Here is a 144,179-nt window from a genome sequence, read left to right on the forward strand (position 1 = left end):
GCAGCCTACGTATTGAGGGAGCAAGATAGACTCTGTACTCTTAGGGCTTGGAATCCAGTGGGAACGACAAGTTTCACATCAATAACTGCACTTGGAATAAAAGCCTATCTTCTTAACCTTGCCCCCGTCTATTTTCTTCTACTACTCAGCCCCTTTGTCATGGAGCTTCAACCACTCACCTTTTCTCCAATCCTTCAACAGACTGAGCTCCTCCCTGTCTCAGGGCCTTTGCACTTGTTGTTCCCAGGAATGCTTTCCAGGTCTTTGCACGACCAGCTCTTTCTCCCCATCCAGGTCTCTGCACTTAGTTGTCACCTGGTCGTTTCTTGTGTGCTGGTTGTCCATCTTCCCAAACTAGAATATAAGGTGCATAAGAGCAGAGACTATGAAATCTCCCTCACTGCTGTGTATCCAGACCCACGTGGGTTGCACTTGTTACAGAGAAAGTGATGAGTATCTGTTGTAAGGCCCAAATAGAGTGCCCACTTTCCGACCATCTTCAAAAAGTTTATAAAATCCTCCCTCAAGGCTTTTGGAAACTTAAGCCCCAGCCCTGCCACTTGGCCGTCTCAGGATAGACCAAGGCCATTGAATTACTGACTCCTCAACACGGAGCAAAGAGCAAATGTCTGCCACACCTGAGTTTTCACCCGCGTGTGGACTCAGGCTGACTGTGCTCTTTGCACTTCTGTGCAGGGATGATTCTCAGTCATTGACTGCCTTTGCTTGGCTTCCTGAACAACTTTCCTCTCCAGGCAATTCCAGCCTTTTTTTGCTGGACTCGCAGCTGGGTTTTCAGCTTCCCCGGGCAGTAAAAATATTGAAAACGGTTGCTCATTAACAACTCAGCTTTCCTGCTTTTCAAGAGAGAGAACATGACAAATGGAGACCACATGCATATTTATTTTGAAAATGCATTTTTTTAATTTGCAAGCAAATGGACACTGCTGGTCTGCAGGTCATTTCACCTACTGTGGCGTGTGATTAGCGACGCCTTTTCTCTCTGGGTGGTGGTGCCAACTAATGGACTCACAGTCTCTGTGTAGATTTATCTTCATTAATTAAACCTTTGTCAAGTCTTCCTCAAAGCCCCCGTGCGTGGCATGGCCGAGCCTTGGCTTGTGGCACTGATCCGGGCTGGCAGGCTGGGAGGGGCGGTCATCCTATTAAATATTAATCCAAAAGGGCAATCGGCCCGTGGGCTTCCACCCCTGAGGTTCTCTCACTGGGAAGTCACAAACTGATGCCAAAGCTCAGTGCCTGCGACAATTCTCTCCGCCAGGCCTGAGTCAGCATCAGATGCAATTTTTCAGAACTGTTATTTGATAATAAATCTGAGCAGAATTCTGGGAGATCCCTCTTAAAAACTGGAGTGAATTACACGCACATGCACCTTTGAAGGAGATGTTAACCATCATGCAAAACTGTGCCTTATAAATGATGAACGGGCCAATTTGCCAGCATTAGTTTTGAAGTGATGGGTCAGGTTAAGATGAGCACTTCAGATGTTAGTTTTGAAAATCTGCCTTCACCAAGGAATGGAGGAGGATAGGAAGGCCCAGGCTGGTACTCAAGAGCTCCATTGCCCCATTTTTGAAAACGTGAAAGTTGCTCCCTATGGGTTTACCTTCTCACCCCACCTGCTTTCAATCACCATTAGTTGGGTTCTAGCTATGAAATCATTTCTATAGACGCCTTTGCCAGCAAACTCTGTGGTTGGCTGAATTGTGTCTCCCAAAACAGTAAATTAAAGTCCTAATCCCCAGAAAAAAGGTCTCACAGTGACTGTGACCTTATTTGGAAATAGAGTTCTTTTTCACAGGTGTGATTAGTTGAGATGAGGTCATCCTGGTTTGGGTGGGCCTGATCCAATGATTAGTGTCCTTATTAGAAGAGACAAAAGAGATAAAGAGACACACAGGGAGACCACCATGTGATGTCAGAGGCAGAGATTAGAGTGATGTGTCTGCCAGCCAAGGAACACAAGGGCTGCTGGCAACACCAGAAACTGGAAAGAGGCAAGGAAGGATCAGAGCCTTCAGAGTGAGCATGGCCCTGCCAGTGCCTTGATTTTTTTACTTCCAGCTTCTAGAACCAAGAGGATAGGGCACCACATTTGTGGTACTTTGCTATAGCAGCTCTAGGAAATTAATATACACTCAGTTCAGGGCCCTACTACTGACTACCTTGCCTCTATGCCAACCCCACTGATGGGCTTGCTCACTCTGAGTCCCTTCCTAGAAGGTTATCTGTGATAAAGTCCCAACTTGCTGGAAGGCTTAGGAAGTGGGACATCAGCTGAGAAGAAAACCTCATCCATCACATCTCATGTCTTGCAGATGATTTTTGAAATATCTCAAGCCACATTCTTGCCTCAGTGGAAGTCAGTGTACATAAGGTGGCTCTCGGGCAATGGAGGAGGCCATTCTGTCTCAGGGGGCATTACTCCACATTCAAGTTTCCCTGGCTGGCATCACAGATAACAGAGAGTAAGACTTTGGCATGAATTTGTACTGACCCCAACACAGGCTCTGGAAATTGAATTCTTCCTTTCACATTCCTGACTAACTCTTTGTCTCTTCTAAAAACTGAATGTTAACAACCACCACAAAACTAGCAACCAAGACTCTATAATATCCTGTCATCTTGAGGTAGCTGTGGGAAGGGATCTTGAACCTGAGGTCCCAAAACTTGGACCTGGATTCCAGCTCTGCCCATTCTCATGAGGGGCTATCCAGGAGTATTATCATCCCCCACTCACTTGTGGCAGGACAAACTGAGGCCACCCCTTACCACCCGCAGGGAGACACAGTCAAGGAAAGGAGCTGCCGCCTGGTCTTTTTTTGCTGAGTGGAGCATGCCAGCTGAGGGTAGACATGAACTGCTCTGGACAATGAAAGGGGTCTTAAGAAGTCCTGGAGGTGAAGAGAAAGAAAGAGAGAGAAAAATGATTGGCAGGGAAGAGAAATCTGGGAGATGCCTGATGGGGAATTTGATTTAAATTCTATTGTGTGGTGTGTGATCTGTATCTCCTTCCCCACATCCCCCAGAAAAGATTTCTAGTTAATATGTTATGGAATTGGATCTGGTTTGGGAGGCGGGCATCAAACAAGGTTGAAGATCACCCATGAGGAACCAATCAGCCCAGGGATGATCAGGAGCTGAAGCTCAGAGACACTGAATGCCTTGCTCAGGGTGACACGGCTTTAGGTTCTGAAATCAGATCTGTGCGACTCCACCCCTGTGTTCTTTCCTCTAACATAGGGTGGACTTACCAAACTACTGCAGGCCCAGCAGTAGTCCGGGTTGAAAATTAAAATATTCCAAAATTAGGGGCACCTGAGTGGCTTAGTCAGTGAAGACTCTGCCTTTGGCTCAGGTCATGATCTTGGGGTCCTAGAACTGAGTCCCGCATTGTGCTCGGCAGGGAACGTGCTTCTCCCTCTCTCTCCCCGCCTCCCCCTGCTCGTTCTCTCTCTCAAATGCATAAAGAAGTAATCTTTTTTAAAAAATGAAATAAAATAAAATATTCCAAAATTATCTGTATTAACACCCTGAACAACAAACAATAATAACTTACTAATTGTAGTTTTCATATGGCTAGAGCTTTGCAGTCTTGACAAATGCCTTCTGTTGATTGAACATCTACTGAATGCCAAGCTCTTTTATGTGCATGATGTGATCTACTTTCCTGAGCAGGCCTGAGAGACAGACATTTCTATCCTCATTTTGTGAATGAGGAAACATTAAAGAGTGGCTAGCCCAGGTCACTGTTGGGAAGCAGCAGACCCAACACCTAAATGCCAAAAATCATTTATTTACTTTCTCAGTAGGTAATACAGGCACATGCTGCAATATTTACCAAAGAAAAAGGCCAATGGTGATAAACTATTTCTTCCTCACCCTCGGTGACCAGGCTCCCTTCCCCGCCACCCTCAGATCGCCCACTATGACCAGCTCTTGAGTGTCCTTCCAACATACCCTTGGTATGTACAAATACAACCACGTTCTTCCAATAGCATGGTTGCCTCCCTCAGGGAAGAAAGAACAATTGAAGTTCACCTGAGGAGACAACACTTTCCCTTGGCCCTCCTGGAATGCTCCTGTTTGAACCTTTGGAGCTCAAATATCAAATGGAGTAGGTTTTTGTGTTTTCCTGGGAGCCAGTGGGCGGTATCAAAAAGAGCATTGGGTCTGGAATCTCAGGGCACCAAGGTCAAGTTCATACCCAGAGCAGGTGACTTTACCTCTTGGGACCACTTCTGCTTCTGAGAAACACAGGCGCACCCCCCCACACCTGCTGTGAGGACACCAGAAGAGAAGGAAGGTAAACCGCCTGGCACATCTGGCATCCCCCTTCCTGCTCCTCCTGAAGGGAGCTGACTGTTTTCCCCGTGCTTCTTTCAGAACAGAGACAAGGGGAAGCAAACTCCCCCAATCCATACGCTGTTTAATGATCAGCTTTGACCTAATTCCACTTGAAGGCGTTTCCGTCTCCTTCCTACCTCCCACCACTTCCCAGCCAGCTGCCAAGTATAGAGAACACATGAAAACTTGGGCCAAAGGGGAACCTGGCATGTTCAAGCCTTTGAGAAAGCAGCTGTTTGTTTGTTCCTGCATTACCCTAGTTTTGCCCCTGACTTGTTTAATTATAAGAGCCCCTGGGGAAGAAGAATCCTCTGTGCTTTGGTCTACACAATTCCCTTACGCTCTTCATCTCAGTCCCCAATGGTGCTGTGAAAACAGCAAAGCTGTGGCTCAGAGGCTAATGCTTGGGCTGGGAGGTACGAGGCAGAAATGGGGCCAAAACTCAGGTCTCTCCACCATTTCCTCACCTTTCACTGTTTCTAGTAGTTTCTGATGTATAATCACTAATGTATCAGTTCAGATGCACTGGGTTGCCAGCAACAGAAAATCCAAGTCACGCTTGCTCGTATATCTGGAAATCTGGAGGTTGGGTGGCTTCAGGGCCAGCTCTGCACTCTTTCTCTTCTCCCCTCTTGCTTTCTTTCCCTCCTCCATGTATTGGCTTCATTTTCAGGCTGGCTTCCCTCATGTGGAAAGATTTACTGTACTCCAGACTCCACATCAACACATCGCCATGTCCAGGGAAAAGAAGACTCTCTTCTTGGGTTCCGTTTATTAACAAGGAAGATTCTTTATAAGAAGTTCCAACAAACAAGCCCCTTGTGCCTCATTTTCTCCAAATCTTGCGGTAGACATCTGTCATACTTGTGGTCACTCTGGCTCTTTTGAACACTCATCCTTTGTTAGGACAAGCTCAAAATTATAAGTTCTGCCTCTCTGAGGTAGAAGCCAGATTTTGCTCTTCCTTTGTTAGGACAAGTTTGAAATTATAAGTCCCACTTCCTCAAAGTAGAAGCCAGAGAGCAAAAAGTATTTTGCTCTCCCAACGCAGACATGGGTCTTTTGCTCAAGAGTTGGTGATGCAAGAAGAAAGCATGGAATGTGGCTTCTTCTCCCGTCCCTCCCTTCCACTCCCCGCTGCCTGCCTGCCACACACACACACACACACACACACACACACACACACACACATACACACACACCACAGAATGGAGGCACTAGTGGCTGCAGAGTAAAGTCGAGTACCTGGACCAGAAGCTGCTGGCAGTCTGCATTACATGCATCCGGATCTTGGTGTCGGCGGCAGTTTTCTCGTCAGCTCTGACCTGTGGAGTGGTTTGGGCCAGCTTGGCCCGGAACCTGGCTTTCCAGCTCTCACTATGATCTTGTGAACCACCCACTGTCCTTCCTATCAACTTTGGAAGTGCTGAATTACCCGGACTTGGCCTCTGTCATTGCAGCTAAGAACCTGACTGATACCCACACCCACTCCTGAGCACACGGCCGGGGATGGACCTGTGCCCTCTGCTGACTGGCATACACCTGAGTTCCTGGGCCAAAGGGTGGCAAGAGAGTGGGGATATCCCTTCTGTTCATCAAGACCAGCTCTGGAGTTCAGGGTGCAGTCAGCTTCCAGGAAGCATGGGGGGACATATGGGAAACCTAAATAGAAACTGGGATTATGTCAGCAAGGGGAAGGGCTGCTTTGCGGGCAGCCCACAGCTCCACTGAGCCCTGCTATATGAGGGGCTCTGCAGCTCCCCACCTTCACCCTCAAGCAGCTCTGTAAGAGATGTGTCACCCCACCTTACAGTCATGCAAACAGCCACAGAGACATTAGGTAATAAGATGATAGAATCCATAGGCTGGAACTCAAACCAGGCCTATTTGATACCAAAGTCACTTGCATGTTTCTACACTGATTCTTTTCACTCCTGTATCTGTGGCTCAGCTGTGGCTGTTTTGTGGTTGGGTCCAGCTGCCGGTTGGGTTCAGGGGGGCTCCACGAACCTCCTCATTCTTCCCGGACCAGCCGCTACTCAGTGGCTACCCAGATTCTCAAGGTAGCAAGAAAATGTTCTGAAATTGGATTGTGCTGTTGGTCGCACGACTCTGTTTCATTAAAACAGAATTTTTAGAATTCAGAATTTACTGAATTTTTAGAATTTAGAATTTACTAAAACCCACTAAATTGTTCACTTCGGAAAGGCTGAATTTCATGGCATGTGAGTTACATCTCAATAAAACTTTTATTTAAAAATAAAAGAACCCTAACCCAGGTGTCTTCTCGTGGAGGGAGTCCAGTGGAGGGAGGCAGCTGGGCTGCTCAGAGGACCACCAGCTAGATCTCCGAGGATGTGGCTGTAATCCCACGTCTGTTTCTTGCCAACCTAAAATGTCACCCTTTCAGACCTCACTAAATGCTGCACCTACAGCACTCAGCCCGGGTCTTGGCACAGAGCAGGCCCCTGGTACGTCTGTGTGTGATTCACTAGTGGCCCCTCACCTCTGAGATCCTCTAGCCCAAGCAGGCAAGGGGTAGGCTGAGTGAAGCCCACAGACAAGGGGCAGGATTCACCACTTGTCCGGGCGGCCACACAGCAGCAGGAGGAGACTGGTAAGCTCATCAGCCGTGTTCCACACATGACTGACCTGTGTCCTGCATCCTCTGCCCAGGAGTAGGCTGCTGCCACCACCTGAGTCCATCCGTGGAGGTGCTTTCAATCTGTCTAGATAGGAGAGAGCAGAGCAGTGCTGCATTTATTTCACCCCACAAGTGACTGTTGACAACCAGCTCCAAGCCAAGCCCCGTGCCAGGCACCATGCAGGAGACAAGTGTAACCCAGGTCTGCAGTGAGCCCCATGCAGGACTCCTGGAGGCACAAGCCCCCAGCCCGGGCCTGCCAGTTCCTTGTGCATCGTCCTTTCCACAAGAGCACTTCCTTCCAAAGGAGGTGTCCCAGCGGCCAGAATTAGGGGCTTTCTCCCAGCAACATTCTCTAGAAGGCTGCAGTTGAGATTGCGGTAGGAGGGCCTGCAGTGGGCTGGGGGTCAGGCTGTGATGGAGACAGGGCTCCTGCCCCAGGGAGCATCAACATCTAGGTGACAGGGGAGGGGGCAGCTAAGAGGGACCTGCTCCTAGAGGCTTCAACCAGGAAGATGCGGGCTTAGTGCCTGGGAACCTGGGACAAGGGAAGCCACAGGGGGAGGCGGGGAGGAGCAGGTGTGCACGGTGACCTGGAGCCATTATTTGGGCCTTCAGTGACCTGGGGCCTTCTGGCCGGTTCTCATCATGGGATGGGCCCCATTCCCTAAGGTGACAAGCCCCCGCCAACCCTTGGACTTGCAATGACAATGGGCAGAAAGGATTTCTGGGTTTTGGTTTTTGCCTTCAGAAATCTTTCTCAATGAGGTCTGCACTCTCTCTTTTTTTTTTAAGATTTTATTTATTTATTCATGAGAGACACAGAGAGAGAGAGAGAGGCAGAGACACAGGCAGAGGGAGAAGCAGGCTCCATGCAGGGAGCCCAACGTGGGACTCGATCCTGGGACTCCAGGATCACGCCCTGGGCCAAAGGCAGGCACTAAACCGCTGAACCACCCAGGGATCCCCGAGATCTGCACTCTTGAGGCTATCCGAGCCCCAGGACATGTCCCCTGGAGGCTACGGCTGCTGAGCCCATCCTGAGGTATCCTCAGTTACCCAGCAGATCAAGGACAAAGAACCAGGAGAAAGAGCTTTGGGGAAGCCCAAGGAGACAGTATACGGCAATGGTTGGTTTACACGGGGGCTAAATCCCAGCACTACCGACATTCGGGCCGGATCATCCTTTGTTAGGGCCCAGGTGCCGGGGGCTGTCCTGTGCACCACAGAATGTCTAGTAGCGTTCCTGGCTTCTACTCAGCACATGATAGAAGCCATTCCCCAGTGGTGACAACCAAAAAACATCTCCAGACATTTCATACGTCCCTGGGGGTAAAAATCATCCTTTGTTAAGAACCAGTGGAGTAGGGCAGCCCCGGTGGCACAGCGGTTTGGCGCCACCTGCAGCCCGGGGTGTGATCCTGGAGACCCTGGGTCGAGTCCCACGTTGGGCTCCCTGCTTGGAGCCTGCTTCTCCCTCTTCCTAAGTCTCTGCCTCTCTCTCTCTCTGTGTGTCTCTCATGAATAAATAAATAAATAAAATCTTAAAAAAAAAAAAAAGAACCAGTGGAGTACTGGCTTTGAGTTTGCAACCTAGCCCTACCCTCTGCTAGCTGTTACTGAACTAATCTGTGCCTCAGTTTTCCTTTCTGTAAAATGGGGATAATAATAATAACTGCCTCATAAGGTCATTATGAAGTAAGTTAATACATGTAAAGGACAATGTCTAGCACATAATAAGCACTCAATAAATGCCAGCAATTGTTCTTACCATAGAAACCAAATCACAGATAAAGTGGATGGTCAGAAAGATTGCTCCATAAATACTCGTTGGGTATACACAAGAAATTTAATCCAGTCATTCATTTTCTGCCCTGCTTATTTCTGGTAAACTATTTGAGGCAGCTGAAAATAAAAGCACATACACTAACAGGCAATTAAAAAAATTTTTTTACAACCCAAGGGTAAATAATTTTAATAGTTGAAGAATTCATACAGATCAAGAAGTGAATCACTGATATCACCTAGATTAATAACAATGGAAGAGGTAGACACAGAGGTTTATAGGAGAAAATAACAACATGCAAAAATGCTCAGCAAAGACATAAGAATTAAAATAGCAACCAAAAATAACCTATTAAAAATGTCAGATTAGCAGAGAAGAGGACGATGCACCTGACACTCTCATGTACTATTGTTAGAAACATGGCAAATTAAAGTCAATTCAGAGATTAATAACCATTAAAACTGGAGAGACACTAAAGGAAGTTCATTTTGTCACGAACTCAAAATCCAACGGAGTGTTCACTGAGGCAAAAAGCAGAATCTCGAGCTTCCTAGCAGCCACCATGGAAACAAGAACTCAGCCCCAAGAACTGAGCGCCAGGCCCTCGAGGGAGGTCTGTTTTGTTCAGTGGAACGAAGAGGGAACCCGGAGACTGGGGCCTAGCCTGGGACCTGGGGTAACAGAATCAGACAAGGTTTCCATGGTGATGAACACGAAGCTTAGCTGCTACAAAGCTGGTTTCCAGCGCCACACACGGCTCCATAGCCCTGCTCTGGCCAAGGAGGTGCCCCCCCACCCAAAATGACCTCCCTGCACAGGCCCAGCCCTAGTGGCCACATGGGGCTGGCAGAGGAGCGGCCTGTCCCACCCCCCACCTGCGGGCTGGCCCACCTGCAGACCCCAGGCTCTCCAGTCACCAGCACGTGCTGTGGCCCCTCAGCAAGGGAGGTCCCCCGTGGAGCCTGGCCCTGGGAAGTCACTGGAACCCCCCGACACACACCCCCTGACTCAGGTCGGGACGGATCCCTGGGGGGCGGCGTGGAGGGACGAGGCCCTGGGGGTAGCATGGAGGGGACACAGCCCTGGGCAGCAGTGTGGAAGTGACGGGGCACTGGGGGGGCATCGAGGGGCAGCGTGGATGGGCAACTCTGAGTGTAGGGAATAATGGAAATAGAGGCGCAGAGCCCCCAGCAAAGGAGACCAATGACCCAGACATGACAGGGAAGGCAGCTCCTTGCCCTCTTAGCTGCCCCGTGCCTCAGTTTCTTCTTCTGTACAATGGGGATAATACCTCATGGCTTCTTGTCAGAACCAAGGAGAGCCTCTGCAGAGTGCTGGCAGCAGTGCCCACACACAGCATCAGCCCCAATACTGTCGTTGCTCCTGCCCCGGACGCATATGGGAACAGCAGGTCCCCTGGAGGGATGCGCAGGGCGGGGCAACAGGAGAACTTCCTGAACTTCCCAGTGGCTGTGTAGGCCTCAGCCTAGAGCCAAGCAGCGGGGCGCAGCATTAGTTCACAGTGTTTCGGAGCAGCCCCAGCTGCGGTGAGAGGCCTGGCCCAGCACTAGCGGCTGCCCTTGTGCAAGGGCCGGGGGCACAGGCTGGCTCCAACCCGGGCCTCAGTTTACTCACCTACAGAATGAAGTGACAGCACCAAACTGTCCCTGCATCTGACTATGCACCGGAGCCCCTTGGGGACATCGTGAAATGCAGACCCCAGGCTCTGCCAACTGGTGCCAGGTCCCTGGAAGTGGAAACGAGAATCGGTGCTTTACCATGCTCACTGGGCGGTCTTGATGTTCAGCGGGATCTGAAAGCCGCTGCCCCGATGTGCCCGGAGGCCCCGACGAGCCCGGAGGCCCGTCCGCCGCGCACCTGCTGATGGCACTTACTCACTCACAGGGGTGGCTGTGGCCTCAGCTGTTGGGGCGCTGGCCCAGGGGAGCTCCCGAAAGCTGTACCGCAGCCCCAGGGCGCTCTTCCAGACTTCAGTCACCCCCAGAGGCAAGAAGTCCCGCTTTCTGTCTAATGGAAGCCTCCAGCACAGCATTCCACTGCACGCTTCCCAGGTTCTGCTCTGAGGATTGAGGACAGGGCCAGTCAGTGCCCTCAGGCTCCACCCCCCACGACCCCAAGGCTGCCAGCGGAGATGGCTCTTGACTTTGGCCCTTTCCTTCCATTCCCATTGTTCCTGCCCTATTTCGGGCTGTCAACAACCCCTGTTTGGACCATCTAACAGTTTCCTAGCCCTCTCCTGCCCTCCAGTCTCTCTCCTCCTCAAGCATTTCCTCATGGTATCAGCAGTCATGTCCCTACCCCCACCTCTGATTGCATCATGTCTCTAGCACACAACCCACAACCCTCCACACCTGTCAACCAAAACCTAACTCCTCTGACGGGCACTCGAGGACTTTCAGAGCCCAAACCAACCAACATTTCTGTTTCATCGCTTATTAACTCTCTCTTGCATACCGCCCTCTGGCCAAGAACCACCTTGAGCTATAGTTAATTCTCTTTGAGTTTGTTTGATAGAGGGTTTCCCAAACTTGTATACCGTGGAACTCTCTCTCTACTCCTGCCCACTTTTTTTTTAAAAAAGATTAATTTGTTTATTTTGAGAGACAGTGCACAGACAGTGAAGAGAAGGCGAGAGTCTTAAGTAGACTCCACACTGAGCGCAGAGCCCAATGCAGGGCTTCATCTCAGGACCCTGAGATCACAACCTGAGCTGAAACCAAGAATCAGAGGCTTAACTGACTGTGCCATCCAGGCCCCCTACTCCTGCCTATTTTTCACAGCAAGATACCTATAGCATTTCATGGATTCTAAGTGATTCATGGTACTCAGTTTAGGAAACACTATGCTTTTCCATCTGCTTGTCAATGGCTTGCCTCTATTCTAGAATCTGCTTAGGTCTTGAACTCCAACTCAGAACAACCAACTGATGTTGTCATGCCTGCTATCTCACCATCGGACTGTTTCTATCAGGGTTTACGGAGGCATGGAAACCAGAACATGTCCCCACACTTACCCTTTCTCTGCTACCCTTCCTGAACTGGTACCACATTTTCCCCAAAAGTTGAATTGCTCAAGGTCCATCTTGATTTACTTAAATGAGCACAGTTGGCCATTCAACCATTTTTGTTTTCCCGACCTCCAAATAAGCAGCCTCCGCGTCTCCTTAGCAATTCAAGCAGGTAAGTGTCTACCTCTCCTGGGGCTACTCCCTTTCCTGTATCTATGACAGACTGCTGTTGATTGATCACAGCACTTGCTCCTAAGTTCCAGATGTGATGGTACAGATGCAGAATCCTCCCCTGGCCCCACATCCCAGGCAGGTATTATCCATCCATCAGAGTTGGCATGCCAGTTGAGACAGTCCTATTTACTATCAATGACCTAGTTGATTAAATAGCGAATGTGTTTACTACGAAAGCCCTGTTGAGTTTCAATTTCAACTCCCTTATAGAATCTCAAACTAGAGTAGTCTCTAGTTACACCCCATCTACTCCAAGCCTTTCAGGCTAGAGTATCTGGGTTGTGGGGAGGATTTATTAGAAGCCTAATTTGGCATAAGAATTGGAACTATACTGCCAAGGTCAGAAAAGCTTCCACTACCGATTGTCCTGGAGCTTTGTCCACCTCCCGACTCTTGCCAGACCTCACAGAAGTAAAGAAGAGCCCCTGAGAGGCTATAAAACAAATGACAAACTACCCCTAGAAAAACAACTCTCTGGGGCAGACAGCACTTGGAGACAGCCTTCCATGTCCCCCAGCAGCAGCAAGGCTTTCAACTTGGCTGGAGCTGATGCAACTATCAGTAATGGAACCATGTGCAGTGGAAGGATTGATGTCTTTGGTCAGATAAGAGGCTGCTCCAGTTTCTTCTCTCCCCTCCTCTCCCTCCCCTCCTTTTCCTCCAAGCTGATCACATTTCCTTGGCGATTTTCATGCTTAATCAGTAGGTCTTAGGGGACAAGTGTGAATTCTGTGGGGACTTTGTCTGTATAAAGTACTCTGTACTAGTGTTATCCTTTGTATCTTCCTTCCTGCCGTAAGCATTTATTAAACACCTACTGCATGCTATGCAGTGGGCACCGTTGTAGAAAAGCAAGTCCTTGAGAACTCACACTGGAGCCACCAGGAGAGGCTGTATATTCAACAAAGATAATGTTGCTGCTCAATCAGCAGAAAAATGATTTTCAAGTTGTTTTCTCTCTTCTTTAGACCTCAAGAGAGCTGTAAACTGTGTGGGAGAAAACTGAGAGCCTGGAAGCTAAAATGCAGGAATTCCAAAGAATTTTACAAAATCCTGAAGAGCCCTCATAAGGTGAACACAAGCCAGGTCTCAAACCCAGGGTACTACAGAGATGAGTGGGACACTTCCTAGCCTTGACTTATTGCCAGGAACTGTTTAATTGTTATATATTCACTCCTAGGTCCCTAAAATAGTGCTAGGAATTAAATACTATTATTATTGTCACTTAAAAGATGAGAAATCAAGGCACAAAGAGGTTAAATGTCTTGCCCAAGGCCAGCAGCTAAGAAGTGGTGGAGCTGAGATTTGAACCTACGTAATGTCCTTGCAGATCCTAAACTACCTCAAATATATACGTGGAAATAAACAGCAGAGTGCTAATTCATGGATCTAAGTGGGGCGGGGTGGGTGACTGGATGAGCTTCTTACCCGGGCCTTCCTAGTGGAGACAGAAGGTTTTGATAGATAGGAGCACAGGGTGCCTATCGTCCCCCACCCCCAGACTTTTAAGGAAGGCTTCCTGAGGGCTAGCCACTGCCCCAGGCCCACTCCCGCGTCCCTGTCCCCCTGACAGCAGCAGCCCGGTGGTCTAGCACCTGACCAGGGGTACAGTCTTCACATACTTGTGTCCTGGAGTGCCACACACAGGGACGGATCTGCCTGGGCCCCTTCGTGTACTAGCACAACTCTATTTCGGACTGGAAAGCCGCACGATATAACTGGCACCTAGTGTGGCAACGTCCTGACCTGGTCCTAGAAGCTCGAAGCCCTAACTTCTAGACTGGACTCTAGCACCGACTGTCCCTTGACGTTTTGTGTTTTTTTTTTTTTTTTCCCATCTGTAAATATTTATTCATTCAGTAAGCAGTTTTGAGCAATTTCGTCGTGCAGAGTATGGAGCCCTAAGCCCTGAGACCACCAAGGTGATTCAGTGGTTGCCCCCAAGGAATTCAGGATTTGCTGGTAGAGACAGGGCAGGAAGGGGATCTTTGTGATGCCCCTCGTCCTCCTGGGTCTCCGGAGACCTGGCCCTCCCCGCAGCCAACCGTGAACTGCAGATGAGGTCACACAGGGAGGGGAAAGTGCTCTGTAAGCAGGAGGGTGAGATGGGGCGAGCCGGGAGGCGGAGGGACAGGAGCTAGGCCCGGCCGCTGTGGCCGGCCGTGCAGACCCGGGGCGGGCAGCCCGCCAGCCCAGCGCTCCGCCTGCGGCTGTGAGCCTGGGCGAGGCCTCGGCGACGCGGGAGCTGAGGCCTGGAGCTCCGGGCTCAGCATCCCGACGGGCCGAGCCCAAGTCCTGCCGCCCTGGCCAGGCTGCTGTGAGCTCCGGCCCGGCGGGAGCACGCACCTTCGAGCGTCACTGTGCTTGGGCCCGGAGCTCCTGGGCCCCTCGGCTCCCTGACCCCTGCGCGGTCCCAGCCGAACCGCGACGACGGGAGGAGGCCGCTCTCCACGAATCCCTTCCGGAACCGGGTCCCCGCCGGGCCGAGGCGCCGCGGCCGCCGTCCGCTGTACTGAAGCGCCCCCTGGAGCCAGGTCCCGCTCACACGGACACGCGGGGACGTCCCTAACCGGCCTCCGGAGGGACAGGGGGCAGAGATGCTCCGAGGACCTGCGGGCGGGCGACAAAGTGGCAGAGGGCCGCGTCGGTCCTTTGGCCAGCCCTGCAGGCGCCGTCCACCCAGGGACACCGTCAAGGGCTGAAGTGCCCCGCCGAGACGGGCTCCTCCGTGGCCGGGGGCTCGTGGGAGAGCACCACTGTTTCTCGCGTGTTCTACAATCTGGATCCGGGGGATCCCTGGGTGGCGCAGCGGTTTGGCGCCTGCCTTCGGCCCAGGGCGCGGTCCCGGAGTCCCAGGATCGAGTCCCACAGTCCCACTTCGGGCTCCCTGCGGAGCCTGTGTCTCGGCCTCTCTCTCTCTCTCTCTCTCTCTCTCTCTCTCTCTCATTAATAAATAAATAAAATCTTGGGGAAAAAACCTGGATCCAGAGAACAAATATGCAAGAAAACCCTCCAGTCTGCCCTGCTGCCCAGACCCCAAGCCATCCGATCTCCGATCCCACACTCCAGGCTCTCTGGCTAGTTTGGCCAAAGGGATTTTCAGTGGATAAGGCCTCCTTCTGGGGGGAGTCTGCTGATCCTCCTCACATTTCTGGCATCAGCTGCTCTACACCAAGCATGAACACACATTTATCACGAGCCATTTATTCAGTAGTAGTTGGAGGAGTCTACAAAGACACCAACAATAAGCCAATAGTTCAAAATCAGCACAGAGTTATTTTTGCCTGAGGAAAATCCAAGCCAGATGGTGGCAGAGTATCAGGAAAAGTAAAGCCAAGCTCCCAACCTGAGCAAGGAGTTTTGTAAAATCCCCTTACTTTAGGTTTTTCTGCTCAATCCTTTGCTAGACCAGCAATTTAGCTTCCTACCAACTGGGTTTATTGAACTCAAGTATCACTGGAAAACAAGATACATAAGATATTTAGGCTCTCGTCCATCCAAGCGTCCTGGTTCATGTCTTCGTTTGCAAGCAGCCACTCGTCCCTCCTCAGACCAGTGGCAATTCAAACAAGGGGCAAGTAAGTTCTGAGGAGCCTTGGGGGGAAACTGGAATGGTGTTTGAATCTATTAAAAAGCTACAGCTGACCCGAATGGATAAAGTCCAGTCTATTGACTGGCCAAAGGGCCCAGAGGAACTGAAGTTGCCGCTTCCTTTAGCCATACTCCCAAATAAGTCAGATTTACTGAAACTGAAGTGTTTGCTTCTCCACAGGAGAAACTATTCCACTTGGTGGTCACAGTTAAGTAGCCAATATTTGAACCAAGTGTTCTGCTTCCAGTCTTCCCAATGCCATCATCTGCTGTGGCATGAAGCCAACATATTCAGTACCAAAGAGAATATTCTGAAAAGCAATTAGATTTGCCACAGATAGTCACAAACATTCTTAGGCAATCATTAGAACTACATTACAGGGTCAAATCTGTGGACCAAGGAAGACACCCCCCCCCCCCACTGAAGAATAATGTTCATTGGAGGTCAGCTCACGCAACACACTTCCTGGGAGGTTCAGGACTTGTTTCCCACTTCCTTCTTTTAAACTAGACAGGCTCTTCATCCCCTGTAAAGTCCCATGCACATGTTTATAATTATTCTTCTTCTGAAGTGAGTTCCCTCTCCGGAGAGTTAAGAGGAACAATGGGAAGAAACAGACACCCTGGGGGCAGTGATGAGGGAGGGTCTATGCACCTGGAAAAACCACACTAAAATTCAGAGCTGGAAGGGGCCTCTGAGAGCACCTGATGACTTCCCAAGATCATGTGGTCGGCAAGGGGCAGAGCTGGTCAGAATTCCAGTCCCACTGACTCCTCGCTGGGGGCACTATTCACTTAGTCATCATTTTAGGAGGCTGTGTCTAGTTTCTAAATAAAGTCCAGCTAGCAATCCAGATCTCCTGTGCTACCCCCTGAAATGACGGTTGACATTGCCTATCTTGAGTAGGTGGAATAGGATGGAGTGGGTAGGGCAGGGCAGGGGGAGCTTTCCATCCTGAGTCCCCTGAGTCTAGCTAACAACAGCCAAAACTTACTGAGCACTGTGCTGGGCACCGTGCTTAGTACATTGTATGCATTGCTCGTCTAATCCTCTCAACTACCCTATTGGGTAGGCCTGATTATTTCTACTGTACAAATGAGGATGTGGCACAAAGGACCTAAGGAACAGGCTTAAGCTCCGACAAGGGATAGGAGTAGTAAGGTCTGGCGGGTTGTAGTCCGGCTCTGTTCTACATCAATGCCAGTCCTCTGAACCACGTACTTTTAAAACCATATGGTAAATGCAGGGCCCAGGGAAACTCAAATTAAATTTTGCTGACCACAGGGAATCCTCATGCTCTGGCCAGGTGTCCCAGACCCCCCAGAGTGGGGATCTCCACCACAGCGGCACATTCAGGACTTCACGGGTTCTTTCTTGCTTCCTCTGCCCAGACTCTTTAGGCTGGGATGTTGTGGAAGAGTAAGTCGAGCAGTAAGCAGGGAAACATTCAGGACTGGAGGAGGCTTTAGTGGGGACAGAAGGAAAGCGGGTTTGTTTTCTCAACCACAGGTATTCTAACACGCCCTGCCTTCAAGAGCTACAGAAGGAATCCCGTGAAGGCTCCCAATGGGAGGAACACTGAGACTTTCCACAGGGAAGATCGGGAGGTAATTTTTAAACTTCTAACCTTGCTTTTGAGCTCAAGGGACCTTAGGAAAACAGAACACATTTGGCAGGTGAGACAGGCAAGTAAGGTGTGAGAAGATGCCCTTGCTCGTGGAGGGGTGGGGCCCAGGAGGCAAAACTCCTGCCAACAGGATGCACTGCTTTTTCTCCAGATCTGCAATTGATTGTGATTTTGTGCTTCTCCAAAATTCTCAGCACTGCACACTTGAATCTTAAAGTCCCTCTTCAGTGAGAGCACATCTGTGTGGTCCCCGAGCCACCCCCAGGTCACAGGTATGAAGAACAGGGCCCTGGGAGCCACAGTAATTCACTGTTGGACAACTGGATTTCTTCTCTGCACAGTTTCTGGCACATGCACACTCCTGCACTTGTCTCTGGAGCTCCTCCAGAAGAAATCATTCAAGCTAGCCTCCTTCACTGCCGACCTTCACCACATGCCTTCTTGTTTTTGAGACAGAGGGATTCGCATTGGCTTTGATGGAGCATTTAAAAGGTCTACAAAATCAAACTGCTTGATCTGGTGTATAACTCAAGTCTTCCACGCATGGAATTCTACTTACTGACGTAAAAACCTGGTTTCTTCTTGGGAGAGAAGAATAGGAGCTTAAAGGCACTTACTCTCGAATGCTCCAAATACCCTGCTTCTTTGTTCCCAGAGGCACTCAACTTAGACTTACCTGTAAACACACGTTGGTTTCTTGCATCTGGCGAACGCTGTTCAGAGCTGCAGTCACCTTTTGTTTGAATCCCGGTGAGGCTAGTGATGTGCATGCGTGCGTCAGGGATACAGGTGAGCTGGCCAGTGCCCCGCATTTGCATTACCAGTTTCTCTCCAGGACTTTGCAGTACGGAAAGCACTGACTGGGATAGGAAGATCTAGAACACGGGCTTTGGATTATGTGACCACAGGCAAATCGCACAGCCTGAATAAGAAAATTCTGCCAAGCTGGTTATTGGAAGACTGCATTAGTTTGCTCAGGCCGTCTTAGACACCACAAATGAGATGCCTTACACAACAGTTGAGTTTTTCTCAGTGCTGGAGGCTAGAAGTCCATGATCCATGTGTCAGCAGGTTTGATTACTTCTGAATTCTCCCTGGTTGGCCTGCAAGTGGCTGCCTTCTTACTGTGCCCTCATACGCTCTTTCCTCTGTGAACATACATGTCTGATGATGAAATTTCTTCTTCTAAGGACACCAGTCATACTGGATTAGGGCCTACCCTGATGATCTCATTGTAACTTCATTACCTCCTTAAGACATTATCCAGTCACATACTGAGGTCCTGGAGATTAAGGCTGCGGCATCTGAATTCGGGGAACACAAAATTCAACCCATAACAAAGACTGAAGGACAAAGGTGATAAAAGCTCACATTTTTCCTGTCTTTGGCATAAGGAAAAAACTTGTGGTTTGGAATACTTCAGCATCACTTCTAGCTCCTGGTTCTGTTGCTTGCTAATTATATAAATTTGGGCAAGTTGCTTGTTTCATCAGCTGTAAAATGGGAAAAAGAGTATCTCCTCAAAGCGATTTTTGTGAAGATCAAGTGCTGAAGTGGTTAACAGTATCTGGAAGGGGTGGGCACAGTGTATTTGCTATTACTGCAGTATTTCCTCCTAGCAATAATTGTGATTATTGCCTCCTACTTGCTTCTTTTTGTCCAAGTGCTTTGTCAACTAGCCTTGGTGATGGCCGGTGAGCCAAATAAACAAAGTGAGAAATTTCTGTCCTAGGGATTTCAAGAAACATTGCTCGGTTGGCTAAGAGACAGCAGCAGAGGTGGCAGCAGGAATTTCCCCAGTGGAGCCTTACTTCAGCGATTACACAAGTCCGCATCAGACCCCAGTATCGGACCATGGCCCTCTCAGTGTGATGGCCCACCCGCTTCCTCTTCCTCTTCACGTAGTTCATGATGGTTTCCCCTGTAACAAAAGCCACAGGCAGCCCAACCGCAGAGCTCTTGCCAGAAGGACAACAGGACTAGAAAACAAACCGCATGCTACAAAAACTCCCATCATGCAAGCAAGCAGCTTTAGGTATGAGCTGAAAAGGTGTTTTAAGTCACTGCTTCCAGTCAGGAAGGCCTCAAGGAACAGAAGTCTGGTTCTCAGTTTCGATCATTCTAAACCAGCAAGAATAAAAATAACTCTAGAAACCAGTAAGACCAATCCCCATCATGACCTATAACCATGTAACGACACGGTTACTCTAAAAAGCAGTCAGCAGATCTGTGCCTACCATAGACTATCTGCTACTGGTCCATGACAAAGCACAGAAATCAAGAGTAACATTTAGAAACTTTAACAGCAGTTTGACAGAAATTTTATATCCATTCAATCTATAATAAAAATTATATGGTTGTATTTTGTCTTATTTTTTCTAGAAATTCACTTAACTATATTTTACAAAAGTACTGGTCCATGGCCACTAGTTCAAGCAGCATAGTGCTGGGTTACAAGCTTCTAAATACTTGACTGTGAACAAGTCTAGTAACTTAGCAGGATGAGGCTGCTTGGGCTCCAGTATATCCCCCTCCAAATAAAAAAATACAATAAAACCACAGCATTTTTCTTCATTCCACCTTGTAAGAAAAAAAAAAGATACATTGTTTTCTTATCAGGAATATAATAAAAATCAGCTTCCACTGTACATTCCAGTCCAAACTTCATCATATTGGACGTCATCAACGTCCAGAGGACCTTTTATTCAAATATTTCTGAGGACCACAGATACAATACCCCGTTCAAAACTAAAAGGTATCAGTGGGGAAAATTCTGGATGTGAGTCAGAAAATCTGGATTCAAGTCCTGGCTTTACCACCTAAAAGCTCTTTTGACATTAAGTGATAATCTCACTGAGCCAATTTCTTTAACCACAAAAGACATGGAGATTACAAATGATCTGCCCAATCTGCATCTTATGAGTGTTGTGAGATTCAAACAGAGAATGTCTGTGGAAAGTGTCCCATAAAGTGCAGAAGTACATGATGGAATATTGTGGGCCCAGCCTTCAAAGAATAAAACAGGAGCTTTTTGACAATCTCAAAAGAAATAGTACCTAATATAGTACAGTGAGGAAGCTGACCAGAATACTGATATTCCTCAGACGTTTTGCTAATTTTGAAACACACAATATGCCTTCAAATCTTTCCCTGTGTAAAAAGCACTTATTTTCTAATGAACTATTAAGTGTGTTTGTTTCCATTCTGCCAGGCATCTAGCATCACGGTGGACACAATGAGGCAGGGAAAGAAGAGCACACAGCATCAGCCCTTGGGCGGCCCACAGCTGCAAGGGTGTTCCAGGGGCAGGCTCCAGATAGTACGGGACTCAAACACAGTAGAAACCAGAGAGAGGCAATGACTCATACAACTATTTGGAGACCCTCTCAAAGAACCACAGACTTAAAAATATACCATTTCCCTCCTATACTTCAGGCAAGAGAAGACCAGAAAATCGTAATGTATTTTAGCTTTATTGGAGACATAGTACAGTAGACAGACAGGTAGACAAACACATGCCTTATAAAATATACATTCTCATGTGTGAGAAAATATAAATAGATACTAGGGAAGGACCACACGGAACAACTTGGCTTATAACTCTCTTTTGGTACATCTAGTACCAGGGCTGCTCAGACTGACGTCCTCTGATGGGAGAAAGGGGAAACAGAAGAAATAGTAGGTAGAAATAGTCTATGGATCAAGAGGCCACTTTAAGTAGCCAAGAGATATTCCAAGAGCACTTGACCACCTGATGATCAATTCTCTTTCAAAACAGTTGGGAGTTGATAAAAGATCACTTTACTCTTTATATCTAAAAACAAGCTCAAATCAAGTTGTTTTTTCATCATCACCCCACCCCACCCATTGGTGGAGATTATTAGGACTGCTAAGAAACATTCAACACACAACTTTGGAGCACGTCCAAATATTATTCTCATACACACAGACGCACCCACATGCATGCACACAGACACACACATATATCCCTACACACACATATATCCCTACCTCTTATTACCCACAAAATCTTCAGATGATTTGTGGGCTTGCAGGTGTTGTTTTGTATGGAGCAGCTTGTAATATTATCTCTTAATTTAGAACTTAAGATATTTTTGTCAACAAATCAGGCAGTTGTCCAAAAAAGAAAAAAAAATGAAGGCTAACTGATGTTGGTTTAGACTATACTCTAAACAAAACAGTTCTAAGTTAGAAGCAGGAGGGGAGGACATCTGCCAGACAGAACTGGGAACGAGAACATATCATAGAAGAATGAGACATTCCCTGCATTTTTGTTGCCAAAAATCTCAGCTCAACCTTGTAAGGCCCACACAATTACCTCTGTAATCTGCATTAAGAAGCAAACTCAGAAATGGAGCACATAGCAAAAAATTGCAGTATATTTACTTCTGTTGCTCCATTACCTCCTGGAATTTTGTGGACTTTTTTTTTAAATTTTATTTATCTATTCATGAGAAACAGAGACAGAGAGAGGCAGACACACAGGTAGAGGGAGAAGCAGCTCCATGCAGGGAACTTGATGTGGGACTCGATCCTGGGTCCCCAGGATCACACCCTGGGCTGAAGGCAAGCACTAAACCACTGAGCCACCCGGCTGCCCAATTTCTGTGGATATTAAAATGATTGGAAAAGGCTAGAACGCACTTGAGTTATATACTGGGTGAAAGGCTAAACACCACAATTCCAACCCCATTCCAACTGGAGTCCTGCTAAGAAGAAACAGGAATAAAAATTAAAGAGTAAAAATGAGGGTTATAATGCATTATATAGGTTATTAAAGTTTTTATTATGGTAATGCCATTTGTGTAACTAGTTATAGACTTTAGATAAGCCCAGACTTTCATGTTTTCAGCCATTAACCCAGAAGAGGCTCCTTCTGTTAACCAAAAACTAAAACTCTTTAGCTGAAAAAAATTTCTTAAGTGCTCTATACTTACTGCATATAAAGGATTTTGAAGGAAAAAAGTTTTAGAACTGTTGGATTGCTTCTCGAAATTTCCAATGATAAAACTGAGACCTAAAAGTCATCTTGCTCATTCCATTCTCAATGTAGACATTTCTTCAATGCTACTAAGATGATTATTTACCCTCCACGTGTACTTTTCCCACAAAATGCTGATTATTCTAATTATCGGACAAACCTGTTGGAGAATTAATTTATACAGAATCACTGGCAAGTGTATACTGCACCTCCCTGTTAAGTTCTGCCCCACAGAACAGGGGCAGACATAACCCATCCTCAGGAATACAGAGTGACTAATCCTGTTTCTTGGCAACACTTTAAGTAATTAAAGGCTTTAATCATATCTCCCATCTTTTAGGAAAATAGGTAACAGAGTCTATGCTGCTTGACGTCTTACTGTTGCTTTTACAGCACCAACATGGGCAGTGAGAAGGCAACTATTTTTAAATATGAAAGTTACCTTTCAGAAAAATACACATAAAACACTGTGAGAGGGCACATTAGAGGGTTTCTGATACTTCGAATCCCATAGAGCAACCTGTACAACTAGGGAAAGTGCTTTAGAAGCTGCTGAATGAATGACAGAAAGCCAAAGGCTTGGGTGTAGAACATGTGCCAGTAGGGTGTGAGTTAAAGAAGATGCTATTTCTTCCAGGTAGACTTGAAGAATCAGCCTGAGAGGGGCACAAATTAAGAGGATTTATGTAACCCTACCGATATGAGATTACCACTGGGTGAGGGGCAGAGTATTTCTCTTGGCATCTTAGTTTGCCTTGCTTGCAATGTCCCTGATTAAAGAGGCAGACATCACATTGCTGGGAAAACACTGATGAGCCACTAACCCTGTTTACAGTAGAGAGAAAAATCACTGCTTGGTCAAAAACATATGCAATAATGAAAAACTTCAGGAATTTCTTCTCCTAAGATTAGAATTTATTACATTTATTTTTATTTTTTTAAGACCTGGGGCAGGCTCTTCACGTTTAAACAAACTCTGGACTAGTCTTTTAGTTACTTCAGCAAGCTAAGGGCATCTGGAAGGACATCTCAGTCATTTGAGTTGACATTAGAGAGAAACTGGTCATTCAGGAGACCAGATTCTGACAGTCATAGGAGGAGCAGGACCACTGCTAGAACAGAGGCAGCACTCCTGTCGTCTAAGTTTCCTAGAACATTGGTTCACAGCCTGCTTTGCAGTCCTGTCACCCATGACAGCTAATGTTCACCTGCAGCCTCGCTCTAACTACACCTTTTCATTCAAGAAAAGTTCGTCAGAATTTGAGTGAAAGGAGAGGACAGTCACAAGATAACCTGTATGAGTGGATACATTTGAAAGGTAAGGGGTCACAAGCTAGCTGCAAATCAGTCACTGTGCACCCCTCAACTGATTCTGCTGCTCTGGCATGTGGCAGCATTAGCATTCAGACCTGCTGCTCTAGAGAGCAATCGGTAGTTTCCATCGAGTCAAGATTCCTTGTTTACTGAGATGGTTTCAAAACAGAATAGCTCTTCTCCTCCTGAGTATTTCTTACACTGTCCCTCCTACTATGGAGGAAGTGAATCTGGCTCAAGTCAGAGTAAGCAACATCACTCTTGTTACTCTAACAAACATTTCATGAAAGCAGCTTTTTATTAGAGTAGCATAATCCTCCTTGGTTCCTGGAGGGATCACAGATTCACAGAATGTTACAGCTGGAAAGGGCTTAAGAGCATCTAGCAGAATGCCCTCATTTCATAAATGAGAATATCAGGCTGAGAAGACACTTGCCCCTGATTGCACAGCCAGTAAGGAGCAGAGCTGGGAACAAAATCAGGTCTCCTGATTCCAAGTCAGTCCTGTACAGATTACAGTACAACCTAGTAAGGAAGAAGAGGAACCACAAGTTGAGGAGATAGGAGAATAGTGATATTTAAGAAGTTCAAAGTAAAAATAAACAGAGGCCGACAGTTTAAAAAAGCAAAGAGAGAATGGCTTGGTGGTACAAAACAGCTAAAGTGATGCAACTGCCTATGGGAGAAAAAGCTAAGATTGAAAACTAGTATGCAATTCAACTTTCTGGCAAAAAGGAAAGATATGTGAGTCTAGAGCCCCTGAAATGCACAATAACTAAGAAAGAGATATTTTCATTTAAATGATGTAAGTTATCCAGTATGCAACTGGTACTCACTAGATTGAGAGGACAGAATCTGATAGCCTAGGTAAGGAAATCTGAAAGCACAAAGAAAAAAAAGAACTTCAGTCCTTTACATTCTAGGAGAGTGTTAAATCCTTTGTTTACATAAAGCTTTTCCTATCAGAAATTCAAGAGAACTTTTTGGCTGAAATAATCACTTGTATAAAACAAGGAAAACACTAAAGCTTTAGAGTATAAGTATTTGTGCACATTTGACAACTCCCAAAAGCACTCTTCCCTTCTTAAGATACACTGTGCCTTGGTAGAAGAGATACAAAAAAATAAAAAAATAAAAAAACAGAAAAGCAGCAATCTTTGGTTTCCTCATCAACTAAGTACTTTGCTGAAAGAAGATATTCCCAAAGGAAATTTTCCTTTGTCCATGTGCACATGACTATGACAAGACTGCTAGGCTTTTGAGTCTTTTTATGCTAGAAAAGTAATATTATCTGGCACTTGTAAACAGATGGTAAATGACTAAATGTATGAATTTTTAGTTATGAAGAAAGTGGTTAATTACACCAAGACTGTGTGTTTATGTGTATGAAATCACTAAGTATCCTGCCTCTATACATATACTCCTTAACAAACACATTTTTAAAACTTTAAACAAAGTTTTTAGGTTCACTAAACCACGTTATACAAATTCTGTGGTCTGAGAAGCTGTTGTCAATATTATAATTGGATATTATATATAATTTTGGCATATCAAAAATATTTACAATGCATTGACATATGGTCAATGAATACAAAAATTATTTATAAATGTACATATATTTACAATGGGATCCCTGGGTGACAGGGATAAAAAAGAAATAATCATTCACAAGAATACAAAACCCCTTGATGTGGTAACAGTTGATCAAGCCAGGAATTCTTGTCAAAGACCTTGAATATCAAAGCGCCAGTCTCAATTAGATGCTTAAAACCACTGAAGAATCCCAGACACACTTCCCAGAGGGCTCCAGAGTTATTTCTGTTCCTTGGAAGACACTAGAACAGTGATGTTTTCTCAGAATCATTCTGCAGGTTGAGACAACCCAGCATGTTAAGCAGCAATAAAGACTCTCCCTAATAGGCAACACACAGCTGGGCACATCCCTGTGGAACCATCAGGAAGCACGTTTGTCCTGTATTTTCCTTTGCCGTGCTGCACACATTTTATTAGATATACCCATTTCTGTCAGCCGTCTCCCGTTCTTCATCAGGAGTAAGCCCAAACAAATGCCTGGCCCACCTTGGTGGGGTCAGATGTAATTGTAGGCAGGGTAAAGCAAATGCTGACTCTAGGGTTTCTTCTGAACTCTGAGGTAGTAAATACAAAATTAACTAACTTGAGTCTTTGCTCAGATTTCATCCTGGAGTGAGTTTCATGTGCCCTCTCCACCATCCTGAATGTTCCGAGTCCTACTAAAATCAAAAGTGTGATCGTGCAACCTGTAACAGGGCATGGGAGAAGTGGAACAGTCTGGGCCACTCTCTGCCAGACCTTCATTTTGATGGAGTTGTGGTCGCTCAAGGACTGGCTGCTGGGAAAACGGAGGATGAGGCAGGCCTAGTTCTTTGCTTATGTTCCACAGAGGCCGCTGCAATGTTTCTGAGAATGAAAGACAATAATCAATGGCAAGTGGAAGTTCAAAATTAATGGTTTAAAACTTAATTATTTTTTACTCAAATCCCCCCAGAAATAGATACCCAATATTCCTTAAATAAGGACATTGAGAGCAAATATATACTCCCATCTTCTTAGCAACATTTAACAAAAGGAAACAAAACAGAATCTGGAACAATGGTATTTCAAGACCTTCTACTCAGCAATCTTAACCAATTATTTACTGAAACCATGCAATACATCCTCCACTTTCATCTATTATTAGTGGTTCTGCTGCTAAAATTTAAAAATAAAATTCTTCAGACACGTGGAAACAAACTAAAATAGTATCCATACTGTAGCGAAAGTTGCATGATACAGACAAAAATCACTGATTCAACACAGCCTTTACAGCTTTAAATAACAAATGCATATGTTAAAAAAATTGTTTTAAAAATAAACTATTTCCCTCCAGTTTCTAGAATGCCAATAATTCTAACAAAATAATAACTCAAAGCAGCAATTTTAAATTAGATTATGTGTACTTTGGTTTCAAAAATATGCATTTCTCATTCACCCTATCTACTGCAGTGGTGTGTGAGCTCTTTCCCCAAATAATATTTGCTGAAAGCTATAATAAATTCATGGGGATGCATTTTGGAAGAAGTTAGGCAAACATTCTGGAAACAAACGCTCAGAAATAAAAACAAAACCCATGTGAAAAGTAAGGTAGGGCAGGGTTTCTTAAGCTTTAACACACATACAAATAACTTGGGGATCTTGTTAAAGACTCTGGTTCACTGGGTCTAGGGTGGGAACCTTGATCTGCATTTCTAACAAGCTCCTAGGTAATGTTGAAGCTGAGACCACACTCTGAGTAGTAAGGAGCTAGAGCACCCCAGGTAGGAATGAGCAATGCACCAAAGCACTCATATGCTGATTTCCTCAGTTATAGACCAAATTAGTAATTAAGCTATCCCCTACTGTTAGGAAAAGGATGCACTGCATTTTTGGTTCTACTTAACGTCTTTTTACGTGTTACCCTTTTAGGATATGGGAACACGGGTTTAAGTGTTGGCGCACTTCCTTCATAGACACTGAACTTTAAAGACAAGGGACTTAACTTCAGTGAGCAACAGTACACTTTTCTCTGATATGTGCCCTCTTTAGAAATCTTTGGTCTCTTAATCAAGAACAAGAGAGCACATCCTAAAAGTCCCACGTCAGATCATTTACTCCTGCTAGAACCATCCCTGGAAGCATCTGTAGTCCTCACTCCCACCCAATTTCCTGTGCTCTTCCATTTTAGATCAACAGGAAGGTGACAACTGATGAAAAACCTGGACAGGAAGACCCGCTCAGTAGTGTCCTTCAGGGTTTGGAAAGAGTTTTGTTTTACTGACTGAGTTGTTACCAAATGCCTCATCTGCACAATGTGACGTGTTTCTTTTCTTGGGTCATGTGGAAGAGCAGCCACTATCCCACAATTGCTTCCCCACTTCTGGCCCTGGATTATAACGCCTCACAGGCGAAAGCAAACACTGGCTAAGTGATACTGATGTTCAATATTTACCTGATAGAACAGTAACCAAATCATTTTTACACCTCCTCAGTAAAAACCTCCACCAGGGCAGCCCCAGTGGTGCAGCAGTTTAGTGCTGCCTGGAGCCCAGGGTGTGATCCCGGAGACCCTGGATTGAGTCCCATGTCAGGCTCTCTGCATGGAGCCTGCTTCTCCCTCTGCCTGTGTCTCTGACTCTTTCTCTCTCTGTGTGTCTCTATGAATAAATAAAATCTTAAAAAAAAAAAAAAATACCTCCACCAAATTATATACTCAGCATTTCCAACCCCCATTATTTAAATAAAGATGGAGGAAAAAATTAATACCTATATGAAGCTTTTTTAAAAGCTTTTTCTATGTGGCTTCTGAATTTTTAAAAGTGTGATCTTGATACTCCCACAGAAGCTGTTTCCATCCTACAGATGCAACTTCTCTATAATTCTAATCTGAAAATCTCTGGCTCTAGTTTACATCAGCTAGCAGGAACTAATTACTCTATTATACCAATTTGTTTGCTTCCTGTCAAATCAGAGTGCTACTTATATGACAGAAGGAAAAATCAAGTAGGTGAGAGTAAAAACAAAAATAAACAAAAAACACTGTGCCCTTTACCACTGCTCATCTGTGTGGAGGGAAGTTTCTTCTCATTTATCCTCTCATGGTTGGTGGGAAAGGAAGCCATCTCTCTGTCTGCTGCCAATATCAGGCTCTCCAGGGTAGGGGCATCTTGGGGAGGATGTGCCAAGTATGTCTCCTTGGGCATCTGGACCATGAGGTTGGACAGTGTCTGATCTAGAACATCTTCCTCAGCAATATAGGTGTATGGACAGTATTCTCTGGTCCTGGAGTAGATATTGGCATTGTCATAGCAATCGGAGCAAATAACCCGGGTACCAGTGCCACCTGATAACAACACAGGAAAGAATCCTTCAGTTAAGGAGTCAGCTTTGCAGATCACCAGTATTCTTCACCAGCTATGACCATTATCACACTAGCTGGCATCAATTCAGCACTTACTCGATAAATCAGGTTAAGTGTCAAGATCTTTCTGTGAATTAACAAATTTAATCCTTACAGCATCCCTATGAGGTAGGTACTATTATCTTCATTTTACAGATGGGATAACTATAACACAGAGAAATTAGGGAACTTGCTCAAAGACAAAGCTGAAATCTGAACTCAGGCACTCTGGCTCCAGAGCCCAATGCTCTTGAATGCTACATCAAACAAACTATCGTTGTCCAGTCTGAATAAGATCATGCCCAAATCGCAGCCCTGGTGGCCCAGTGGTTTAGCGCCGCCTTCAGCCCGGGGTGTGATCCTGGAGACCCCGGATCTAGTCCCGCGTCAGGCTCCCTGCGTGGAGCCTGCTTCTCCCTCTGCCTGTGTCAGCCTCTCTCTCTCTCTCTCTCTCTCTCTCTCTCTCTCTCTGTCATGAATAAATAAATAAAGAAAATCTTTAAAAAAAAAAAAAAGATCATGCCCAAATCAAGGGAACCAAGACATGGCTGCACTGTGCTACAAGACACATGTTCGGCTTAAGCAAACTAAAGCAGAGAACAAGGAATTATGATGACTTCACTTCACAAAACCTGCATTAGTTTCATGAGCCAAGGGGTTACGCAACACTCATTGCTAAGAGTTCCCCTAGAGGAAGCCTCTGATGGCCAAGAGCCTGGCCTAACACATGTGAGTAGTCTGGCAGAAGTAAAGTTTAATAAGGAGCTCCCAGGACTGTTACATGCTTTGAAAACTGCTAAAAGAGAGAAAAGACAGTGAGAAATAAAAGAGCAAGCAACTTACTCTTGATCACGCAACGGTGTTAGAACCCGAAGTTAGTTTGACCCAGAAGGCAGTGTTCTTTCCCACCAATTTCAAAGAGTAGAGGCATTTAAAGATTCTTTTAAAAGCCAGAAGTACCCTTCTTTCCATGGAAAGCCAAAATAAAATCCAATCTATCCATTAAACAGATAAATTCTGTTAATGCTCAGCCTAAAAAAATCTCTGTACAAATAGAAAAGGCCTTTCATTTATACAGTATTTGAAGTAGTACACTGATTTGTTGAAAGGATCTGTGAGAATCTTGAGAAGTACTTTATAAAATACTGCTTCTTTATTCTAAAAATGACAAAGTTAAAGCTCAGATTTGAGTAACTTGTTCATGGTCCCAGAGCTGGAAGCAGGAACTAGGAATCAAACCCAATTCTTCTATCCCTAGTTCACCTCCCTGAGTTCTGTCACTCCCTGTGAGAAGGGAGGAATGGGGGAGAGAAATAGTACTGAGAAGTTGGGTTCATTTAATTAGGAAATTTTGTATCTCCTTGAAGTTCTCCAACATATACTGAGAATCATCACTGCCTTTTAAACTTCAGTGAGTAGCACCTGTCAGGAGACACAAACCTCTCCTGGATATGGTCTGAAGAATACTCATGCCTTAAAAAAATAAGACACCTCAAAAGAGTTTCTAGAGCATCTCCTTCTCACAAGAATACTTCGGTTTAGGAGTGTTGCTGGGTATACCAATCCTTTGTTTTGGAATGTGTTTCTCCTTTCTGTCAGATGATCTTCTCTGTTAAGACTTCAGTCAACTTCCATCTGATTTTGCAGGGAGCCAAATGTTTTCACTGAGTATCTTACTTTGGAATGTTGCCTCAGGGGGTTGCTGGCTGAGTGGCTCAGTCAGGTGAGCATTTGCCTTCGGCTCAGGTCGGATCAAGCCCCTCATCAGGCTCCCTGTTCAGCAGGCTGCCTGCTTCTCCCTCTCCCTCTGCTGCTCCCCCTGCTTGTTCTCTCTCTCTCTCTCAAATAAATAAGTAAAATATATTTTTAAAAAATTTTTGCCGGGGCACTGGAGTGACTCAGTAGTTGAGCGTCTGCCTTTGGCTCAGGTCATGATCCTGGGGTTCTGGGATCGAGTCCCACATCAGGCTTCCCCTGCATGGGGCCTGTGTCTCTGCCTCTTTCTGTGTGTCTCTCTCATGAATAAATAAAATCTTAAAAAAAAATGTTGCCTCAGGTTAGTGGGGAAAACCATACACTGAAAAATAAACTCAACAGAATAGGTGGTAACCGTAAGCATATACAACCAAGATCCTTACCATCAGTGCCCTTGTGTAAATATCCATTAGCAGGAGGCATAAGTTGCTGATGACTGCCTGCCTCAGAGTGGCTGTAGCCTTCCTGTGGCTCCGACAGTGTTCCTTGGGAAGACAAGTAGCTGGGAATGTCTGCAGGCAGATTAAGCTCCTCTGTAAAAGAGAGATCTGTAACTTTCAAATAAAGTCAGGCAACACTCGGAAGACTATTGTGCAAATGTGCTTCACTCTGATACATCTACTGGCCAGGAAATGTTATGCACCTAGGAACTCAACAGGTCTTAGAATTTCCCCAAAGAACTATTTCTCGCTGAAATTCTTTTCAAAGTTTCATTTTAAAAGTACTACTAAAAGAGGCAAAACCTAATGTCTGAAATCTTATCCATACACATACTTTCACAATCTATCGACAGAGCCTCTTCTCTTTCAGGATTTCAGGGGAGGGGTATGAAAGATTGATCCCAGTCAGAAGGGCTCCATTCTTCCCCCACAGAGAAGCGAGGATGGAAATAAGCTTTAGGCATTAAAGAAAAAAGGTGCACATGTAATGTGTTTATAAGAGCAAAGTTTTGGGGCACTGTCTATAAATTATTCAAATTATTCATCAGAGAGGTTCCATTATACCAAGGAAGTAGGACATTTTAACAGAAAACTCCTCCTACCACACATAAAGTGTCAAAGTTCATAGCTTTTTATATTTTACAATAAATCCTATACTACGTTCCTTACTCAAGTACAAGCCATAGGTGTCAATTGGGTACCACTCACCTGTGTTTGTGATACTATAGTCTTCATTCTTCCTTCTCATGTGGTAAATAACAATGACCCAGATCAAAGAGGTGCCCACAACACAGCAAACCACAACAATGATGACAATGCCAACTGTGGTCCAGCCATCATCTTCATGCCCAGTGCTACTCTGGGAAGAGTCACAATTGGGGGATGAAATGACATTTAGGTAAATGTGACCACGTTCTGTCCCAAGGGTATTAGACATAATGCAGGTATATTTCCCTGCATCTTCCTGGCCAGCATCAACAATGATGAGAAGCTGATTTGCTGCAGCAAAGAAGTGCCGTTCTGTCACCAGCAGTGGCCCGTCATCTTTGGTCCAATTGAGGCGAGGGGAAGGACTCCCTCCAGCTATGCACTGTAATACTGCAGTTTCACCTCGGGTTACTGTCTTGTCCTCCAGGGGTCTGATAAATGAGGGTGTCTCTAAGAGAAAGATGCATAAAAAAACCATGTTAAATAGTTTTATTTCTTAAACCTACTGAATTAGATAAATGACGTGACCATGCAATAAATAAGCACTTTCAGGGGTGCCTGGCTGGCTCAGTGGGTTAAGTGGCCAACTCTGGATTTCAGCTCTGGTCATAATCTTATGGTCCTGGGATCAAGCACTGCATTGGATTCCACACGATGCAGGGAGTCTGCATGAGATCCTCTCTCTCTCCCTTTTCCCCTCTGACTTCTCTAAAATAAATAAATCTTTAGAAAAAATAAGTAAGCACTTTCATATACTTGTGGGAAGATTAAAAGTCAGTGTTTTAGAAAGGCAAAAGCCTAAAAAAATCTTATCTCACTTATTCCACCTTGGGCAAGCTATCCTAAACAAGGAAGTCAAAGATTTATACACGAAGATGTTTATTCTGAAATTAGTTGTAATTTTTAAAAATAAAGGAAAAAGATTTTTAAATCTAGCAGGAGGATAAGTAAACCATGGTACAGGCACATGACAGTTTTTGAAGACTTAATGACAGAGTAACCATTGTAAAGTAATAATATTTCAGAGAAAAAATAGTTATACAAAATTACATGAAAATGTGTTTTAAAAAAGTCCAGAATATGCCAAAATCTTTAACAGTGTTTCAGTGACTTTCCCTTTTTCTAATTTTCTATACATTCTAAGTTTTTTTTTTTTTTTACATTCTAAGTTTTTAAAACACTTATTCTTCTGATTACACAAGTAAATAACACAAACCAAAAAACTTTAAAAATCTAACATTCAGGGGAATGAACTAGAAAGCAGAATCTGCCCTTAATTTGAGTCTCATGAAAAGCTTTCTCATAAGAAAAAAAAAAAAATGGCTTGTCAGAGGAACGCTTTAGGGAAAAGACATTTTATTTTACCAGAACAAAGGATCAAAAAAAAAAAAAAAAAAAAAAAGGAGCACACTGGAAGAAGAACAGGAAATCTAACCAGAAGATGGTCATTTTTTGTACGTCAAATCAAAAAAAAAAAAATGAACTAGGAGAAAAACAATTAAATTGTGTGTGAAGCAGTACAAAACAACTGCAAACTCACTGCTGAAAAGCAGAAAAAACATATACAAACTAGAAACCTTCCAGGAGATATAGCAGGATAAATGGATTTGAGTGTCCAATTCATGTGATAAAGATCTCTAATTCTGCCATCACTACTTCCCCAGACTTCAGTTATCTGACCACTAATATCCCAGGCTGACATAACCCTTGCACGTATTGGCAAAATATGGTGACAAAGATATAAGGATGACAACTAAAGTCTCAAACTTAGACTTTTTGCCATTAAGACCAGAGGAGCCCCTTAATAAAAAGGCCCCAACAAAATCAGGGACCCACGGGGTAGTACACATACCTAATACTGTGAGTGAGGCATTTGCAGAGAGACCCCCAGCTATGTTCTGTGCCATGCAGCTATAGATTCCCATGTCTTCTATTTTCACGTTGGCAATGAAGAAGACATCATCCTCAGGCATGACGTGCATGCGTCTCTCTCGAGCCGCAGGGAAGTCAGTGCCACCATCTTTCTGCCAGGAAATCTGAGGTGCAGGGTGCCCCTCTGCAGCACACTCTAATCTGGCCATGGCACCAGTGCGAATAGTAAGATCCATTGGCGTTTTCAAGAAAGATGGCATCTCTGTTCCAAGAAAGATTATGAAACAAAGTGGGTGGGGTGAGGGGGGAATACAAACACACACACACACACACACTCGCACACATGCGCGCGCACACACGCATTTACATACATACACAAATGAGAGAATCTGTTAGGCAAAATACCAACTGTTACAATACTCTATTTCTTTCAGGCATACTTTCTGGATTGACAGTAAATCCAACTTCAGAGGCCATCTTTTCTTTCTGAACCTCAGAGTACATGGAGTACGGTGATGACAAACTATCCTAGAACACATGACATGACCTGATCTCTCTGATGGGGAGAGGAAAGCCAGGAGGCCACAAACCTTTCTGAACTCTGTATTTTGGAACCCACTATTTATTACAACTCTCTTATTTAAGAGACTAAACAGTGCTTTCCAAACTAACATCTACAAAGCTGTCATGACAAATGAATGCTAAAGAAATTTATACCAAAAAATATATAAATAAAATACAAAACATTTATGCCTTCAAAAAATCTCATAAAACAACAGAGTAAGACAGAAGTTAAGTCTTTTGGGTGTACAAAACCGAAAATGTTTTAGTGATTCAATTCGATAGGTGATTAATTAAACTGTTTTGGAGAAGTTCTTTTTTACAATCACAGTGAAGAAGAGCATTAATTGCAAAAATGATTCTGTGTGACTACATTTAGACAATGATAATGATCACTGTACCCAGAAATGTCCTACATACTCTATTACAAAGCCCCGTGAACAGTGTCAGGAATAAATTTCATAGTTTTCAGAACAGAATTACGATTTTAGAAAGAACAGAGAATTTCAGAAGAATTTTTCCAAAAGCATAAATAACAAGGAAAGCAGCCTATCTTCTAAGGCCATGGAAATTCCCTTTACCTACAACCAATTCATAGCTGGGCAAAACAGTAATCCAGTCTATACATTATTATAGCCCTAAAGACAAAATAGTAAAACTCCCTCCTCAAATGTCAGGCTTAGCCTCATTTTCTTGGCTAAGTGGTTCAAAAACTGAACATGAAAAATCCTTCTAACTATAAAACTATCAGGGAGAATTCCTTACCATTCACAGTCAGTTTGGCTTTATTAGAATAATTAGAACCAAAGTGATTAGTAACGATGCACTGATATTCTCCTTCATCTGTGAAATTCACATTGAAAAGATGTAAGACACTTGTATATTCTACAGCTTCTCCAGCTTGCTGCTGATAACGAACAAAATTCTCAATATCGATGTCATACAGGATTTCACCATCTTTGCGCCACACAGTAGACATGGGTGAATCACTGCTGCTCACTGCACTGCACGTCAGAGTCACATTCGTGCCTCTTAGAGCAATTGTAGTTTCAGGATGCATTTTTATCTGTGGCTTGAGAAAATCATCTAAGAGAAAAAAATGGGGCAGGAGCCAAGTCATTTATTTATTTTTGCTTCTACAGATTTTGAAACAACGTAAAATTGTTTTGTATGGTTTACAAAATGGCATATTAAGATTGACAGACTACAGGGCTAGAATCCAATTCCTTTTGGTTGAAAGATAAGGAAAATGAGGCCCAGAAGGGTGAAATGACTTATTCAGAGTCAATGTGAGCTCCCAGCAAAGCTTGGATGAGAACCCAGGTTTTCAGACTTCAAGGTTTAAGCATGCTCTCTACTATCACTTATGGTTACTTATTCTTAGAATGTACTTAAGTATTACCAGTTACTGGGAAAAAAGAAAAATCTATATTCAAATTTCAAAACAAGTTCTAATTGTATTAGCTCTTGTTTATATGTAGAGATTATATATATAAACATATATATAATAATACCTATTATCTTTTTTGTGTCAATATAGAAAATGGCAATTATAAATTTATATTTTACAGGGTGTACTTATTAATAAAACATTAACTTGGGGGTGCCTGGGTGGCTCAGTAGGTTAAGTGTCTGACTCTTGGTTTCAGCTCAGGCCATGATCTTGGGGTCCTGAAATCAGGCCCCACATCAGGCTCCATGCTCAAGCAAAGTCTGCTTGTCTCTCTCCCTCTGCTTCTCTCTCTACTCTCTCTCTCTGGAATAAATAAATAAAATATTAAAAAAAAATAAAATATCATTTGAACATACTTTGTATGTGTATAACTCCCACCTAAAATAGAAATTACAAACATCTTAAATGTCCAACTGAAGATAGGCTTAGGCCTGGCTAATAAAGTACAGATTCATAAATAATACTATGTAATTATATGTAAAAACAATGTAAGTATTTTGTGGGCTTGAACTTCCAAGTGTTCTAAGTATCTTTAAGTGATTATAAAAACAGATCTGGCAATATATGCGTGTCTAAACAATCAGACACTAGTGATATGCAAGACAGTTACACTGATGTAAAAGTTCTACTTGCCTAAAGCTAGGAATCAGTTATTCTACTTCAAAGGAAATTTAAGTGTAAAGGAAAAATGTCTAGGCTGAGAAAGAACAATATAGATACATACTTGAAATTATGAGTAGTGGAATCATGACAACTTTTCATGACTCTCCCTCTACATCCCCCCAAAAAACTCCAAAATTCTGCCATCACTTTAGTCTTAAGAAACTACATCAAAAATAGAAACAACATGAAACCGGTGCATTCATACCTTGCTGGTGACAACATAAACAAGTGCTATCTTTATGGATAATACCTGGTAGTACTTTTTAAGATCAACTTAAAAAATATATGTATTTTTGACTCAGTTATCTTACTGCTGGGTATTTATTCTACGGTTAACAACCCCCTAAAAGGGAAAGGCTTCATTCATAAAGATGCCATTATACTGATATTAAAAATGATCACTGATGAACAAAGGAAAAAAACTGCTTATGATGTATTAGGCCAAAGAATACAAAATTTAATCTACACAATATGAGAAGAGAAAAACAGAAAAATGGAAATAGATATGCTAGTTTGAAAGCATTCTGGTTTAATTTTTTTGAATTCTGTTGTTAAGACAGTAAGTGTGCAACACGCATCTTTTATGATCACAACACTATGAAACTAGAAATCAACCATAAGAAAAAAATCTTTAAAAAGCACAACCTATGGAGGTTAAATAACATGCTATTAAGCCATGGAATGGGTCGGGCTACCTGACTGGCTCAGTCAGTAGAGTATTTGACTACTGATCTCAGGGTTCTGAGTTTGAACCCCATGTTAGGTATAGGGATTACTTAAAAATAATTTTTTTTTAAGGTTTATCTATTTTAGAGAGAGAAAGAGTACATGTGGGGTAGGGGCAGAGAGAGAAAAAGAGAATCTTTAAGCAGACTCTGCACAGAGCACACAGCCTGAGTGGGGCTCAATCCCACGACTTCGAGATCCTGAGCTGAAACCAAGAGTCAGACCCCTAACCAACTACGACTCCCAGGTGCCCCCCAAAATAAAACCTTTAAAAATAAATAAAACAACGAATGGGTCAACCAAGAAATCAAAGAAGAAATAAAAAATTACATGAAAACAAATGAAAATGAAGACAGTCCATAATCTCTGGGATGTAGCCAAAAGTGGTTCGAAGAGGAAAGTTTACAGCAATATAGACTTACCTCAGGAAGCCAAAAAAATCTCAAATAAACAACTCACCTTATACCTAATGGAGCTAGAAAAAGAAGAAAATCTAAATCTAGCAAAAGTAAGGAAATAATAAAAACAAGAGCAGAAATAAATGACACAGAAACTAAAATAAAATAGAACAGATCAATGAAACCAGGAGCTTGTTCTTTGAAAAGATCAATAAAATTGATAAACCTCTAAGCAAGATTCATTAAAAAAAGAGGACTCAGATAAACAAGATTACTAATGAAAAGAAGAGAAATGACAACCAACACCAAAAAAATAAATAATTGTAACAGAATATTATGAAAACCTATGTATCAACAAATTGGACAACTTAGAAGAAATACATAAATTTCTAGAAACATAACCTACTAAAACTAAAATAGGAATAAACAGAAAATTTGAACAGACCAATTAACAGCAATGGAATTGATCAATAATCAAAAAACTCTCAAAAAACCAAGTCTAGGACCAGACTGCTTCACAGGTGAATTCTACCAAACATTTAAAGAAAAATTGATACTCATTCTTCTCAAACTATTCTAAAAAATACAAGAGGAAGGAAAACTTCCAAATTCATTCTATGAAGCCAATATCACCCTAATACCAAAACCAGATAAAGACATGGCAGAAAAAAAAGAGAACTACAGGCCAGTATCTCTTATGAATATAGATACAAAAATCCTCAACAAAATATCAGCAAACTGAATCCAACAATATGTCAAAAAAAAAATATACACCCCTATCAAGTGGGATTTATTTCCTAGATGCAAGAGTTGTTTAATATGCACAAAACAATCAATGTGACGCACCATATCAATAACAGAAAGGATAACAATCATATGACCATTCAACAGATGCAGAAAAAGCATTTGACAAAGTACAACGTCCATGTATGATAAAAATCCTCAAAAAGTAGGTCTAGAGGGAATATATCTCAAACTAAAGTCCTTATATGAAAAACCCACAGTCAACATCCTACTCAATGGTGAAAAACTGAGAGCTTTTCCCCTAAGGTCCGGAATCAGACAAGGATGCTCACTCTCACTACTTTTATTCAACATAGTACTGGAAATCCTAGCCCAGCAATCTGATTACACAAAGAAATAAAAGGCACAATAGGTAAGAAAGAAGTAAAACTTTCACTATTAACAGATGACATGATCCTGTATTTGGAAAACTCTAAAGCCTCCACCTAAATAAACACTACCACTGATAAATTCAGTAAGACTGCAAGACACAAAATCAATGTACAGATATCTGTTGCATTCCTATACGTGAAAAATGAAGCAGCAGAAAGTGAAATTAAGAAAACAATCCCACTTACAACTGCACCAAAAACAACAAAAATATCTAGGAATAAACTTAACCAAAGAGGTGAAAAATCTGTACTCTAAAACTATAAAACATTGATGAAAGAAATTAAAGATGATGCAAAGAAATAGAATGACATTCCATGTTCATGGACTGGAAGAACAAATATTGTAAAGATGTCTTTTGTTTGTTTGTTTTTTAAGATGTCTATACTACCCAAAGAAATCTACACATTTAATGCAATCCCTATCAAAACACCAAGAGCATTTTTTAATAAAGTAGACCAAACAATCTGAAAATTTGTATGGAACCAAAAAAGACCTCGTGTAGCCAAAGGAATCTACAAAGAAAAACAAAACTGGAGATATCACAATTCCAGAGTGCAAGTTATACTGCAACGTGGTAGTAATTAATATGGTATAACAACAGACACAGAGATCACGGACTAGAATAGAAAACCCAGAAATAAACCTACAACTATATGGTCAATTAATCTTCAACAAAGGAATATACATTGGGAAAAAGTCTCTTCGATAGTGTTGGGAATACTGGTCAGCTACATGTGAAAGAATGATACTGGACCACTTTCTTTTACCATACACAAACATAAACTCAAAATGGAATAAAGACCTAAATGTGAGACCTGAAACCATAAAAATCCTTGAAGAGAGCACAGGCAGTAATAATCTCTCTGACAATGCCCATAGCAATATTTTTCTATACATGTCTCTTGAGGCAATAAAAACAAAGGCAAAAATAAAATACTGGGGCTACATCAATGTAAAAAATGTCCACACAGCAAAGGAAACAATCAACAGAACTAAAAGGCAACCTACTGAATAGAAGATCTCTGCAAATGACATATCCGATAAAGGATTAATAACCAAAATATAAAAAGAACTGATACAACACAATACCCCAAAACAAATAGCCCAATAAAAAAATGGGCAGGGGAGCCTCAGTGGCACAGTCAGTTCAGCGATTGACTCTTGGTTTCAGCTCATATAGTGATTTCAGGATCATGAGATCTTGTCCTGCATCAGGCTCCATACTCAGTGCAGAATCTGCTTGAGATTCTCTCTCCCCTCCTCTGCTCCTCCCACCCATGTTCTCTTTAAAATAAATAAATAAATCTTTTTAAAAAGACAGGCAGAATGGGCAGCCCTGGTGGCACAGCGGTTTAGTGCTGCCTACAGCCCGGGGTGTGATCCTGGGGACCCGGGATCGAGTCCCACGTCGGGCTCCCTGAGTGGAGAGTGCTTCTCCCTCTGCCTGTGTCTCTGCCTCTCTCTCTCTGTGTGTGTCTCTCATGAATAAATAAAGTCTTTTAAAAAAATTAAAAAAAAAATAAAAACAAAAAGACAGGCAGAAGACATGAACAGACATTTCCAAAAAAGGACTGGTGATCAATAGATACATGAAAAGATGCTAAACAGCACTCATCATCAGGGAAATGTAAACCATAACCAGACTGAGATAGCACCCCTATGTGTATCAGAATGGCTAAAATCAAAATACAAGAAACAACAAGTTTTGGCAAGGATGTGGAGAAACGGAACCCTCCTACACTGTTGATGGGAATGCAAACTGATGCAGCCAATAAGGAAAATAGTATGAAGGTTCCTCAAAAAATTAAAAATAGAACTACTCTACAATCCAGGAGCCGCACTATTTACCCAAAAACTACAAAAACATGAACTGAAAGGGATACATGGCACCCCTAGGTTTATTGCAGCATTATTTACAACAGCCAAATTATAGAAGTAGCCCAAGTGTCCATTTATAAATGAATGGATAAAGAAGATGTATACATATATACATACTATGTATACAATATATACATACTATGAAATATTATTCAGCCATAATAAAGAATGAAATGTTACCATCTGCAATGACATGGATGTAGCTAAAGAGTATAATGTAAGTGAAATAACTCAGAGAAAGACAAATACCATAAAATTTCACTGATAATGTGTAATTTAAGAAACTAAACAAACAAGCAAAGAAAAAGAAAGCGGGAAAAAGCAAGAAATGACTCTTAACTATATAGAACAAACTATGGTTACTAGGTGAGAGGTGGGTGGGAGGAGGAGGTAAAGAGGAGATGGAGATTAAATAATAAACATGATGAAAAATAATAATAAAATAAAATAATTTTTTAAAGATAGTAAGTGTGTAGTATACAAAATTTTAAAACAAAATTACAAACCACAGACAAAATCTTTCAGATCCACATTCAGGATGCTTTGCCCTGCCAGCCATTCAGGGTGTGCACAGCTTACATTCACAGAATGCTGGAAGTTATTATCAACCAGCCACTGAAGCAACCACTTCAAATGGCAGTCACAGAGTAAACTGCTTGTGTTCAGAATCCTGCAAAAATAAAGAAGAAAAGAAGTACCCTTTATGTTTTATTCTGTTTCTTCACCATTAAAAGTTTACTGCACACTGTACCCATGAATTTTTCTTGCCAAAACATGTTCAACCTAAATCAAACCAGAAGGAAACAAATTCAGATCGTCAGCCTCGATTCCTCAAATATGTCACTGTCATGCAAGACATCAAGAAAAGGGGTGAAACAAGGGTAAGAGACCCATTTTAGATTAAAGGAGACTAAAAAGTCATTACAACAAAATGCAGTGCATGATTCTTGATTGGAAAAAATATCTACAAGGAACTTTTCTTTGAGATTGGGGAAAGCTGAGTATAAACTGCATGTCAATTAATATTATTTTAACAACTGTAATTTCATTGACTGAGAATAGTATTGTGGCTATATGCAGGAAAACGCCCTCATTCTTGGGAAATACATGCTGAGATATTTAGGAGTAAAGTGTTATGATGTCTGCAACTTCCTATCAAATGGCTAAGCAAAATAATAGAGTGTACAGAGAAAAGAGAGAGATAGAGATAGAAACAGATGGGAGGGAGCGGAAAAACATATCACAAATTTAGCAAAAAGTTAACAAGCAGTAAATCTAGGTAAAGGGTATATGGATGTCAACTGTACCTTCCTTTCAATTTTTGAGATTTAAAATTTTCCCTAGAAAAATTTGGGGAAAAGCTTACCATATACATTGCAGCACAGAGATGTTTGTTGTGGAGAAGACAAAATTACTTTCAAATTATTTCATCAAGAATGAAAACACTTCAGCCCTGGGGCAATGTGTACTGCAACTTAAACTAAAAACCAGTGAGATTTTATTTGTTGTCTATAATAGGCCTATAAAACATATCTGAAAAATCAGATAGGTTTTCTCTTAATGACCTGTGACTCTCCCATCCACCTGGAGTTAGTGAAAGCAAATGATTTTGAGACACTGTAACTTGCTTTGTGTGTGACAAAAAAATCCCCATCAAGTTTTAAAGTATCTAAGCTCTGATTCCAAAAAAGTTTCAGTCTTCAATGGTATCTCAAAACCCTTATTTGACTAAGGATTATTTTAATTCATCAGGCCAAAAGTTACCTTTTGCATTTAAGAATTCTTAGATTATATTCATTCATCGATAGAGAAATATTTGAGTCTACTCTATGCAAGGCACTGTTCTAGGCTGTGGCGATATAGGCCTCATAAAATTTATGTATTCATTAGAGCCAGGCAATAAAAAATGACAAAGTACAAAGTCAGAAAGCAAGTGCTGTCAAGAAAAACAAAGTTAAGCAAAGATACAGAGAGGCAGCTACCAGTTCAGATAAAAACAGGGAAAAATTCTTTGAAGAGATGGCGTTTGGGCAAAGACCTGAAAGAATTGAGAGCAAATCCCACAAAGAACTGAGGGGAGAGTGCTGCATACATAGGAAACTATGTGCAAAGGCCTTTAAGCAGACGTGCCCAATGTGCTTGAGGAATAGCAAGGAGGCCACTGAGGCCAGAGCACAGTGAGGGAAGGGACAGTGACAGGAACGAGGTGAGAGAGCTGGGCAGGAAGAGCAGACCATGCATGTGCTGTATTTATACACTAAGAAAAGAACCTGAAGTATTTTCTCCCTTTGTGTGAAGGAAGCCACTGGAAGGTTAAAAATAGAAGAGTGATGTGGTCTGATTTATGATTTCTAAGCATAAGCTAGGCTCATGAGACCTGGACTCAATCCTAATTCGGCAATTTACCTCAAGCAACATACTTAAATGTCTCCAAAATCTCAGTTTCTAGTTCTGGAAAATGAGTTTGAATGCCTATCTCAAAAAAAATTTTTGAATAAAGCATTTAGCACAGCGCCTGGACACAGATACCACTGAATTCACATTACCTTCCTTTATTTCTGTTCCTTTTTCATCTTTCCACACTCACAAGTGGTTGTCTTTGAGTAGTGGGGATCCGGAGACTTGCACTCCCTCTTGGTTTAAGTATGTTTTCTAATATTTCTACCATGATTATATAAGTTTAGTGCAAAATATTTTTTTAATTTACATAAGACTCTCCCATCTCCCCCCAGTATTTATGCATAGCACTGTGAAGGATACTAGAAAGCATAAAGATATATTTTAATAAATATACGATGTAACAGTATTGTAACTATGACTTAGATTTAGAGTGAATCAAAAGCAACCAAAATTTCTCAGCAAAAAAGGTACATTAAGAGTTTCCTCCATCAGCAGTTTGTTTAAACCAATTCTCAAATTATCAAATGACTGAAGAATGAAACTACACTCTCCGCTTTCACCTACTACCTAAATTACATTTTATATTGAGCTCTCATAACAGAAGTAAGAATTTTATTGTTGGCCCTTGGACTATCATGAGGAAAAAAATAGTTAATACTAAGTTGTGCCCTTAACAGTTAAGCCTAGGAGAAATAACTCAAAATATTTCAATAGACTTCTCCCCCTGCCTCCGCAAAGTACCTCCCAAATAAAGAGCCACTTAAAAAGTCTGGCAGAAAATAATTAATGATGATTTCCATAACATTTTTATTTTATTAATATTAGCTATTCAATTTTCACTATGTGCCAGGCTCTGTATTGAGCATATTAGTTTCCTAATATATTTAGAGGAAAAAAAAATTCAAACTCCTTCTGACTCAATAGGCCTAGGTGGTCTGCTTCCTGCTTAACCCTCTGACCTCATCTCCTACCATTCTTCCTCTTGCTCTTTTCCAGCCACACTAGTGTCTTTGCTGTTCATCAAGCATAAGAAGCAAGCTCCTACCTCAGGGCCTTTTCACTTGCTGTTCTCTGTGCCTAGAATGACCCAGTATTCAACACTTTGTCACTCACTAAAGGTCCTGACTTAGATGCTGTTATCTCCAAAAAGCCTTCCCTCACTATTTTATCTAAAATGATAATCCTGCTCACTCTCCATATGTGTGGCCCACCTTTATTTTCCTTTAGAACTCTTATTACCTGATAAGATATTATCGATCTACTGATTCTTTGACTTCCTTACTAGAAATTATTTTAATATACGGTAAGGAGAGAGACTTCGTCTTGTTCACTACTGTGTTTTTAGCATCTAGAACAGTACCTTACATAGCAGATGAGAATAAATATTTCCCAAATAAACAAATTATCTAATTTTATCCTCACAATTTGTCACAGTAATGTCAAGTTGTTCTAAAAGTTTCTAAATGCTTACTATGAATTTCTATCCTTATCACAAACCAGTTCTGATCCACAATCCTTCCTTTGTTTTAGTCCACTGATGCTTAACATTGGCTGAATATTCAAATCACCAGAGTTTAAAATTAGTACCAATGTTCAACTAACCACCCCTCCTCCTGGGAAATCTCTAAACCAATAACAGCAATTTTTTAAAAAGTATGAATGAAAAAAGACATAAAATAATATGTGTTTTTCAGCTGCAACTATTTAACAGTGTTTGACCATTTTATTAACTTGAAAAAAAAGATAAGAGACATCCTGACCATTATACTGAAAGCGCTGGATTATCTCCAACAAGTTACCTAATGCCTTAAGTATATTAGGATTAACTGTAATCCACCCTCAGGTTTCCAGCTTCAGAGGGTTGGGAACACATTTTTCCAATAATCCAAAAGTAAATGGGGTGGGGGAGGAACAGGAGGATATAGGGAAAGCACAAGGAGCATGCTAAGGTCTCTTTAACTACAAGCATAAGTAAAACATAAGGTCTTGGTGCCACAAACTCCAGGCTTTTCGATTCTGGGTTATTTTAAAATTATATCCAGCCACTAAAATAACTGAATATTAAAACTCTTTTCTCCCCCCTGCCTAAACTGCATGTTTTGGGAATCATATGGGTCACATTCATCACACTTAAGCACAAGCATGGATAACGATCTAATGATTGGTGACAAAAAGATTTAAGTTACGTACAGTTCTTTCAAGCGAGTCTGAGAGAAAGCATTTTCTTGGATAGACATTATAGCATTGTTGTTCAAATCTCTGAAATGAAGAGAAATTAAACATTACCAGTCACCATTTCTACAATTAAATTATATAAACACTTGAAATGGTCATGAGAACTTCTGCTAATAGCAAAGATTATTTATACACTGAGCAAAATGGATGCAAATACTTACAGATGCTCAAGGGATTCAAGACCAATGAATGCTTTCTTTGTAATTGACTTAATTTGATTTCCTTGTAAGATTCTGAAATACAAACAGATCTCCTAATAAAGCTTTCCACTAAGAAAACTTAATTCATTAAATCAAACATTTACCTATAAAAAGTGAAAATAAGTTTAACATGCATTTTTAAGAAAGTTGTGAACCTTTATAACCAACCAATGCAAAGCACAGAATGAAGGCCTCTATTAAGAGGTTGGAACTCAACGAGGTGCCTGTGAGCAGCCACTGATAGTGCATCATATGAGAAACTGGATTATAGTCCCAATCTCTCCCTTTTTAGCAAATGATCAGGTCAAAGATTTTCAGACTAGTGGGAAGCCTTGGAGAAATTCTCAGGAGAGAATATTTAAAATCTTACTTCAGAGAATTCCTTTCTAGATAAATTACCCATAAATCTCATATGATTAAAAAGATGACTGGTTCAACTCTGATTTCTCAGTGCATTTCTTTTACTTGAATAGAAATTCTAGTACTATGAATTATTTCTCTTTGAGTGTCCACAGGCAAGCTTTCCATAGAAAATTGTCCCACCACTGAATGAATGAATGAATGAATGAATGAATAAAATGTAAAACCACCAATAAACAAACAATGTAACAAAAAGCTTCTTCCTCTCCTGGATGAGTCAAAAGGCTGGCTTTCCAGCCATAGCAATAAGATATAATCCAATCACATTTAAAATTAGTTCTTGAAAATACATCTTTATAGACATATATAAATATTATAAACACATACAATTTAGTGAGACTTGTCAGTCCAGAAAAAGCTTCACTTGCATCTTCTATGGCCCATGAAATTTCATTGTTTCTTAAGTTTCTAAAAATATGGCAGAGAAAGGTTATTTTAGTTAACATGACCATAATAGCACTGGGCATCATCCTGGCATAGTAATGCTAGTATTCTTATCCTTATTTATGATAAAGACTCAACTCCTCTTTTTTAAAGAATATCTGCAATAAGTAAGAACTCTGTCTCATAAACAAAGGATAAAGCTGGCCTTGATAAATAAATTAACCTGCTAGATTTTTTTTAAAGATTTTATTTATTTATCCATGAGAGACACAGAAAGAGAGAGGCAGAGACATAGGCAGAGAAGCAGGCTACCCTTAGGGAAGTGGGACTCAATCCATGAACTCCAGGGTCATGCCCTGAGCCGAAGGCAGAGCTTAACCTCTGAGCCATCCAGGCATCCCCCTGCTAAGAGTATTAATCTTCCTACCTAATAGCCCCTAATTTTGTTAGCATATTAAAAATTATAGTCAGGGTCCTGCAAAAAGCAGGAGGATTTCAAGATGCAGGGGATATGGCTCACAAATGTGATTTTAGACTAATGGGATTTCTGGGTGACCCACGCCTTCCCATGGGCCCTTAAAACTAAAATGGCTAATAAAGAATAATGTCAGTATAGAGCTTCATAGATTGACAGCAATTCAACACACCCCCTGGGAAGCAAGACCCATGAACACCCATGCGCTAGAGTGATCACTGCTATTTTTAAAAGGAAAAGTATGGTTCTTTTAAATTCCACTGTTGCATTCTCAGAGGAAATGCAATTGCACCACACAGTGTCCTGCTGAAAGAAGTATTAATTACAGATATTTAATCACTTTTGCTTCCTTAAAGACATCTTATAATACATTTTAAGTTGTGTGAGTAACGGTAAGGAGATGGGAGATCATCTTCCCATTTAGCTATATCTTTATTTGAAGTGAAAGCTAACAGGTTCATTTTGTTTTACTAAGGAATAAACATTGAAACAACTGATGGCTCAACATTCCAAGACCTCCCCCCTCCTCCAGAGTACAGCATACAAAGAACTCACTGACCAAAGGGAGTAGGAAGTATATACTCTGGCAGGAGTATTGGCCTAAAGCCAGAATTTCTCAGATTTTATCCTAATTCTGCCTTAACTATCTCCATGGCATCAATCATTTATTTCTGCAATTACTTTCCTAAACTTTAATATTAAAATAAATAATAATCCGTAGTATACTGAAAGAACCTGCTTGCCATTCTTTGAACTGCCAAAAGGCTGCAACTGCATGTGATACAAGTTCTTGGATTTGAACTGTTCTAGGTTCACCTCTAACAATGTAGAAAAAACAAAAATCACTTAATTTTTCAAGGCCAAATCTGAAGGAAGACTACCTCACTAAGTTAAAAAAAATCAAACTAACTTGTGCAGGTATACACACCTTCATAAAATTATCATGCTTTCTCTCTCACTGATGGCTAGGTCTCAAAGTTGGGAACTTGCCTTTTTTCTGAGACCATTTATCAACTCGGAGCCTGATGACCAAAAAGTCATCTTCAGGAACATTAATAATCTACATATTCTACTAACTAGCCTTTTTCTCTTATTCTGCTCTGCTTGAAATCACTGTATTTCATTAAAATACCTCTTCGTTCAATTACATTTCATGACAAGAGTAAAACATCCAACTTACAGAACCCCAGACTTTTAGAGTTGAAATTGCTTATAGCAACCATTTACTCCTATGTCCATCCTCCACTGGATAGACACATGGAAAATGACATCCAGGGAAGGTTAAGTGATTCTGTTCATCTGACAGTATGGTAGAAAGCACATGAGCTTTAGTGTCAACAGATCTAGGTTCTAATGCTGGTTCAAACATTTACAAGTTGTGTGACTTTATTCTGAATGTGCCTGATTTTGTCTAATCTCTGAAACTAAGCAAGGTCAGGCCTGGTTAGTACTTGGATGAAAGACCAGCTGGGAATACAAGTTGTGTAACTTTAAACAACCATTTTAATCTCTCTCAACCTCAGTCTCCTGATATGGAAAAGAGCAATAACATCCTAGTATTCTGAAAGCACCTAGCACATATCAGATCATCGATAAACGTTAAGTTTTTTCTATTCAAGGTTATGCAGCAAATTAACAATGAACAGTGCACCTGCCAGAGTTGCTCCCGCAACACATCCTACATCCTGCTGAATGAGGAGTAGTTGTTTTCTGATAGTAGCTCCAGGTCAGAAGAACAAGAAAATATGCATACTTGACTAGCAATTCTGTTTTATTTCACAGTAACTAGCACTATAAGAGATACTTTGTTGTTTAGTTGATTAAATTCAGAATTAAAGTACAAAGTGAACTGGCTAAAGATAAATAAGATTTATATGTGCAGATAGAGACAAATAAGATTGGCCCCAGGGTATAAGAGAGAAGAACAACTGCAAAATATTAACATAAACGTGAAAAAAAAAACATAAACATGTAGTTTGATTAGCTATTTTAATTTGCTTTACAATTTATTCTTAAAGATTCTATTTATTTGAGAGAGAGAGAGAGAGCATGAGCAAGGGGAGGGGCAGAGGGACAAGCAGACTCCCCATTGAGCGGGGAACCCAACATGGGGCTGGATCCCAGGACCCTGAGATCATGACCTGAACTGAAGTTAGACACTTAACCAACTAAGCCGTGCATAGTTTACTATTTACTGTTAAATAGTAAATATTTACTTTACTGTTTTAAAAAAAATTTGCAAAAAAAAAAGGACAGATGTACTTACAGTGTCTGAAGATTGGAAAGAAACCTAAATACACCATCAGCAATGTGAGTGACTCTGTTGTCCCCTAAATTCAGTCTTTCCAGTAAGCTTAGACCCACAAAGGCAGATTTATCCAGGCGTGTCAACTGGTTATAGGACAAATCACTAAAAACAGGAAACATGAAGGATAAGAAATTCATTGTATTTTAATTCAACTTTCCTATTCTCGTTCTATTTACATGATAAATTTAGGGCTTTCAACAAACTTCTAATGAAGAGGGATGTTAGATCTCATTATTGGCCACGGGAGTGATTTATTCCAAATTACTCTAGTCTCACAGCCTCCACTGAAATGCCATCCAACACTCACAGTTCAGATAGTCTTTGGCAGAACTCCCATGCATCAGGGCTGATTCTTTCAACAGCATTCTGGCTCACAAAGAGCTGTTGTAACATTCGCAAGCCATACAACCACCCCTTGTTCACTTCTGTAAGGTTATTATGCTCTAGTTCTCTGCAGAATTAGAGAAAGAAAGGAAAAAATATGTTTCAAAACAAGGCATTGCATTGAGAAGATACCAAAACTCTCCATTAGGTCTTGCTCAGAGAGGCACACATACTTTTGCTCAATCCAAGTGAACCAACAAATTCTACTGAATAAATATTTATATTTTACTTACAATTTATTGCTAGAAGGTAGGAAGACTGTCTAAAAAAATCAGATCTATAAAATCAACACACTAAGAGGTTTGATATACCTGTTTGAGGTAAATCCTGATAATTTTCATCAGCTCCAAACATTAAGAAAATACAAACTTTTTAGATGAAATGTTTGGGTTTTTTTTTAAGTAGGCTCTATTCCCTGTGTGAAGCCAGACATGGGGCTTGAACTCATGACCCTGAGATCAAGACCTGAGCTGAGATCAAGAATCAGCCTTAACTGACTGAGCCACCCTGGAGCCCCTTGATGAAATGTCTGTAAGAATGATGAAAAGAATACCAGTTTGATAACAAAGCTTAAAGAGCTTTCTATACACTTATTTGACATCAGAGAAGGGAGAAAGAACTAATGTACTTGGGTATAAATTAAATCAATTATCCTAGCCATATGTCACTGACAAGTCCCCTCAGACCACTTTCCTAATAATATTCTATTTTAGTTCATAGTACTTACAATTCTTCCATGTTATCCAAGCCAAAAAAAGCTCCATCCTTAAGTTTGCTAATACCATTCCGCTGCATCTTCAAAGATCTTAAGGAGTCAAGCCCTTGGAATGTCAGACCTTCCACCACTTTAATCCTGTTTCTCTTAAGTTCCCTTTAACAAAAATAGTTTTACAGTCAGAAATTTGCCAATTTGCTTTAATAATAATTAAAATAATTTAAAATTAAAAAAAAAACAATCTTCTTAAAATCCATCTATTTAGTTACTCACAAGAACTGAAGGTGAGGTAGCTTGAAAATCTTGGGTGGAATCATGCTGATTCTGTTCCTGTTTAATTTTACCACTAGTAAGGAACTAGATAAATTATCAAAGCAACCAGCCTCTAAGATGGTTATCCTATTATTACTCAAATTCCTAAAATGAAAAAGATAACAAAAAAATTTAGTGAAACAGAACATTCTAAAACCTGACAGCTACCCAAAGTCTATGAGTGGGCCCCAGCTCTACCACTTAGCAACTATACATAACTTAACAAATCTTTTAACTACTCTGTTTCTTCAACTACAAAATAAGGATAATACCTACTTCATTTAGGTTCCAACAATTCATATGAATATGCCTTATAAACTGTAGAAAACTAGCACACATGCTGATTATCATTATATAGGATAAGCCACTGTTTAACAAATCAATTCTATTTAATACCTTTATAAAACTGTTAGTAAAAACATCCAGAATTATACCTCAAAAATTACCATGGATACTTAGTATTTTCTGACAAGAGGAGACAAAAAAACTACCACCCAAAAAAACCGACACTAGATTTGTTTCACATAGGCATATCAAAATCACAATAAATAACACACATTTCTGGGAAGTATCAATAAATATAAATATGCACGTTAAAATAAGTCTAGTTTAAACTACTTACAGGTATTTAAGCTGCATTCGAGGAAATGAAGACGTCTTAATTTCTGATATTATATTTGAACTGAGATCTAAATTCTCGAGAGCAGGGTAAAACTGAAACACTTCTGCATTTATTTCTGGGATTATATTATGGACTCTATAAAAAAAAAAAAAAAGATTGTAATGAAGCTATTGCCAGAGACCCATACCAGGCCCCAAAGATGTTAAATAATTAGGATAAAAAAGAAGAGTACCTAAAACAACAGATTTAAAGCTGTACTATTCATAATTTAAAAGATCTGAAATCTGATTTACTTACAATGAGAGTAGAGTGATATTAGAGGTTGGTTCTCCAAAATATGGGATTTCTGTTAGCTCATTATAATTCATTTTCCTAGGCAAAGGGGAAAAACAGATTTTAAAGTTTAGAGGGGGAAATGCTGTCTCTTGAGTTCTGGCTTCTAGCTAATAATTATTTAGGACAGGTGCCAAATTTGAAAAAGGCATATAACTCAGAATGAATTAGACTAAATGGATTATGCTGAGAAATTAAAGATTTTTTTAAAAGACTGATTGATTGATTGATTACAGACAGAGAGAGAGAGAGAGAGGCAGAGACACACAGGAGGAGGGAGAAGCAGGCTCCATGGCGGAAGCCTGACGTGGGACTCAATCCCGGGACTCCAGGATCGCGTCCTTGGCCAAAGGCAGGCGCTAAACCACTGAGCCACCCAGGGATCCCCGAAATTAAAGATTTTAATAAGAAATATTTTGCTGTAATGCAGATCTATGATTGATATAAATATTTTGCACATTAAGTATTTTTAATCCCAGCAAGGTTCCTGGTTCCTCAAAGTTACTTTTCTGACAGCTAATTTCAGACCTTCTTAAAGAAGAAATAATTAAACTATCCATATCTATTTATATATTTACTTATAATAAGATAAAAAATTATAAATTAAGTAAATTTTTAAAATACACTCATTTTTTAAAGTTATCCAAAGTATAAAGAAGATGTGGTTTATGTATACAATGGAATATCACTCAGCCATTAGAAACAACAAATACCCACCATTTGCTTCAACGTGGATGGAACTGGAGGGTATTATGCTGAGTGAAGTAAGTCAATCGGAGAAGGGCAAACTGTATGTTCTCATTCATTTGGGGAATATGAATAATAGTGAAAGGGAATATAAGGGAAGGGAGAAGAAATGTGTGGGAAATATCAGAAAGGGACACAGAACATAAAGACTCCTAACTCTGGGAAACGAACTAGGGGTGGTGGAAGGGGAGGAGGGCGGGGGTGGGGGTGAATGGGTGACAGGCACTGAGGGGGGCACTTGACGGGATGAGCACTGGGTGTTATTCTGTATGTTGGTAAACTGAACACCAATAAAAAATAAATTTATTAAAAAAAGTTATCCAAAGTTTTTTAAGTTATTCAAAGTGAGATGAATCTGCCCAAGAGATGGAGCCTATGATTAATTTTATAGATGACATGTCGCTATCTGATCCTAGCAACTCTTTAAACATGTCTCCAGTGTTTTATTTACTTTTTTAAAGATTTTATTTATTTATTCATGAGAGACACAGACAGAGACACAGGCAGAGGGAGAAGCAGGCTCCATGCAGGGAGCCTGATGTGGGACTTGATTCTGGGTCTCCAGGATCACTCCCTGGGCCAAAGGTAGTGCTAAACCGCTGAGCCACCCAGGCTGCCTGTCTCCAGTGTTTTAGTAGCAAAATTAGTATCACATTTCACTAACCTGGTTTTCAATCACTGAACAACCTCAATAATCTAGACTACAGAAAAGAAGTCCAGAAGTCCAGAAATAAAAGGACTCCAAGAAACCAGCCGAAGTTACAAAGATCATGTCATAGAGCTCATGCATTTCCCACTGAAGCATTTTTAGGACTTCCTTCAGTGCCTACTCTTTCAGCTAAATAAGCCTGTCAATTGTTCATTCAATGCACAGCAGACTAAAACCAGTCAATTTGGAGCAGACACAGAGGGAATTCAAGGACAATGAGAGCATGAAGTTACCCCTGTCAGTAAGAAATTAAAAAGAAAAAATCTGAAGGTTCTGGCATTTTAGCATAAAGGCAAACAGGCCTCGAGAGTTGTGCCTCTGGAAACATCACAACGCAATAACTGATATTAATAGTATTTTAGAAAATTTCCCCCAAAAAATACATAATACATCTCTGTATTAAAGGAAAAACTTCAGTGAAGTGGAAAACTGAACTACATTAATCACTGCATCACAGACAATATAAGAAATACCATATTTCAGGTAAATCTTACTTTTTTTTAAGTAAGCTCCACACTGGGGATAGAAAATGATAGTTACCTGAGATCAAGAGTCAGACACAACTAACTGAGCCACCTAGGCACCCCCCACATAACTCTACATTAGACATGATGCTTAACACAACAAAGAATTTCACTGGTTGAAACCGGCAAAAAAAAAAAAAAAAAAAAAAAAAAAAAAACAAGCATAATATATTTACTCTGAAAAGGGGGGGAAAAAAACTTATTTTTGGTCCTAAGAAAGTAGATAGAATATTTCTACACAGTTGCAAACTAATCACCAACCTAATGGCCTAAAGCCCAGAGAGTCTGTAATAGTAGCAAAGCCAAAGACAACAGTTTAGGTTTTTAAACAATGTCTTTTAAATTTTTTCTGTCAATTTTTTGACAGCGAAATGCTGTCCACCTCTAAGAGCTTAATTTAAATTTAAACAAATAAAAATAACTTACACTTCTCGTAACGTTTCAGATTCCAAGCTGATGTTCCAGTTAGACAACCGATTATGACTCAGATCCCTAGTGGAGGACAAAAGATCATTCTTAGTCTAGTGTTGGAAAACAGACTTAAAGAAAAAAAAAACTGAATTAAAACATAATCTAAAAGCCCTATCAAATGTGAATTTAAGCAGTACATGCAAAAAGGAAGAAATGTTTATAAAGGATAAGTAAATATCTAGATTTCAAAATAGCTCTTTGATTTTTTCATTTTTATGAGGTTTTAAAAAAACTAACTAGAGAATACACTCACATGGTTCAAGATATCAAAAAGTATAAAAGGAAATACAGTAAGGCTCCTACCCTGTCACTAGCTATACAATTTCCCTCCCCAACAGCAACAAATGAAAATAAACCATTTCTTGTGCAGTGGCCATTTTATGCATGCATTAGCAAATGCATTTACAAAAATGGTAGAATAATTTACACACTAATTTACCCTTACTCTTTTCACTTAACAATACATGTGATAAATCATTCCACAGCAGTACTATAAAGTTTCTTCATCCCTTTTAGTGATTACCTTATCCTTTACTGTAATGGACTATACATATTTTTAAAAGAAAAATATACTTTTTAAATAACATTGCAAAATATAATATGTAATACTATAACATACATTATATTTAGCAGTAGATAAAAGAAAATAGGTTTCACAAGGCAAGAAAGTGAGCTTCTATATTAGAACTGATGTTGACCATATCCTTGATAGAGATACGGTCTTCCTAAAAAAAAAAAAAAAAAAAAAAAAAGCAATCTAGCTCTGAGGAAGAAAAATCAATCTCCAAATTAGGTTAATTATGATGATTGGTGGTGGTGGTGGCGGCGGCAACCAACATTTATTAAGCCTCAGGCACTCTTCTATGCACTTTATACATATTAAGTGCCTAAAACCACACAACAACATTACGAGGCATACTTTTATAATCCTTATTTGCCTAGGTCAGAGACAGGCAAGATTAATAATTTGTCAATCCAAAGTCATACAGCTGATAAGTGAGGAAGCTATAAACTTGAAATTCCATCTCACTTCTAGCAAGTAGTTTGTTAGATATAGCAGAGATTTCACTGAAATTAGTCATAAGTCTAAATATTTAAATAGGCTTTAAAAATTCACCTTGTTGCTTCCTGGCATCTTTACAAGGCTGAAGTGGAATCCAGCCCACACAAGCTGTCTGCCCAAGACATGTATTATACATTACAATATGGCTAGCAATAGGGACACACCAGAGAAACATTACGGATCACTTTATCTCACTGTGTGACCACAGGCAGTTGACAGATGCATGCATGTCTGAATGATGTCTCTATCACAGCAGAACAATTTGTTCTCAGCTAGATTTCATGTCTGTCCATCTGTAAAATTTAGCCACTTTCATTTAGGAGCTTAATTTACACCGTAAGATAAGTAAGGCTAGATGAAACCATCCCTTTTCCACAACAGTTGTAATACCTTTATTCCAAGATACCTGGCACCAGATATCAGCTCAAGGACACTCATGACTAGGGGTATGCATTGGGAAATGTTAGAGATAAAAATAGGAATATACTCCACATCCAACTCACACTTGCTACTAAACAACACTGGATAAGTGAAAAGATATTTATTGTGGCATTTCAACTAAAGAAATTCAACTCTTCTAATTTAAGTTTGATAGTCCACATTCTGCTCCTAGGGGGCTGGTCTGGCAAATAAAGAGCAACTCTCATCTGTATAGCAGGCTACATAGTGTGATTTAATTCCATACCTGATGCTTGTTAAAAATTTAACTTTTTTTCCCTTTTACAGATTAAGAGCTTTTATTTTAATCATAACAGCGCTTCTAATGCCTTCTCAAACCCTAATGTCCCTGGCAATGTAACTCTTGATTGTACTCATCTCCTATAGTTCTCTCATGGATGTCAATGACCAGATAATCACATTTAAAGAAAATTATGATTGGGACCCTGGTGGCTCAATGGTTAAGCATCTGCCTTTGGCTCAGGGCGTGATCCCACATCCCAGGATGGAGTCCCCCATCAGGCTCCCTGCAAAGAGCCTGCCTCTCCATCTGTCTATGTCTCTGCCTCTCTGTGTCTCTCATGAATGAATAAAAATATTTTTTTAAAAAAGAAAATTATTATTAAAGGAACCTAAAGCAATTAAGTTAACACAACTTACATGTGGTATAAACTACTTTATATTAAGTATCAGTGAAAACTGCCCATTGTCTCAACTGGGGGAAAGAGTGATTTTTTTTTATTTATTTATTTTTATTTTTATTTTTTATTTTTTTTAATAAATTAATTTTTATTGGTGTTCAATTTACCAACATACAGAATAACACCCAGTGCTCATCTCGTCAAGTGTCCCACTCAGTGCCCGTCACCCATTCACCCCCACCCCCCGCCCTCCTCCCCTTCCACCACCCCTAGTTCGTTTCCCAGAGTTAGGAGTCTTTATGTTCTGTGTCCCTTTCTGATATTTCCCACACATTTCTTCTCCCTTCCCTTATATTCCCTTTCACTATTATTCATATTCCCCAAATGAATGAGAACATATACTGTTTGTCTTTCTCCGATTGACTTACTTCACTCAGCATAATACCCTCCAGTTCCATCCACGTTGAAGCAAATGGTGGGTATTTGTCGCTTCTAATGGCTGAGTAATATTCCATTGTATACATAAACCACATCCTCTTGATCCATTCATCTTTCGATGGACACCGAGGCTCCTTCCACAGTTTGGCTATTGTGGACATGGCTGCTAGAAACATCGGGGTGCAGGTGTCCCGGCGTTTCATTGCATCTGAATCTTTGGGGTAAATCCCAAACAGTGCAATTGCTGGGTCGTAGGGCAGGTCTATTTTTAACTCTTTGAGGAACCTCCACACACTTTTCCAGAGTGGCTGCACCAGTTCACATTCCCACCAACAGCGTAAGAGGGTTCCCTTTTCTCCGCATCCTCTCCAACATTTGTGGTTTCCTGCCTTGTTTATGTTCCCCATTCTCACTGGTGTGAGGTGGTATCTCATTGTGGTTTTGATTTGTATTTCCCTGATGGCAAGTGATGCAGAGCATTTTCTCATGTGCATGTTGGCCATGTCTATGTCTTCCTCTGTGAGATTTCTCTTCATGTCTTTTGCCCATTTCATGATTGGATTGTTTGTTTCTTTGCTGTTGAGTTTAATTAGTTCTTTATAGATTTTGGAAACTAGCCCTTTATCTGATATGTTATTTGCAAATATCTTCTCCCATTCTGTAGGTTGTCTTTTAGTTTTGTTGACTGTATCCTTTGCTGTGCAAAAGCTTCTTATCTTGATGAAGTCCCAATAGTTCATTTTTGCTTTTGTTTCTTTTGCTTTCGTGGATGTATCTTGCAAGAAGTTACTGTGGCCGAGTTCAAAAAGGGTGTTGCCTGTGTTCTCCTCTAGGATTTTGATGGAATCTTGTCTCACATTTAGATCTTTCATCCATTTTGAGTTTATCTTTGTGTATGGTGCAAGAGAGTGGTCTAGTTTCATTCTTCTGCATGTGGATGTCCAATTTTCCCAGCACCATCTATTGAAGAGACTGTCTTTCTTCCAGTGGATAGTCTTTCCTGCTTTGTTGAATATTAGTTGACCATAAAGTTCAGGGTCCACTTCTGGGTTCTCTGTTCTGTTCCATTGATCTATGTGTCTGTTTTTGTGCCAGTACCACACTGTCTTGATGAACACAGCTTTGTAGTACAACCTGAAATCTGGCATTGTGATGCCCCCAGATATGGTTTTCTTTTTTCTTTTTTTTTTATTTTTTTTAAAGATTTTATTTATTTATTCACGAGAGATAGAGAGAGGCAGAGACACAGGCAGAGGGAGAAGCAGGCTCCATGCACCGGGAGCCCGACGTGGGATTCGATCCCGGGTCTCCAGGATCGCGCCCTGGGCCAAAGGCAGGCGCCAAACCGCTGCGCCACCCAGGGATCCCTGGTTTTCTTTTTTAAAATTCCCCTGGCTATTCGGGGTCTTTTCTGATTCCACACAAATCTTAAAATAATTTGTTCTAACTCTCTGAAGAAAGTCCATTGTATTTTGATAGGGATTGCATTAAACGTGTAAATTGCCCTGGGTAACATTGACATTTTCACAATATTAATTCTGCCAATCCATGAGCATGGAATATTTTTCCATCTCTGTGTCTTCCTCAATTTCTTTCAGAAGCGTTCTATAGTTTTTAGGGTATAGATCCTTTACCTCTTTGGTTAGGTTTATTCCTAGGTAGCTTATGCTTTTGGGTGCAATTGTAAATGGGATTGACTCCTTAATTTCTCTTTCTTCAGTCTCCTTGTTAGTGTATAGAAATGCCATTGATTTCTGGGCATTGATTTTGTATCCTGCCACGCTACCAAATTGCTGTATGAGTTCTAGCAATCTTGGGGTGGAGGCTTTTGGGTTTTCTATGTAGAGTATCATGTCATCGGCGAAGAGGGAGAGTTTGACTTCTTCTTTGCCAATTTGAATGCCTTTAATGTCTTTTTGTTGCCTGATTGCTGAGGCTAGGACTTCCAATACTGTGTTGAATAGCAGTGGTGAGAGTGGACATCCCTGTCTTGTTCCTGATCTTAGGGGAAAGGCTCCCAGTGCTTCCCCATTGAGAATGGTATTTGCTGTGGGCTTTTCGTAGATGGCTTTTAAGAGTCGAGGAAAGTTCCCTCTATCCCTACACTCTGAAGAGTTTTGATCAGGAATGGATGCTGTATTTTGTCAAATGCTTTCTCTGCATCTAATGAGAGGATCATATGGTTCTTGGTTTTTCTCTTGCTGATATGATGAATCACATTGATTGTTTTACGAGTGTTGAACCAGCCTTGTGTCCCGGGGATAAATCCTACTTGGTCATGGTGAATAATTTTCTTAATGTGTTGTTGGATCCTATTGGCTAGTATCTTGTTGAGAATTTTTGCATCCATGTTCATCAGGGATATTGGTCTGTAATTCTCCTTTTTGGTGGGGTCTTTGGTTTTGGAATTAAGGTGATGCTGGCCTCATAGAATGAATTTGGAAGTACTCCATCTCTTTCTATCTTTCCAAACAGCTTTAGTAGAATAGGTATGATTTCTTCTTTAAACGTTTGATAGAATTCCCCTGGGAAGCCATCTGGCCCTGGACTCTTGTGTCTTGGGAGGTTTTTGATGACTTCTTCAATTTCCTCCCTGGTTATTGGCCTGTTCAGGTTTTCTATTTCTTCCTGTTCCAGTTTTGGTAGTTTGTGGCTTTCCAGGAATGCGTCCATTTCTTCTAGATTGCCTAATTTATTGGCGGAGAGCTGTTCATAATATGTTTTTAAAATCGTTTGTATTTCCTTGGTGTTGGTAGTGATCTCTCCTTTCTCATTCATGATTTTATTAATTTGAGTCTTCTCTCTCTTCTTTTTAATAAGGTTGGCTAATGGTTTATCTATCTTATTAATTCTTTCAAAGAACCAACTCCTGGTTCTATTGATCTGTTCCACAGTTCTTCTGGTCTCAATTTCATTGAGTTCTGCTCGAATTTTAATTAACTCTCTTCTGCTGGGCGTCGGGTACATTTCCTGTTTTTTCTCTAGCTCCTTTATGTGTAAGGTTAGCTTTTGTATTTGAGTTCTTTCCAGTGTTTGAATGGATGCTTGCATTGCGATGTATTTCCCCCTCAGGACTGCTTTTGCTGCATCCCAAAGATTTTGAACGGTTTATTCTTCATTCTCATTAGTTTCCATGAATCTTTTTAATTCTTCCTTAATTTCCTGGTTGACCCTTTTATCTTTTAGCAGGATGGTCCTTAACCTCCACGTGTTTGATGTCCTTCCAAACTTCTTCTTTTGATTGAGTTCTAATTTCAAGGCGTTATGGTCTGAGAATATGCAGGGGACGATCCCAATCTTTTGGTATCGGTTCAGACCCGATTTGTGACCCAGTATGTGGTCTATTCTGGAGAAAGTTCCATGTGCACTTGAGAAGAATGTGTATTCAGTTGAGTTTGGATGTAAAGTTCTGTAGATATCTGTGAAATCTATCTGGTCCAGTGTATCATTTAAAGCTCTCGTTTCTTTGGAGATGTTGTGCTTAGAAGACCTATCGAGGGTAGAAAGAGCTAGATTGAAGTCACCAAGTATAAGTGTATTATTATCTAAGTATCTCTTCACTTTGGTTAATAATTGGTTTAAGTATTTGGCAGCTCCCACATTCGGGGGATATATATTGAGGATTGTTAAGTCCTCTTGTTGGATAGATCCTTTAAGTATGATATAGTGTCCCTCTTCATCTCTCACTACAGTCTTCAGGGTAAATTTTAGTTTATCTGATATAAGGATGGCTACCCCTGCTTTCTTTTGAGAACCATTTGAATGGTAAATGGTTCTCCAACCTTTTATTTTCAGGTTGTAGGTGTCCTTCTGTCTAAAATGAGTCTCTTGTAGACAGCAAATAGATGGGTCCTGCTTTTTTTATCCAGTCTGAAACCCTGCGCCTTTTGATGGGGTCATTAAGCCCGTTCACGTTCAGAGTTACTATTGACAGATATGAGTTTAGTATCATCATGATATCTATTTAGTCCTTGTTTTTGTGGATTGTTCCACTGAACTTCTTCTTAAAGGGGAATTTTAAGAGTCCCCCTTAAAATTTCTTGCAGAGCTGGTTTGGAGGTCACATATTCTTTCAGTTCCTGCCTGTCTTGGAAGCTCTTTATTTCTCCTTCCATTTTGAATGAGAGCCTTGCTGGATAAAGTATTCTTGGTTGCATGTTCTTCTCATTTAGGACCCTGAATATATCCTGCCAGCCCTTTCTGGCCTGCCAAGTCTCTGTGGAGAGGTCTGCTGTTACCCTAATATTCCTCCCCATGAAAGTCAGGGACTTCTTGTCTCTTGCTGCTTTAAGGATCTTCTCTTTATCTTTGGAATTTGCAAGCCTCACTATTAAATGTCGAGGTGTTGAACAGTTTTATTGATTTTAGGGGGGGATCTCTCTATTTCCTGGATCTGAATGCCTGTTTCCCTTCCCAGATTGGGAAAGTTTTCAGCTAGGATTTGTTCAAATACATATTCTGGCCCTCTGTCCCTTTCAGCACCCTTGGGAACCCCAATTAAACGTAGGTTTTTCTTCCTTAGGCTGTCATTTATTTCCCTTAATCTGTCTTCATGGTCTTTTAATTGTCTGTCTCTTTCCTCAGTTTCCCTCTTTGCCATTAACTTGTCTTCTATGTCACTCACTCGTTCTTCCACCTCGTTGACCCTCGTCATTAGGACTTCTAGTTTGGATTGCATCTCATTCAACTGATTTAATTTCTGCCTGATTGGATCTAAATTCTGCAGTCATGAAGCCTCGGGAGTCCTTAATGCTTTTTTCTAGAGCCACCAGTAGCTGTATAATAGTGCTTCTGAATTGGCTTTCTGACATTGAATTGTAATCCAGATTTTGTAACTCTGTGGGAGAGAGGACTGTTTCTGATTCTTTCTTTTGAGGTGAGGTTTTCCTTCTAGTCATTTTGCTCAGTGCAGAGGGGCCAAAAACAAGTTGTATTGGGAAAAGGAGAGAAAGAGAGAGAAGGAAAGAAAAGAGAAAAAGAAAAAAGAAAAAGAAGAAAAAAAAAGGAAAAGAGAAGAAAAAGAGAAAGAAAAGAAAGAAAGGTGAAAAAAAGGGGGGGTGGGGGAAGCAATCAGAAATCAAAAAGAAAAGAAAAAAGAAAAAAAACAAAAAACACGGGGGAGTATCTTCTGATTCTGTAGACTTTAAGTCCCTCCACTTCCCCTGGAACTGGTCCGTCCAGCTGGTCTTCTCGGGGAGGGGCCTGCTGTGCTGATTTTCAGGTGTTAGCACTTGGGGGAGCTGCTCTGCCCCTGCCTGCTGCAGGGCTCAGCGGGGGTTGTTTACCCCGTGGGGCCCCAGGAGGAACAGCAGCAGTTGCTATGGCAACTCTGGAAGCCTGGATTCAGCCTCCGCAGGAACTCCGGGGCTCGGGGCTCTTGGCTCTCCGTCCGCAGGGCCTGGAGGCTCCGGGGCGGGGCCGCTGATCTGCTCAGCTCGGGGCAGGAGCGTCCTCGCTGTCCTGGGCCCTCCTGGCCTCTGCCTGTCCCAGGGGAGGCCGGATCCTGGGCTGTGTCCCGGCGCCCTGTGCTTAGGGGCCTGCGCTGTTGGATTCGCGCTCCCGGTCACGCAGCCGCCGCTCTGCGGAGCCGCTCGAGCCCCTCCAAGCTGCTCCCAGCCGCGCAGCCCCCTCCGCACGGAGCCTCTTCCTCTGCCGGAGCCGCCGCCCCCGCCGAGCTGCTCCCGGAGCCGCGCAGCCCCCTCCGCGCTGAGCCTCTTCCTCTGCGGGAGCCGCCGCCGCCGCCGGTATTTAGAGAGAGACCACATTCAACTATTACAGTATACTGTTATAACTATCTTATTATTGTTACTGTTAATGTCTTATATGATGCTTAATTTATAAATTAAACTTAAGAAAAAACATAGTATACATACAGTTCAGTGCTATCTACAGCTTCAGGCATCCACTGGGAGTCTTAGAACCTATCTCCTGTGATTATAGGGAAAGGGGGCTACTACAAGATAAATCTGTATAGCTATTTATCAAAATACTAGGTATCTAAAATTAAATGGGTTGATCTGATCATCAGGTATTCATGCAACAAACATTTATTGAACCACCTGCCAGGCACTGTGCTAAGTATATGGTTATAAATGTCATTAACCTTAGTAACCTTTTTGTCTGTTTTGAAAGCAACATTTACAGTACTCAGGTGGAGTCAATGGAAAACTAAAGACAGAGTCAACATCGATTCAACCATTCCCCCTCATCCCTAAAAATGTGTAAATTCTTTTATACTTAAATCTCCCTCTGGAATTAATCTAAATTTCCCTCTGGAGTTAATCATGACATGTGCATATGGGAGTGTACAGACACACCTTTACTTTCCATAATCATGCCTTCCCTATTTTTTTCAAGTATTTCAAAAAGGCTGAAGAGGACTAAAATTGGAAGACTTCAAGTACCAGATGTAAAACTCTTAAATTAAGAATTTGGATACTTTTTTAAATTAAAGTCTCTCACTATTCTTCCCAGTGGCCAATAAATTCCATTTAGTTTGCATAAGGTAATGCTGATTTGTCAGTTTTTAAGTCCAAGTCCTGAAACGGAGAACTGTCTTTCAAAAAATTTCACCTTGAATATCCCCAAAATGTACTTAAAAACTCGAAGTAATCTAATGCTTGATAAACAAAACCTAAAGAGTCTAGCTTTGTAACAGTCAATAATCCTTCATTTTTAAGCCCCACTAATATCTGAATATTTATGGTTATGATGCTTGGAGAGTGAAGATCTCAGAGAAGGCCTTATCTCAATGTTGTAAACTCAGCTCCCACTTATGCTAATTTATAGGGATGTAGCTGTAATAAGTAATGAATTATTAAAGTTCTTGATATCATGTGGAGCCAGAGGTGCCATTAATGTAGTCGTTTAGTACATCAGGGTGTAAATAATTTATAGAATGTACAGAGAAATCACAATACTCTGAGGAGAGGAATCAAGGTCTGCAAGCTAATTGCAAAGAAAGTCCTACAGCAACACAGATACAGAGGTTTTCTGCTGCCTGGTCACATGTGTATACTTTTGAGTCATTATCAATCTTTTTTCGTTTTTGAAATTTTGTAGTACTAATAAGACTATGATATGAACTTCAAAAATAACGATACTTCAGTGAAAAGGGCCCTTCACAAAAGTTAAAAGTTAAGAACGTATCATATCCAACAGTTTGGGTATGACAATGTTTTACCTATTTATCCAACATTATTTGCCCTTTTTTTTTCCTTTAAGAGAGAGAGTGTGTGCACAAGCAGGTAGGGAGGGGCAGAGGAAGAGAGAGAGAGAGAGAATCTCCAGCAGACCCTGCACTGAGCACAGAGCCTGCCCCAGGGCTCAATCCCATGATCCTGATATCATGACCGAAGTTGAAATTAATAATTGGCTGCTTAGCCAACAGAGCCACCCAGGCACCAAGATAGGGATTTCTGCTCACAAAAAAAAAGGTCAGGAATTTACTGGAATAGCAAAATCATGAAATAAAAAGAAACCTAAATGTTCATTAAAATGGATCACTTAAGGGCAGCCTGGGTGGCTCAGCGGTTTAGCGCCTGCCTTCAGCTCAGGTCGTGATCCTGGAGACCCTGGATGGAGTCCCGCAATGGGCTCCTTGCGTGGAGCCTGCTTCTCCTTCTGCCTGTGTCTTTCTGTCTTTCATGAGTAAATAAATAAAATCTTTAAAAAAAAAATGGATCACTTAAATAACTTATCAAAGTTCCAAACAATGAAAATCTTGCAGCCAGTAAAAAGAATAACACACTTATTTACGCATAGTACATACATAGCATGGCTTTGTGTGTGTGCAAGCACATATGCATTTCAAAGAAAAGAAAAAAGATACATACGTGTGTAGAACTTCAAGAAGGAAACCCCAAAAATAGTTAAGTGTTTTCCTTGGGTGGAACAAAAAAACTATTATTTTTCCACTTTATATGCTCCTGTACTGACTGTTTTAATCGTTTACCAAGTGAAAACATTGTCTAAAAATAAAAATAAACTCACATATAAAATCTATCTTCAACCAAGAATGTGACTGGAAAAGATTTTAATTCCATTACTTTTCTAAGAGTATAAAATTCTTCCTACAGAATGTTTTCAGAATAATGCCCTTAAGTTGACCAAGTCAGACAAACTGGACAAAAGGAACAAAAAAAAAAGGTACTAGATGGTTCTCTTATATTCCTGATCAGTAATATACCTCAGAAAGATAGTGGGAAATGCAAACAGACTGTTTTTGGACTGACTTATGAACAGTAAATTCCACTTTAGAACCTAGTGTCTAGCCTTCAAATTTCAAACCAGGGAACAGAGTTGAAATTTTAGCAAGCAGTACAAACCATGGCAAAAAAATAATAATCCAGCAACAGCAGAACAAATGCTGTTGCTTATACATGAAAATATACAGAAAGCTATGCATTTTCCATCATCATTTGTAAGCATCTTCTGCATATCACCTGGGTTCACATCTTTGTATCAGACTATATTTTACTTAAGTCATTATAAAAATTTTAAGGAATGAATGGAAATGAAAACAAGTTACCACCTACATTATTGGTAGAAAGGAAGTACTAATCAAAGCCAAGCCATTAGTTGGGTTTCTCATTATTAATATAATCCATCATTCCTTAATATCCATTTAGTTGTAACTTGGCAAAAAGTCTAATAATCTCTCCAAATAAGCATACTTATACTCAGGGTTGGTTATGCTTTTCCTGTAGCAACCTGCCAAGATTTTGATTATAAAAACAAGACATAATAGTGATTTTGAAAACAGATGTGTAAAAAATAAAAATATGCTAAGAGAAACCTAAAGTATTGTTACAAATGTATTTATACCACACTTCTCTAATGTCACACTATGATTTAACTTTAAAACTGCTAATCAATTAAACTCAACAGCAAAGAAACAATCCAATCATGAAATGGGCAAAAGACATGAACAGAAATCTCACAGAGGAAGACATAGACATGGCCAACAAGCACATGAGGAAATGCTCCGCATCACTTGCCATCAGGAAAATACAAATCAAAACCACAATGAGATACCACCTCACACCAGTGAGAATGGGGAAAATTAACAAGACAGGAAACAACAAATGTTGGAAAGGATGTAGAGAAAGGGGAACCCTCTTGCACTGTTGGTGGGAATGTGAACTGGTGCAGCCACTCTGGAAAACTGTGTGGAGGTTCCGCAAAGAGTTAAAAATAGAACTGCCCTAGGACCCAGCAATTGCACTGTTAGGGATTTACCCCAAAGATTCAGATGCAGTGAAACGCCGGGACATCTGCACCCCTATGTTTCTAGCAGCAATGTCCACAGTAGCCAAACTGTGGAAGGAGCCTCGGTGCCCATCGAAAGATGAATGGATAAAGAAGATGTGGTCTATGTATACAATGGAATATCACTCAGCCATTAGAAACGACAAATACCCACCATTTGCTTCGACGTGGATGGAACTGGAGGGTATTATGCTGAGTGAAATAAGTCAATCGGAGAAGGACAAACATTATATGGCCTCATTCATTTGGGGAATATAAAAAATAGTGAAAGGGAATAAAGGGAAAAGGAGAGAAAATGAGTGAAAATAGAGAGGGTGACAGAACATGAGAGACTCCTAACTCTGGGAAACGAACAAGGGGTAGTGGAAGGGAGGTGGGCAGGGGGTTGGGGTGACTGGGTGACAGGCACTGAGGTGGGCACTTGACGGGATGAGCACTGGGTGTTATTCTGTATGTTGGCAAATTGAACTCCAATAAATAAAAAAAAAAAACTGTTAATCACCACTAGTTATTCTGTTATTCCTGCAGTTAAATTTATTTACAAACAAAATTTCCTCTTTGGGGAAAAATTAGGGAAGGATGAGGAAAAGAGAAAGTAAAGAATACACATACCTAAAAAAAAAAGGCTTACAGCAAGGTAAAACTTATAGCAAAATTTTGTCCCAAACATGAAATTAATAATTTACATAGTATGTAGTTACTTAAATTGCTTTTTTTTAAATTTGCATCAGCTGAACATCTTAACATTCTTGATGATTGGAGTATTACAGAATAAACAAGTTGAGTTACTTTGGCATGGAAAAGAAAATACTGCTTAAGAAGACTGCATATGAATTCAGGTATTTTTCAAAAATATTTTTGCTAAGCTGTTAATATGATGTTTTCTCTACTGCTAAATGCCCATTTTCCATTAGTATTGAAGGACCTTTAAAAAAATAAAATATACCATATCAAATGTCATGGACTGAAGATGAGGGAGATGTATTTTCTAGCATTGGGAAGAAATGACCACCTTAATATACAAGTAATTCTTTGAATATCTGTGCTCTGTGTATGTTGTGCATCATGAAATGAAAAGTATTTTTAATATAATGAAACATTAGGACAGTTTTCTCTATAAAAATGTGTCCTCCAAAGTATAAAGGACTTTCAAAGAATTAAGCAAAGCACAGAACTCCTCAATTAACATTCAATAAACAACTGTTTATGGTTCGGTGGCTCTCCACCACTGCTGCAGTATCATCAGGGAAGATTGATACCCTGATGCTGGGGTCTCATCCCAGACCAATCAAATCAGAATGACTGGAGTGTGGAGCCCAAGCACTGGTATTCTGTAAAAGCTCTCCAGGTGACAGTCTAATATGCAGCCAGCACTGAGAACCACTGCAATAATCCAGAAATCTAACACTCCAAAGCCTATGGCCAGAGGATGCTCTGTTAAGATTCTCTCCTTTTCCTTTTCTTGCCCTACAATAAATCTGTCAACAAAGATTTGACACCTTTGCCAGGCAACACACTAAGCAGATATGAACAAAACAGACATTTTTGAGTTTATATGCTCCCCTCTTGGAGTTTATAGGATCACTTTAAACTAAAGCCTCACTGGCACCAAGTTGCCACTAAATTCCATTTACTATCAAGATGTAATTCCTACAAAATAAATTCCTGGGTGCCTAGGTGGCTCAGTTGGTTGAGCATGGGACTCTTGATTTTGGCTCAGGTCATGATCTCAGTGTCATGGGATCCATCAAGCCCCACATGGGCTCCACACTCAGCACACACAGTCTGCTTATGATTCTCTCCTCCTCCCTCTGCCCCTCTCTTGGCACACTTTCTCTTTAAAAAAAAAAAAAAAACTTCCTAGGGCACCTGGGTGGCACAGTCAGTTGGTTTGTTGGGGTCTGGTGTCAGGGTGGTGAGATTGAGTTCGGCATCCATCTCCTTACTCAGTGGGGAGTCTGGTTGGGTTTCTCTCTCCCTCTTCTTCTGCCCCCACCTCCACCATGCTTGCCCTCTCACTCTGAAATGAAAAAACTTTTCCAAAAAAGGCATTAAAAACTAAATTTTTAAAAAATTCCTGTTTGTTCCAGAAGAGGGTGAGACAAAAGAGGTGAAGAGATGACTGCTTTTATTTCTATTTAATACATTTCTGTTTTGTTTTAAAAATGAATATATATGCCCTTTTATAACTTATACATGTTTTTTGAAACACGATTTTTATATTTTTTCAAGATTTTATTTTTAAGTAATCTCTACACCCAATGTGGCACTCAAACTTACAACTCTGAGATCAGGAGCTGCATGCTCTACTGACCAAGCCAGCCAGGCGCCCAAAATGAGGTTTTTAAGATGAATTTGTAGATAAATGCAGCAAGACATACCCGTTGGTTCTTAGATAATCCTTGGCTACGTATTTCACTGGGGAGGAGTGGAATGCGGGTTTGGGTAAGAGAGTCCATAGCAAAGCTAATGGCCCTAGGTTTCCTTACTTTGCAATAATAGCCTTGTTTTTCCTAATCCCTTAACTATTGTTTCCACACCTAGCAAGATCTTATCTTGGGTAAAGGGTAAAGGTTGAAGGTAAAAATCTTTAGAGATACAATGAGCACACTATGGCCCTCCTTTCCAAGTGGTTCTAACATCTAAAATTAAGTGAGACTCAGGGCAAGGCAAGCAATGGAGGTAAAGTTAATTAAGAGAACCAGACTGCAAAACAAAAGCAATTAAAACACTTTCCTTCTACCAAATTATCAAAACCAAAATTTTTAACAATAATCAGTGCCAGATTAAGATAAGATAGGCACTCTCACAGTGCCAAAAAAAGTTTAAATTGTTAACTTATGGGCAGCCCCGGTGGCACAGCAGTTTGGCACCGCCTGCAGCCCGGGGCATGATCCTGGAGATCCAGGATTGAGTCCCACTGTCGGCTCCCTGCATGGAGCCTGCTTCTCCCTCCGCCTGAGTCTTTGCCTCTGCCTCTCTCTCTCTCTGTGTGTGTGTGTGTCTATGAATGAATAAATAACATCTTTTTAAAAAATTGTTAATTTATGCTGGGTCCCATGTAAAATAATCAAGATAATTCAGGTCTACCCTGCCTGAACAACCAACCCCAAATGATCTATAGCAAATAATATATTAGTTCAGATTTCTTAAGGCTCTCTCATTGTAGGCTTTCTTGTTTGGGTATCTTCTGAACTAACAAAAATGCTCTGAAGACTGCAAAAGATTTTGTGGGATCACATCTTCTGTTTACCACTTCCCTAGACAGACCAGGATAGAGATGAAATATGTTAAATCCTAATGCAATGAAGGAAAAGTATATTATATATACTTGGAAAGGATTTTTGGAAGTGAATAGTTCACTACAACAGTAGTATGCAAGCCAAGGACAATATATATTGGACTCTGGAAACACTATGGTAAGCATATTCCCCTCCCCCCACCCCCCATGTACTTTAGGAATTTATCCATAATTTAGGTCTGTTTCTTTTGAAGAATAAAACTGGTGTTTCTCCTAGCATCTGGAAAGATGAGGTATGTGAAAGATAAAATTGCCTTTTGAAGTATCCCGACTCTAGAGACAAGTGGCTGCTGTACAGGTTTGAATGAAGTTGTGTAGGCTATTAAAAACTCAAACCACAGCTGCAAGCCATGACACTCCGTGTGCAACTGATTATTCACTAATATTTAGTAAATATTTAATAGCTGCTGCAAAGCCCTATAAAAACAGAGATGATCAAAATAAATGAAAGGTTACTTGTGCATGGAAAAGTTTTTGGTACACTCAGACCAAACATCTCAGACAGAGTAAGATGGGAGCTAGTTAGTAGTGACTTAATGTGCTTATGTTTAGAATTCTTTTTTTTTTTTTTTGTAAAATGATGATCTTAAAATACAAATAATTAGCTAATACCCTGATTCATTCAGGTTTACTACAGAAAATGAGGTGCCTTGAAAAGAAACCATCTAATATAAAATATAATATAAAAAAGACTAGAGAAGCAAATGAGAAAAGACTGCTTTGAACTTGTCTCTCTCCTTCCTCAGAAGACACAACCACACATTTAATTCATTTACTACATTCATTCAACAAATATTTTTGAGTGCCTACTGCTGATCACTGTTTGTCTAGCAACAGACAAAAATCCATGCCCTCATATTTACAATCTACAGAAAAGAAAACAAAGTAAAATATGTAGCATGTCAGAAAATGATGCCTGCTTAAAACAAAGAGGGCCAAGGAGTTGGGATTGTCTCTGGGAGAGGGGAGAGAATCTGAAAGTCCTGAGATTCTTGTGGAGACTGGTGTAAACAAGAAACAAGGGCATGATGAGACTGGTGCTGATGGCCTTATGGCAGACAGTAGTTGGTGGGAGAATGTAGGGGAAGAAAGGGATAGGGAATTTTCCCAGTTTTTCTTTACTCTGAAGTGTCGACTTAGAATAGGGTGATATCATCCAGAGCACAAAGAAGTTCCCCTGATTTCTGTCCTACGGAAGCCTAGAAGCCAAGAGAAGGAAGTACTACCTAGATTTGATCAGAGTGAACCAGGTTTGTAAACCCACTGTACACTTGGTTCCATAGCCACTCTTACTTCTCTGTAAGAAGTATGGTGAAAATAACATGGATGCACCAAAATGAATGGAAGAAGTAGAAAATAAAGGCTGATAGTAATAAATGAGGTAAAGGAGAGGCCTTAGTAGAAAGGAAATCACACCTGTACCATTTCTTTTTTTAAAGATTTTATTTATTTATTCATGAGACACACACAGAGAGAGGCAGAGACACAGAGAGCGGGAGAAGCAGGCCCCCCACAGGGACTCCAATGTAGGACTTGATCCCAGGACCCCAGGATCACAACCTGAGCCGAAGGTAGACGCTCAACCGCTGAGCCACCCAGCCGTCCCTGTACCATTTTTAAAAGGACTCATTTTCAATTCACCATCCTGTGGTTTAAAGCAATTAAAGTTCTTTTCACCTCCCAAACAGATTATCCAACTGAAGAGAATCAAGTTTTGTCAAAGTTATGTTTCTGTCTTCTTCACAACATACAATGGAAGGTTGAAAATTCATTTTCAGAAAAACATACATCCATCTGGAATGAACTTACATACAAGGCCTTCAAAGCAACTTCCCTAACATATCACTTTCTAAAACCTAAAAATGTTTTCCAAAATATATCTTAATCCTTAACCAGTATCACTATCAAGATAGAAAAAGATACTACAAATTATCTGCCTTTTTAAAAAAGATTTTATTTATGAGAGGGAAAGCTCTTATGTGAGTAAGAGAACAGGAGCAGGGTGAGGGGCAGAAGGAGAGGGAGAAGCAGATTTCCCACTGAGCAGGGAGCCTGACCAGGGCTTGATTCTGGGGGACTGCGGGATCATGACCTGCGCTGAAGGCAGACACTTAACCAAGCCACCCAGGCACCCCATCTGCCCCTTTAGAAAGGAAAGGAAATATGAAGTATTGACAAAGCTACGCAATTTTTCCTTGATACCACACAAGTCACTGATAGTGAGCTCTGGACTGACTCCACCTGTTAACAGTGAAAACGTTTTGCCAAAGTTACTTAAGGAGAGCAACAGCTAGAGATTGAAGCTCAAGTAACGTGCAAATTTGCTAGAGTTCTTCAACATAATGTCCTCTTTGTATGCTAAAGAACTCATCTGTTCACAACTATTCTAAAAGAACAAATGCAAACAAACCTTAAAGTTACCATAACAGAAAAGAAAGAAAACGAGAACTAAATACATATGAAATTTAATTAATCTAATACAGCAGTGATTCCCCCAATACTGATCCATGATAAAGTTTTTACCAGTCCACAGTGAAATGAAAATAGTAAGGATAAGATTATAAATTTTACATAAAGCTAAATATATTTAATCTACAGAATTGTCCTTATTTCCAAAATTAGGTACTTCCTAATTTTTTGGTGCTGTCATGAAATGACCATAACAACAAATAACTGAAGGAGAGAGGTTCTAATGGTGTCACTTGGTAGAACAAGAAGTTGACTGATACATTTGGGCCTCCAATTCCTGTGTGTGTGTGTGTGTGTGTGTGTGTGTGTGTGTGTGTGTGTGTGTGTTTAAAATCAGAATACTGTGATACAGAGCTCAGCACCCATGGGCAATCCAGTAAAATTATGAATAACTGAATACAATTTGAAAGAGTTTTTGATATAGAGAAGCATAAAGATGGAATCTAACTAGGTTTCTGTCGGGCATCCCGGGTGGCTCAGCCGTTTAGCGCTGATTTCTGCCCTACGGAAGCCTAGAAGCCCGTAGGCCCAGGGCGTGATCCTGGGGACCCGGGATGAAGTCCCACATCAGGCTCCCTGTATGGAGTCTGCTTCTCCCTCTGCCTCTGTCTCTGTCTGTGCCTCTTTCTCTGTGTTTCTCATGAATAAATAAATAAAAATCTTTTAAAAAATAAAATAAATAAATAGGTTTCTGTCTAGGGAAACTTCCATGTCTTCCTACTTTTATACATACATACATACATTACTCCTGACACCAGATGTATGATCCACAACCCCCCCCCCTGCATATACTAACCAATTCTCCAACACCAACGGGATGTACCACAATTCAATTCTGACATTAACAGATGCTAGAGCAGACTCTACACATTAAGAGCTCAGTCTCAGAACACTTACCCCCCATTTCAGCCCCACAGACCATCTCACTTCTCTGTAAAAAGTATGGTGAGGGGTACCCGGGTGGCTCAGTCAGTTAAATATCTGCCTTCAGCTCAGGTCATGATCTCAGGGTCCTGGGACGGAGCCCCGTTTTGGGCTCCCTGCTCAACAGGGAGTCTGCTTCTCCCTCTCCCTTTGTCCTTCCACCTCCCCACTGCCCACTCCCAAACACTCATGTTCATGTGTTCTCTTCAAATTTTTAAAATTAAAAAAAAAGAAGTATGGTGAAAATATCACAGATATAAAAGATAAATACAAGTAGTAGATCCCCACACTACTCACAACTTCCATTTTGACTATAAATCAGAGGTTCCCATGATCCTCTTTTTGGATTCAACCACCTGCTAGAACAGCTTACAGAAATCAAGAAGGCATGTTTACTGGTTTATTATACAATAAAAGGATATGGTAAAGAGCACAGATGAGCAGTCAGATGAAGAGATACATAGGGTGAGATCTGGAAAGGTCCGATGCAGGAGCTTCTGTCCCGGTAAAGTTAGGGTGCATCACCCTCCCAGCACATAGATGTGTATGTTCACCATCTCAGAAGCTCTTTAAAGCCCGTTCTTTGGGATTTTTTTTTAAGATTTATTTATTCAGAGAGAGAGAGAGAGAGAGAGAGAGAGAGAGAGACACAGGCAGAGGAAGAAGCAAGCTCCGTGCAGGAAGCCTGACGTGGGACTCGATCCCAGGTTTCCAGGATCACACCCCAGGCTGCAGGCGGCGCTAAACCGCTGCGCCCCCGGGCTGCCCCTTTGGGATGTTTTTTATGGAGGATTCATTACATAGGTATGATCAATTATTATTAACTCAATTAATATTAATATTAATGTTAATTACTATTTACTCTTCCCTTCAAGGAGAATGGGGTTGGGGCTGAAAGTTCCAAGCTTCTAATCATAGCTTGGTCTTTTCCGTGATAAGTCCCCATCCTTAAGTTATCCAAGAGCCTACCAAGAGTTGCCTCTTGATCAAAAGATCAGAGGAAAATTACCCAGGATATTTCAAGGGATTTAGGCGCTATGTCAGGAATCAGAGTCAAACACCAAGTATTAGAGCACAAAATGCCCCCAATGCTCTCATCACTTGGAAATTTCAAGGCTTTCAGGAGCTCTGTGCCACCAACCAAGGTCAGAGACCAATTTATATTTTTTCTATTATTTCACGGCCCACCTTGGTCTCTGGCCACAGACTCCCTTACAGCAAAAAGATACTGATACATTAGAATCCCATACAGTCATTAATAATTGTACTAGTGCATCATCATATAATCTAAAAATGCTTTCTGGGCAAGGCTACTCAGTTTTGCAGGCTTCCAATCTTGTGAGGTCACAAAAACAAGAGTGGCATAGGCAAACACAGTTTTAGCCAGGCATCTGGGATAACTAGGCTAAGAGATGATATATCATCTCTTACTCTGAGCCCCTTTTGAGTTGTTAATAACATTGGGTTTCCCTCATTATACAACCCACTTATTCGTGCCTTCACCCTCAGCTACTATTGCTCCCCTCTCCATTTATACTCAAACTCTTCCTGCTTCAGAAGAGACATCAGGTTCAGCTACTGTGCCGATTTAGATCTCAAACAGCACTGATAGTCTAGCAGGTACCTCTCCTTCAGCCCACACCACTCAGTTAGGGAAAGGTTACACAGATTTAGAACACCGGGCTATTCTTACCACCAAGCAATATAGTGGCATTCACTCTTAACCTCAATTTTGCCAGATGAGGCAAACCCACCCCGTCAGGCCCTTGGAATTCTAATCTAAGCTTACAAATACAGTTTCTTGCTAAGGAATCATCCCTGTTTTCAGCACTCTGTGTTTGCAGCCCTGGTCCTATAACCAGTATTATCAAGCACAAAAGAAAAAAGAACTGAGGTGATATGAAGAAAGAAAAAGTACAGTCGCTATATGAGGATACGTCTCCTTTGGTAGGAACTAGCATCCTTTGCCACCCTCTCTTCCCCAGATTCACCAGAAAAAGAGGATTCTCCCTGGTGAGGCCACTCCTTTAGTCCCACCACATGTTAAGTGAGAGTGCACACGCATGAACATAGGTAAGCCATACATTCAGGTCTTTACCTCCCATTTTACACAACCAATGTTTTCATTGCCCATTCAAGTCTCTATTAAACTGGTACTTTGAGGAGGGCATCTCTCTGCCCACTTGTTGGACCTTATGAGCTATATATTCCTCGGTCTGAAGAAACCATGGTCGGTCATCCAAATTGTTAACAATTATCTTCTGTTCCAACGCTTTCATAGTACTCCAAGCATTTGCATCTACTGGCAGATAAGCAAAGCCCAGTCCAGAGTCAGTGTCTACTTCCTGTCAGGACCCATCTGTAACTCACCAGGGGTTACAGCATCAGTCTCATTTGTCAGCTGTATGCAGGGCCTTCCCAACAGACAATCTGCCACTTAGCCATCAACAATCTGCATTTTGCTTGCAGATAGAACAATTCTTACCAGCATTTTGTGCTTCAGAAGGTACAAGAGGATTATGTCTAGATTCAGTCATCTTTGCATTGCTGCATGGCCCATATCCACTTATGTCATGGACCCAGGTGGCCACCTCAAGCAAGCACACAGGGATATTTGTTGACTCTAATTGTCTTATAAACCTGAAAAAGGGTTCTTCTGATGAGCATCAACATACCTACTATGCACACTTCAAATTCCTGCAGTGATTTCCACAGGGCTGTGCCCTATGTGGGCATCCCTTTAATAGGCCAGGTTTCCACTGTTCTTCTGCCTAGCCATATGGCCAAGCCACTGGCCACTGCCTGTGAATCATGCAAAGCCAAACACAGGGGCTGTTCAATTCTTCCATTACTGCTAGAAAACCAGTATGCAATTCAGCCCACCGAGTTAATTTGTCTTTACCTTCTTCAATCAGAGTGGTGGCCTTCCAAAAAGGAAGTTCACCTTGGAAATGCCATCACAAACCAAGGAGCTCTTTGTTGGTCAGTTATGAGCTACTTACAGGTTGCTGCCCAAGTGACAATAGGATCCAGCAGCTCCTCACATAGTTCCAAAGTCAGTCCTAGGGGGAAAGAGGCTCCCTGCTCTTGAGTATCTCCCTCCTTGCATTTCCATTTTATTACAGAACTCTTCTGGGCACTGCCCTAACTACTCAAGCGTTTATCTGATATGCAAGATGTTATGAGTATTTCGGTTTTAAGATTATTTTTATGACTTTTAGTCACAGTGACTGTTTCAATTACTATTCAATAGCAAGCCCTTAATTGCCCTTCAAGTGGGAACTTTCTAGTCCAAAGTCCAGTAAGTCATTGCTGGGAGGCACTTACAGGCTTTTGCCATAAGCCCCAGTCTACGGTACACTCTAGTACACTATTACACAGAGAATTTGTCCATACCAGCATTTCAATTTCTATTCTGCACTGTCTGGGCGTGGGCAATCTTACCGGTTCCCCTTCAGTGCATCCAATTAATATTGAAGGGTGGATTTACATGATTTCTGTTTTACAATAATAGGTAAAGGAGACACTCCCCAGATACAATGTCTGTCAAAAACCTGTTCAAACACACCAATTCTCTCACAAACTTTCACTTTACATTCCTAACTACAGCCTCCACTAAGACATTATTAAAAGGTTTTGGTTTTATAATACTAGGACAAAGAGTTCCCCAAGCCAAAAACATTCCCATAAAACATTCAGGTAAAGGAGATGCAACTTCTTTACATAAAACCTGTTTAAACATTCCAACTTTTAAAATCCTATCAACACTTTTATGTTTATGTTCTCTCAACTACATCAGGGTTTTATCAATGGGTTTGGGGATTTGGTACCACAGTGCAAGAGGTTCTCATATCAAGGAACCCTGGGAACTTTTCTTCTTCACCTCCTGACCATTTTACCCTCTCTTGTGTAAAAGGCTTTGGGTCTTGCTCCCGTGGTTAAGCCAAGGGACCCTGGCACTTTGTCAATTTTTATCTCATTTAATCTATCTAACCAATGCTCCAAGCAATTACTAGTCACATTACTTATTGCAATCCCTGCCTTCAGACTTTTAAGTTTCTCCAAACTGAGGTAAATAGAATATACTTGTTTGAGGTCCTTTATGTTGGGGGGAGGGGGGGAAGGAAAAGGTCCCTTTGGCCTGACCAACCTTAGGTAGTGTTGTACTAAAATCTTGAACTCCCATCAATGTCTATTTTATTCATCCCATTTTTTAATAACCATCTAAAGTTTTCCATTCTGCTGGGCTGAATCCCATGATTCTTTCCTTTTTCCTTTGTTTTACACCAAATGATATTTGCTTTATTCACCTTTTTTTTAATTTTTTAAATTTTTTTATTTATTTACGAGAGTCACAGAGAGAGAGAGAGAGAGAGAGAGAGAGAGAGGCAGAGGGAGAAGCAGGCTCCATGCACCAGGAGCCCAACGTGGGATTCGATCCCGGGTCTCCAGGATCGCGCCCTGGGCCAAAGGCAGGCGCTAAACCGCTGCGCCACCCTCACCTTATTTCTTAAAAACTATTTAAAATTTTCTACCTTGCTCATAAAGCCAGTCCCTTGATTCTCTCCTTTGCCTGTCCTTGTTCTCTTGCTTACTTTACCTAATGTTCTTTGTTTTTTAATATTTTATTTATTTATTCACAAGAGACACAGAGAGAGAGAGACAGAGAGGCTGAGACACAGGCAGAGAGAGAAGCAGGCTCCAGAGCCCAAAATGGGACTCGATCCTAGGTCTCCAGGATCACGCCCTGGATTGAAGGTGGCACTAAACAGCTGAGCCACCTGGGTTGCCCTTTACCTAATATTCTTATTAACAGCTATAAAACCTGGGAGGGGAAGCTGGCACAGCAAATACATAAGGCTTCCCAACCATCCATAGGTTTTGCAGCAGGTAAGCTTATATGGGGTGTTCTTGTAAAAGAGCTCCCCCTAACCACAACATTTACTATCAACTGAGTAACAGGCATAGTCAGCAGATAAATATCCCAATTTCATACAGAAAATCTCATATGGCTTATATATGAAGCATACCATCTGCTTCACTGGAGGTGTTCCACTTGGCATTTATAGGGCCAGGTGGGCAGTACCCATTATCAGGGTAAACAGACCTTACTTAGAGTGACTTTTATCCAGTCCACCAGGCTGGCTGTTCTCTAAAGAGTAACTTGCTTTGTGTCTGGATCACATACAGCTATCTGTGATTGCTCCATAATGTGCTGGTGGATCCTGCACCAACCCAAACATGGTCTCCCACACTGCAGCATTTAAAACTAGATACTACTCCTAACTTAATTACTCTCACAATTAATAAAGGTTCTTCAGGAAACTAATGTTACTGATCAATAAAATGAAAACAATTCCTTCAAATAGTATTTCCTGGTCTCAATAGTTTCTTGGTTTTGCCCTCCCCCTACACCAATGGTCTTCTTGACGACCAGAGGTTTAAGAGGTAACTTTCTGTTGTCTTCGCAGTTTTTCCCTTGAGGGGGTCAGCTTTGAGTCTAGTAGCCAAAACTCAGATTTGCTGAAATCGGATCTCGGTCTAGCATCAAGGTCTGACCCAGAACTCTATTTTAATTTCATTTCAGGTATCACAGGTAACAACAGCCAAAGGACTTAACACTTCACCTATCCTTATTAGTTTCCATTTCCTTACATATCCAGTGAACCAAAGTGCTAGGAATTGGATCCATCTCTAAATTCCATTTGTAACTGTTATCTTTAGTAACTGAGAGCAGCACAGCTGCTGCTCATACCATAGGTGAACACAGGCCCATCCAGGAATCAATGGCTCCACATTCCCATCCTTTTACCCTTTCTCTTCCCAAATCACATTTCCATGAGCCAGGCCATTCTAATAAATCTCACCTCTGTGACACCAAATGTCTAGGAAGAACTCCCTGTTTTAAAAGGAAAAAAATATTCAATGACACTTGTTAAAACCTCGTGAGGAAGATTTTATTCAAGGTGGTACAGGTTTTCTCTTCAGGTACAGGGATCAATGTGGTGACATTCTGCAGTGAGGGGGAGACTGGGCTTCAAATAGTGCATGGGCAAGTGGGAGTTTATAGCCAAGGAGAACGGTGGTCAGCCAAAATCAGTGGATGGAAAATCACTAAGAGGAAAAAACAGGGATAAGGTGGGTTCTGGCTAAATAGATCTACAGGGATTCTGAAGACAGGCCAGGGTGACTGGACATCACCTGGAGGATGTTCGAAGATGAGAAAACCAACCAGATATCAAGGGTGTGATTGGATATTGATGGTGAGGGCTTCTTGCTACACTTGACTTAGCAGGGTTCTTGCTAAAACTGCATTTTACAAGTACGTATACAGATGAGCCTAGATGAAAGTTCAGAATTCTGAAATTTAGTCAAGCAAAGAATCTTCGTCAGTCTTTATTCTTGCTCAAGGAAAGAGGCATTCTTCTTTCCTCTGAACAATGTAAGTCTATTCTCTTGTTTAGTAGCCTTTTGTCCATTAAGGACCAGGTGAAGCTTCTGTTGGGACTTGGTATAAGAGGATATCCATTTAATGTGAGTAGTCAGGCATTTAATGAGGGGAGCTTCTATGGAAATACAAGAAAAACAAAAATTAATAGTTAGATTAGAAACCCAGTTTCTGAGTCCAGAGGGCAACCAGCTGAAATTTTCAGACTTGAGCTCAAAGCATCTTTAAATAATGAAGGGTAGCAGTGGCCATCTGATTAATTTTCCTGGTCATCCAGCTTCAGCTTGCAGGGTTTCAGGAAAAAGGCAGTTTTAGTTTCTGGTGATGCCAAGTTAGGAGGGTGGGAGGAAAAACTAGAAACATTAGTTTGGAAAATTATAGCCAGACACTGAAGGAAACCAGAGTTGAGGATTTGGTAGACCGGCAAAGTGTGCAAGACAGAACCCACAAGGGTGCACTACAGTTTTGTACTGAAACAAAAAATATTCTCTTAACAGTCAACCTTTTAATTCTTTTTTTAAAAACAGAATCCTGATCTCATTAGATCTGTCCTGATTATTTACATAGGTGCATCAAGAAAGGTGACTGCCCATACAGCCTCTTTCTGAGTTTGTTTTGGGGTAACTTTTCAAAAGAAATCTCAGATTCAACTTTTAAAAGTATCTTGAGGTTAGGAAGCCAATGTAGGAACTAGCCACCAGACTTCATCTTCCCATACCTATAGATCTGAGTGAACTTCTCTTTCCTTGAGGTCCCCAAGACAGCCTGAGATTTTTGGGCCTGCCAGAAAGTAACCTTCCTTACTCACCTATAACACTGGGAACCCTGTAAGGCAGAGAGTAGGTCAGTTTTTCCAAGAGCACCAGCTCCATGAGGGCAACCTTAGTCCCTTAAACCAGATTCTATGTATGTCACTCTCAAAGATAACATTCCAGTCAAAGCCTTAGTAATAAAACCAATGTTTCCAACTGTATCCTGTTACAAGAACAGATTCTTGTTCAACTTACACAAATAACTTTAGTATCATGAAAATAAGACCATGCACTAAGAGTTTCCAAATTCTGGAGGAATCAGACAGGGAGAAAAAGTAATTGTTTCATATCTGTTGACGAAGGTATAATCGGATTGTAAGCTACAGACTGCTTGAGAAAAAAAAAAGTTCTTTAAATCTGAAAAACATTAAAGAACCAGCACTGCTTCAAGCAAAGAGTCATAAAAAAATGTAACCATCATTATCAGTCTTCATTCAGTCCCATGTAATTAATTGTTATTCTGCTGATCTTGTGTTAGCAGTTTTATGAATCCATCAGCTTCTTCACTAGTTCTGGAAATTCTTAGTCCAATGCATGGTCTTAAAACTATTCAGTTGATACCAATATGGAGTATTCTTGCCTATAGCTGATTATAAGTAGTCTCAGAGAAGAATGAAAATAAAACAACTTGTCTGTGAATGAAAAAGACTTATAGTCATGGTTAAAATTCTGATTAGAGTTTATTTGATAAAGAAAGTTATTTCTGTATCATATAATATTTTAACATCCTAAATTGGACAACTATGAATTTCAAACATCTCTGGAATACCATTAGTAACATATATCTATACAAAAATAACCTAAGAAGGTTTGTCATTTCTTATTTGACAATGCTTCTCATGTAATCTAAACATAACAAATAAACCTCATTAGTTTAAATCTCTCTTGCAGGGTGAGCAACAAATCCTTTCAAATTTTTTCAGATACCCTCTGGAATATTTCAAAGTTAGTTTGAGGTCAAAAAATTCCATTTAGGGGTGCTTTAGTGGCTCAGTCAGTTAAATGTCCAACTCTTGATCTCAGCTCAGGTCTTGATCTCAGGGTCTTGAGTTCAAGCCCTGTGTTGGGCTCCACAGTGGGCATGAAGCCTACTTAAAAAAAAAAAAAAAAAATTCTACTGAGATTTTGATTTTGTAAGTTGTCAAAAATGTCAAATGGTTTAAATACCTGACTAGGTATGGGGCACCTGCATGGTTCAGTCCATTAAGCATCTGATTCCAGCTCAGGTCTTGATCTCAGGGTCCTGGGATGGAGCCCTGTAATGGGCTCAGCACTCAGTGGGGTGTCTGCTTCTCCCTCTCCCTCTGTCCCTCCACCTGCTCATGCTCACTCTCTAATAAATAAAATCTTAAAAAAAAAAAAAAAAGCCACTTGACAGGTACTGTGAAACAGTACATATTCATTTTTATAAAGTGATAAAAAGAGATCAGAGGCAAATACAGAGTTACACAGTTGGAAAAAAAATCTTAGCTTTTATAGTATTGAAAAGACTCAATTTTTTAAAGTAATCAAAGACTTGGGGCACCTGTATGGCTCAGTCAGGTAAGTGTCCAACTCAAGATTTCAGCTCAAGTCATGATCTCAGCATCATGAGACTGGGCCCATAGTAAGACTCCATGCTCAGCAGGGAGTCTGCTTTTTCTCCCCTTATCCTCTCCCTCTGCACTTCCCACCCCCTGCACACTGCACATGCAAATGCTCTCTCTAAAATAAATAAATCTTTTAAAAAAATAATCAGAGACCTGATGAACATAAGCAGCTCAGGAAATTATTTTAATTAGACACAAAATCTTCGTTTCCTAGGCAAATTACATAAAAGGTAAAGGAAAATCTTTTTACAGTTTTTTAATGAAAACAAATAATCCAAGAAAACTTTGACATTCTAGTTTTGCATCAGTATACACTTGATATTACAGTTCAATTTTAACTTAATTTTTTTTTTTAATTTATGATAGTCACACACACAGAGAGAAAGAGAGAGAGAGAGAGAGAGAGAGAGAGGCAGAGACACAGGCAGAGGGAGAAGCAGGCTCCATGCACCGGGAGCCCGACGTGGGATTCGATCCTGGGTCTCCAGGATCGCGCCCTGGGCCAAAGGCAGGCGCCAAACCGCTGCGCCACCCAGGGATCCCTCAATTTTAACTTATAAATAAATCTATTTAACCTCAGAAACTTGACCACACATAAAATTCCTGTTCTGTACATCTATAATCATTTTTCTAATATCCATTCAGTTTTTGTCCTATATTTTTTCTTCTTTCTCATTCTGGAACAACCAGTCAGTCTACCTTAGAATAAAATTACTTTTTTCCCTGAACAAAAACATATGCCTTCATGTCTTGCATACTTTGCATACAAAGTTGTTTCATATTATTTTTATGGTTTCTAATAGCTCTATCTACATACACTGATTACAATCTTTAGCCCATTGATAAACTTTCTTTTACAGAGAAAACTATGAAATAGACAATTGTGGCCTGTCATATGTTAGCATTCTGTAGATTAGTAACATAAGCTAATTACTAATTAGTAATTAATAGAAGCATTCTGCTTCTCCTTCTCTCTGCCCCTCCCCCACCCTCCCAACCCTTCCCCCACCCGCTCATGCATGCACACACTCTCTCTCTCAAATAAATAAAATCTTTAAAAAAACAAAATACTGGATTAGTTTCTCTATTTCTGAGAGTTTCAGGAATACTTAATTTATGTAAGTGCTCATTCACCTCTAAGGCAGCTTGAATAAAGCTCCTTTAATGAAAAAAAAAAAAACTCCTTTAATGGATTTTATAAATTAATTTGGTAATATCATCCAGAGGTAGAAAAATATCACTACAAGTACAACATACATACATACACACACAAACACAAAGAGCTACCGTTTCCATTCTAAAATTTTAGGCATGAGTTGTAAAACATAGTAATACAATTCACTGGCTTATACAAAATAATCAGTTGTCTTTCTCCACTTCCTATTTTATACAAATTGTTTCTAGGAAATGCAGGGCCAAGTTAATGTTATTTACCAATTGTGTGTAAAGACCACCTTCAAGACATTCTCTCGCCCTGACATGTCATCTTATGAAGGTTGTGGACCAAATTTCAAATGAGTGACCAAGGAGACATCTAGCAACTGTCTGGATGTCTCCAAAGCTCATCCAACTGACCAAAACAACCAGTCTATTTCCAATTAGCTTTTTTCCTTTTCAGGTCAGGTAGTTGCTTTGGGGGGGCGTCCCTAAGTCCCCTGACAGTCCCCAGTAGAGGGCAAGGGGCCAAAATTCAAGTGACCATAAAGACTGTGGTGGAAAAAGATCTGGCAGAGGTAGAGAGGAGGAGGGAATTTGGAGGGGGATGTAAGAAAGATTCAACAGAACTGGAGGGAAGACTGAGGTGAGGCGGTAAGAGGAAGAAGGAGGAAGAGCAGCAATGGGAAGGGAGAGCTCTTCAAGGAGATTTGGGGAGATCTCAAATTTCCCAAAGAAGCCAATGAAGTTCTTTATTATTCTCAGGAAAAGCATGCCAACACAAATGGAGGTAAACAGAGTTGGCAGAAAACATAGTTAGCAGGGGTTCAAGAAGGATATTCGAGTCAAAGGAGAAGTTCCCATGAAAAAGCAGGACTTAACACAGAAAACTAAGAGGTGTTATAGACAGCCAGAAAGAGAGACTTCCAGGACAAGGAGTCAATGGGGGGGAGAGAGGTGGAAGAGTTCCAGGAAATAATCCCTACTCTTGAAAAAAAAAAAAAAAAGCCAGGAAGAAGATATTTCCAGACTGGTAGGTAGCTTTCAAACAAAGAAACCTAGAATTCTAACCCAGTTTCTTACAAGCAGCTGTGCCTGGCACTCTGAGCTTCTTACAAACATGGGACTCCAACCCAACCTGTGTTTATCTGGGACTCTATTTCATCTTCTAAGGTATACTCAGACTCTTAAGAATCAAAATCTGTCCTTACCAGCTTCCACGGACATTTGTCCGGAGCAATGGTTCAGGAGTCGGACTCACCAATGGATCCCCGATCAATCAGTCAGGAGTGAAGATATAAAGTCTTCAAAGGTATGCACTTAGGGTCCTGGGTGAGAGGTCTGGGGGTCCAATGATGAATCTGATCCTATCCAAGTTGAGGCAACCATAACTGTTAAAAGGAGAAAAATGATACTTGTTAAAGCATGGTAAGGAAGACTTTGGGGGTGGGGGGTTGAGGTTGTAAACTTTTGTAGTGGAGGAAAGAGATTGGGCTCAACTCTGGATACTGCATGGGCAAGAGGGACTTTATAGCTAAAGAGAAGGGTGGGGTCAATGAATGGAAAATAATATATTAAGAGGAAACATCAGGGTTCAGGGGGCTCCAACTAAACAGCCTAAAAGATTCTTGCTGAAAACAGGCAAGGGAATCAGACATCACCTTCAGGAGTGTGTAGAAGGAAGAACTCAATCAGATATCAATCAGATAAGGGGAGGGGTTCCTGCTAAAACTACATTTTACAAGGATGTGTACATATGGCCCAGGAAAGTTTCAGAGGTCCGACAAAAGCCTGCCCAAGAGTTTTTGTCACCTATTTCTTCCTTTTACTCCACACATAATACTTCTGACACCAGACATGTGGGTTTTTTTTCCTCCCACACCAACCAATTCTCCAGCACCAGTCGCAATTCAATTCAATTCAATTCTGACACTAAATGGAGTTAACGCAGACCTCGTGACGTAAGATCTTTCTTGTAAGACTGCCTGTCCCCCACCTCGCTTCAGATACCAATCACAAGTAGTGGGTCCCCACTACCTACAACTTCTGTATGACTTGGTTACAAATTGGACATTCCCATGACCCCCTCACTGGATTCAATCACTTGCTAAAATAGCTCGCAGAACTCAGAAAAATACTTACTTACAGTTACTGGTTTATTATCTAATAAAGCATATGGTAAAACACAGATAACCAGCCAGGAGAAGAAATACATAGGGTGAGATCTAGAAGGGTCTGGCGCAGGAGCTTCTATCCCAGCAAAGTTGAGGTATGCCACCCTCACCATGTAGATATGTTCACCACCCTAGAAGCTCTTTCAAGTCCACACCTTTGGGATTTTATGGAAGTCAATCATATAGGCATGATCAATTATTAACCCAATCTCTAGCCCCTCTCCCCTTCCAGGAGAATAGGGATAGGGCTGAAAGTTCCAAACTTCTAATCATGGCTTGGGTCTTTCTGGTGATGGGCTCCCATCCAGAAGCTATTCAGAAGCCAAGAGTCACCTCATTAGGTCAAAAGACACTCCCATCACCAAGGAAGTATCACGGACTTAGAAGCTCTGTGTCAGGAATTGGCCGAAGACCGAATGTTAGAACACAAGACACTTCTAGTGCTCTTATCATTTAGGAAATTACAAAGGTTTCAGGAGCTCTGTACCAGGAACCAGGCACAGATACACATATATTTCAAAAAGCAAAATTAATGGATTTCATCTATAATCTTTTTGATGATGGCCACAAGTTTCAGCATTTGAATTTGAATAACTAATGTATTTGCAGCATTACATCTACTTTAAACATTCAAAAATTACATTTAAAAAACCATGTGTACCTAGTGGTTATACAGCTGAAGGCAATTACTGGAGAATGTTATATTTCTCAGTTTAAAAAAGCATGACGTTTTAATATGCTAAGAGTTCTGCTAATGTAAGATTTCCATCCAATTACATTTCTACAACAGAATTGCTCTCCAAGGCACTTTACTTCAACTGAAAATGTCAATTTCATCACAGGACATTTAGAATTTGGGATGTCATTTGGCTTTAGGAAATCTGTCTAGATTCAACAAAAATCAAACTCAGACACAAAATAATTGTATCTTACATAAAACTATTCATAATTACTGTTTACCTACCAATAGAGGATCTTAAAGGATCTTAAAAGTAAGCCACATTTATTTCAATTACAGATAAAGTTGTGTTGGTTTTAAACCTGCACCCGATTTATTCTATCATAATCAAGTAGCTATTCCAAGAATTTCTTAGAAAAAGGCACTTGCTGTATTACAAAGATGCTGTGCTAGGCTCAATTCAGACTATGCTGCTCAATGACACCAGGTTGTTTTTTGTTTTTGTTTTTTTTTTTTTAATCAGGTTTTAAATTAAATCTGGATCAACAGAACCAGAATTAGCTACAGGCGTCACTACCATAAAACAAGAGAAAACATTTCGTTTTATTATAGATCTACTAGGCTACTACAACATTTGGTCATTTAAGTTACCTTAATTTTCTCAAAGAAATTCTGAAGTAGCTTTCTTTCCCATCTATCTTAACCTGTATTTGTAAAGGTTTAAATGCTTTAAACTCTGCAGCAGAGAGAATTTCTATTTGCATTTTACTTGCAAGGAAAAATCCAAACAGCCCCCTTCACACCATTCTTTTTTGTGACACTCTTTTCAGAGATGACTCTATCAGAAGTCTATTAATTAATAAATTCGTTGCTCAGTTAGCAGCATAGAAATAACTGTATGTTAGTGGTTAAGAAACCCCATAATTGAAGCATTTAACACCTACTGTTGCTCTAATGCCAGCAGGCTGCCTCAGACTAATGAGCTCCCCAGGTGCCACTGTCTAACACAGGCCTGTCAAGATGAGCACTCAGCAGAGGAGTCTCCAGAAGAATTCCTCCAATCGCTGCACTTGCTTGTCACACATAAACAAAGAGAACTGATTTTTAGCTTCTTTACCACAAGCAAATGCACTGAAAACAATTAAAGCATCGCATGATCTGGGAAAGAATGTTCCTTCCCTTCTTTACAGTGAATTCTGAATTAGATTTAAAAAAAAAAAAAAAACAACAACACGCTACTTATAAAGCTATTTTCTCAGGTTGGTACTGGATCCCCCTAACACAGGCTGTTGCAACCCTGTAGTTGAAGGATCAAAACTACATCGCCAGACGTGCCAAAATCGGAACCAAGAGACAAAAGGACCATTCTTCTGTCACTGGCGAACGTGACGGTAAAATCACGTACCTGCGGAGCATTCAGGTTGAGTTACACACTGGATGATGCAGCCCAACACAGGCGAGGATCTCCAACCGTCCAGAGTGGATCAGAGTGAAGGCCGGCGCCCAGGTCCAGAGCGCCCCTCACAACGTCCCCATCCCAGCTCCTCCCGGCCCAGAAATCCCCAACTCCTCGGCCTCCACGATCTTAACCCCGGTTTCGCACGAGTCTCCAGGACCCTGACTGCAGGTTTTTGAGGCTCCCACTCCACCACAAAGAAAGTTCCCGACATTGTAATGGCATTTCTCTTCAGAACGCAAGCTCCCGACCGCGACCTCCGACCGAGCGTGTCTCCCTCGGGTGCCCGTGGAGGGGGAGCCCCCTCTCCTCTGGACCCCCCGCCCGTCAAGTCTACTCACAAGCTGGCAGCGTCAGGGGGCAGCGGGCTCGACAGCGCCTTCCAGCTCGGCGCTGGTAGTTTCCTGCGACTGCAGTCCAGCAGGGGGATGCGGCACGAGCAGGGCGCGGGGCAGAGGCCTGCCCGGGCGGCCGGCAGCAAGAGGAGGACAGCCGGGGCGAGGACGAGGAGCCGGGAAAGCGGTCCGGACCCACGACCCAGCAGCGGCTCCTCCCGGGCGCCTTGGGGCGCCGGCGCCATTTTGCCCCCCGACCCGGACCCAGCCGAGAAGAGCTGCCAACCAGAAGAGACAGCTCGGCGGCGACGTCCGGCGGCTGCGCGGCCACCCCGGGCGAGGCGGTCGCCTGTAGCCTCTAAAGGGAGGAGAGGGGCGGATACGCACAGCAGCGGGGGCGGCGGCCGGGGACACACGGCACGGGCCTTACGGACGACGCTCCTCCGCCCCGCCCCGCCCCGCCCCGCGACGCAACGTCCTCACGCACAGGAGCCACCCAATCGGTGCCACGGAACGAGGTCGCGCCGGGGGCGGGGCTCTGCGAGAGGCGGGGCCGGTGAGTGGGGGTTTCTTAAGGAGGACTTTAAGGTGGCCGGCCCCTTGCAGCGCCCCTCTGGGCTCCGCCGCCAAGCCTCCGCTGGAGGGCGCAGTGGCTCCTTAAGAGGAGCAGCGGCTAGAGCTCTGCGAGTCGCGTTCTGATTGATTGGGCGTTATCTACTTTAGGGTAGTAGAAAAGGATCTTTTTTCTAGGCTCCAAGAAAGGGGAATAATAGAAGAGCTACCGTCCTCATCGCGGACTCTGAAGGTAGATTGGTAACCTGGTGTTGGCTCCAGAGCCCAGCTGGGGCCGCCTCTGCCCCCTCCCGCTGGGTGCAGCTCCTGCGCTCCTGCAAGTGGCCGGCAGTCCCCACCCTGTTCACAGGAAGCCTGTTATCACCATCAGCGGCTGGACTCCCTGAGCTCCGCAAGGCAGAGGCCTTGTTTATTCATCTGTGTACCTCCAGCTTCTTTTCCTTTTTTTGTAAGCTTTTATTTATTCACGAGAGACACACAGAGAGAGGCGGAGACCTAGGGAGACAGAGGGAGAAGCAGGCTCCCTGCGGGGAGCCTGATGTGGGACTGGATCCCACCACCCCGGTAACGCCCCGAACCAAAGGCAGACGTTCAGAAACCACTGAGCCACCCAGGTGCCCGGTTCCTCCAGCCTCTATTCGAGCTTGGAGTTTAATAAATGTTGATGGGACTGCACCTACGAGGCATATCTCTAAGGAAAACACCCTGCTGTCCTCTGTTTTAGAGAAGCTGTCCTAGATGCTCACACTCAGAAAAGCAAAGGGGACATTAAAAGGGGATGTTAAGTAGTCAACAAAGCGAAGGCTGGGTCTGACAAAATTTTTTTATTTATCTAAAACAGAGGTTATGAAAAACATACTGGGAAGAGCAAAGTCTGACCACCTTATGCTCACTCGGCCATTTATTATAACAAGTTTATGAATAAGACTTTGAGAATAAGAGTGGTAGCTCACTTATGTGGTGCTTTTACACTTTTTTTTAATCTTTTATTTATGAGAGTCGCACAGAGAGAGAGGCAAAGACACAGGCAGAGAGAGAAGCAGGCTCCATGCACCGGGAGCCCGACGTGGGATTTGATCCCGGGTCTCCAGGACCGTGCCCTGGACCAAAGGCAGGTGCTAAACCGCTGCGCCACCCAGGGATCCCGCTTTTACACTTTTCAAAAAGCATTTGCATCTGCTACCTTGTTTGGTATCTGAATGACTGTTAAAATTGACAAGACGGCTATTGCCAATAAGAAAACAGGCCCAGAGAGGTTAAATGAAGTGTTGGGAACAAATTAAACTGAGTAAATTTGAAGATCTAGTTGGCTTTATGCAACATTCATGAACCAGGTGGCATTCCACCCAGCTAGTAAAAAAGGAGCTCTGGGGGGATGTACTAAATGGAAGGCATTTGTAGGCAGAAAGGGGCAGAAAAACAAAGTTTCTAGCAAAAAGTTACCCCCTTTGGTGAGGAGAGAGGGGGTCTATCAGGCACATTAACTCACCAGTGCTGACCAGGTTTAATTCCAGACTCATTGATCAGAAACCACAGTCCCAGGAGAGGCTAAAACTGTAATTAGGTTAGGTATTTGATCTTGGTTTGCTGATGTGGGGCTCAGCACAAGTGACTCCATTTTGGATGTGTTGTTTCTATTTCAACACAAGTTACCTGGAGCAGAGACAGACTGGCATTTACTAAGGGTTTTCTGACTCTTGCGAATTGAAAGACTGAACAGGTTAAAAAAAAAAGAGAGAGAGAGAGAGATAATGCCTAGGTCATAGGGTTGTCCTAGGAAGTAACTGAAATCAATCTTTCCGTGGCAGGTTTGGAGTTACAATTATGCTTTTAAAACCCTTTTTTACATTTTTAAGTTCAAAATGTTTCTTGGAATCAAAGACATATGCAATTCTCCAATCTGAACCAAACTTTAAAAGCCAAGACAGCAGCGTGAAACTTACTCTTCTCTTCCCTTCCTGGCTGTTTAAGCATGTTTAACAACCTCCACTAAGAAACCAAGCATAAGGGATCCCTGGATGGCGCAGCGGTTTGGCGCCTGCCTTTGGCTCAGGGCGTGATCCTGGAGACCCGGGATCGAATCCCATATCGGGCTCCAGGTGCATGGAGCCTGCTTCTCTCTCTGCCTCTCTCTCTCTGTGACTATCATAAATAAATTAATTAAAAAAAAAACAGGCATAAGCAGCAGTATCTTAGTACCTCTCTGAATTATAGTTTCAGAGCTTCCCTATGGGCACAATAGAAATTCATGCTCTTTATCCTGTGTCTTCACCAATAAATTGTGCAAGTCACACCAGCTAGGAGACCCTCCAAGTTCTTAATTCCTTCTGCACATTATTTTTTACCATTCTGATAGCATTTATATACATCTTCTATCTCTTGTATCCCCCATACAGACTAGCACAGTACGTGTCATATAATAGACACACAATAAATGTTTGATAAATGAATAGATGATAATATTATTTTACTCTCTACTAGAAAAAACTACCTAAAATTTTTTCTTTAAACTTTTAGCATGGAAATTTTATTTTATAGCAATAGAAGAATCATAGAATAAGACCCATACATATGTCCAACTAGATTTAACAAATACATGTTATTAATCAAGTTTAATGATCAATTTCTCATTAACAATGGAATAAAGAGTTTTTACATTCATTGTCCTAAAATTGTCCTATTAATCCTTGGGTGCCAAGTACCTGGGCCGAGTTTTCTGAGTTCAGTGTAGCCCATAAACCTGAGACCACACCAATTCCAGACTACTCATTTTGGATCCCTTCTTGCAGAAACTTTCTATAAACAACAGACCTTTGTATAAACACCATCCCCTTAAAATTTATCTGCCCCATCTCCCATTTTCTCAGGACTTTGCTCTTTGCTAAGGCATAGCTGACTAATCTAGCCAATTTTACTCTCCTAAACTAGATATCCCAAAATCACTCACACTTTTGCTTCTTTCTTACTTCCCAAATCCAATCAGTCACTGGGCTTTATTGATTTCCCCTAAGGAATGCCAGAAATCTTTCCCTTCTTCCCATCCCCACTGCTACTGTCTTTGTACAGACCTTCTTCTCTCATGGGTATTAATCCAGTAACCTCTGAACCCATCTCTTGTCCTCACCCCTCTGCCAGAACTATTTTTCCACAGCATAGTGATATAAATATGTTGTTAGTTTTTCCCTGCAAGAAAGATTTGAGGAGTGCCTGGTTGGCTCAGTCAGTAGAGCATGTGCCTCTTGATCTTGAGGTTGTGAGTTCAAGCCCTGCATTGTGTGTAGAGATTACTTAAATCTTAAAAAAAAAAAAAAAAAAAAAAAAAAAAAAATTTGGTGTTCCCAGTGGTTTTTATTCTGGTTTTGGTGTTTTCCCCAATGTTTTATAGAGAACATGGATTAGTTTGGAAAACAGAAAAAAACATACTTTTTATTAATGACTTAACATTGCCTGTAATATCAAATTCCAAATTCTCTGTTCTACCATTGAAGATTCCACAGTCAGGGCCCAACCTAACTACCTCCCACATTTCCCATGATCTCCTCACCATGTTCTCCATATTCCAGCCACAGGAAATTATTTGCCTTTCATAAATTGGTCCATGCATGTCTATACTTATTTGTACATGCTGTTCCTTCTAGAGGTTGTCCTACCCTACCTTCTCCAGCCAGACATTTCTTACTTTTTGAGGTTCTTCCTCTTTAAAGATTTCTCTTACTCTTCCAGGCATTCAGTAGTTTCCACCTCCACTTTTCAACCACAGTCCATGGCATTATATATATATTTTCATATTTGTCAACTCCATCCCATTGTGTTGAAAATAACTTTTTCTAGTTGTCCTCCTAAGTAAGATATCTCTATACTCATTTTATATCCCTGGTGCTAAGTGCAGTGTCTGGGATATAAGAGATAGCAAATGAATATTTGTGACTGAATAAATTATTGTTAACTCCACTGTTTCTCATTATTTACAATAGCCAAATTATGGAAGCAGCCCAAGTGTCCACCCAGAGATGAATGGATAAGGAAGATACAGAGTGTGTGTGTGTGTGTATACATATACATATGTATATTCCATTATATATACATATAACATACCCTAAAAAAGAATGAAATTTTGCCATTTGCAACAACATGGATGGAGCTAGAGAGTATAATGGTAAGTGAAATAAGTCCATCAGAGAAAGACAAATAACACATAATTTCACTCATGGGATCCCTGGGTGGCGCAGTGGTTTGGCGCCTGCCTTTGGCCCAGGGCGCGATCCTGGAGACCCGGGATCGAATCCCACGTCGGGCTCCCGGTGCATGGAGCCTGCTTCTCCCTCTGCCTGTGTCTCTGCCTCTCTCTCTCTCTGTATGACTATCATAAATAAAATAAAATAAAAAGATACACATAATTTCACTCATATGTAGAGTTTAAGAAACAAAACAAATGAACAAAGGAAAAAGGAGAGAGAAAGAAACCAAGAAATGGATTTTTAAAAAAAGATTTTATTTATTTATTCAAGAGAGACAGAGAGAGAGAGAGATGCAGATACACAGGCAGAGGGAGAAGCAGGCTCCATGCAGGGAGCCCAACACAGGACACAGGACTCAATCCAAGGTCTCCAGGATCAGGCCCTGGACCGAAGGTGAAGGCGGCGCTAAACTGCTGAGCCACCGGGGCTGCCCTAGAAGTGGACTTTTAATGCAGAGAACAACTAATGGTTATCAGAGGGGAGGGGAGGGGGGGATGGGTGAAATAGCTGATGCGATTAAGGAGGGCACTTGTGATGAGCACCAGGTGTTTCATGGAAATGTTGAGTCATCATATTGTACACCTGAAACTAATATCACACTGTATGTTAACTATACTGAATTAACATAAAAAGCATAATTTTAAAAAAGAAACAAACTTCACTCTTACTGAACTTAAAACAAAAAACAAAGAAACAAAAAACTTCATTCTGCTCTTACTGAAGCAGCACAAATCTATTTAGAATGCGTTTTGCCTCCTTCCATTTCCTCCTTCCTCAATCTCCTTTTCCCGCTAAAGCAAAGAGGAAATAATGATAATAATTACTTTTCATTGAAGCAAAATCTAAAGCCATAAAAAAACAGATAAACTAGACTTCATAAAATTTAAAAACTTTTGTGCAGCAAAAAAAGTGAAAAGACAACCCATGAAATGGCAGAAAATATTTGTAAATCCTATATCTCATAAACATATAAATAACTCCTGCAGACACCTGGGTGGCTCAGTGGTTGAGCTTCTGCCTTTGGTTCAGGGCGTGATCCTGGAGTCCTGGGATGGAGTCTCACATTGGGTTCCCCGCAGAGAGCCTGCTTCTCCCTCTGCCTGTGTCTCTGCCTCTCTCTGTGTGTCTCTCACGAATAAATAAAACCTTAAGAAAAAAAACTTTAAAAAAATAATAACTCCTATAACTTGGAGTAACTCCTATAACTTGGGTGGCTCAGTTTGTTGGGCATCGGACTCTTGGTTTCAACTCAGGTCATGACCTCAGAGTTGTGGGTTTGAGCCCCACATTGGGCTCCGCACTTGGTGCAGTCTGCTCACCCTCTGCTCCTCCCCTTCTGCTCCTCCTCCCCACCCCCTCAAGCTATCTCTCTCTTTTTCTCTAAAATAAATAAATAAATAAATAAACTTTAAAGAAAACCTCCTACAACTTAATTTTAAAAAATTGAAGAATGGGCAAAGGACTTAGACATTTTTGTAAAGAAGATATACAGTGGCCAATAAGCACATAAAAAAAAATGCTCAACATCCTTAATCATTAAGGAAATGCAAATCAAAACCATAGTGAGATAGCACTTTACACCCATCAGGATGATTATTATCAAAAAGAAAGCACCCCACAAAACAAAAACAAAAACAAAAACAAAAAGTAAAGAGTGTTGTGAGGATGTGAAACTGAAACTCTTATGCATTGCTGGTAGGGATGTAAAATGGTGCGGCTGTTGTGAAAAATGGTATGGCATTTCCTTTAAAACTTAAACATAGAGTTATCTTCCCACTCAGCAATTCCACATCTGGATATATACCCAAAAGAATTAAAAGCAAGGATTTGAAGAAATATTTGCATACCCATGTTCATAGCAGCATTATTCACAATCAGCTAAAACGTGGAAGCAACCCAAGTGTCCTTCAACAGATGAATGGATAAAGAAAATGTATATACACTCAAAAGAATATCATTCACCCTTGAAAAGGAAGGGAATTCTGACCCAGGCTACAACATGGATGAAACTTGAAGATATTATACTAAGTGAAATAAACCAGTCACAGAAAGATAAATACGGTTAATTCCATTTACATGAGGTATCTAAAGCAGTCAAATTCATAGGGACAGAAAATAGAATGGTAGTTGCCAGGGGCTGAGGAGATCATTGGAGAAAGGATAGACTTTTCAATAAATGGGGCTGAGATCATTAGATAATCATACAGGGAAAAAATGAAACTAGATCCTTTCTCACACCACACACAAAAAAATCAATTCAAGACCTAAAAATGAAAAGTAAAACCATGAAACTTTTATAAGGGAATAACAAAAACTATCTTTTTCATTTTGGAATAGAAAGGGATGTCTTAAGGGATCCCTGGGTGGCGCAGCAGTTTGGCGCCTGCCTTTGGCCCAGGGCGCAATCCTGGAGACCCGGGATCGAATCCCACGTCGGGCTCCCGGTGCATGGAGCCTGCTCCTCTCTCTCTCTATCTCTCGTGAATAAATAAATAAAATCTTTAAAAAAAAAAGAAAGGGATGTCTTAAGCGGCGCCTAGATGACTCAGTCAGTTAAGCGTCTACTTTCAGCTCAGGTCATGATCCCGGGGTCCTAGGAGAGAGGCTGCATTAGGCTCCTTGCTCAGTGGGGATCCTGCTTCTCCCTCTCCCTCTCCCTGTTGCTCCAACTACATGTTCTCTTTCTCTTTCTCTCTCTCTGTCAAATAATAAATAAATAAAATCTTTTTTTAAAAAAGGAAAAGAATGCCTTAAAACAGAAAAAGATAATCATAAAAAAGAATGAAAAATATGCAGACATCAAAATAAACTTTCAGTCACAAAAGACACCAGTAAAAGATACAATATACATCACCAACAGTCTCTCAAATTTGCAAAGATTTCCTACAAATCAATAGGAAAAAGGCAAACAACCTAAAAGAAAAATGGGCATAAAATTTAAAGGTGCACTTCAAAATAAAAAAAATACAAATAGCCAAAAAGCACATGATACATTGTTTAATCTATGTGTCAGGAATGTGAAATATTTTTTTTCAAAAAAGGAATGTGAAATATTAAAGCCACAATGAAATACCACAACATGTATCAGATTGATAAAAATTACAAAACCTGACAATCCTGGGTGTTGGTAAGAAAATGGAGCAACAAGGTGTCTTATCAAAGCTAATGGGGATAGGTATTAGTGTAACCACTTTGCAAAACAGTATGGGGTTATATCTAAGATATATCTGAAAATGTACATATATCACAATGCAGCAGTTCCATTTTGGGGTATACACCTTAGAGATAGGCATGCTTACCACCTGGATACATGCACCAAAATGTAGACAGCAGCCTTATAATTGCCAAGAACTAGAAACAACCCAAACATAATGTTGAGCCCAAAATCCAAATCACAAGAGTGCTAATTATTGTGCCAAATCACAAATATTATTTTTCTTCATATAAAGCTTAAAAACAAAGAAATATTTATTTAGAATGCATACACAGTAAAACTATAAAGAAAGAAAAGCAATGATTCTTATGAAAGCTAAGAGTGATGACCTCTACACAGAAGGAAGACAACTGTGATTGATACAGAACACACAGGGAACTTCTGGAGTTCCAGTAGTATTCTGTTTCTTGACTTGGAGAGCAGTTACATGGTTTTACTTTATAACCAAAGTGTAGATTTCTTTTTTTTTTAATTTTTATTTATTTATGATAGTTACACACACACAGAGAGAGAGAGAGAGAGAGAGAGAGAAGGCAGAGACATAGGCAGAGGGAGAAGCAGGCTCCATGCACCGGGAGCCCGATGTGGGATTCGATCCTGGGTCTCCAGGATCGTGCCCTGGGCCAAAGGCAGGCGCCAAACCGCTGCGCCACCCAGGGATCCCCAAAGTGTAGATTTCTATTTTTTTACACTTTTCTATATGTTATATTTTATAATAGATTAAAACTGACAAATCTGCCAAAATGAATCAATCCATAAGTGCAGCACAATTCCAATAAAAAATTTTGACATGAAACTTGACAAGTTGATTCTAAAAGCATAAAGAACAGAGGGTCAAGAAAAACCAGGACTATTTTTATAAAAAAATAATTAAGTCAAAGGGTTGATCCTTCCAGGTAATATGACTTATAATAATACTCTAGTTTTTAAGAAACTGGGGACAAGACATACGGGTAAACAACAAGAACAAAATAGAAAGGGACATCTGGGTGGCTCAGTCAGTTGAGTGCCTGACTCTTGATTTTGGCTCAGGTCATGATCTCAGGGTCATGAAATTGAGCCACACACTGGACTCCATGCTCAGCATGGAGTCTGCTTGAGATGCTCTGTCTCCCCCTTCCTCTCCTTCTGCCCCTTGCCCTGCTAGCATGTGTGCTCTCTCTAAATAAATAAAAATATTTAAAATAAATAAATAAAATCTTTAAAATAAATAAAATTAAAAATTAGGGGCACCTGGGTGGCTCAGTCAGTTGGGTGTCTACCTTTGGCTCAGGTCATGATCCTAGGGTCCTGAGATCAAGCCCCATCTTGGGCTCCCTGCTTGTGGAGAGCCTGCTTTTCCCTCTCCTTCCTGCTTGTGCACTTTTTGCGCTCTCTCTCTCTCTCTCTCTCTCTCTCTCTCTCTCTCTCTCACACTCTCTCTCTCAAATAAATGAAGTCTTAAAAAAATTTTTTTTAAAAAAAAGGACAGCATAGGGATTCCAGAAATCAAGTTACGCCCACAGGAAAACTTGATATAAGATGCAGGTCACATTACAAATCAACAAATACACCAGAATGTAAAATATAAAAGAGACCCCTAACTTACATTCTAACAAAAATAAAACCCTAATAGAATAAATACCTCAGGGTAGAGAAGAAACTACTCTTTGCCCATGATATCTATTCTCCTATTCTTCCATAATAATCACATCATAGTTGGGCACATTTTCTAGCCTTCCTTGCAGATGAAATTAATTTCTTATAGTGGGATATAAGCAGAAATGCTGACTGCCACTTGCAGCTCTGGAACTTGACATTAGTTATGCCTCTTCCATGTTTTCCTTTTCTTTCCTGCCGGTTGGAATTTGAATATGGCAATCCAACTTGGCTATACAAGATGGAGATGTGCCCAAGGGGATGGCAAACCCAGGAGATGGTATGAATCTGTCTCCCCAAATGTCCATGTACAGCAAAGCCACCTCGGCAACTGGGACTACTCATCTTGGGACCGCTTTTGTGAGAGAATAAATGTCTCTGTTCTTTAACACATATCATTTTGGGGTCTCTTTGTTATAGCATCTAGTCTTCACAGATACAGAAATATTTTGCAACCATGACTCAAAGAGCACCAATAAGATGGAAAAATGTTGATAAATCTGCCTACATGATAAAATGAAAAACATCTATACCACAAAACACCATAAATAATGTAAAAATAGAAGCTATAACTGAAAGCAGATATTTATAATGCATCCCCAGAGTATATAAAAAATTCCTCAGATCAGTAGAGAAAAGATAACCCAATAGAAACACAAATAAAGGAAATAAACATGAAATCAGAAAAGAAACCAAATAAACATTATAAAAAATGTTCAACTTTAATAGTAATCAGATAAATGTAAATGTAAATTAAATCAGATAAATGTAAATTAAAACTACCCCCCAATAAATACCATTCACATCCACAAATCAAATTTAACACAAATATGAAAGTCTAACAATACCAAATGTTGGCCATAAGCAGCAGGAACTCATGTACCCTGTTTTTATAGCCGCTCAAGTGAATATAATTACTTCAGAGAATAAATTGGAAAGACCTAGTAAAGTTGAAGATGCGCATTACAATAATAGAGTAATTCCATTCCTAGGCATATTTCCTAGAGAAACTCTTGTACGTTGATATACACGAGTGCTAATTGCAGCATTATTTATGATAGTTGAAAATTAGAATCAACCTGAAAGTCCACCAAGAAAATAGATAGATATAGTAGCACCAAAAATAAATCTCAAAACTTAATGGCAAATGGAAAAAAGCGAACTGCCAGCAGATATATCTGGTATGTCCAAAATACACAGTCAAAAATATGCAAAAAAAATACCATGTAGTAAATATGTAGTAAAAGCATGTGAATAATAAACACCAAATTCAAGAATATTGTGGCCTCTGTGAAGAGAAGGTGGGGAATGGGTGTATATGTGTGTGAGAGAGAGAGAGAGATCACACGAACATATGTTTTTGATTTTTTTAAGAGATTTTTTTTAAGATTTTATTTATTCATGAGAGACACACAGAGAGAGGCAGAGACACAGGCAGAGGGAGAAGCAGGCTCCATGGAGGGAGCCCCACATGGGACTCGATCCCAGGACTCCATAATCACCCCCTGAGCCAAAGGCAGATGCTCAACCACCCAGGCATCCCTGGATTGTTTTTATAAGGGCAGCAATCAACCTCTGTATGGAGGTTCTGCCAATGTATGTTTGCTTCCCCCAGATTGGGAAGCAAAACTCTATGAAAAACCTTTTATATATTCCTATAGGCTTTTAAACAGTCCTATTTACAGTTCTGTTTGAATTTAGTCTCTTCCCCTCCATTATAATTTTTTTCAAGTTATCCCCAAAAGCAATGGTCCTTAAATTTCGGCAACTATCAGGATCACCTGAAGGGCTTATTAATATACAGATTGTTGGGCTGGCTCTCAGAATATCTGATTCTGCAGGTCTAGGGTAGCACTGGAGAACCCTGTACTAACACGTTTCCAGGTGATGCTCCTGTGGCTGACCCACGGACCATACTTTGAGAACCACACTCTGAGACCTTCAGTGAAGTCTATTATATGAAGCCTATGTGTTCTGGTGCTGTGGGGAGTCAGAGCAGTGAAAGAAAATGTGGCACTCTCTACATTCATCTTGGGCCTAGGTCAGCATGGAAGCTCATAATTCTAGGTGGCAAAGAGTAGTGCCTACAAGGGCAGCAGGTGGGAGCCAGGTGTCAGTGCAATGAGTTTGATAGGAACCCCCTTTTCCCTAAATACGTGCCTGAATAGGTATGTATGATGTAACTGGCTGGGGAACCAACTTCCCAATCAAACCATGCCCCCTCCGCTCCCCCTCCTCTATCCTCAGCATAAACTCCAGTTTTACACCACAGGGTTGGCAGGGAGGTGGTTAAAATGCTGACTCCGTTGTGTTCCCAACAAATCAACCTGTCCCTGGACTGCTGGAGCTTCTTAGTCCCATTATCTTATTTTTCAGTTGGCTAGGCCACTCCCCAGGCCTGCTTCTTTATCCTCCCAAGGTTGGGGGCGGGGACGTGGGGGGAACCTGTTGTCACTGTGGTTGAGACACTTGCAATGATTTAATAGGCCCTTGGGAACCTCAGGGTTTGATTATTCTCAGCAATCAGCAGGAGCAGTGGCGCGTTTCTGGGCTCTCCAGCTTCACCCTGCTCACCAGCCTTCCAAGCCTGGAATGGACTCACAAACTCTATAGCTGACTAAAAGCCCAGGGAACTTGTATGTGTGCCTGCATGGGTGTATGCGTGTGTGTGCACTTGCGTGCGTGTACATGTGCACACAGTTGTTCAAGGGGGAGCTGAAAGCTAGTGTGCAGAAGAAAGCCAGAGGCCTCGGGCTGATCATTATCTCCAGGCCAGAAACTTCCAGTCCCTAAATGGGACCCTGGTGCTCTGCCAAACAACCAGACTCACTCTGCATAATGAAGTTCTCATTGATTATCCTGTTGATGTCCCAAGAAACAGGGGCCCAGGGAGGTCCATCTGCTGCCAGCCTCCGTTCCTTGTTCCACTGCCCTGTAGAAATTAGGGTGCCCCTGCAACTTCCCCATCGCCTCACTTCCCCAGCACAACAGCGCATCCACAAGGGACTCCAGGCCTGGGGCTGACCTGAAGTGACAGCAACCGTTTACTAATTGGACTAATGAGAGGAATGGGCAGGGAGAGAAAGAAAAGCGGGAAGAGCAAAAAAGAAGGGGATAAAGACAGGAACATCTTACAGCCCAGGAGTTCAGGAGTAGATTTCAGGTTGGAACCAGCAGCTCACTCCCTGAGCGTCCCCAGGGCAGGCGGGGATTTGGAGGTGGTTTTGCAGAATTCATATGTTTTACAGGGAACTTTTGATTTTTCATCAGCAAATTGTAATTGCCCCCATTTCCTGAATGCCTGTGTTCAGGCACTCTACCGCTTTCTGTGCATGATCCGAGTTGATCTTTACAAGATCCGTATGAGAGGGGAATCCTTATATTCATTTTGCCCATGACAAAACTGAAGCCCAGGGCAGCCCTGGTGGCGCAGCAGTTTAGAGCCACCTGCAGCCTGGGGTGTGATCCTGAAGACCCAGGATCGAGTCCCACGTCAGGCTCCCTGCATGGAGCCTGCATCTCCCTCTGCCTGTGTCTCTGCCTCTCTCTCTCTCTCTCTGTGTCCCTATGAATAAATAAATAAAATCTTAAAAAAACAAAAACAAAACTGAAGCCCAAAGAGGTTTGCCCAAAGTCACACATGTAGTAAATAACAGAGCCCAAACTCTGAACCACCGCCATAGTGGGAAGTAAAAGCTAATGAGGCTCCACACACACACATACCTGTAGCATTTACTGAGCATTCCTCTCTTCAGGCACATAGTACTAAGCCCTTTTGGGTAGCAGGACCCCCCAACCCTATAGGGCAGATAGGTTTATTTTCCTCATTTTATAGAGAAGGAAACTCGGGCCCAGAAAGGGGAAGTAATGTGTCTACGGCCGCACGGCTAAAAACTGTGAGAGCAGGGATTTGCTATCCATCTACCAGGAATGCTCACCTGATTTCCCATCTCCCTTCATCTCTCTGCCCTGAGCTTTTGCTGGCATCCTGCATAAGAGAACTTAAGCTGCAAGAATGGTGGGATGGCTTATTTCGCTAGAGAGGAGGTTCCAGTTTCAAGCAGGGGAACAGGGTCGCCATGAGATTTAGCCTATGGAACCAAAGTCCTGAGCAAGTGCCCGAGGGCAAGTTGTCAGGACCCGGGACCTGGGGCTTGTAATGTCTGCATGCGCAAGGGTTCCTCCAAGGCAACCTAACAGGGCTGCCGGGGACTCACTCCCCTCTCCAGACAGGGTCTTGAGGGAGCTATGAACAGCATGAAATTCACCCTCAACATTTTAAGACTTAATTTTTTTTTTTATTTCTGTCAATGAGGTCAATGGAGTGAGCTGCGCTGGCAGCTGAATCCTTCCTGTTTGTCCTCATGAAGCAGTTCCAGCTGACCAGCCACCGGGAACCTGCTGCTTAAGCAACTCATAGTGAACTACAATCAGCACAGCACACGGAGGGCTTGCCAGGCAGGGGTCAGCGCCCTCCTGGGACTGCAGGCCTGCCTTGCAGAGAGGAGCCAAGGATTAAGAAACAGAAGTGCAGCTGATGTGTGCATATCGAGCTCGCCTCTGCTCTCCACTTCTCTTGGGTTTGTGTGTGTCTGTGTGTGTGTATGTGTGCGTGTGTGTTTTAATAAATAAATAAATGCTTGTAGACAAGTTCAAATCACACAGAATATAAAGTAAAAAGTGAAACTTCCCCTCCCAGGCACACCCACCCACCAGGGATAGCCAGCCACTGCTAACTATTTGTCATCTTTTCATGCCTTTTTTCTGCTGAATCTTGGTATAAATATGAGCTTCCATTTTTTAATTCTTTTATTACACAATGGGATTGCTATACTGATCTCCAATGTAATAACTAGTTCTCCAAAACGTGATAGCAATTTACGTGCCACCAACAGTGTAAAAAAGGCCTCGTTTCCTCCCATCCGAGCCAATAGTGATTGTTTTGTAGTAAAACAACATGGCACTATTGTAAAACTTGTAAAAATGCCTCTCCCACTCATTCCCTTTCCTTCTGTGCTTTCCCCTGCTTTCTATTAAATTCTTGACCTGTGACTCGTGCATATTACAGAGTACAAAGGTTGGTCAGTAGATGAGAAAGCAAGGGGTGGGGTGCCTGGGTGGCTCAGTCAGTTTTACCTTTGGGAGCTCAGATCATGATCCTGGGATCGAGCCCCACATCGAAGCAGCAGCAGCAGCAGCAGCAGCATCCTCGTTGTCGTCCTGGTCATCATCATCATCATCATCATCATCATCATCATGGGCCTCCCCGCTCAGCAGGAAGTCTGCTTCTCCCTTGGCCCCTCCCCTTGCTCCTGCTCTCTCTCTCTCCTCTCAAATAAATAAAATCTTAAAAAAAAAAAAAAAAGCAAGGGATGGCAGGGAAGACTGGCTCATCAACTGGGATACACAGGATACAGCATTAATTACTCCGTAAAAGGTGATGCCAACACATCATATGTATTTACAGCTCATTAGCTGGCAAAAAAAGGTATGCACAGGACTCCTTGCTAGTTTCAGGATCTCATTTGATCCTCAGATAATCACTTGGTTAGAAGGAGCAAGCAGTATTTCCCCATTTTAGAGATGATAAAGAGGAATGAACAAATTTGAGTGATTGCCTAGGGTCACAGTGCTATCCATGTTCTCTCCCTTATACAACATCCACAACTTTTATATGTGTATAAAATATAGGTTTGTGTGTGTGTAGAAACACCACTAAATGCACAATGTATAACTTATAACACATATTTAGGTCACACCCCATTTTACACTTACAGGTATAACCTAGGTGTAATCACTATGTGTGTAATGCAATGCACATAAAATGTCAGAGGTGGTACAAGAGATACTAAGAACTCTACTGAAATGTCACCTGGCAGGCCCTGACAAAGGTGTATTAGGTCGGGACTAAAAGGGATTGGGAAATGAACAGTAAATGAGATCTCTTACAGTCACAGTTCTGGAACAATGTCTAACAGGATGAGTGCATGAAATCTTGAAGTCAGATATACCTGGGTTCAAGTCCTATTTTAACCACATACTAGATGCATGACCTTGAACAACTGAGCTAAGTTCTCTGGGCCTCAGTTTTCTCACCTGTCACAAAGAGATATTATTCTCCACCTCATAAGATGGGTGAGTGAATGAAATGAGATAATGCATGCAAAACACCTTGCAATAGGCATGGAACATGTAAGTCTCAATGAGTGTTAGTTACTACTAATTTTTATTATATGTTTGCCTATATTCTTATTTGTTTTTTTTTAAGGTTTATTTATTTAATTGAGAGAGAGAGAGAGAAAGTGAGCTCGTGGGGGAAGAAGCAGAGGGAGAGAATCTCTAAGCAGACTCTTAATTGAGCATGGAGCCCAATGCAGGGCTCAATTCCACAACCGGTGAGATCATGACCTGAGCCAAAACCAAGAGTTGGCTGCTTAACTGACCGAGCCACCCAGGCGCCCCTATGCCCCTATTCTTATTTTTTCAGATTCAACACAGTTCAGCTGTACATAAAACTGAACCCATGACTGAAGAAGTGGCATTAATGAAAAATAAAAGCAATGGTTCTCAGCCCTGGTTGCCCACTAGAATTATTCATCTGGTGAGCTGAAAACACAATACTGCTGTCGATGCCAATGAAATCAGAATCTCTGAGGGTGTTAAGAATCACTGAGTTAAGGAGAGGTTGCCAGGAGTATGAAGTTTGTGTGGGCCACTAACAACAATGAATGAGGTTATGTGAAAACCAAAGGTTTAACTGAGCCAGTCCTCTGAAACCTCTGACACCTGAATGCAAAGATGGCTATTCATTGACATTTTTGCTGTTCCAGTAGCCCTGTTTTATTTACATTTGGTGGTCTGTGTAGCCCTAGGGAAGGTGACTCCTTTCCTGACTACTGAGGTCTCAAGCAAGTAGACTCTGAAAGCTAAGGTAATCGTTGCATTTTATCCACTTCCACTAGGAGTGCTCTGCATGTGACCAAAGCTGTTGTAATCAGGGTGACCCTTGGACAATGACAAAGACGCTCTCTTTGCTGTTGAATGTGAATAAGAAAGCAGGTAGCCCTGGGAGCTGCGTTTAGCCATCCTGGGAGCCCACAGTCAGCTTTAGTAAGAAAACAGCAAAGAAGGACAGGCAGGCATTGTTTTTGCTGCTAGACTCAGCCTCACCTAAATCAGCTGCCTCTGGACTTTCTAATATCATGAGCAGACACATTCCTTACGCAACTTGATTTTTCTGTTAGTTGCAACTAACAGCATTCCAACAGGGTACTCTCCCTACGTGGGTAAAAATAACACCAGGCAAGCAAATGTACCTGGTGTTTCTTTCTGTTTCACAGGGGAAACAGCAAGTATTTTGCTTGAGGCATTTCCTGCCTCTTCTAGAACCAACAGCCTGAGCAAAAGCAAATAAACAATAAACAAACCCAGCAATAACTCCTCTTCTTTCAAAGTCATAACCAGTTTGAGCTTAGCATCTCTTGAATTTGTGGCAAAGGTCTTAGGTTCTCCTTGTTGACTTGTTGAGGTGAGGTAACCCGCATCTCTGCCACAGCTCTGACCCTGTTCCCCTGCTCACCCACTTCCTGTGACACCTCTATTCCCATCAAGGCCTCTCGAAGCTGCCTCCATACTCACCTCCCACTGTACCACCATCTTGTTTCAAACTACTTGCTTTTCTCCAAATCTCATATGCTTTCTTTTTTTAATTTAAATTCAACTAGCCAACATATAGTAAGTACATCATTAGCTTCAGATGTCTCATATGCTTTCACGTTTCATTTTCCAGTGCCTTTTGTATATGCAGCTTCCTCTTTGTCTGCCATACTCCTTCCACCTTCTCTCCATAGCAGATCCCATCTATCCTTCAAGGTCCAACTTCAACACCACTTCCATTTTCCCTGAGGCAGGGCAGGGGGCCTTCCTTAGTCCTTTTGTAGTACCACGGACACACTCTTGTTATAGTGCTTATCACACGACACATTCAATGTGTCCCCCACCAGATTCAAGAGCAGGGGCTGTTATCTTTTTCATCTCAGTATCCCTAGAGAGGCAATATAAAGTGATAGTTAAGTACCCTGGTTCTGGAGGAAGCCTGCCTAGATTAAAATCCTAGCTCTACCCCTCATTAGCTCTATTACCTTGATGAAGATATCTAACGCCTCCCAGCTTCAATGTCCTGAACCATAAAATGAGGATTAAATATAACATCCATGTCATAGATGGCTGTCAGGGGCAGTTAAAGTCCTCCAGTAGAATGCTTTGCACAGGTTAGCTGTGACAGTGATGAGTATAACTGCCAGCAAAGACAACTAGTACCCTCTCTGGTGCCTTGCATGTTCCAGGTACTAACGTCATTAAAACTGAACAATAACCAGATTTCTCAAACTAAAGACCTCTAATTTGATCCCAGAGAGGCAGAATGCCACTCTCTGGTTACTGCTGAGTCCCAAAGACTTTGACCCCAAGGGAAAAAGACTGTGAGGAAAGCTTTGAGAGAGCTTACAGCTCAGCCTTGAGGCTCTCAGTAACTAGGCCACCTCTGTGCAGCTTCGTAAAGCAGCCTTTTCTGTTCTCTATGCAAGCATTTTGAAAATTTTTTCCAAATCCATTAATTTCTGGGCTCAAGACAGCCAGGACTTTTTGTCTTCGAGAATAATTAAGTAGTAAACAGCACAACAGGAACTCTTTGTTTGTGTAGCTTCTTCCACACAATATAATTATTCTGAGAACCATCGTATTATTGTGTGTCTCCACATTTCATTCCTTTTGCCTGCTGAGCAATACTCCATGGTGTGGATGTACCTCATTATGTTTATCCATCTGTCACTGTTGGACATTGGAGCCATTTCCAGTTTTCATCTTTAATAAATAAAACTGCTCTGAATGCTTGCATCTATGTCTGTGAAGACATACAACCCAGTCCAATTTGAATAACGGTTAAAAGAACAACAGCTGTGAGCGACTGAGGAGGGGATGTGGGTAGGATGATAGCAGTAACGTGAGCTGTTTCTTTTTAGTATGTGTAGCTAACATTTTTATAAGATCTTAAATATCAAACTCTCCAAATATTTACAAACAGGAATCATTGGGTTAATTGCACACTTAGATTTACCAGTCCAAATTCCCACCTAGTGTAGACCCAACTCAAATGGCATCACGTCTGGCAGGAATCCAGAGAGAATCGCTAGCTGTCAGAACACATTTTGCAAGAAACTGAAACACTGGCAAGAATTCCCTGAAGAAAGAAAACTGGTCTCTGCCATATTCCAGCACCCACAACCTGGACACACACACATGCACACACACACACACACACACACACACTTTTTTTTTTAAGTAGCTCATTCCATTTTTGGAAAGTTCTAATGATTACACAGTTTTTCTTTATTGTGTAGCAGATATTGATCATCCTTTTTGCTCTAATCATGCTCTCTGGAGCCACACTTTCCACAAGAAACTAAGAGTATTTGAAAATACAGACCCACACTCTTTAACCATTTCTGTAAAGGCACAGTTTAACTTGGGACCATATTGACATGGTGATTCTTCTGAAAAATAGCATGTATAGTAGCTATTAAGGGTGGGGAAGTCAGCCAGACTACGTTCAAGTCCTAATTACAGCTATATGATTTGGGCAAATGCTGAATCTTGTTATGCCCTAGTTTCCCTATTTGTGAAATGAGGATAGTAATAGATATCACACAAGACTATTGCAAGAACAAACAAAAAAATGTGTACCAAAGCCTCTTGCACAATGTTATTATCACTGAATATCTCCCAGTTTTTTAAAGGATCCTGCTAAAGAATGGTATACCAAACCATATACAGAGCTCCAGGTGTGGCTACCCAGGGAAGAGTTCTTAATTTTTTGTTTTGGTTGGTTGGTTGGTTGGTTGGTTGGTTTTTCACAGTTATACTGAAAATAATGAAGACCACCCTGCCACCCCACCATTTTTCATAAGACTTTCTTTCAAGCCATTATCCAAAAACTCATACCTGTTCAATCTAGTCCTAGACTTAACTGGAGGATCGATAATATTCTTGTTGGTTTGGGTAATTATTCCAAAATAACAAGGTCATTTTGAATCCTGACTTTGTTATCTAATACATTAAATATTGTTCCCAAATTTGTCATCTAAAAATTTAATGAATATGCTTTCTTAAGTCTTGATAAAAACACCATGGGTGGCTCAGTGGTTGAGCATTTGCCTTTGGCTCAGGTCATGATCCCAGGGTCCTGGGATGGAGTCCTACATCAGGCTCCCCACGGGGAGCTTGCTTCTCTCTCTGCCTGTCTCTGCCTCTCTCTCTGTCTCTCTTGAATAAATAAATAACATCTTTAAAAAAAAATAACCACCATGCAGGACAGAATCAAAGGTCTTGAATCAGTTCGCACCGACATGAGCAATTTAACCCATGTAACCCAGCAAACCATATTAGAATCTTGTCACATTTTTCATCATTTCCATAATGACATCAACAGACTCTATAAATTTCTTGCTAAAATCAAGATCGAGGGGATCCCTGGGTGGCACAGTGGTTTGGTGCCTGCCTTTGGCCCAGGGCGCAATCCTGGAGACCCGGGATCGAATCCCACGTCGGGCTCCTGGTGCATGGAGCCTGCTTCTCCCTCTGCCTGTGTCTTTGCCTCTCTCTCTCTCTCTCTCTCTCTCTCTCTCTCTCTATCATAAATAAATAAAAATTAAAAAAAAATAAAATCAAGATCGAGTGGAACTCTTACATCTCCCTAATTTACATATCTGATAATTTTATCATAAAATAAAATATAGATAACTTGACAAAAAATATCCCTAGAAAACTCAAACTCATTCCAAGTGTCAACAACATTATCTATTTATCAATTATTTAATACGCTATTCTGGTTTTTTTTTTTTTTCCCTGTGAACAACATCCTACTTCCTGATATTAGGTTCTGAAATCTGCCCTTCTCTTATTCATGAAATTTATGATGTTTTCCAGCCTCTTGACACTCTTATTTTCACCACAACTTCTCAAGAATATTTAAAGTTAAGATGTGTATAACTTTAGGTTCAAAGATAGAAAAGTGCTGGTAGATCCATGATCCCATCCACAAGTCATTTTACTACCATAGAACATAACTCTCTGGGCCCAGAGACTGGAGTGAGGGTGTCCTATCTTTCTATCATTTATTTTAAGTAGGCTTTATGCACAAACTGGGGCTTGAACTCACAATCCCAAGATCAAGGGTAACGCAGCACTCTACCAACTGAGCCAACCCAGAACCCCTTGGAAGGCATTTTTATAAAGTTCATTTACCATCTCCTTATTCTCTCTAAATCGAATTTCTTCCTAGCATGTTTCTTAGTCCTTTCACTTGCTGTGTTTTTACACTTGCTATGCTAATCCCTTTTTACTTTGAAGTGATCAGAGTTTTGACCTCAGTGTTTCTTTAGTTTGCAAAAGAAAAATAGAAAATAAACAAATAAATAAAAATCAGTCCTGGCCTACAGTTCTTCTTGTTATATCTCTCCATTAATTTTAAACTTGATAACTTAAATTCATCAAGTATTTGATATATAACTTTTTAATTACTGGAATTTAAATAAATAATAGCATGTTAATATCTAGTGATATTTCAAAATATATTAATCATGAATGACTATAAGCAAATTACCCTCTTTGCCTCTTGTTTCTTCATTCATAAAAATGGAATAATAACCCTCATGCACTGTTGGTAGAAATGTAAATTGATTCATCCATTATGGAAGACAGTATAAATGTTCCTCAAAAAATTAAGAGTAGGGGGAATCCCTGGGTGGCTGAGCGGTTTAGAGCCTGCCTTTGGCCCAGGGTCTGATCCTGGAGACCAGGGATCGAGTCCCACATCAGGCTCCCTGCATGGAGTCTGCTTCTCCCTCTGCCTGTGTCTCTGCCTCTCTCTCTCTCTCTCTCTGTCTCTCAGGAATAAATAAATAAAATCTTTAAAAAAAACATAAAAAAAATTAAGAGTAAGAATACCACACAATCCAGTAATCCCACTTCTAGGTACTTACCTGAAGTAAACAAAAATACTACTGCAAAAAGATAGATATGCTGCTATGCTTATTGCAGCATTATTTACAATAGTCAAGATGTGGAAGCAATCCAAGTGTTCATCAATAGATGAATGAATAAAGAAGATGTGATATACAAAAGTGGACAGATAGACCAATGTCACAGATTAGAGAGCCTAGAAATAAACCCATGATTATATGGGCAATTAATTTACAACAAAGGAGGCAAAGAGTATACAATAGGAAAAAGTCTCTTCGACAAATGATGTTGAGAAAACCCATCAGCTACATGGAAAAGAATGAAACTGGACTACTTGCTTACACTATATCCAAAAATAAACTCAAAATGGATTGAAGACTAAATGTGAGACCGAAACTATTAAATGCCTAGAAGAAAAAATAAGTAAATAAAATAACTAAAAATTAAATTCCTAGAAAAAAGCACAGACAGTAATCTCTTAGACATCAGCCACAGAAACATTTTTCTAGGGACCCCTGGGTGGCTTAGTGGTTAAGCATCTGCCTTCGGCTCAGGGCCTGATCCCGAGGATCATGGGATCAAGTCCCACATCAAGGTTCCTTCATGGAGCCTGTTCTCCCTCTGCCTATGTCTCTGCCTCTCTCTCTCTCTTTCTGTGTTTCTCATGAATAAACAAATAAAATCTTTAAAAAAATTTTTTTCTAGATATGCTTCCCTTGGCAAGGGAAACAAAAGCAAAATAAACTATTGGGACTATATAGCAAAAGAAACCATCAACAAAACAAAAAGGCAATCTACCAAATGGGAGAATATATTTGCTAATGATATATCAGATAAAGGGTTAATATCCAAAATAATAAAGAAGTCAACACCAAAAAAACAAATAATCCAGCTAAAAACAGGCAGAATACATGAACAGACATTTTTCCAAAGAAGACAGACAGATGGCCAACAGACACAGGAAAAGATGCTCAACATCACTCATCATAAGAGAAATGCAAATCAAAACCACAGTGAGAGAATACCTCACACCTGTCAGAATGGTTAAAGATCAAAAACACAAGGAAGAAATCTTGGCAAAGATGCAGAGAAGAAGGAACCCTTGTGCACTGTTGGTGAGAATGCAAACTGGTGGACGTTCCCCCCAGAATTGAAAATAAAATTACCATATGATGCAGTAATTCCACTACTGGGTATTTACCCAAAGAAAATGAAAACACTAATTAGAAAAGATATATGCTATGCTTACTGCAACATTATTTACAATAGCCAAGATATGGAAGCAGCCCAAGTATCCATCCAGAGATGGATGGATAAAGAAGATATGGTGTGTGGGTGTGTATAGATATATAGATATACAATGGAGTATTACTCAGGCACAAAAAAAAGAACACAATCTTGCCATTTGCATCAACATGGATGGATCTACAGGGTATTATGCTAAGTGAAATAAAGTCAGTCAGAGAGACAAATACCATATGATTTCACTTATATGTAGAATCTAAAAAACAAAACAAATGAGCAAACAAAACAGAAACAGACTTATCAATACAAAGAACAAGCTACTGATTGTGAAAGGGGAGCGGGGTAGTGGTGGACTAAATAGGTGAAGGGGGTTAAAAGGTATGAACTTCCAGTTATATATAAATAAGTCACAGAGATGAAAAGTAGAGTATAGAGAATATAGTCAATAATGTTGTAAGACGGTTGTATGGTGACAGATAGTGACACCTATCATGGAGAGCATTTTGTAATGTCTATAAATGTCAAGTCACTATGTTGTAACCTGAAACTAATATATCTTATGTCAACTATGCTTCAATTTAAATAAAAGAGGAATTATAGTACCAACTTCCTAAGGTTATTATGAGGGTTAAAGAAATTTGTCTATGTAAAGTTCTTACAATAGTATATGGTACACAGCAAGTATTATGTGCTGTTTTATTAATTGTAGGCCCAAAGCACCTGTGTGTATAACAGACTTTACTGAAGATGTGGGGATGGAAAGGGATTTACATTACAGAAACGTGACACAAACTGAATTTGGTCATCCTTTCTTCCCCAAAGCCTCCTTGCCTATTTAATTTTCAGGCTCTCCCTTCCTTCGACTTCCCAGAAACTCTGTTCCCCCTTACCCTATTATGCAGAACACCTGACCTCTTTATCCCCTACTCAACCTCAGCCCTTCTCTGCAAACTGTACTCAGCTAACCTGCAAGCATTTTCCCCGAGTCAACCCCTCAGAGCCACTTAGAAATCTTTTTCTTTCTCCTTCCTCAATAGCCCCTGTGAGAATCGGACCAAGAGAAAGATTTCTTTCGTACGGTTATTTCCGTACATTTCGTCACCTCTCTTAGCAAGAAGCAGCAGCAACAATCAATTCTTGTTTTAAACAGTCCTAACAGCAATTTTGATTATTGAAACTTAGAAATTTCAAATGCATATTTTAAACATATTTGAAAATACACATTTTAAACATATTTAAATGTTTTATTATCTTCCTTAATATTAAATTTCATCAGTGCGTTGCCTAGTTCTTGATATTTTATGACTGATGTCCATGAAAAGTGAGATTTGAATGCTAAGTGGGACTTCTTAATTCTAAGAAAGAAATCAGGAAGGATGTAGTTGGGTCATTCGTGCACAAATATAGCACTGATTCTGCCCAGGAAGGGAAGGAAGTAAAGTAGAACTTGAGGCTGCTTTCTCAACCTCAGGGAACACCCAAGGACAGATAACGTCATCTCCTCCCCCAGTCTCTGAGTTACCAATTGCTGCTGTTTCTCCTCCCAAGCAAGGATCTTGCCAGACCTAGAGAAGCTCCCTGTTCCTGGACAATACAGGGGTGGATGGGTGTGTGGGGCACCTGGCTGGCTCAGTCAGTAAAGCATGTGACTCTTGACCTCAGAGTCGTGAGCTCAAGCCCCACACTGGGCACAGGGATTACCTTAAAAAATAATCATAAAAATAAATAAATAAATACAGTTGGAGGTTCAAGTGATGAATGAAAAATTAAAAGGTAAGACTATATTTATAACCCAAACCACAAAGCATGTCATACCAGTTATGCCTGATTATGCAAGCAAGTGTCCTAAGACTTCATTAGCTTAAGACTACAGAAATCAGGTCACATTTCTTCAACATACACATATACTTTTTAATATTTTATTTATGCATGAGAGATACAGAGAAAGAAGCAGAGACACAGGCAGAGGGAGAAGCAGGCTCCCTGCCGGGAGCTCGATGCAGGACTCGATCCCAGGACTCCGGCATGACCTGAGCCAAAGCCAGATGCTCAACCACTGAGCCACCCAGGCATCCCTTCAACATACACATTTCAATGACTTCAAGTTGTATTCTCCGAAACATGAGAAGGTGATTCTCATTGTAAGTCTCATTGGATTCCTCCTTTTCCTTGTTTGTTTGTGAAAGAAAGTCAACATGACCCTGGCATTTGTAGGTTTTCTCCCCAAGTACATTTGCCACCATTGGTGTTTCTGCATGGCCCAGAGGCCACCTAACGCCATCTGGGGACAGGCTCCTCCCCAGTACTATTGTTGCTTTCCCCCAGCTGTCTTCCCAACTTGGACAGACTCCATCCTTCCCTCCCCAAAGTACGGCTAGGACCAGCAAGCAGGTGTCAAAAAAAGCCTGCCAGACACCTTGAGGATGGCAGAAGGAATAACACTGAAATGGATGGAAATTTAAACTGGCAGAGACGTATCACTGCTCCTTGAATTTGTTAGTCTATTCCCTCCCTCCACTGGAGCTGGCTCCATGACATACATGCATCACACAGTGTCCCATGCTTACTTAACAAGGGCCTCATACTTAATGTTCTGCTGCTGCCATCTTGACATTCTTCATTTTCAATCAAGAAGCCCTCTATTTTCATTTTGCATTGAGTCCAGCCAATTATGTAGCTACTCACACCCTCTCTTTTTTTAATTGAGATATCAACATGTAATATGATTTTAGTTTCAGGTGTATGACATAATGATTTGATATTTGTATATATTGCAAAATGATCATCACAATAGGTCTAATTAACATCTCTCACCATACCCCGTCACAATCACACCCTCCATTAAATACAATTCTTCTCCTTATCCCCAGGCCTGCCTGTGTTTGCAGCCAAGGTATCTATGATTTTGTCCCTTTTTCTTGGAGTTATAATCCAACTTCAGGCACAAAATTCACCAGGGATGCAATTCTGCTCACAATGAAGGCAATCAAGTAGGTTAGTTATGAGAGATGAAATTGTCTTTCAATTATCATAATCACAAGGCCGTATAAAGGTGCTCTGGTTTTTAAAAAACATTTTTAATTGTTAAGTGTAGTTGACATATAATACTATATTAGTTTCATGTGTATAACATACTAATTCCACACTTATATACGTTAGGATCTGATCACACTAAATCTAGCTACCATCTATCATCATATAACGTTTTTACATATTAACTGTATTCCCTGTGCTGTACATTGTATCTCCAGGTCTTATTTGTTTTATAACTATAAGTAAGGGTGCTCTGATCTTATTTTATTTTTTAAAAGATTGTTTATTTATTTGAGAGAAAAATCATAAGCAGGGCGATGGGTGGAGGGAGAGGGAGAGCTCCCAAGCAGACTCTGTGCTGAGTGTGAGGCCGGATGTGGGGCTCAATCTCATGAGCCAAAACCAAGAGGCAGACACAACCAGCTGAGCCACTCAGGCACCCCAAAGGTGCTTTGATTTTAATACAAATACAGAACAGACATATATCTGCGATCATATATGTAAAATTATCTAAGTGTGGTTATGTAAAGATCCAGATATTTGGTTCCATGTAGACCAAAAATCAAGCAAACAACCATATTTTTATCTAAAGATACCTGTTTTGGACAGCCCCAAGTGGCACAGCGGTTTAGCACCGCCTGCAGCCCACGGCGTGATCCTGGAGACCAGGGATCAAGTCCCACATCAGGCTCCCTGCATGGAGCCTGCTTCTCCCTCTGCCTGTGTCTCTGCCTCTCTCTCTCACTCTGTATCTCTCATGAGTAAATAAAATAAAATCTTTTAAAAAATAAAAATTAAAAAAAAATAAAGATACCTGTTTTGGTTAAGGGGCTTGGCATCACATAGAAAGACTCATTCTGTACATGAGGATGTTTGGGGGAGAGGCTAGAATATTTCATGACACCAGAACATTCTGAAAACATTAACTGCTGCTCTCATCCCCTCGCAGTTACACTGCTATCTCCACCTCCTCCTCTCCATCTCCCCAATCTCCCACCTTCTCCTCACTTCCCTTCCTCGACTCCATCCTAGCCTCTTTAGGGTAGTGTAAGTAATTTTACAGACCTGACCCTAAAGGTATCTCCCCAGCAAGAGTCGTACTACATTCTGCAGAGGTCCTGGGGGTGGTGGGTAGAGGGTGAAGAGGTGAAGAGGTGACAGTGGCCAGCCCCAGTCAAAGCTGAGAAGGGGCAAAAGCAAGAACCAGGAGGAAATGGGTCACTGCCCCCTGGTTGGCAGGAGCAACTGCTATGTCTGGGCTTTTATCCCGGGAATGAATCTTTGCTCTCTTCACCGGTGACCCACATGAACCATAATTCCCAACAGCAATAAAGTGGGGCAATAAAGAAGGGCTGACACTCCAGAACTGCGGGGTGAGAGCTCCCTGGCAAGAGTAAAGATGGAAAGGCATGGTGCTTTCACCGAGACAAAGGACACAACTCTTTTTCAGAAGATGAGATTTTTAAAAAGTCTGAGCCTTAACTAACCCGCTCCTAGATGCCTCCATACCAAAAATTTCTCTTTTTTTTTTTTTGTATTCCTCTGATTTTAAACACCCCTTCATTTCAAGGTGAGGTCAGGGTGAGGAAGAAGGGGTAAAGTGACAGCAGAGCCAAATCAAGCTGGGAGCTTGGAATCATGGGAGCTGCTGGAGAGCTTGGCAGAACCCCACTGTTTGTTGGATGGATCTTGGAAACACCCACTGATTTGGCTACTTCTTCCTTCCCTGCAAACAAGATTGTAATAAGATTCTCCTAGTTTGGAGTGGTGACATTGTGACCTCTTGGCCTTAGTCACGTCCTCTCTCCCACCCCAGCCTGAGACTGCCCCTCTTCCTTGGCAGTTCCAGTGCTGCAGTGTTATTTATCAGCAGGCAGCAGAGGGCGATCTGGCCCCGGAGAATGACCGGGTCAACTCCGACCCTGGGCCCTGATTGCTAATGACTTGCAGCTCCAACAACATAAAGCTAACTCCTCACAAAGGAACATTGTCACTAGCATTTTCCTTTTCATCCTTAAAAGCTCCACTGCCTGAGCTAATGCCTTGCCCCTCCCTCCTGCCTTCATTCTCGCTCTCTTTCCTCTCCCAACCTCTTGGAAGTAGCAGGAAATGAACAAGGTCCACAGTGGAGAAAAACAAATCCCAGAGCCCTACCAAGGGAAACTACTGGAAAACGACCAAGTGGCATTAGCAGTTGCAGGAGCTGTAGATGGCCCTGTGTGTTGTGTGTGTGTGTGTGTAGTTTCATATACATAAAAATGACCTTGATAGATTGTTAAAAACAGTTTCCTGGGCCTCACCCAGTTGTTCTGATTTAGGAACCCTGGAGTGTGGCCCAAGAATTTGCATTCTTAACACTTCCAAGATATTTTAATGCTGTCAGCAGTGGACCACGTTTTCAGGAGCCCTGCTGTACACCAAATGCAGTGAATACTGTCATAGATCTGGGTTAGGGGCTTGCTTGTATAAAATCCTGTTAGGATAAATTCCCCCTAGAATAGCAAGTCCAGATCCTTCTAAATCTGGGCCAGGAGATCTCACAGATCAGCCTACTGCTGTTCCCTCCCCTTGGAAAAGGAGCAGACAATGTATCAACCAGAGCATTGTTTGGATGGGGCTGAGTTCAGATAATAAGCTGGTTCTCCATTGACTGTTTCTTTCATCCCAACTGGCAGGAGAAGCACAGTAGGCCCCTCCTTTACCCCTGGGCGGGAAATGGAGACTATCTACAGAACCCCACTGTGTGTAACAGCTTGTATCCAGAGGCCTGGGTCCCCTGCTCAGCATCCTCCAGACTCCAGAACCTCTAGGTCACAGGCACCTGTGGCATGAGCTGGTTATCCTCAAGAGAGGCAGGTATCCAAAGTCAAGTCCAGCAATTGAAGGAGAGCCACTTATTTCTGTTTATGCACCAGAACATAACAAGATGGAGAAAAGTATCAATGAACACTTCTCATCCTCTGCTCATCCCGATTTATGACATAGGCCAAAATCAGTGGGGTGCTTTTACCATTTTACCATCCTTCTCCCTCTCGAAGTTGGTCCAAATGGCACACCATTCAAATTGACAAACATCCTTTGAGCACCTGTTCCGCCCATGCCCCATGTCAGACACTAAGATGTGTAGTCTCTGATAAAGCTAGACCTTGTTCTCGAGAAGCCCACAGTTTACCTGGAGACAAAGACTAACACATGTGTAAGAGATACATACCAAGATAGTTAAGTGCATGGAGGTAGCAAAAATCTCCCAAGGCCTCCGGAGAAAAGAGAAGGCATCCTGAAGGGAGGGGTTACACCAACATTTGAAGGGGGAGTAGGAGTTCACTAAAATGAGACAAAGGGGAAGGCCAAGAAAAGGAGCCATTTGAGTCTTGGGTGTGAAGAAAATTGGGGTAATGCTGAAATATAAAGTGCAATCTGGGGTCAGGGGCCCCTTTCACAGCTGGCCTTCAGCTGGCTTGGGGGCATTTATCACCACTCCGGAACCAAAAGGGAGACCAAATGGGATGATATGCTTCACCAATCCTGTAAGAACTGTCAGTAGGAGCTGCTTTCCCTGCCAAGTCCCCCTGAGGGACCTAGGGAGGGGCACTTTTCCTCCCAGAGGGCCACTGTTTGAGCCAGAAGAAGCCCACAGGGATGGGGTCCGAAACTCAGTTTCTTATACAGAACTGTCTCGACTAGTTCTGGAAGCTAAGGGGCTAGCAGGTCTGCTGCACAGAAGATGGACCAAAATGGAAGAAACCACAGAAGATCCAGGAAGACCCACTTGTGAGCACAAGAACAAGAAGCCCCCCAGCAGCTCCAGAATGACTCTGGAAGACCTTGAAGAGGCTGTAGGTGGAGAGCAATGAGAACAGAGAGCAGTGCTTGGTTACTGCCATCTGATCCAGTTTCTCCCCTTGGCATGTGTGGGGGGCATGCGGTTAACACGCAGGTAGTTCAGATACGCAGATACTTTCCAGAAGGTACAGGATGGTGAGTGGTTTGTTTCAAAGGAATCAGTTTCCAGGTCCTCAGTTTCTGCTCATATTCTTCCCTAAACAGATGTGCCTCTGAGGGCATCTGCAGCCCTGGTATACTTTTCCCGCCTTTTTCTCGCTCCATTGCCTTTTTCCACTTCCCACTTAAAAAAGTTTACCGCTCCTTCTTTTCTATGCTGGTGCATTGCTCTAAGGTATAAAAATCTCTAGGATATTAAAGAGATAATTCCACAATTATTCGAATCAAGGAAACATAAAGACCTCCCCACCCTTTCCATCTCCTTAAGAGACAAATCTCCAATAAAACTTCACTTCTTAATAAGTGAACTAATGTTGCAGCATCTGGGTGGCTCAGTCAGTTAGGTGTCTGCCTTTGGCTCAGGTCATGATCTTAAGGTCCTGGGATGGAGCTCAGCAGGAAGTCTGCTCCTCCCTCACTCTCTGCCTCTCCTCCCACTCATACTCCCTCTCTCTCTGTCTCTCTCTCAAATAAATAAATAAAATCTTAAAAAAAAAAAAGATCTCAGGGTCCTGAGATCCAGCCCCACTTAGGGCTCTGTGTTCAGTGTGGAATCTGTTTGTCCCTCTTCGTCCTTCTGCTCCTCCTCCCACTTGAGCTCGCTCTCTCTCTCTCTCTCTCTCTCTCTCGCTGTCTTAAATAAATAAATACATATATAAAATCTTTTTTAAAAGAAGTGAACCAGTGTTTACTAATTATAAAAACTTGGGAGCACCTGGGTGGCTCAGTTGACTAAGCGTCTGCCTTCAGCTCAGGTCATGATACCAGGGTCCCTGGGATCAAGCTCCCCATTGGGCTCCCTGCTCAGCAGAGAGTCTGCTTCTCTTGCTGCCCCTACTTGTGTGTGCTCTTTCTCTCTCTCTGTGAAACAATTAAATAAATAAAATATTTTTAAAAATAAAAATTTGTAATAAATCTGTTGTTTTGATAAATGTTACTAATCATAATATTTTTAAACAATTAGAACCTTCTGTCACTGGAAATACTTTTTTTCTTTTTTCTTTTTTTAAATTTTTATTTATTTATGATAGTCACAGAGAGAGAGAGAGAGAGAGAGAGGCAGAGACACAGGCAGAGGGAAAAGCAGGCTCCATGTACCAGGAGCCCGACATGGGATTCGATCCCGGGTCTCCAGGATCGCGCCCTGGGCCAAGGGCAGGCGCCAAACCGCTGCGCCACCCAGGGATCCCTTTTTTTTTCTTTTTTTCTTTTTTAAATAATTTATTTATTTGACAGAGAGAGAGAGAGCATGAGTGGGGAGGAGGGTCAGATGGAGAAGAAGACACCCGCTGAGCAGGGAGCCTGATGCAGGACTTGATCCCAGAACCTGAGATCATGACCTGAGCTGAAGGCAGATGCTCAGCTGACTGAGTTACCCAGGAGCCCAGGAAATACTTTTTAAATGAGTTTCGATTTATGTATTTTTGTTGCAGAAAAGTATGTATAATAGAGGACCAATAAAATGCTTTCAATCACTAAATTATCTTAAGATTACATAGAAGAGAATCGAAATATGATTTCAAAGAAAAAAAGAAATATGAAACTTCCAATTTAGAGAATTTCATAATGAATTAACTAAATCAATGAGGATAATATCAAGTAATTGATATTAATATGAATCATTTAGATGCATTAAAAAGAGTGATTTCATAGTCTTATTAATATTTACAAAAGGCCAATCACTAGGTTTTAGAACTTTTACAACTCTTGCAGCTAATGACAAAAATGTTAGATGCCAACTTTAAATATACAAGAGGGTACATGGTTTTTCACGACTCTTAAAAAGATATAGAAGCAAAAATGTTTGAGGACTGTAGCTCCAGCCACTGTCATTTCCGGAGGGGGAATCTCACTGGGCTGTGAATCAGCATCACTTCAAGACTCCTCCAGGGCAGAGTCAGACCAGTCCTCCCATTTAGTGACTTCCACCCAGTTTCCAGCAACCAACACCAGTTACTCACCTCCCAGTCACATAGCCTCTGGCGCTTGCAGACTCAGCCACATACACAAATACCTGAATACCCTTGGGCATGCATGGTACTTAACCCCTCTGTGCCTCAGCTCTCTAATTTACAAAATGGGAGTAATATTTACTGCTTCTTCTATTTCTACTTCTTTTTCTACTACTATCACTACTTTTAGTTTATGTGTGTTACCTTAAAAAATGTTTGGCAATGGAAGCCATTATTTATCTGAATACTCACTCAACAGAAAAGGAAGAATGAGAATCTGGGCGGTCAAGCCCGATGTCAAAGGTCATTTGATAGGTTAGTTGCAAAGGACTAGAACCCTGGAATGCTAGTATTTAGCCTACTGACCTCTACTTTCTGGCGGCAACTCAGAGCTTGCCAAAAGAATCTAGACGCATGGTTCATAACATCTTTTCCCAACACAGGCCTTGAGGACAGCCCATTCTTTGATGAGTTTGTGTTAACCACTGCCCAGGAACATTTGTAGCTAGAGCAGGGAGCGTAGGGTTGTACACGAAAGGTCTTCAGTCTCTTGGTCCTCAGGCTGGACTCCCCCAATAACAGAAGTGTAGGTACCCACTAAAATCTCCTATCACTACTCATTTGTTCATTAAATCATAAAAATCTTAGATTTTATGAATCTGATAACTAGGAGGGATTGTAGAAATCAGACTGTCCCTGCTCTTAGGTCCAAACCTTTCCCATAAGTTACTCTGTAGCAGGGTTTCAAGGAAGCATTTCCATCTCTCTCCCCCAAGCCTGGTCTCTCCAGGCTGAAGAATCACTGCTCAACGGAGTCAGCAGCGCTTCCCATTACTCACCAACACCAATCACCTGTCTCTGTTTCAAGCTCAAGCTTTTATTTTATTTTTTAAAAAGATTTTATTTATTTATTTACTTAACAGAAAGAGAGAGAGAGAGAGAGAGAGAGAGAGAGAGAGAGAGAGAGCAAGCACAAGCAGAGGGAGCCACAGGCAGAGGGAGAGGGAGAAGCAGGCTACTCCTTGAGCAGGGAGCCCAATGTGGGACTCCACCCTAGGACACCGGGATCATGACCTGAGCCAAAGGCAGATGCTTAACAACTGAGCCACCCAGGCACCCGCAAGCTCAAGCTTTTAAAGCTCAGGATCTCTTTTGACTAAAACTAATAATAATAAAGTTTTATATCTTCTCTTAATGTAATTTGAAACAATGTTTGGGATTAAAATATATGTTTTTAATTTATACAGCTCTGCCTCCTTGGGAAGGTTCAGGTTCCTTCAGAGAAACATTTCACCCCTTTATCCACACCCCCTGGACCCCACATTCCAACACACACTTCTTGGCTCTAAGAGTGTGTAGGGTACATGCGGCAGACCACCAAAGATGAATAGAAAGAGGTGTGAGCCAGACAACCAGCAGTGATTAGACCTAGTGCCTGTACACATATGTGGGTGCACCGGGCTGGGATGGAGAGGAAGTGGACAGAGGAGTTATACATAAACAGAGAAAATTAAGGGTGGGGCTGGAGGGAACAGCTCATGAAAATGTCAATGTTCTTCCCAATTAATAGAGAAAAGGCAACAGACAGAGATTTAAGGATGGGAAGGAAGGTGGGAAAGAGCCAAACCACACAATTCTCTGATGGATTTCTTTTTTTTTTTTTTTAAGGTCTTATTTATTTATTTGAGACAGAGAGAGCGAGCACAACCAGGGGGAGAGGAAGAAGCAGACTCCCCACTGAGCAGGGCGCCCCATGTGGGGCTCCATTCCAGGATCCCAGGATCATGACTTGAGCCCAAAGCAGACACTTAACTGACTGAGCTGCCACCACCACCCCTCCCACAACCAAGGATTTCTATTTTGTACCTTTCCAGAGCTCTCATGTCAGCTCTTCCTGTTCTGGAGTTTGCGTACTGTTCCAAATGATCTCTCTTTAATTCTTGCCAGTCCCTCTTTCCCCTCTATTTTAGGTGGTTTTCACTGCAGTGCACCTGCCAAATTCACACGCATTAAAATTAGAAGGGCCTCATCTGGGTAGCCCCGGTGGCGCAGCGGTTTAGCGCTGCCTGCAGCTGGGGGTGTGATCCTGGAGACCCAGGATCAAGTCCCACATCGGGCTTCCTGCATGGAGCCTGCTTCTCCCTCTGCCTGTGTCTCTGCCTCTCTCTCACTCTCTCTGAATGAATAAATAAATAAATCTTAAAAAAAAAAGAAGGGCCTCATTTATCATCCAACCCAATTCTTTCAAAATCTTTGACCCTGACAAACACAGTAAGAAGTACATTTATATGCTGAACTAGTAACCACGTGCACAAAGTATAACCAAACCGAGTTTCAGGAAACCATCCCAACCTTACCACAACCTTTCAATGGTTCCAATTTGAAAGTGGGCCAAGTGCAACCCACTAAATTGATAACACAACCTGCTAATGGCTCACAACTCATTTTTAAACACAGAATCATTTTATAGATGAACAAATTAAAACAAAAGACAAGGCTCCAGGTCATCACTGGCATCAAAACTGGTGCTAGAACTCTCAAGTTTTCCTGCATGGAGCTAGATTCCACTCAGAACAGAACCTTTGATTGGAACAGGATCGTCTTTAAAATATGCTATTTTGGCACATAATCATCTTGCTTGTTTTTGTGCGGGCTCTCTGCCATTCTCAATTATTTGATGCCAGACCAATGACACCTAGCAAATGGAGAAATTTGGGTGAATTAGGAATCCAAAATGCAGACTTTATTTATTTATTTATTTATTTATTTATTTATTTATTTATTTATTTATAGTGTTCAGGGACCTCTACTGCTGCTCCCTGCTGGTAACTGAGGTAGACTGGTCCTCACATCAGGTGGAGCTGGATAGGTGGTAGGGGTGAGAAGTGGGACGGGGGAGTCAGGAGGGGCATGGATGGGATTTCCTTCACCTTTCTTCCTCCCTTCCTCCATCCCTCCCTCCCTCTTCCTTCCTTCTTTTTTTTTAAATCTTTTTTTAAATTTATTTATGATAGTCAGAGAGAGAGAGAGAGAGAGAGAGAGAGAGAGAGAGAGGCAGAGACACAGGCAGAGGGAGAAGCAGGCTCCATGCACCGGGAGCCCGATGTGGGATTCGATCCCGATCTCCAGGATCGCGCCCTGGGCCAAAGGCAGGCGCCAAACCGCTGCACCACCCAGGGATCCCTCCTTCCTTCTTTCTTTCTTTCCCTCCTTCCATAAGCAAACTGATATTACTAAATATCTATTATATACCAGGTTTTGTGCTACTTTCTATAGATGGGGTGAAAAAATCTCCTAAGAAACATGCTCTGGCAAAGCAATCAGCTTGTAAGCAGTCCATTACAATGCTACACAGAAGTTAAGGCTTCATGAGAAGGAAGTTGAAGCCTATATTTAACCCAGACCGGTGAAGAAAGAAGTGATAAGAAAGGCTTCCCTAAGGAGGGGATGGCTGAGCTGATTCCAACCAGGTGAATAAGAGGAGAAGGAGGTCTCAGGCAGAGACCCTCCAGGAAACGGGACGATCTCACTATTTCCTAACATTAATGTGCAGAGCTCCTAATTCTGGGAAATCTGCTAACTATACACTGATTTTCAACTCCTGTCTCTGAATACACCTGAACCAGAGAGAGAAAGGTACCCATCAATCCCTACCTGCCCAAACCAGTTTCCAAAGCGACAGACCTCATGCAGGGCAGGAAAGAGAGAGAGCACACACCTATCTTGCTCATTCTTTGAATTTTGAAAATGGTTACAATAGTGGTAGGTTGTTTTAAGTTACACTTTTTGGAATTATTTGAACTCAGAAATTCAACAAGAATATCCACTATGGGGATCCCTGGGTGGCGCAGCGGTTTGGTGCCTGCCTTTGGCCTAGGGCGCGATCCTGGAGACCCAGGATCGAATCCCACATCGGGCTCCTGGTGCATGGAGCCTGCTTCTCCCTCTGCCTGTGTCTCTGCCTCTCTCTCTCTCTCTCTCTCTCTCTCTCTCTGTGTGTGTGTGTGTGTGTGTAACTATCATAAATAAATAAAGATTTTTTAAAAAATAAAATAAATTAAAAAAAAGAATATCCACTATGTCAATGTTGTCATTACTTTGAGATGCTTAAAAAAAATTTAAAAAACAGCCCCTTCCCTCCCTGACTCCATAGACTAGCTTAAGAGGCCCTCATAATAGTACTAGAGAGACAGCCTCTCCTCCTCTTGCTTTCCTCCCTACATTCCCTGGAGAGATTGGAGAGATAGGGCCATTTGTTTGGATAGGACCCTGCTGCCAGGTCTCAGCATCTGGTCTCAGGCGACAAAACAAAACAAAACAGGAAAGTCAGGAAGAAGCCAGGGAGCTAAAACTAGACCCTTGAAATATCAAGCCTCCAACCCAGCACATCTTGGAACGAGGACTCTACACACAGGAATAAACAAAAACTGTCTGAAGATCTAACTTGAAATAATGCCAATTAGTATGTCCTCGGTGATCTTGATATGGAAAATAATTATTTCTCAGTCTGCAACTGATCCAGATGGTGTTAGAAAAGCTACATGAAAAATTCTGACAATTTGGCATCTTCCTCAACATTTGTCTTCCTGAAGATCAGCACATTCATTAAGGTCTTGCTCTTCTGTTTGGCAGCCATTCATCTACTAAAAATATCTAAGGTCAAAAAAAAAAATCTAAGGTCTTTGTAGTTTATTTCAACCATTACTTCTTAGAAACAATAGACCTAAAATCCATAAGAAAGTCTGAATTATGCAAGTTGTCTGACTCTGAAACTTCTTAAATCAGTAAAAAATGATAGTTCTCAAGACTTTTACTAAATGGCCTTTATTCAATGCCTATTAATACTAGGATATTTTAAAAATTTTACTTGTATTTTTTAGACCGGCAGAGAGAGTGAGAGGACCAGAGGGAGAGGGACAAGCAGATTCCATACTGAGCACAGAGCCAGACATGGGGCTTGATCCCACAACCCTGAGATCATGACCTGAGCCAAAATCCAGAGTCAGCATTTAACCTACTGAACCACCCAGGCACTCCAATACCACAAAATATATTTAAAAAAAAAATCCTATCTCATATGTAACAATCCTAAAAAGTAATTATTTTGTTCCATGAGATTCAGAAGTTAGGCCAGCTAGTGAAAAAAAGCAATAATTGAAGTCCAAATGTGTCTCTCTTCAGAATCCATGATCTTTCCCTGGATGCTGTCCCAACTAAACCAAAGCTGGCTCTAATTTAGTTAATTAGCTAAAGCTACAAGCATTGTCACAACAAGAGAATAACCAGAAAGGCTCTCTGACCCTCTCTCTCTCTCTCTCTCATCTTCCTTTCTCACCCCCATTCCTCAGGTGCTCTGCTCTCTTCCCTTACTATCAAACAGAGCTCTCTAAAAATGCATTCTACCATAAAAGATCAGAGCAGGGTTTTCCAACAGGAGTCCAGGACTTTTACTATTCCTACCCCACCCTCATTACCCTGAAGTCTCCAAAGGGGTCTGAGGGAGCTGTTCTCTCCATTTCAAAGGAGTCTAATAGAAATTATCAATTCTTTTCAGGCTACTCAGATTCCCTTGTTTTTATCTGGTGTCCCATCAACTCAGTATAATAGGCCTGATTGTCTTTTTTTTTTTTTAAGATCTTATTTGAAAGAGAGTGAGCTAGTGAGAGAGAGCATGAGGTGGAGAGGGGTAGAGGGAAAGGGAGAAGCAGATTCCCTGCTGAGCAGGGACCCAACTCTGGGCTGGATCCAGGGACTCCAGGATCATGGCCTGAGCCGAAGGCAGATGCTTAACTGACTGAACCACCCAGGTGCCCCAGGCCTGATTGGCTTATAGGAAATTGAATCAATCAATAAAGGATATTTGTCTGGCAGGTTGAAACCTTTCAAAGCACTGAGATGTACCACTGAGAGCTATGTAGCAGTGAAATTTAGGTCTTTGCAATTTAATCTCTACTAACAAGGTCTTAATCCAAAGGGATCAGCTCCTTAGTAAACATTCAAGTAACAGGGCCATTGTGTAGGAGGAGAAGGGTATAGATTGAAAGATTGAAGATATGTTGATCTGGATATCTGGGTTCATAATGCAGAAGAACCAATAGACCACACTGGTTAAAGTAAAGAACTTTTTTTAAAAAATGTATTTTCTTTTATTAAGTAGGTTCCACACCTCAGCCCCAGTGCGGGGCTTGAACTCACAACCCTGAGATCCAAGACCTGAGCTGAGATCAAGAGCTGAATGCTTAGGCGTGCCTGGGTGACTCAGTCAGTTAAACGTCTGTCATGATCCCAGGGTCCTGGGATGGTGCCTTGTGTTGGGCTCCCTGCTCAGTGGGGAGCCTGCTTCTCCCTCTCCCTCTGCCTGCCACTCCCCCTGCTTGTGCGCTCTCTCTCTCTCTCTCTCTCTCTGTCAAATAATAAATAAGTAAAACCTTAAAAGGAGTGTGAGAGAGTGTGTCAAATGTTAACCGATGAACCACCCAGGCACCTCGAAGGTAATGGACTTTGACAGTAGAAGAACACTGTTCAAATCCTGATTCTGTCACTTGTTAGAAGTTACTAATCAAATTATTAAACATTGTGCATCAGTTTTCTCATCTGTGAAATAATAGTAACTATCCCATAGGATTGCCAACTGGGTGTATGGGATAATGCGCTTGAAGTGCAGGATTCCTGACACTATAATCACTGCTCAGCAAATGCTGTCTTAAAATTGTTTTGAAGGACCATAACCCAAACTGGTCTTCCACTGTGATGCAGGATATCTCCTCCTCCCCCGTCTGCCGAGCAACTAGTTCCTTTTTCACCCCCTGGACAAACTGGATGTTTTGGCTGATGTTGGAAAACCCCTGGAGCAAAAGCAGAGGGAAAGTACAGTCTGGGTCCAAAGGCCAAGTAGCAATCTTTTTGCCCCAAGTGAGGCTGCCAGCGGGCAATAGTGTGGAGGGCATCAGGGTTGGTGGGACATGGAGGAGTGTAAAGAAGAGAACAAAGGCCCAGATGCAGGAAGCCCACTGTCTGGTGTAGAGCCAGGAGTCAGCTTGGCAAAGAGAGATCCGCCCAAACCAGATCTGGGTAAGTCTAATTGTTGGATGTGTGTAGGTGCTTGTGAGGGAAGACCTTCCTCTAGTAATAAAGGCTCAGAGATTCAGGGCAGGGGACTGGTCCAGGAACAAGGAACACTTGGCAGTGCAGCGCCACCACCTAGCAGAACACTAACTCCTGCTATCCCTCTAAGCTGCCCCTCCCCCCACCAGCTGCCAGGGTAATCGCCCTAAAGCGCTACTTCAATCATGTCACTCCTCAGCTAAACTGTCTGTGACACCTACGGAATTAAGCACGGACTTTGTAGCCTCTCCAGTGTGCACCCAATTTATCGTCTGTGCTCCGTGTCACGTGCCGGATTGCGGTACTCATTGTTCCCTGAGTTAATCCTGAGCTCTGGCTTCTCCGGGCCTTCCTTTCTTCATCTTTTTCTCTTCCTCCTCCACCTCCTCCTTCCTCATTGCCATTGTCATCCTTTTTTTTTAAGACTTTAAGTCATCTCTACCCTCAACGTGGGGCTCGAACTTACAACCCTGAGATTAACAGTAGCATGCTCCACTGACCAAGCCAGCCAGACGGCCCATTCCTTTATTCTTTAGTCGCTCTCAGAAATAGCTTCTTGTTCCCTCCCATCTCAGATGCCACCCCTCCCATAACAGTTTACAGTAACCCTCTCCCAATTCCCCCAGCATTCTCTCCTCTGAAACTTGGGCATGGAAGGTTCTTTGTAAATTTGGTTTTCTACCAGCAATCAGATTGTTAGCTCCTTAAGGTAGGTACAGTGTCTGAGTGGGTGGTTCCCTCTGCCAGTACTTGTAAGTACTCAGGAAACGTCTGCTGAATTGAATCAAGCTGAAAAACCCTTTCTTCCCCAAGACTCTCTTCATATAACATTCCCCTAAAAATCCTCCTCCAAGTGAGATAATTTTTTTAAAGATTTTATTTTTTTATTCATGAGAGATACACAGAGAGAGGCAGAGACACAGACAAAGGGAGAAGCAGGTTCCCCTGGGGAGCCTGATGTGGGACTCGATCCTCAGGACTCCGGGATCATGCCCTGAGCCAAAAGCAAACAATCGACAACTGATCCACCCAGGCGTCCCAAAACAGAATTGATCCTTCCAATTTTACTGAGCAGGAAACTGAGGTCTGGAGAATAAAAATAACTGGTATAGAGGCGGTGGGGGGTGGGGGTGACAGTGCGACAGAGGCCACATGGAAACTTCCACAGCAAAGTCAACCCAGGGGTGATTCTGCTTGTCTTTCTTTTAGTCTCTCTTGTCTCAAGGCTACTGTGACAGCCTGGAATGGATTAAACCATGAATAGCAACTGTTGGTCTCTAGGCCTGGGGTGAAGTAGTAAGTCTCATTAACTCTGTCCTTAGAATTTTTTTTGTGATTTTTTAAATTTTTATTTATTTATGATAGTCACACACACAGAGAAAGAGAGGCAGAGATATAGGCAGAGGGAGAAGCAGGCTCCATGCACCGGGAGCCTGACGTGGGATTCGATCCCGGGTCTCCAGGATCGCGCCCTGGGCCAAAGGCAGGCGCTAAACTGCTGCGCCACCCAGGGTTCCCTGTCCTTAGAATTTTTAAAAGTGAAAAGAAAGAGGGAAAGAAATTTTGCCCCCAGAGAAATGTACTGCAACATGAAATCATCCACAGCTTTAACATTTCAATGTTTTTCTTCTCTGAAGATACCCAGGACAGCCTGTCTCTGCTGTTTTTCATCATATAAATTGCTCTGCTTGAAAGGCAAGTGGGGATAAATATAGCAGCAGTATCTCTGATGTAACATTCTTTGACCTGGCCTGGACATGTCCTTGACATTGTCCTTTAGAAAGGAAAGAGGAGAGAAAATATGTCCTTGCTACTGTATGTAAGAGAAACTCTTCTTCCTAGCCGTTATCAGGGGACAGGAGACAGAGGAGAATAAGGAATCAAAATAAAGGTGCGAAGGATGCTAGCAGTTTGTCAGGTTTCCTGTGTTTGGCTGTCTGGCAGGCCGGCCAGAGCCAGTCAATTAGCAGTATTTACCAAGGTGGAGGTGGCCAGATGCCCTGAACTAGAAATCACACACGGTTCCACTTCCAGTTCTGCCCGTTGCATTTCGAAAAGTGCCTTGCCTAAAGTATTTTGTCGTCTTACTGGATCCCATTTTCCCCTTATTCTTTCCAGGCTCGTTTTCCTTAAGGCAACAACTTATAGTTAGCAATAATGCAATTTTAATTTAAAAGTGGGCAGAATACACATCAGAATGATCACTGTGGTTATTTCCCTCTGGTGAGAGGTCAGGGAGCTAGAGGCTGGGAGGCAGGCAGAGTGAATGCCACAGGGTTCTTGGCTCTGTACTGTGGGGCTCTTTCACAATAAGAATGATTAGTAAATTGCATGTGTAATTTTTCAACTAGGGAAGGAAGGAAATAATGGATTGAGAAACAGCTCACCTGTGATTTATATGTGACACTTGATTTAAGCATATTATGAGCTCTCAAATCCCCCAAAGTAAAGTATCTGTTGGGTAGGTTAACTGCAATTTTCTTATTTCCAGTGTCTGGAATAACATCTCAACTCTTTCTTTTTTTAAATTTTGCATCCCTAATGTAAAATTTAAATTATGTGCCACAGATAAAAATGTAATTTATGTATGTATAAGCCATATATAGTGGGTTTATATGTATGTACACTTCCGTCTACCCATTTCTTTCTGTCGAATACCTACTTCTTTATTTTCTGAATAAGAAATGAGAGAACCTTTTTTTTTGGAGTTTCATTTTTTTGTAATTTTTAAAAAAGATTTTATTCATTTATTTGAGAGAGAGCGAGAGCACAAGTGGGGTGAGGGGTAGAGGGAGAAGCAGACTCCCCACTAAGCAGGGAGCTCATGGTGAGTCTTGTTTGGGGATGCTAAGGGCATGACCTGAGTGCAGTCAGATGCTTACACTCCTGAGCCACCCAGGCAACCCACGAGAGAACCTTCTGATGATGACCACTGGCATGTGTGCTCACTGCCCCCTTTCTGAAGGCTGCTAGTTCAATTAAGACAGCCCCACTGTCCCACAAGTTAATATATACATTCATGTAAGCAAGATCCCTCACCCAGTGCCCAGCATGGGATACCGCTCTATCAGACCTGGGAAGCCTTCTCTCCTCCCCTGTGTCCAGAGAAGAGGACAGAGTCAACACCAAAGAATTTCAGTGTGTAAGCATGTGGCCTTAGGAAAGCTACAGCTAGGCAGAGTTAGATATGCTGGTTCCTTGATGCTAAGCAAATGATGGGAAGGACTTACGGAGGGTCATCCCCAGCCCCCACCCAAGCCTGTTGCCTGGGGCGTGCTCCTGAAAAAGTTTACCTAACTTCCACCTAGAAAAACAGAGCTCTCCTCTGGAATTCAGCACAGTTTAGAAAGGTCAGAGAAATTCACAGCCTGGGGCCCTATGTCTGTCTGCCTGGTGTCAAAACAACCAGATACTCTTCTTTCTGCTTTGCAGTTTATAAAGCCCTATGAGAGGCCAGGGATCTGAATAACAGGCCTGGGATCTGGATTTTAAAAATAAAAAATAAAATTAAAAAACAACAACAACACAGAGAGAAGGAAGTGAAGATGAAGAAAAAAGACACTAGTACAGCCCGAGAGACCCTGTATCCTAGATGCCAGTAACCTTGTATCTCTTACCTCACTTTTTACAACCTCCCTTGTCCCCATTTCAGAGACACTCAAGCTCACAGGCTGGGCAGCATGTCCAGGGTCACACAGCAACAAAGTGGCAGAACCAGAAGATGAACCCACCTGCTCTGACCCCTGATCCATTGAGCGCTCCATCCACAGCTCCACGTGCGGAAACTGAATCTCAGAGCATTTTCTGGGACCTGCAGAGGTCACAAAGCTAGTAAATAGCAAGGCTGGCATCTGCCTGTAATTCTGATCTCAAACTCGAGGTAGATAGTCTACGTTTAATAAGATGTTCTGTTTGCTGATGGGAAACAAAAGGTGGGGTGGAAGAAAATGAGAGGTCACATAAGAATTGACCTGTTTAGATTCGATAACCCAGGCTGCGGGCATGGTTTGCAGGGAGAGGTCCTTAAACTAAAAGAGGTCCTTAAAACTTCATGGTGGTGACACCATGAAGTCACAAATCAGAGGAATGAGTAGGTTATGAAACCTGGCAAATCCAGGAATCTGTACCAGAGAGAGCAAAGTCTTCAGTTTTCCTTCTCAGCCTTAATCAAGTCTTTAAATCAACAGCTTAATTTTTGAAATAAAATGATACATGTTCACAATACAAAATTCAAAAGATACAAAAGATAGAATGTGAAAAGTCACTCACTTTCCATTCCCTGCCCTCACAGCGAGCCTGACCAGCATAGGGTATCCAGAGACCTTGATTCTGCCTAAATACAGAGGGTTCTGGATATTGTATTAGAAAATTAGAAAAAATATCTGTTCACACAGTATGATGACAATTGTGAAAAGATCCGATGCCTTGTCCAAAATACATCTCCATGAGCCTTGTACCACTTTCCCCTTCAAACGAAAAGGAAGTTCCCCCAGTGAGTGTTCTTCCTGGATGGGAGGAACAAAGCAAAGATGGGAATAGCACTTCCAGAACTACACAGGAAAAGGGAAATAGTCAAACTTAGTGCTTTTGCTTAAGGGCCTTTCTGCTCATCAACCTAAAAATTACTTTCTCTGGTTATTTTGCTATCCCCATTCTCATCCTCAAAACAATGCCCATCTGGGGAAGCCCTGAGGGGTCCTCACTAAGGCAAATTTAATGTTAGGATTTTAAATGTGATACATTTTCCCTGATAGCCCCACAATTTCTAGAAGAGCCAATTTGACACAAACTAGATTTTGCTTACAGGTGAAATGTGAGGAATATCTAAATCAAATGGCTTCCTCCCCTTCCTGATGCCCTGCCACTGACCTCTCAAGAGTATAATTTATGAAGACCCTCTTTTTTTCCTTCCCTTTTTTTGTTTCAATTTTTTATTTAAATTCTAGTTAGTTGACATACAGTGTAATATTAATTTTGGGAGTAGAATTTAGTGACTCATCACTTACATATAATACCCAGTGCTCATCACAAGTGCCTTCTTTAAAAAAAAAAAACAAAACAGAAAAACACGTGCTTTCCTTAATACTCCCCCCCCCCCTTTAGGCCATCCTCCATCCACCCCCCTCCATCAACCCTTAGTTTATTGTGTATCCTTAAAAGTCTTCCCCTTTCTCAAAGTAAAACAACAAGAAAGTTGAAGAAGCCCTCTCAACTTCCCAATGCTAATCAGGCTTGCAATTGAAATACCTGAGGACACAGAGCTCACACCGGCTTTGTCTGTGTCTTTCCAAATCAGAACAAAGTCTTTGCCCAACTTTGCTGCTAAAGGTTCAGTCCTGTTTCTGTCCTTTATCAAACTCATCTAACAAATCATCTGCACTTACCGTTATCTTCAGCCCTTAACTTTCAATAAATTGATTTTGGTATCTATTGAAAATGTAATTAGGGGGCATTATGTACTCCTGAATAGGTGGATTCAAATGCCCCTCCTCAGTCTTGACTGACATCCAGAGTCTCCTATTCAATTTGTTACTACAAATCACACTCTAAGTGATGGTTCTTTTTTGTTTAGTAAATGTTTAAAAAATTTAATTAAATGACAGTATAGCACCATTAGTACTAGTAGTATGTAGTTCTACCTACATAAAAGGCAGGAAAAGTCACCCACAATGCCACTACCCTAAAACAGATAAACTTTTTTTAAAAGTCATGTTTATAGGGCATCTAGCTCAATACATTATAGTTCATCTTGTGGAATGCTATGCAACATTTGAAAACGATGAGACAAATCCATACATATGAAAACACTCCCATAGTATCTATAAAGTGAACATAGCATGATGTATGACAATATATATAATACTATTTGTGTATTTTTATAAGTATATTTCATGCTGGGATATGTATGCAAATTTTCTGTAAGGATATACAAGACACACTCAACAGTGATTGCTTGTAGACTCCAGAAAAAGGGAATGGCTGATAGGAAAAAAGGATTTTATTTTTTTATTTATATTTTTCTGGATTGGTTGTTTTCCATATAATTTAAAAAAATATTACATCTAAAACAAAAGTTATGTTTGTGTGTAATCAATTCTTTGGAAATAAATAGAACAATTAAATGTCTACACATGTAACACATGAAGCTCATTAATTATGTAATTAGTATTCAAAAGAAGTTTAATTACATTTGAAAATATTTGAGGGTTAAAGAGAGAGAAAGAGACAAAATAAGAAACAGACTCTTGGGATCCTGGCTGGCTCAGTTAGTGGAGCATGTGATTCTTGATCTCAGGGTTGTAGGTTTGAGCCTCATGTTGGGTATGGAGATTACTTAAAAATCTTAAAAAAAGAAAAAGAAAAAAAGAAAAGAAACAGACTCTTAACTATAGAGAACAAACTGATGGTTACTGAAGTGGACATGGGTGGGGGGCAGGTGAAATAGATGATGGGGATGAAGGAGTGCACTTGTGGTGAGCACCGGGTATTGCATGGAAGTGCTGAATTACTATATTGTGCACCTGAAACTAATGTAACACTGTGTTAACAAAAGAAGAAAAAAAGTATTTGAAAGTGACATTTTATTTCATTTTATATAAATTCACAAAATTGTATGATAATTTTTGGGAAATGATAACCAAACACACATTAAACATTACTTGCTTGTAGCTTAATAATTTCAAAAGAAAAATTACACAAAATTCAACATTTTTATAGTGAATTATGATATTTGATTTGGAATATGATTGTATATTTTAACATGTATATAGGTTACTACAAATGATCTCAAAAGATAACAATGCCTAGAGCACAAGAGACTCTTAAATTGGGACTATACAAACATGCATTTACCATATAAATGCAGAACCTCTGATGCTATCTATGCCTCCCAATTGTTTCTCGGACCCCCAGGCTGTCCAGGGACACTGAAGGCATCCTGGGGGTGGATAGAATCCTCTAGAGACAGAAATCCTCTGCTGCCTGACAGTGAGCCTCAGCAGCCCCGGAGTAGGGGTGGGCCTGGGGTGGACACTGACCTCGGCTGATGTGCTGCTTCTCCGCAGACAGGATTCCAGGGCTGTCAATGATGCTGATGTTCTTCAGGACCTGATTGGGCAGCTGGGAGCACATGAATCTGGAAAAAAGGGATCAAAGGAACTACACATCTCCAAGCTCTGAGGAGCTCCCTGGCCTCTCAAGGTTACTGACATTGTCTGTAAAGTGGGGGCTCGCAGGGGATTTACAATTCCTCCACTGGTGCCATGGGGATTAGATGCTGGACCATGAGGCAGGTATGGCAAGGTACCTTGGCACCTGCCTGCTACCTGCCACCAGATCCTAAATTGTTAATTTTGATTTTAGCTGATATTTACTGAACACTTGTATATATTTCTTAAAGATTTATTTATTTGAGAGAGAGCAGAGGGAGAGAGAACACACAAGTGCAGGGGAGGGGCGGAGGGAGGAGAATAGCAGAGTAGGGAGCCCAATATGGGACTCAATCCCAAGACCCTGGGACCACGACCTGAGCCAAAATCATATGCTTAACCAACTACACCACCCAGGCACCCCTGAATACTTAGATATTTTACAAACATCATCTCATTTGTTCCACATAGTAACCCCTTGAGGAAGAAATTCCTATTAATGTCAGAGAAGTAACTTACTCAGCATATCACTAGAATGCTCCAAACTATATAAAACATGAATCTGCATCAAATTCTACTTTCGCTTTTGCCCTCCCTCCTCGCCTTGGCTTTAGAACCACCTGTGGCCAACCTTTAAGGCGGGGCAGGGAATACTACTTCCAGAAAGCAGTAGCAGGTCTGCTGATAAACCAGCTAAGACCTGCTTTTCTCTTCATCTTCTTTTAAGAAAGATACTTTTTTTTAAAAGGTGAATTTTATGGCATGTGAATTATATCTCATTGAAAAAAAGAAAGATAATTTTCATGCTGGAAGGGGAAGAACAAACATAGATAAGAAACTTGAAGTTCCACTGAGGTGAGATAAAATGAGATATTCTGCTGGTTTTCACAAAACAAGACTAGAAGTCCCAAATACTGAAAGATGGTGAATTGCCAGTGTGATGACAAACCACAAATGAAAATATAAAAATTATTTTGACAGTGGGAGAAGTGTCAGAAGGCGAGATGTACTGATTTTCAAGTGTGAAAAAGGATTGCTTTTAAAGATAGGAGATTGGGTCAAACCTGCTTAAAGTAATTTTCTATCTAGAATGTATGACTGGGAAATAGACCAGGGTTATTTTTTTTTTCATTATAAACATTTGGTACGAGGCACGTGGATGGCTCAGTCAGTTGAGTGACTGCCTTCAGCTCAGATCATGGTCCCACGGTCCTGGGATTGAGCCCCGAGCCCTGCCGAACAGGGCTCCCTCACCCTCTCCCTCTGCCCTCCCACTTGTGCTTGCTTTCTCTCTCAAATAAATAAATAATATCTTAAAAATAAGTAAATAAACAAATATTTGGTACTACTTTAAAATTATCTCCATATAATATCTAAACTTTACTCAAAAAAGTGTTTCTGTGTGTATAGAAAAAATGAGATCCTAAAAACCATAGTCTGAAAATCTCTGGTGATCCCTGGGAGATTTCAGTATGAATTATTAAAAGATGTTCTAAGAGCACTTAAAGGAATTGGGGTGCCTAGGTGGGCACAGTCAGTTGGCCAAGCATCCAACTCCTGGTTTCAGCTCAGGTTGTGATCTCAGGGTCATGAGATTGAGCCCTCCTTAGGGATTAGATGCTCAGCATGGAGGCTCCTTGAGATTCTCAGCATGGAGGCTCCTTGAGATTCTATCTCCCTCTCCTTCTACCCTCCCACCCCCCTCTCATGCTCTCTCTTTCTCACATCAATCAATCAATTAAAAAAAAAACTTAAGGGAATTGACTCTAGGTGCCAACATGGATCCACTAAGGGCAAGTTCATCCAATGAAGAAATATTTATTGTGCACCTACTTGAACCTAGTTACTGTGAGAGGCACTCAGGATGAAGCAGAAAACAAAACAGGTATGTTCCTGCCCTTGTGGAACTCTACTGAGGAAGACAAATAACAAAAATTATAGCATAATTACAACTTGCGATAAGTGCTATGAAAGAAAACATAGGGATTTGTGTGAGTGCATAATTAGAGGAACTGGCCTCATTGCAGGAGGGGGCCATACTAGAAAAATCCTCTGTGAAGCAACAGCATGTAATCAGAGCTCTGAAGGATGAATAGGATGTAGATGGGCAAAGTGTGGGGAGTGCCACAGAGACAATCTAAAAACTATATGTGAAAAATGCATGAGGCAGCCATAATCTTGGCACACTAGAAGAATGGAGAAAAAGCTGACATGGCTGGAACAGTAAACAAGAGGTGAGTGTAAGAGTAAGACAATTCAGATAACTAGGCCATACCACACAGACTAGTTCTTTTCTTTTTTTTTTTTTTTAAGTTTTTATGTATTTAAATAATCTTTACCCTAGATGTGGGCCTCAAACTCACAACTCCAACATCAAGAATCACATGCTCTTTCAATTGAGCCAGCCAGGTACCCCATGGCTATTTCCTTTCTTGAAATGAGACTGGACAGGTAGGTTAAAGACATACAAAGACACACTAAATTTATTTCCAGGAAGACATTTAATCAAAGCTCTTGGGAAGAACCACATTATCAGTTTTATAACCAAGTTTGGTGCCAAATCCATCCACTTCTTCCATTCCTTCTGCTCCCCACTAGATAAGGCCACCATTTAAACAAAACTAAATCATACCATTTGAATTCTTAGTTTAAAGTCCTTCAGTGGCTTCCCATTTGTGACCAGGTTGGGTTCTCCACAAATGTGGAGACCAAGTTTGGGATCCAAGATGTTTATCAGGGTTTTATACCTCTGAAGGTAAAGGGGAGGAAGTAGGACTGGGCAGAGGGAGAAAGCACACAGTGATGCAGGCCCAGTAAAGCTTGGGCCAACCCATCGGGGAGCTCTGGGATGAGGACTGGTCAGCTGTGTCTGGTGCCAGGTCAAGATAAGTAGCATTTATATTATATCCTCACTAACTCAGTCACAGAAGTGGTTTGCTCTAGGCAAGGTATGTCCTCAGGCAGCAAGCCTGTTTGCAGCTAAGGCCCTGAAAAAGCTGCTCACTCCAAGCTGTCTGCTGACCACACTCTTCATTTCTGGGCATCAAGCACCTCCTTAAAGGGATCTCTGGGTGTTGTAATTTCTTATCCATCTCATCATTGATTTAGACCTTTAGGACTTCAAAACTCTAAATGATCTGGCTCCTGTCTACCTTTCCTCCACCTGCTTCTGTTCACAATTGGCTCTAGGGACATTGGCCTTCCTGTTTCTTGAAGCTTCCTCAGGGCCTTTGTACTTGCTGTTCTCCTTGTCTGGCTGTTATTATCCCCAGTCTTCAGGCATCTAGCTCCTTCTAAAATTGTCTGCCTCCCTTCTCACACTTCCTATTGTGTTGCCCTGTTTCACTTTCCTCATGCACATAACTAAAATTATCTAAATTATTTTATTTTTGTTTACATTTGTCTCATCAACCAGAATGCAAATTCCATGAGGGTGTGGATCTGATCTCTTTGGTTCACTGCTTCATCCCCAGTCAGTATCTAGAACATAGTATACCTTCGATAAATTTTGTTAAATTGAATTCAGACAAGGTGCAGAAATGTACACTAAATGACACTATAGATAGCTATCATGTTAGCTAATTGAACAACTTGCCCAAATATTATTTATTAGGGTATTAAGGTTAACCTGAAGGGAGATCTCTAGTTGTCTGACACAAATCAGCCTGGTCCTGTCAAATGGTTAAATGTCAATGATTTGCATAGACCATATTGGTGTGATCACTGAGGTGCCTGGGTGGCTCAGTCAGTTAAACATCTGTCTTCAGCTCAGGTCATATGAGATCTTGGGGTCCTGGGATGGAGCTGAGCTCCACATCCGGCTCCCTGCTCAGCAGGGAGTCTGCTTCTTCCTCTCTCTCTGCTTGCCCCTGCTCTCACTCTTTCCATTTCATTCAAGTAAATAAGTTAAATCTTTACAATAAATAGTATGATCATCCAAATTTCTGTATTGGTGGTTAATATACTGGATGACAGGTTTCAGATTCAAAAGGACTTGAAAGTGCATCAAAAGTAGAATGGATAATTAAAGTATATTATCCATTCAATGAATGTACAGCAATGAAAATGAGTGAATGACTGGTATCTGCTACATGGGGAAACCTCACTAAGGTAATGCTGAGGGAAAGAAACCAGACACACACATATTTCAAAATCAGGCAAAACTATTCTGTGGTTCTCTTGAGGAGGAATGGGGCAATGATTAGGAGGAGGCACGAAGAAGACTTTTGAGGGGCTGCTAATGTCTATTCCTTGACCTAAACAGTGGCTTATAGGGATGTGCTTATTTTGCAGTAATTCAGTGATCTGTGCATTTACGATTTGTCCACATTTTTATGTGTATATTATACATCAGTTTTAAAGTTAAGAGTAAAAAAGATCTGGCAGGGATATTTAATTAAAAGCTCAATGTGTAGTTCCTGATTTTAAATGAAAGACTTTTAATATTTTGCCAGTTAGGATTATAATTGCTGTTGACTTGCAGTAAATAATTTTTATTATACTTAAGCAGTTTTCTTTGATCCCTCATTTCACAGGGGTTTTATTAGAATGACTGCTGTAATACCTATTGCTGCAGGGAAGTGGGATAAAAGGTATTTTTATGTGCTGCTATTAAAAAACAAAGTGTTACAGACTTTTTGAAAAGCAATCTAGCAACAGCTATTATTTAAAAATACATATATCCCTTGGGGCACCTGGCTGGCTCAGTTGGTAGAGCCTGCAACTCTTGATCTTGGGGTTGTGAGTTCGAGCTCCACAGTGGGTGTAGAGATTACTTAAAAATAAAATCTTTAAAAATGCATATTCCCCTTGACCCACCAATCTCAGTTCTGGGAACCTATCCTACTAAAGTAAACCATTAGTTTCAATAAAGCTATTGAAGTAAGAACATCATAGTACATGCATACCAAGATATTTATTAGAGCAATGTTTTCCACATCAACACACATATATACACATGCACACACACACACACACACATTATAAATACCACACATAGTCATCAATAGGGAATAGTTGCAAAAATTATAGTACACCCACATTTTTGGAACATCCATTAAAAAGGAACGAATTTGATTTAGAGGGATTTTATTTTTTATTTTTTTAAAGATTTTATTTATTTATGAGAGACATACAGAGAGAGAGAGAGAGAGAGAGAGAGAGAGAGAGAGAGAGAGAGGCATAGACACAGGCAGAGGAGGCGCAGGCTCCATGCAGGGAGCCTGATATGGGACTCAATCCCGGGACTCCAGGATCACACCCTGAGCCAAAGGCAGGCGCCAAACCACTGAGACACACAGGGATCCCCATGATTTAGAGGGATTTTATACAAGAAATTGTTTTAAGTGAAAGTGAGAGGGAAAAATGTAGTTGCTTTGTAAATTACAAAAAAAAAGTCTATTGAAGATGTGTACATTTGTATGTGTCTATATGTGATTATAGGAGCACAGAGAAAATTGTTAAGTAGGTTGATAAAATGGCTATGGAGGGGTAAGAGCTGTTGGCATGACAAAGGAGGAGTTGCAAAGAGGGAGTCAAGGTGAAAAAATAAGGTAAGAGCCAAAGCATTTTTTTTTAATTTTTTTTTACAGTTTTTATTTACTTATTCATGAGAGACACACAGAGAGAGAGGCAGAGACACAGGCAGAGGGAGAAGCAGGCTCCATGCAGGGAGCCCGATGTGGGACTCGATCCCGGGTCTCCAGGATCAGGCCCCGGACTGAAGGCGGCACTAAACCGCTGAGCCATCCGGGCTGCCCGAGCCAAAGCATTTTTTAAAAGCTTTATAGAAGTCATATAATAGATGAAAAATCAAATGAAGTCTTAGTGACATTAATAGATTATACGGTGTCCAAATCAAAGGATGTAATACAGTGTACTTTTATGCTGTTCAGATCAAACCTAGCATATTGTATCAATTTCTGGACACCATGCTAAAAACAAATATCTCTCCTGCCCTCAACAAAATTGTTCTTGTTATAACATGAATGGTCAAGAATTAGGCAAACCTGGGTTCCAATTTCTTTTCAGTCACTTAACATTGTGACCATGGCAAATTACTTAATTCCTCTATGTTTTATTTTCTTAATCTGTACAGTGGGGACAGTTATGGTTCCTATCTCTCAGGGTTATTGTAGGACAATTATATATGCATTCCAGGACTGGCATCTAGAATAAACCCAATAAAAATAATTAACATTGGGCAGCCCCAGTGGCTCAGCGGTTTAGTGCCACCTTCAGCCCAGGGCGTGATCCTGGAGACCTGGGATGGAGTCCCACATCGGGCTCCCTGCATGGGGCCTGTTTCTCCCTCTGCCTGTGTCTCTGCCTCTCTCTCTGTGTGTGTCTCTCATGAATAAATAAAAATAAAATCTTAAAAAAAATAACATTATTAGTTGCTAAAGTAAATATTTACTGTGAAAATTAGAATTTACGTATAAGCACGACATTTTTAACATAACCACAATATTACCTTCCTGAGTTAACTACTATTAACTTTTGGATGTTTATCCATTACTCAATGTGATCTGAAAAAATCATTACGAGTGATGATACTTAGAACAAATTATTTTTTATTTATTTTTTATTTTTTTACTTAGGACAAATTAGCAGCTGACATATGAAGGGTTGTCATATGGAGGAGGGTAAACATATTCTGTTGAAGTCACAAAGAACCACAGCAAGCAGTAAGAGTTATGATGAGAGCTGTCCAGCAATGAAATGGGCTGCCCAACACCATGGGGAGCTCCTTGTTACAATAAATAACCAAGTCTTGGCTGGTGACCATTTGCCAGAAAAGTTATGGAAGAAATGCCAGCTTTGGAAGACAGATCAAGCTAGATGACTTATGAACTCTTGCTAACTCTTAACATATGATCAAGAAATACTTGCTGGAGGAATACACATATTAGATTCACAGCCCTCATAAGACAGTTTGCATGGTTCTTACACAATAGTGGGTGAAAGTTCCTATTAAAGTGCATAGGAAATTCCTAGCATAGGTCAGGCAGGGGAACTCTTCCTCATAGAACACTGAGGACGTGCAATTCCACCAATTAATCATATTCAAATGGAGAAAGAAATCAAAGGGAGGGGCAGGCCTGGAAAGAGTTACATCTTATCTTCAGGTACTATTTGTCTGCTTTCTTAATACTCAGGGTCTCTTCCTGGGAACAGTTTCTGACCTGGCAAAATTTCATAGTAATTACTTTGCGGAAAGGAAACAACAAACAGAAAATACATTAATGTGGGTGGGTAAAAAAAAAATTTAAGAACGTGGTGTTGGTGGGAGAGAAGACTAAAGGTCTATGTAAGACCCACCCAAGTGCTTTTGATGTTTGAGCAATTATTATCTTATTATTTTTCCTGCTATAGATGCAGCTGCAATTTATGTAACAGGATGTTTAAAAAGATTAAAGAGAAGCTGTAGTAGGGTTCTGAGGTGATAAGACTCTCTGGAATATGTATTTGTGGACGTTTAGAATATAAGTTCCTGTACATTCTTGGAATAAACCATCTATTTGTTTTTCTTTTCTTTTTTTTTTTAAGAAACAAGTAAAATTTGTATTTCAATATGGCTGCTTCCTGTCCACAAGTAATACAGAAATAATAAAGCAAAGAGAGCAAATAAATAATAAAGAGGTTGGTGCTGGTTCAATCTGTTATCTGTGCTGTTTTAAAATCAGCTTTGACTTTTAGGTCCAAAATATTTTGTCCCTATATTAAGATAAGTGTTTGGAATTTGTTTGGATTAAGCCTGTTCATCCGTAAATGGATTATTCTATTGCTCAAGCAGGAGTGTTGCACAGAATTCATGACTGCAGTAACTTAATCTGAATATTAAAGTTAAAGAAATAATTTTTGATAGAGGAGATTATGTTACTGAAGTTGAGGTGAGTTAAATTGAGTTAAAAGAGTGTTCTATAGGTGTCTCAGAGAATGACTCACTGGTGTTTAAGACTTTCTGCCATGTGGGCTGCTATCTTATCTTACATCATAAATTGGCAACAGGCATCAAATAAAAAGGGCTTTGAGGTATATTCTCAGAATTTCTGATTAGTCATATAAAAAAACACTTTTTAATTTCAATTCTTTCTCCTAGCAACCTAGGACAATCTTTTGCATGCTTGTGTACTCTTTGCATCTATTATAATTTTTTCTAAGCTTTTTTTCTGTTTAAGTTTTAGACATGATGTCTTTTCCCCCTAAGCACTTCAGTGTGTATTTCCAAAAACAAGGACATTCTCTGGCAGAACCCCAGCATAATTATGCAAATTAAGAGGTCAATATTGGTTCAACAGAACTATCTAATCTATAGACCTCGCTCAAACTTTGCTCAATTGTCTTGGTAATGTCCATTAGAGTCAAAGAAAATTCCAGATCATACATTGTTGTCAAGATCAATAATCAGTTGTTGAGTATCTTCAGTCTCCTTTAATCTAGACTAGATTTTCCCTACTTTGTTTTTCACGACCTTGACATATTTGAAAAGTTATATAGGCAAGCTGTTTGTAGAGTGTTTCTCGACTTGGGTTGTCTGATATTTCCTCATGATTAGATTCAGGTTATGCATTCTTAGCAGAAATTCCACAGAAGTGACGTTGTGATCTTCTCAGTACATAATAGTGGTTGATTTGTTTCATTACTGTTGGAGTTACCTTTAATGACTTGGTTAAGTTTTTTCTGCTTTCAAATTACTGCTTTTCCCCTCATCATTAACAAGTACCTTGTGAGGAGATATGCTGACACTATGTACATATCCTGTCCCTCATCAAACTTTATCCACTAGTTTTAGCATGCATTGATGATTCTTGCCTGACTCAATTATTACTATGATGATTGCCAAATGGTGACTTCATAATTCTTTCATTCCTTTTATACTTTTCAGGTGGTATTCTACTGTACCTTTCTTCATAATTTGGTTGGCTGTTTATGTATACCAGTAGGGATTCACAGACTCCTATTTTATTCAGTGGGTTATAATCTATTAATGACACTACTTATTATGATACTGAGATTGTCCCTGATATAGCTAGTGGGAGTCCCTTCAAACTGTCCTTTTGACATAGCCCTAAAGTTCTTTGAGCTTCCTAACTTTATCACATAATAGTCCAGGTTTTCCTAGTATTTCACTAGTACCAGCCTTGACATCAGCCACTTTTCTAAGCTCTGGTTCCTTTAGTGGAGAATAGTATTTAGAAAGACTTGGGTTTTAGGTGTGCCAATTTGCACTAGTGTGTCATTGATGTCCCCTCAGAAAACAACCTCCCCACTGAACACTTACAAACTTAGAAACAATGTGCTCATACTGATTTTTCCAATTCCAGTCCAGCACTGTGGGATTCATCCTAGCTTTCTTTCTTTCCATACATTTAGAACTTCCTTCTCTGGCAGTGACAAATCTGTGGAACCACAGGCTTTTTTAAAAAAAGATTTTATTTATTTATTTGAGAGAGAGTGAGAGCAGGAATGGAGGGAGGAGCAGAGGGAGAGGGAGGGAGAAGCAGACTCTCCACTGAGCAGGGAACCCAACTCAGGGTTTGATCCCAGGACTTCAGGATCATGACCTGAGCTGAAGGCAGACACCCAACCAACTGAGCCACCCAGATGCCCCAGAACCACAGTCTTAACCACTACATTTAACCACTGCTACAAGCACTTTTTCCTTTCCACTTCACTTCAGTGCAATCTCCTGTCATCCTTAAGCCAAACTGTATACACACACTGGTGCTAACAGCCAAAAGCACCTGAAGTACTACTAATGTCTTTGCTACATCACCAAAGATCACTGAAGGGTGATGCTGTCTCTGTTTCTTTGGGTTTCCTAATGTTGACCATTTCAGTCTCTTATACTCGCAATAGCAATTCTACCTGGGGGACACTTGGGTGGCCTAGTGGTTGAGCGTCTGCCTTCAGCTCAGGGCATGATTCCAGATCCCAGGATTCAGGATGGAGTCCCACATCGGGCTCCCTGCAGGGAGCCTGCTTCTCCCTCTGCCTATGTCTCTGCCTCTGTGTATGTGTGTCTTATGAATAAATAAATCTTTAAAAAAAATTCTGCCTGGAAAAAACACTCTTCACCCCATTTTTTCTCCAAACAGTGACACAGCCACCAGAGAGCTGTTTTAAGGTCCTGATGACTTAGAGATTTTATGGAAACTACTCTTTTGGGTTTTATAGGCCATTTGTTTTAACTTCCTTTCCCTAGGACTCAAACATAAATTTGGTCTGTGCCCAGAAACACTCCTCTCTTGTGGTCTACCCTGTCTTGTGGTCCCCTCTTCCATTAGAATAAGCTCTTTCTTAATTCTTCACATATATGAAACCCTGGCAGCCAGGTCCTCCAGATGTGTCTGAATACAAGAATGTGTCAGCTTAAGTTGTCAAAACACCCTCATCATATTTGTTATGCTCTTAAGTGACCAGCATTAACAGTCTAATTCAGAAACTCTCTTGAAGACTGAAGACTATACCATGGAAGCAGTCAGAAATCAAAGGACTGCAGTATTATGCTGAGTGAAGTAAGTCAATCGGAGAAGGACAAACAGTGTATGTTCTCATTCATTTGGGGAATATGAATAATAGTGAAAGGGAATATAAGGGAAGGGAGAAGAAATGTGTGGGAAATATCAGAAAGGGAGACAGAACATAAAGACTTCTAACTCTGGGAAATGAACTGGGAGTGGTGGAGGGGGAGGAGGGCGGGGGGTGGGGGTGAGTGGGTGACGGGCACTGAGGGGGACACTTGACGGGATGAGCACTGGGTGTTATTCTGTATGTTGGTAAACTGAACACCAATAAAAATTAATTTATTTAAAAAAAAAAGAAATCAAAGGACTGCAATCCCATCCCAAGGATCTTATCCAAGGAAAAGAACTCCCTCATGATTCTCCTGGCTGTGGAGACAGAAGGAAGCTGGAGAGCTTTCAGCTTGAAGACTGCTCTGGGCCACGTTTGATCACAATGACACTATTGTCCAGCAGGCCTCTTAAAACACCATCATCAGGATGTGAATGTTAAATTGTTTTTCTAACAGTGCTAAAAGACACCTAATCTATCATCCCCTGATTTCTCTTGTTTCCAACTGCATGCCTCTGGAGGAGGACTGGCCAGGTTAGCAAAGTAGCAATAACACTGAAAGATATTAACTAATTTGTGCATAGAATGAGCCCAAGAGTTAAAGACCTTGATGTCATCATACCTTTCCCTATCTATTGAGCTAACTAGTCACAGATCAGTTACATTTGACCATTTGATTACTAATTTGGTATTTAACAACATGCAATTACTTTACTTCAGTTGAGATAAAATCTCCTGATTACATGAATGAGATAATTCCAAATTAAAGCCGGAGTATATGAAATCTTCAGCATTACAGACATTAACAATAGGGATTCTATTTTAC

General features: G+C 41.3%; 1 protein-coding gene and 1 long non-coding RNA gene across 10 annotated transcripts in view; one reads left to right on the forward strand and one right to left on the reverse strand.

The window, feature by feature from the left end:
- Nucleotides 1-20,736: 20,736 nt before the first annotated feature.
- LRIG2 (leucine rich repeats and immunoglobulin like domains 2) lies at nt 20,737-101,427 on the reverse strand. 8 transcript variants are annotated; one of them, XM_055312290.1, is made up of 19 exons: nt 86,617-86,747; nt 83,228-83,357; nt 53,374-53,439; nt 50,932-51,006; nt 50,635-50,769; nt 49,974-50,117; nt 49,713-49,856; nt 48,909-49,052; nt 48,560-48,703; nt 45,762-45,842; nt 44,976-45,047; nt 44,770-44,838; nt 40,686-40,849; nt 34,651-34,971; nt 33,305-33,586; nt 31,453-31,902; nt 30,688-30,837; nt 28,202-28,492; nt 20,737-26,034 (listed from the first exon to the last, which is right to left on the reverse strand). In XM_055312290.1, exons 4-19 carry the CDS (start codon nt 51,000-51,002, stop codon nt 25,808-25,810), a joined length of 2,889 nt encoding a protein of 962 aa, XP_055168265.1. In that variant the 5' UTR covers nt 51,003-51,006; nt 53,374-53,439; nt 83,228-83,357; nt 86,617-86,747; the 3' UTR covers nt 20,737-25,807. The 8 variants fall into 8 exon arrangements, with proteins under 8 accessions (XP_055168265.1, XP_055168266.1, XP_055168269.1 ...); XM_055312291.1 differs by lacking the exon at nt 86,617-86,747 and adding an exon at nt 85,764-85,786; XM_055312294.1 differs by lacking the exons at nt 83,228-83,357; nt 86,617-86,747 and adding an exon at nt 101,410-101,427.
- Nucleotides 101,428-125,341: 23,914 nt separating this feature from the next.
- Nucleotides 125,342-144,179, forward strand: part of LOC129501292 (uncharacterized) — a 21,805-nt gene continuing 2,967 nt past the window's right edge. Inside the window, exons 1-2 of one of the 2 annotated variants that reach the window (XR_008662704.1) lie at nt 125,342-125,594; nt 132,692-132,827. This is a non-coding gene — a long non-coding RNA (uncharacterized LOC129501292). Of the gene's footprint in view, nt 125,595-132,691; nt 132,828-144,179 lie in introns of those variants that run through there. The other variant, XR_008662703.1, reaches the window with a different exon arrangement.

This window comes from Nyctereutes procyonoides, unplaced genomic scaffold (assembly GCF_905146905.1).
Source record: "Nyctereutes procyonoides isolate TBG_1078 unplaced genomic scaffold, NYPRO_anot_genome, whole genome shotgun sequence".
NCBI lineage: Eukaryota > Metazoa > Chordata > Mammalia > Carnivora > Canidae > Nyctereutes > Nyctereutes procyonoides.

Bases quoted from the DNA above. Each gene is read 5' to 3' on its own strand.
- LRIG2 (XM_055312287.1), bottom strand. From the start codon at position 86,855: ATGGCGCCGGCGCCCCAAGGCGCCCGGGAGGAGCCGCTGCTGGGTCGT. The intron at 51,007-53,373 runs GTAAGTTATTTT...CCCTTTGCCTAG, and splicing joins TCTGAAACGTTACGAGAAGT to GAAAATGAATTATAATGAGC. The intron at 50,770-50,931 runs GTAAGTAAATCA...TTTTTTTTATAG, and splicing joins AATATCACTCTACTCTCATT to AGTCCATAATATAATCCCAG.